Raw genomic sequence first — 144,179 nt, 5'->3', positions numbered from 1 at the left:
CTTTATTATTGCGTTGCGTTATCCTCAGCAAATTTTCCACTGCTGCGGTTACCACGATTTTCCTCCTGCCTCCAAATCGTCATTACCATCTCTGCTACGATGCATTGGCCTGGTGCCCCTGTGGAGTTCTGAGCATCCTAGTTAGCTCCAGGCTGTCCCACGCAGACCAGAGTGGGCCTCTCAGAGGGAAAATAAGCATTTCAACAGCAGCTGGACAAATGGACTATTGAGACAGGTGGACAGCATACGGATCATGAACACACACACTAATAGCATGGCAGGATTACCCAAATACACATTTATTAATTAGGTACACATGAGTTATTCCACATGTGGCTGAAAAAGGCTTGCTCTTTCTAATACGATGTCTTAATTGTAATTTATATACAGTAAGTGCCTTGCTTTTTAAGCCCTGTCCAAATCAAATGTCTATTTAAATATAGTTCTGTAAAACTAAACACATATTTGTAAATTTAAAAAAATAGATATTTTTTTAATTACAAATCCCACAGTCGGCCAACTGTAAAGGACACACAGAGCCTACTATACAGTGTATATCAGCCAAAGCAATTAGCCAAACAGGGGCTCACAGAGGTGAGCTTTGATCACAGAACTGTGAAATATTTATGAAGAGATGTGATACATGAAATGAGCTTCGAGAATGAGTATCTGTGGGGGTCCGAAAGAGTTCCCCTCAGAGGGACCTTCAGGGGAGGACAACTGCTTGGACACACAATGCACTTAGTGGGTCTAGCTCCCCATTCAAAATGAAGGGCAAGAGAGTCCAGACAGGCCTAAAATGGCGGCCTAGTTTTTTGAGGCACAGAGTGGAACAGACAGAGTTAATCCACGGTTTGGAACAGGAGCGGAGGCAGCCACGATTCTGGCAAGTGCCGTACCGGGGGGACGTGGAGCTGTGTTCTCCGCTGACATGCTCAGTTCCACTTGGTTCCACTCAGACAGAACACAAGAGTTTTAACACACTCAAGCATGCACTAATTAAAAATCTACACTCTACATCAGTGCTGCGGCATTCAATATGCTTAATTAACTCATCTATACATCAATTCAGTGTACGGCGGACCCTAATTTTTAGACACAGCCAGAACACAGCATTCTACTTGTAACTGTTGCATTCAATGTCAGTGCCAATTACACAAAATATTCATTTTTTTTCCAAGTCAGACTCAGCATCTAAGTCATTGTCAGTTCCTCCCAAATTATCGCTGGGATCAAAATTATTACAGCTCATTTCATTTTTCTTCCTTTCATCTTGCAGAGGGTTTTGTGTAAATTATACATTTCGCCCGCGATTAATGTTAACCAGGTTTCTAGAGAGCAGCCCATCACATCACACTTACACCTTTACTTAATTAATTCACCCTGAGAGACTTGGACAAGGAAATAGTTTTACCATCCAGCCCTGGTTCTAATCAAACTGCCCCTGGAATATTTTCACACTTCAGCATGGTGAGGAACTTGGGATTCTTAATGTAACCCTGCTTCTTTGGAGCATGTTAGATCAGATGGGAAAGAAATATTAATCATTCCTGTGATTGTTCCTTCTGACATAAGTAGAAAAAAGGACCAGCTCATACAGTTTTTGTTAAAAATCCAAAATACTGAAAATACTGCATACAGACATGGATCCATGCAATCATGCAGATTTACATGACCTGGTACATGAAAAGAAAAAAAAAAGACTATGCAAAATATTGTTTATGTTTTTTTCCAGGTGTAAGAAGAAATATTCGAAGTATTTGCGTTTTTCCTTATGTTTTCCTTCTTTTTCACTATGCACATGCAGATTTTTTTTCTAATGGAATGAAAATGATTGCTATCCACTGATGAGCCATTGGTTTAGCTTGGTAAAAATAATGGGGGGAAAATGGCATTAACACACATTAATAGATTAATTTAAGCATGATGTAGCTTATCTTGTCTCTTGGTAATAAAGATCAAGTTAACAGAGATTTCAAGTACATATCTCTGTACATTTTATACATATCTCCATACAGTTTTTATACATATTTCTGTACATTGTTACCTGTATATATGAACTTCAGTTGATTATGTATATAGGACCACTTTGTGTCCTCCTTCTATATCTTATATCCCCCTTGCTATAAGAGCTGTTTAACACCCAAATTTCTCATTCGTGGGATAATAAAGGTTTATTCTTTTCTTCTCTATTCTATTCTAGTCTATTCTATTCTAAGTAAAAAAAATAAATAGATAAACAACTTTTCAGGGCAAAAGAGTGGAGATTCAAGCTGAAACCATCAACTTTTTTTTACTCATTTCAGGCAAAAACACCTTTAAAAAAAGGGGGCACACAAAATGTTTGTGGATGCTCAAAAACTGTTTTAAATGTATCTGTTTTAGTGTGGACTTGCCCTCAGATGTCTCTCTCTCACTCTCGCTGTCTCTCTCTCTTATCTTTGGCTCAGCTTGGTGCAGAGGGCCCCAGCCCAGGCTTTCTGTGCCTCTGGCCAGGCCAGGTCCCCTTGAAGCAAGCCCACAGCATTTCTCTTCTGTTTGTTGAGAGAAAGTAGAAAGTAGAACCTTGTACATGACCTTCAAATAGGCTTTTATTCTCCGTTCATGGAGCACAGTTCATGTGAACTCCCTCGCTTTATGTCACACTCTTTATTTAACCCTAACTATTTGCTGAGTTTCTGCTAAAAATCCAATTAGGTTAATTCGAAACAGTCCTGGTGTGAGAACTTTATCCTTTTGGTGCAGAGATAAGTAACCTAATTAGGACTAGACCTCTATCTCTGTCCTCTTTGAGCCTGCAAATTAAGGAAAGAAAAAGAAAACTTGTCAGAGATAAGGGTTGAGATTAGATTGCTAAAGCAAACACTGGAGGGAGAGGCTGCATCTTTAAATGCCCTTAAATTGTTTAGTACTCTTTCAACTCCAGGTTTTCACACCCTCAATTCCACTAGAGGGGTATACGGGGAATGGTAAATGTAATATAATTATTCTAAATGATAAAAAAAACACCACATATTTAGCATTTAGAGCAGTGGGGTCACAAAGAGAGTAACACACTCAGACCACCTGTGAAAGTAGCCTGTGATTGATTGTGTTTTTATAGAAAGCCTTTAAAGTTGCTGGAACATGTGAGGCAACATAAGGGTGGTTTTATTCAGCTGAGTGAAACACACACACACACACACACACACACACACACACACACACACACACACACACACACACACACACACACACACAGAGTAAACACAAACAACAGGCCTGCTGAGTTTAGTTTACTCCTATCAGCTGGCTCTGACCAGCCACACAGACCACCCTGACTCCTCAACTCCTCACTCTCATTGGGACAGGAAGGGGGATGGGGGTGGGGGGTGGGGGTGCTGTGGGTGGGGATTTGGATTAAGGGGGGATGGGTGGAGCTCGGTGCATTGGTTGAAGAGGGCCCTCCACCAAATTAAAACCCAATCAATGTGAATCTCACTCGGCCTGGTCAAAGCCCCTTTCAAACTAAAGCTTTTCGTGGTGAGGGGGACCCCCTACTCACCACCTTTTCCAGTCACCCTCAGTGTAGCCCCCCCCCCTTCCTGCCCAACCATCAGAGCATACCCCCCCTCCCCCCTCCCATGCCCCCCCACACCCTGCTCCGAACCCACACTCAACCAGGCTATCATGGAACACTGACTTGATGTACTGACCTTTATTTGTCTACTCCACACCAGGAAAAGCAACCACAGCAGACTTAACTTACAATTACAACAGGGATTAAATCCTGCACTAAACCAACCTGATTACATTAATTAAAAGGGTGTTATAGTATTTGCTTTGAGAGATGTAAGGAAGCAGTGCAGGCAGAAAAAAGGGAATTTTTTCTGTCAAGACAATTCACCAATTTAGAAAGTGGTGTGTTTTTTCATATACTTACCAATTTTTTATTAATGCTATTATTTTGTAAATTGTAGCTTAAAGCGATTTCGTCTTTAAGAGTACACCTTGAATGAATAGGCACACTTCCCTTTTGTAGCTCCGGGATACCGCATATGAATAAGGGTAAATTCCTCACACTGTGAATTCAAAGTAGGTATAAGCAGCTTTGATTTATTTATAACTCGTTGCATTGTTTCATTTTGGTCCGAAGTGCCAGAGCGAGAGCAAAACTGTCCTAATGCAAGTGCAACATATAACTTGCATCGTGGAATTAAGCTTCCACAACATGCTTTCACTCACACACTCACATGCAGACACACATGCACATACACATACACACACCACCTGCTGAAGCAGAGATGGCGAGAGTCCTTACTGGCTGAAGCCTAACAGTGGGGAACAATTAAACCAAATCCCAGCCTTTGATCACTTGGTCATGTGAACATGACAGGTGACCATATGGCTGATAAAATGCAAATGATAATTGGTGCTTAAACTCTCTAGATGTATACTGCAACAAGAAAAGGAAACGAAAATAAAGCATAGATGCCTTTTAATGACTTTTACTTAAAAAAAAAAAAAATCTTTCTAGGGTCGATGAATTCCCCAAGTGTTTATGAGGTTATTTCTTTATATTGTTTTTGCTTTATAATCTGTTTTAATTCATATCTGGCTTGTCAATGTGTTCTTTATGTGGACAGATTCCAGAAATCTATCTCCGGAATAGAGAGAAAGCACACAAAGACTCCATACAGTGACGCAAAGACAAAAAGCAGCACAAGATCATTTGACTTTTATAGCTGTATGGGCAGACAAGAAGGAAGAGGAACATTCAGCATTACAAACAATTGCTAGCAGATGCTGGAGCTGTTGTTACTGAACAGCACAGGGGTGAGAGAATAGGAGCTGAGGTCACGCATATATTTGTGGAAGGATGCAGCAGAACACATCTACTGTGCAAATGTAACGGCACCGAGCGCTGGGCAACGCACTCGCTCTGACTGCCACATGCAAAAACAACAGCAAATAAATACAAACTCACCCCTTGCAGTAACGCACACGCAAACACACACACAGAGAGTGAGAGTGAGAGAGAGCAGAGAGTGATAAAGGCCCAGAGGCAGTTTCCATCTAGTAGCAGCAGGGGGAGCAGCTCCACTATTGTTCTGACTGGATCCAGGCCCGCGGCACTGGGTTGGGAAATGTTTGTTCAAAAACTGCATTTGTATACACAAACTTACAAATATATTCAAGGGAAAGGGATGATGGGTGCAGGAATACAAAAAAGAAAAAAAAGAAAAAAACAGCAGACTACAAAGTGACTTGGTCACACAGTGGTATTATTTCCCTCCCCGTCTTTCTATTCCTTGTCTCTTTTGTCCCTTTGTGTGGCATCTAAAACTTAGTAAAAGGAGCACAAAGAAAAGTACAAATTGAAGTAAAGTGAATTTTGTTTGTTTGGGGGTTTTTTCCTTGCAGAAGACGGGCTTGGTAAATCAACAGACAAAAATATAAATGGAAGCCTCCAGAGGAAAAGAAAACTAACAATAAAGTTATCCGGTAATTTGGTGTAGAGCTTTTGTGCCACAGAACCCCACTGTCATTCAAAAATGATTAAAACACTACATTTCTATATTATAACTAGATAAGCTGCGTAAGGGGTACTGTCTTATTTGTTCGTGTTTTCAGATCTTTACAGCACAGCGTGATAGCATTTTAGTGAGACTGTTTCTTCAGTACTAGTTGAAAAAAACAAAAAAACAAACTTTGACATGAAGGTTAAGATTGTTTAAAGTGAAAGGAAGATTTTTTTTTCAAAGTGAGGCCCAGACTTTTAAGAGTCCCCTTAGTTCTTTTTTGTAAAAGTGAGAAATATGTTGTTTTCTAATTGCAGGTAAAACCACATGTTATTAGATTATGAACTGCTCTCTGAAGAACACAGAAACAATGGACATCCTGGCATCGCTTCAATACATGTTGGGCCATTTTATCTCTGTGCATTGTTAACAGATTATAACTACCATGTTTGATTACCCTAATTCCTGTTTGAACCTCTCGCTCAACAATCATTGGTTTGGGTCCTTGTAGTGGCTTTGTCCCTCCTTCACAGTTGTGTGAGGACACTTGTGGTTAATGGCTGTTAACAGCACAAGTGTTAAAGCACCCAAATGTAGACAATTACAGAGGCGTTGTGCCAGAAAAGACGGATGACTGGTGTCGGTACAGAGAAGGGTGAGCCTTTATTCAGCGGCTCACACGTTTCTTTTCTTAAGCAATGTCTTGAGCTGAAAATAGAGTTTAACAGGCCACTTCACCTCAAGGGCCATTGTGCAGCAAATGCTCATGTGGACAAAACCCCCCCAAATCCTCTTAAAACTAAAGACATTCTTACCACAGTCTGAAAGGGCCTAAGAAGTGTACATCATGTTTTTACAATAGGCTCGATTTAGTATTCTTTTTTTACTGTATACCTACTTGCTGAAGGTGATACGCACCAGTGAGAGAAAGTTGGAGCAAACAGTCTGAGTGAAGAATAGATGGCAGTTCAGCAGATGACATCACATAGAGCCTGATTGAAACATGCACATCCCCATCAATCTCCTCCTTCTTTTTTGCCATCACTCTCTCCTCCCTGCTGCACAACAGACCTGAGTCATTTGACACTGGCCTTCTGTGTGTGTTTGTGTGTCCCCTTGCCTCCAACTGGACCTATCACCTTGACCACTACAGCAAACCAAAGCTAGGCTGACCTTGGTTTTTCCATTACCCATTAATTCAGTGTCTTTCTGTCTATCTCCTACTCAAAACCTTCATCTCTCAACCTTGTCTCCCATGGTTTAGGTTGTGGACACACACACACATGCGTGTGTGTGTGTTTGTGTGTGGTCTCCCATGGTTAGGGAAGCGTGCACGTGTCAGGTCCAGTGAAGGTGACACCTTATGCCTCGTGCCGAGATAATGAAGGCTTTAACTTTACAACTCAAGCATATCAGATTGCTGCACCCCAGTCCCTCAGACATGCACCCACTACATGAGTGATCTGAATGGGTCGCCACCCTCCATTTCATGTGCACTGAGCAGTGTGCACTGTAAAATCTGCCAAAAGGCCTCATCATCATAACCATCACTTATTTCGGAGTGGGCTTCAGGATCGGGTTTAGTGAGACATATCACAGCACACATGCCTGCAACGATACACACACCCTTCAAGGAGGGCAGCTGAGGAGTTGCATACTGTTTACCAACTGTTACGGCAGCCTGAGGCAGGGAAGAAAAAAAAAAAAGCAATCCTGTGTGCATAACCTCAGAACATGTGAGAGTCAAGATGTCAAAAATCGTTCACATACTTCACTACTGGGCTAATGTGGTGAAGAGAGAGAGAAAAAACACCCCATCCCTAAAATTCCCTTACTACTTCTCTCTTCTCTCCTCAACTCACCTTTTCCTCCCCCGTCATTCAGAAAGGGTTCTTTCCATAATAAAAGGAACCTGTGGAACTAATCCTTGCAAATCTCCTGTGCTTTCTGTCCTATACCTCCAGGCAACACAGCACACTGAAATCCTCCATTTGCATGCCTAAACTGCACTAACTGTGAATAAACCCTTTTAGCTGCTAATGTAATAACATCTCCATTTCAGGAAAGGAGCAGGGGGTTAGCGGGCTCTCAGAGATTCAAGCAAACTCGCCCCTCTCCCTCCTCTCGCCTTCCCTCTCTCTTTTCCGCTCTCATCCCTTAGCCCCTGCAGTACAATAGGCCTGGCATACAGATGCAGCTAGCGGCCCGCCTTATCAGCCACATCTAGTTAGGGTCAGCCTTAAGGAAGGGGAGCCCTGATGACAAGCAGATAAGCAAGAGCACACAAGCCTCACTTCACCTTGGAATTGTAAATAAAAGTGTTGTTGAACACAATTTTAGCAGGTTACAGGTGCGTGTTGTTTAAAAGCAGCAGACAGATTTCTAAACTGAATGATATTTACCGCTTATTATGGCTTAACGGGCAAAAGTGAACTTTCACTAAATGCAGTGGGTTACCCGGAGGTGTTTATCTGATCATGTTCAGGAGTTAATACACAAATAAATACCCAAACAATAGCAGTGTTGTATCTTTGTGTCACTGATAAAAGAAAAATAGATTAAAAAGTACGTCCTACAGCACAGCGATTAATACAGAATAGAGAAATCCACTCAAACAGCGTTTCATGACATTTTACAGGATCTAATTGGCCACTTCCACTCCCCATTTCTCAGCAACAATAACCCACGGAGCCCCATCACTGCCTTTCATCTTTAACTGAATTATATTAACACTGTTAAGTAGCACAGAGGCCACTAAACACACTTGCTTCACCACACACAGACATGTAGAGATACATAGCATTATTTTCCACAGTCATATCAAGATGAGGGTGAGAACACATTACAACCTCCCGTTTTCTTTTCTTTTTTTTCCCCCTCAGAGCAGACAGCAGAGAGATGTCAAGATATGATTTTAATTGTCCAATTACATAGAATATAGCTGTTCCAGCCCACCCTGAACTAGGTACTCCTCCCAAAATTCTGTATTTTTTTTCCTTTTTTTCGAAAGATCAGTTTGGATGTAGCAATGATTTTTTTTTTCTTCTATGAATTAGGGCTTACACAGTAGAGATAACTGAGACATCGCACACATTTCCTCCTCTGAGAGCTGGTGTTCACTACCTCACAGAGTTCACATGAATAATTTTAACATCAAAGAGAATTTCTTGGAAACCATCTGATCAAGCTGTATCATACATCGCAGTGACATGTCTATAACACATCTTGCTCTCTCTCTTTCACTCTCTCCCTTCATCCTCTCATCTCAATCTCCCATGCACGCGCACACATTCGCACACACACACATGCAGTGACTTGCCTAACATACATTGGTATTCTACTAGTGTAAGGGGGAGATCCAGTTACTTCAAAGAACCCATTTCCACTACTACTACTACTACTACTAATACTCCTTACAGACATGGTAAGGCATCAGCCCTGAACATGAGTGCTGCTGCCGGTGCTTCACTCAAAGTCAAAGGCATGCAGTACAGGAGAAACTGAGCACTATAACCCATTCATTGATACATCTGTTACACAAATTGTGTGCAGCCAATGCATTCTGCTGACCCATTTTCTTTTCATGCATCCAGCTGAGTGTTTTTTTAAGTCATAAGCAGCCTTGCACTGCATCTACTCGTGATCCACCTGCCTCCTCATACTCCTCAGTATTCAACACTTTACTTATATGCATCCATGTTCACACGGGACAATAGACAAGGACAGAAACACACCTTCGTGATACAGGATGGAGAATGGTGATGCAAAACTGGTTCTTCTTGATGTTTGATGACTAAATAAATAAACACGCATGCATGCACGAGTGGAGGGGGGGGGGGGGGGGGAACCACTGAGGAGGAACAGCTTGTAGCTCTGCTACTCATTCAAACAACCAACCAACCAACCAACCAACCAAATGCCAAGCATGCACCAAAAAAAAGAAAAGAAAAAAAAAACAAACATGAAAAAGATGAACTTATTGAGGTCTCTATTTCCATGGCAACACAGAATAGTTTTGATGATGTTCCTTCCCAGTCGGCAGGCAGGGCTTGGCCGAATCACGGCACAGATTGGTGCTCCGTGGCTTGTTACTAAGGGTGGGTTTAAAACGTACACACAGAGAGAGAGAGAGAGAGAGAGAGAGAGAGAGAGAGAGAGAGAGAGGCGCAGATGGTTGGAAGAATTGCCACTTTGAAGAAAACCCCAACCCACACTCACAACTGAGTTCTGCAATATTGATTTGAATGGATGGAAGGGAAGAAAACCTAGTGGCCTATGAATAAGTAAGTAATGGATAATATGGGCTAAATCAAAAGCCATTCAAACTGAATTGGATATGCGTTCTCAATGATGCAGAAGTCCAGTGTGTCTTTCTCTCTACATGAGGGCACAGCAAACTACAGTACTCAACTGTACTGTCAAGCCTCCTCATGTCATGTCGCTAATATTCTCCAACTAAAAAGCACAGAATAGAGACAGAACAGAAAAAGGGAAAATCAAAAAAGATGAAAACTCTTAGCTGAATGAGTCTCAGTCTCATTTAGATGAACTAAACCTCTTTGCTCAAATTGTGTAAAATATTAATCAATATTTTACATCAGAAATGCTAGTGAAATGTATTAAAAATGAGATTTTGATCGACAGAACCACTCACCAATGTGAATATCACAGTAGTCGCACCACTACTACAACTTATTAGATTCCTGCAATGACTGTTGGCTATTTTGTTTGGCTTTTAAAATCTTAATCACAAATTTCTTCACAGCACTTGAGAGGCTTCAGTTCTTTTTGAATAAACATCACACAATCATCGGGGGTTTTAATTTACCCAGCAGGAGAACTTGTGCTAAATACCGTGTATTTGAAAAATGAAACTCCCCCAAACTTCTTAATCCCCCTCACTCTCTTTCTAGAATTTTGCCCCTCTTCTCCTTTCCCTCTGCAGCAGAGGAGTACCACAAACTGCAGGAAACAGCGTATGAGCGCAGGGCCCTGCCAGGCCCCGGCTAGCTGTGATTCGTGTTCGACATGATGACACTGCTGTTCAGACAGACACAGCTGAAGACGTCGGGTTGATAGCGTGGCACCATTTACACTAGCGCAAGCTCCCGCACGCCATCCCTCTGTCATCTCCCCTTCCCCTCACCTTTTCAGCTAGCCCCCTCTTTCACTTTGACCCCACAACCCTAAATCCCCCTAGCACACGGCAACATGGCAGACAGGCAGCCACGCAGACAGGTGACCGTAAACAATTAATCAACATTGTGACACCTCTACATCTGCCAGGCCCAACACGGGGAGGGGAGCTGTCAGCTAGCAAAACAAAGCAGCCCCCAACACACACACACACACACACACACACACACACACACACACACACACACACACACACACACACACACACACACACACACATACACAAACACAATCATGTTGGTGAGTGACTCACTAGCACATAAAGAATGTCACTCACAAAACGCGGAAGCTTGTAGACATGAAATATTTACCACACACTGAAGAGGGAGTGACATGACATGCAGCGTTTAACAACTGATTTTTTTTGCCTGCTACATGTCAGTGGATGCCACTTGCAGCAAAATGTGTCAGAGTTAAATTTTTAACAAACAATTATATAGATAATATTTTATGTATATACTACTACTGTCTCGTGGCTCGTGTGTAGGTAAAAAAAACAGTGTTGAGGATTTTTAGCTTCCAAATAATAATACTAAAGTCACTTTGAAATAAAAACAAAATGTTAAGAGTCAACCAGCAGATGTGCTTTTCATCCAAACACACCCAAGAAATAAAAATGCTTTCCGCGTATTTTATAGAAAACAGGTTAAGTGAATAAAGCTCACAACTGATAGCAGTTTTTTCTTATTTTGGTCGTTTTTGTTACCCGTAACCTTCTCTGATTGTTTCCTTTTGTTTTTATTTTTTTTCTAATTATAAAATATAAAGGTCCTCAATTACATATTTATGCCTTTGCTCTCTACAAGGCACATTTTTGTCCTTAAATGGTTCTTAAAGTAAAAATCGAAATAAAAAAAGTAGCTTGCTAATCAGCGTTAGCTTGAATTTTGAATGAAAAGCAAGCATGAAATGCAAAATTTCCACAAAAGGCTCTCCCTATTCAAATTGATATACTCAAGTTTTTGTTTTCACCTTTTAACATGAACCCCAATATGAATACAATCTGTTATCTTGCACAAATAATTGTTTATCTTGCCAGTGTTTTTTCCTGATATGTCTCTATTGTCTTAATTAAACTCCCCCATGCCCTAAAGTTGTCCTGCAGGCTAAGAAATAGAAGTGGGTAGCATATTCATATGGATGAGTGTGGCTAACAGGTGATGAATGTCACAGCCACTGGTGGCCTATTGTCACCGAGGACAAGGACAATATGAGAGGAGATGGAGAGGTCAAAGCTGGGAAAGCTGCGAAAGTTGCTAAAGTTTTAAGCCACTGCTGACTTATGTCATCCATCAATACAAGGTAGCAGCTCTGATGCAATTCTGCATGGGAATATGTGCAAAACTGCTGTTCAGGATGGTAATGAATAATTTCAGGAATGGCATTTTAAAATGAAAATGTTCGGATATTTTTCCTATTTACATAGCTTTTGGTGTCATTTCACTGCATGTCTATACTGTGTATATGTTGGGTCTTGCTAACACCAAAATGCAGATGGGTATGCCCCTGCACAAACACTCCCGGGGAATCTAATAACAATACTGTGGTCCTGGGGAGCCACAGAGCTGCTAGAGCTGTCAGGCCTTTTGTTTCAAGGGGCCACTCATTACATTACAATCCCAAAGATAAGAATCCTTTGGGGGGTACATAAGGCCGTGGAGGAAGAGGTATTGTTCTTCACAACATGCACACCTCTGTGCTTTTGCAAACCTACAGGAAATGCACTCTTATAAAAGGATAAATGGTAACAATACGGAGATGTAGGCAAGGGCACTGTGCACCTGGTGTTAGGAGTAAGGGAGGACAAAAAAAAGAGGAGGGGACTGAGGAGGAGAAGAGAGTGGAAAAAAAAAGCTAACTTGGATTTAGATTAACCTGCCATTTTCATAAAGGCAGTCATTATGCTGCCAGTAGGAAACTTGTGGGATGAGAGTTGAAAGCAGAGGAGGAAAACACAAATCTCTAATTTGATTTTTTTCTTCTTTTTTGTACAGAGTGGTTATCCATTTTTGCGAGGTAGGTGATGAACAGGTGTACAGTTGCGGAGGAGATGTTTACACTGGTTTTGGGTTTGGGGGGACTTGTTTGGCGTTCGGGTTTTGACTGCATCTCACACATCAAATTGAAGCAAAGTGTAACATGTGAATGTTGTGACAAATAAGACACACATGACAGAAAGCAGAAGTAGGTGAGAATTGGGAAGCAAAGGGAAGGTTTCCCTGGGGAATGCGTGTGAGTGTGTGCTTATATATAAATAAAACTGTGTGTTCAGATCCTGCATGTATGTGGAAGTTGCTGGGTTTTTTTTATAGCTGCTGAAAATGATAAAAGCAGCATTACATTTTGGGTCATCATTATGGAAGCATTTTTAGCATTTAAAAAACCACAAAGGCGTGCTCCTGTAATCGTTTTAATGTGATGAAATCCTAAGTGTCCATAACTCTTTCACTATAGTCTGTCTCACATTCTCCATGGAGACAAGGGTGAAGTAAGGCAAAAAGCTTTTCAGGAGCTTTTAGAAGTGAAACACTAATCGCCTAACGATTTAATTACATAAGGAAAACTACCCTTATTCACTGGTGACTCTGCTGATAGCAACCTGGCTCTTACAAATTGCATTTAATCTATACAGTACTAAAGGAGTTTGGCAGAACTCAAAGCACACATTTAGGAAGATATAGTGGATTCAGAGAAAAGCTAATAATATTATGATCACTGCCTCAAGTCACTTCACTTTGATATATTTAAAGTGATGTAAGTCTAAAAACAGGACAGCCAAAGCATTAAAAAAAGTGTAAAAAGAGGAGATTTAACAAAAAAAAAAACTAAATACCTGCTTGAATGAAGGAATTCAGTCAGAGCTTCAATATTTGAACTTGCACTTGTAGGCTCTATTTTTCCTTGACTAACTGCTACAGGTACCAAGAAATAAAAATACAATCTATTCATTCATATGCCTTAAATTTGCTTTTATTAATAAGTGGTGATGTGCTGCTACATTTCCTTATCTGGCCAACTTGCTGGAAGTCGGTTCCTCTGAAAAACAGTTCAACCTGAAAAGGTTTCCTAATCTAGCACAAGTTTGCTTGACACGGTGTGCAAAAACCAAAGATGCGCGTTTTCTCTCATTTGGTAGGTGCGTCAAAAATCTTACTCAGTCAGCAGTCACGTGAATACACACCAAACCGTATTAAACGGGTATTACACACAATGGATCTGCTTCGGTAGGTGCAACACTTGGGTAATATAACATGGTGTTTAATGCACTACAGCTTTGCTAAGTTCATATTTTTGATTTGTTTTGTTGGAGCTGAATGCAGCCCTACTGTATTTTTCATTGTGTTTGCCAATCACATTTGCTGTGGTCCCCAAGCGGTACCTCACAGCCTCAAATGTAGTAGCGTTACATTTACCTGCAGGCGTATATTTGCTGCAATGTAGCCAAATGGATGTAACTCTTAACGTTGAGGTGAAACCACATTACTTTATCTTGAAAATTGAATCATTACTACATCGCAACGGTATCTCTGCCCTGTGAAATGTTTTTATTTGTTTGAACTAAGCTGAGGTGGCAGCTTAAAAATGTGGCAACCAGCATCCGACAAGATGTCAGTGTTTAAAATACTGTGGTCATTAAGGTCTAGAAGACCGGTCTGTAATGAAAGGGTGTGAAGGAAATAACACAGTGATCCCCCTTGCTCAAAAAAACCTGACGACACTTTCATCACCTCGCTGTCTCTTTCTTCCTGCAGTCCTTTAATGTTCCACAAATGCCACCAAGACCTTCTTTTGAGCAAAGATTAAAAGATGACCATGGTTTTTTTTAGAAATATTTGATAGCTGGATCCATTTGTTTTGCATGTGTTTATAGAGCTCAGTGTGATTGCTCTCTTAGCTGGAATAAAGCAGCTATATAAATATGCAGAATTTAAACTACATTGGCGTGTTCATTACTTTTTTTTTATACAGGTCCTGTGCAGACCCATTCTTGTTCTTATTCAGTATTACTAATATACTGATACACTTTTGCTCTAGATGGGGCCTTTCTTAGTGTAGACACATTTAACTTAAGTTTGCATCTTTTCTTCAGAGGGCCCTGGAAAAGTGAAAGTTGATCCAATCTCAGAGCCTCTAGGCAGCTTCTGCTCTAACTAGGAGAAGCCTGAAGTCTCTTGTTCGAAGGATTCTACCTATACAGAGCACTGTCACTGCCACTGTTAGCTCTTTTTGGAGATTGCATGCTACTATAAAACTCACACAAAGGTGCCTACTTGAGGTGAGGGCTACCTTCCAGACTTTAATGTAGAAAATGTGGTGATTCATTGATAAACGTGTCAGCCTGCCACTTTCCTCTCCTGCCTGCCGTGTTCTGCTCAGACCATTTAAGTTGTCTAATTATCCATACAGAAATAATTGGTCCTCCTCTAGGTACACTGACCCTTGTGTTTCGTGCATATGCGTGGGCAGGCACACGTGAATGCACGTACGTGTGCAAATCAAGTTTTCACCCTGACAATCACAGCTTTAATTAAATTATAGCAAAGGTGTTAAAGCCGCTGATTGTCACTGTGAACGGGCGAGGAGCACATAATACAATGCATATCAATGCAGCCATGAGTGACTGCAGTCCCCCAGGTGTCAGCCAAATGAGTGTGAATATTCAGCTTTTTCCCCTCCACTTAACTCTCATTTCACTCTGATGACATTTTATTAGCCCTGCCTTGGCAGCGCTGGTGGGTAAGCGTTCCGAAGAAAACTGCTTTTTTGTTATGTTCAATCCAGCCAAATACAAAAAGATGCAAATAGAAACAAGCAAAACAAATATTTTGTCTGCCTAGCAGCAGAAGCCCGCTTACATGGGTTTTTATTTCATTCAAATACAATCAATTAAATTTTGTTGACTTTCATTTATTCTAGTTTAACTTTTTAACCAATGTTCTTATTAAACAGCATTTTCATAAATGACAGCTATTATTAGTATTATTATTTTTATTTTATTGTTTTAAATCCATTATTTGAAAGCATGCATAATTTGAGGAGATACACTTCTCCCCGCTCCGCCTCCTCCAGGTGTGCATCGTCTGCCCGTGTTCTTCATGTCAAAGCAGATCTGCGCTCGCTCCTGATGGCCACTCCCATTCAAAGTCCACCTCCTCTTTCTTCTGCGCTGCATATCGATTCAAATGAAAACAAGTTGCCAATCCAAATAAACACCATGTCAAGGAGCCATCCAAGCAGACAGAAATATCTGCCCAGCATGATACCATAGGGCAGAAAACCACAGGGGCACTGGTGCTTCTGACCTCACAGGGGGTCCACAGAAGAAAGTGAGGTGTATGTGTGTGTAGACACATGCATACACTCATATGTGCATGGGTTAACATATGAGTGCCTAATCATGTGTGTGGTTGCGACTCTATACAAGACATTTATCTGGTCAATAAGTGCTATCACTGGTATTGCAGGAGCTGCACTGTATTATAAGCAGTTCTGAAAGCGCTCTAATATAGATTTGCTCATATAGAAAGATCTGCTAATCGGCTTCTGGTAGTAGCATAATATGGCAAGAGTCTATAATGACTTCTCAATGGTCATTTTATTTATTTTTCTATTTAAATTTTTTGCAAGAAGCTACTTTTCCTGATAAGCACAATGCAATACTATTCAGTAAAATGTAATTCAATCAATTCAAGACCACTACAGTCTTTGAGAGATTTTATTTTAGCTCTGGTCATTTAGATTTGGCAAGCTGGATCTGTTATGAACCTTTATGTCTTTGCAAGTGCGCGAGTGGAAAGCTGGAGGCTGGGAATGAAACTACAAGACCTCCATCACAAAACTGAGCAGGCATCAGTAACAACAGATCTGACACTTATAAAGCAATGGCATATAAGCAGGATCTTGGGAGAAGGTGCTCTGCAAAATGGCTTGCAGATGTATAGCAACTGTGCAAAGCCTAATGGTAAAATTATGGTTCAGGGATGGTAGCGATTGAGCAGTCTGTTGGCAATTCACGAACAGCTCCAGACTGTCCGTCTATCTGTAAAGAGTGTCTTCTGTCAGAGGAGGGCAGTGTCAAAAATATGTAATACAACCAGTCTCTGTGGGCTATGCTTGTTTGTGTCGTTGTTGGCCCATCAGCCAGCTGCAGAGAAGGGCATCTATACAAAGATTTTCTGACTTTGACTTTTTTTCGTGTCTCTACCATTACTGGTTATATCTGCTGTTTCTCACTTCCCAACCAGTCAGCAACTGACCAACACATTGTTATCCACATTATGCACTGTGCAGTTGGGATTTTGGAGTTGGTTAACAGTGGTTAACCCCTCTCCGCAGGCTCTCTGTAGTCACATGCATCTGTAGATACAACAGCAGTAATAAGCCTAATGCAGATTCAGTACTGTAATCTATATTCTATTTATCAAATGGAATTTTTAGAAGACTGTCACCCGACAGTTTGCCAGAACTGCTTGGAGCCCAGTCAAAAGTGTTGTTCGATGGTCTCTTTTCCAGCCTGTTGATACATGTCACTTGCCAAGTCCTATAGGACTCCTCTTCTGCCTGACAGTACCCTTCACAACTGGTCTCATTTTTATACACAGTCCCCCCATTTTCAGATGGTCAAAAACAAATGGACAGATTAACCAAATTTAAATGTAAGGATTGGTTTTTGTCAATCTTACGTGCTGCACAATAATGTTTAATATTTAGTATTTACTGTCATATTCCCTTATATCATTGTGATGTTGTTTATTCTATTACTCTCGTTTTCTTCTGCTTATTTTCTTTTTTCTTTCTCAACAGGTGATCCAGGTGATCGATATATGTATTTTTTGTCTACTTATTCTGTTGGTTTTTGTTTTTTGCCCTTTTTCCCCGTCCCTCTTCTCAGCTGTTTTTCTTTCCCTCTTTCTTTCCCCCAGTCAAGTCTGTCCCGTATTCAGCAAGTGAAAATAAAATAAACAATAAAAGGTGAATCAAATAGACCATTACGGCAAGGCTGGGATGGTCCATTTGGTAAAGTAAATCCGTTGGGCATCTTTCCTCGCCTTTAGACAATAATTCTGATGGCAAAAGAGCCAAACGGGACAGGCAAAAAAAAAAAAAAAGGATTGGTTTTTGTTTTGAATTCATGGATGGAAACCTATGCAGTCTAGAACTGCAACCTAAATGAAGTCTTTAACCCATGGACATCTCCATATGCTGAGTTTCTTCCCTGGAGACATTTTGCTAGGCCTTTAGTGCAGTCACTTTCAGTTGTTAATTATTTGTAGGTCTCTCTTTTGTGTTGAGTAAATATGTAAACGTTCGATTGGGTTGAGATCAGGTGACTGATCTGTCATTGAAGATTTTTCTGTTTCTTTGCCTTGAGAAACTCATGGGTTGTTTTTGCTTTTGGTCATTATCCATTTGAACTGTGAAGTGCTGTCTGATAGTTTTGGAGCATCTGGTTGAATCTGAGCAGGGAGTTCAGCCCTGTACACACAAGATCATAATTCCCCCAACTACTTCTATGAGCAGTCACACAATAACATTGCCTTCACCATGTTTGACAGATGATGTGTTATGCTTCAGACTGTAACCCGTTCCTTTCCTTACTGATGCTTTAGTTTTCCCATCCTCCTGGTACAAGTTCATTTTGGTTTCGTTTGTCCAAAGATATTTTTCCAGAACTCTGCAAGGTCTTTCAGATGTTTTCTTGTAAAGTCTCACAGGTTTATTTTGTTTTTTCAACGTAATGGTGGCCTCTCTCACTGGCATCAACGTCACTTTGGACCTCATATTGAGAATTCCTTTTAATAGCTACCAAATGCAAGTTCAGCACTTGGGACCTACTCCAGATCTTTTATCTTAATTTATCAAAAGTGAACAGGCCTCATCTGTTTAGGATCCCCGATCCTTGTTTTAAATCCAGAGCAATTCGTCTTTGGAAATTATAGTGCCTAACCTTTGTAACACCTTTATTCAGCCTATTAGGTTGAATAAATCTGTTGTTTGTTTTAAACAACGGCAAATTTTCACAGGTTAGCGTTTCCTTAATCTTTCTCACCTTATTTTTTTGCCATAGTTCACATCTGCATAAATAGACGTGTTTATGATGGAATGAATTTAAGACTGTAGGTTTGATTGTGTGTTTGTATGCTGAAACATGTGAGACATGTCAGTCAGTTGTACAGTTGCTTTAGAGTCTCTGGAAATGGGCACTACAGTGCCTATAATTCCTTAACACTTCAACCAATATATTTTTTAAAGCTTTTGAATTAAAGCTAAAAGCCTTCACTTCAATGACATCTTGATTTGGGATTTAAGATCCCAAATATGGGTATACAGAGGGAAAATTTAATAAATAAATAAATAAATGAATAAATAAATAAATGTAATTGGCCAAATATTTGGACTTGATTGCATCTGTTATAAGCAGGGGTGGAGGGGCTTTGCAGAAATGGTATGATATGACTGACAAACATATTCTAAAAGTCTTTTTCTTGCACCTGAACAGTGGAAGTATCAATTTTTACACTTTTTTTTTGAAAAGTAAGCAATCTCAGTGACAACAACAACTCAAATTGTTAAAGACTCTGTGGCATCACTTTGTTCTGTGATACCCAAAACTCAAACTTTGTCTTGTAGAAAATGCAATAAGCAATTCATTAAAATGTCTGGAAGTCATAGAAACAGATTTTTTATTTTTGTGGTTTTCTGTCCTGATTTGCCCGTAACAGGGAAGTTACCAGTTTGTGTGTTTTTGATGTGTATAGAAGCATTTACAAAAAAATTGGAAAAACCTGTGGTGGGCTCATTATATCGAGGTTGTGTTTTAAATTTAGCCAGAATAATTTAGAACATGCTTCTGCATATGGTTAGGTTTTAGCAACAAAAGGACATTTTTGTTAAAACTAAGTGAGGACTCTGGTTTAATTTTAATGTGTTCTATCATAGTATTATGGGTACTTGTCATGGCCTCTGACTGCCAAAAAATACCAATAAAGTTTAGTTGTTCTTTAATTCTTGAAGTCAGGACTGTGCTTCAAAAGCATATATTCAATTGGAAACAGTGATACAAACGACATTGTTAATGAACATTTACTGGAATACTCATTTAGTTGATCAAAAATGTATTCCAAAGAGCACCTTGTTCATAAAACCTATCGGCCATTGTAAATTAGCAGCACCGAGTTGTGACCTTTACAAACTATTTTAGGCTCCTATTAAATATCCTTTTGGTGTTTTTAGCTTGGCTTACTCTATTACACAAGTGCTGCTTCTTTCCTGAAGGCACAGTATACTATGAGCATGAACAGTCATTACAACCAAGTAATTTAAACAACATTTAAAGAAGCTGTGGAACCTTAATTGGCTATGTGGAAACTCAGAATGCCTTAGCATGACTCAAAGTAGAGACATCCTTAAGGGCAACAATTTAAATCCAACAACAGTCTATGCTGCTCATTTGAGTAATGATGATTTGGGGATAGGTTGACAAAGAAGTTATCCTCAAGAAACCTGGGGGACCTGTGACCCCTACTTGTTTCCTAATGTGGTCCCTCAGGGCCCCATGAACTAGAGGGGCCACAGTAATCGACTGGATCATACTGTGTGTGAGCACAGCTGCACCACTGTCGGGTCAAAAAGAAGGACAGGCAGAACTAGTGGTCTACAGGGCAAAGGAGAATGTGCCGGTGAGTGTCAAGGCTCTCGTGGTGTTTTTAGGTCATGCTAATTGCCGTGGATTTACAGCATGAGCTCAGTTAGCTATACTTCTGCTGAGGAAGATGGGGGGTTGAGGAGGTGGTGGTACAGGTGTGGACCTTTAATTAAATACCACTGCAAAGGTTAATGCACAGAACCAAGAACTGCAGCCACTGTTAAGTGGAGGACATTTAAACAGGGCCAAGAATATGCCACACACACTGTGTGTATGTGTGTGTGTGTGTGTGTGTGTGTGTGCGTGTGTGTGTGTGTGTGTGTGTGTGTGTGTGTGTGTGTGTGTCCATGAAGAGGAGGAGGTGATTTTTTTTATAAAAAGAGTGAAATTTAATCAATTCTCTTTTGGAGGTGCAGGAATCCGAGTAGATATTGCAGTGTAATGAAAAATGACAGTCATTGCACAGAAATAAGACTAAATCTATTAAAGGGCTAGTAGTTGATGAAAAATGCAGTGCAGTAAAAATAATCTCTACACTCTGTATGTCATCAACTAATTTCATCCTCTGTTAAGTGCAGCATCTGTACGATTTCACAAAATATATTGCAAAGAAAAAGAAGATGCTAATTTAAGAGGTATTGTGACCCCATGAATAACCTTAAATAATATGCATGTGTGTGTTTGTGTGTGTGTGACCCTTGATAATTAGCACCATCTGCCATATTAGAACACCTCTGGAGAGACAGGTGAGCTTCACAAATGCAAAGACAGACAATTTGACATGAATTTCCCTGCGACTGAGACAACAAAGACTGTGCTGGTTAAACACACACGAATTGACAAATTGGCTCAATGAGACAGGAAACTGTCTAAATGAGAGACTAACAGAAGCGCTTACGAAACATAGGCTCGGAAACCATTTGCTCTGTTTCTTACTATTTCTTCTTCTCCACACCTAAAAGACCTTGTGATGCAGCTATGCAGTTGAAATACACAGTCCAGCTGTAGGTGGAATCCTCCAGTGTTCAACAAATAAATATATAATGAATAAATTAAACACGTCTGTCCCTATTACAGTTTTGGCTTGAGATCAGCAGCAGAATTAACACTTACACACATAAATGGCTACATACATGCATAACTTGCTCCTCAGACTCACCATCAGGGAACTGCGGACTGGAAAAAACGAGCTTAGGGATCATTTCAGCATAACAAAGATATTCACAAAGCTACAGAATACACACCAATTCAAATATGTCCTCCTGAGAAAGAGAGAAAACACTCTTTCATCTCCAGACTCAAATTAGTCAAAACACATAAGAGTGAGCTTGTGTAAAAAGTAGAAAAAAAAAACCCAATGCAAACTGCTTGTCATGGCGTTAAAGCTCCGCATCTGAAGAGTCACTATGTATTATGAACCGGTGAACCCATGGAGAATAGCCAGGCAGTGGTTTGGGTTACTCTAAACCTACCCAAGCATGCTATTAGGTCCTCACTCAAAGCACTAATTGGGTATTCATGTGGCGTTTTGTTTGTTTATCACCGTATTACCACTGCAAGTCTTCGTTCAGCTCATCTCATTTTCATCCACGACATGAAAGCTGGAGACAGTGGAATTTTTGCACTGTATTTCTGCCACAGAGCATAATCTCGGTTAACACAAGACGGTCCCAGTCGTCTTTTGGTCTGAATTACCTCCCGCAGTGGTTTTGTTGTCCCCCTCACACCCCCATCCCTGCATGTTTTGTTAAATAATTCAGTCTGCCTTTTAAAATTCTCCCATTATATATACCTTTTTGCATGCAGAGGGGTGAGGTGGAAGATGGCGAATATGCTTATGGGTCTTATTTAATAAGTAGGTGGCGGTGGTGGGCATGACGCATGGTTGCATGGTGCATGGTGAAGAAAATGAATATAATGACCTGAATTATAATCTACATTGTTCCCCTTGTGTTACCACAATTCAAATGCTCAAGTAATACCACACTGGTTGCGCTAAACCAATACATCCATATGCATTATTCTTTTTTTCACATTTTAAGCACGTATCCTTTCCTTGCCGTACAAACTCCAGAAAACTTGCCCATTTTTTGACCATGAACCCCTGTGACCCCAAAACCTATCCTAACATATGACATCCCACTTCCCCCTCCCATTTGTCTTATTTCATTCAGTTTATTGGTCCTTCTCTTTCCACTGCTCCCTTTTTTTTTTTTTTAAACCAAAGCCATGTATCTCAACTGTTTCCAGGGTTTTGAGTTTCGGGTATGTCTAAGCTGCTGTCCGGCTGAGAGCTGAATCTTGCCTCATTCAAACTCACAGCTTGTGCTTGCCTCTGTACTCCTCCTCCACCTCCTCCTTTGCCTCCAACTTCTCCTCCTCAGCTTCCATGTCGTGGCTGCTGCAATAGCCTTTTGGGAGAGGACCAATCCCAGCAACCACTGCCGCCATTTTCCCAGCTACCAGCATGTCCATCTTACATTGTGCGCATGTAAAATAAATCTAAAAATGGACACTTCTTATATTCAGTCTTGACCAGCCGAGCTGCAGCTGTTGCAAATACCAGAAGCCTTCAGATATTTCATGTAACAAAAAGATTTACTCTTCAAGTAAGAAGGCGGTTGCCTACAGTCATGGGCTCTTCTTACACAATCAGGATCATATTTGATTTAGGTTGTTTTTCTTCCACTGACAAGAGGCCACCTGATGTACAAAAAGTAATGAAATTGCTAAACACCCTTTTTCATATCAACACTATACAGCTGTTATTGCTACTCTGTGTATTTTTGAAAAGAGAAACTGTTGTAATTTAACTTGTTTAGTTTTCAGTGCAGACAGTCTTAACTCTCATGGAGTAACCTATTTTTTTTATACTTGAGAATAAATGGTTGCCAAAAACAGGGTTGTCACAATATCATTTTTTCACTCCACACTAATCCTGTACAAAACAATTCATGATACCATTATCTATTGAAAAAAGTGGTTATCAGTCACTGGGTGTTAGAAACTCCTAATGCCTTGAATATAGTTTATAGCATAGCTGTGTATGTGAGTATGCTAGGGTCCATTCAGGTCCAAGATACGCCTGCCTGATTTTTGTTACCCCAGCTGACTCGTTAACAGAGAATTTACATTAAAATGCACCAACTACACATGCGCCCCAAGCAGCAGGCTGTTAACAAGAATAGCTGTTTGGTCATCGGATCTCAAAGTGAATGTGTCCATGTCCACAACCGAGTATGATCAAAGATTAACACAGGATGTGATTTTTGGGTTTCAAAAACTGTTCCACCAAATCTTGTCAATCAAGAGATGAAAAATAAAGTAACTAACAGACATAAAAAAAATATTTGTTTTTCTCAAAAACATAGTGCTAGGTCTGGGGTTTTATGATGACGATGAGCGTTGAGGCAAAATAGAGCAGTCGGTCACGTCAACCACTCATCTGAGAGTCAAAGCAGAATGCACAGTGGCACTTTGAAATGGTGCAGCTAGCATCCTCGAATGCTGCTTTACTATTTGCCTTGGATGCCAGATGTTGGAGCTGGGAGTGACATCACTTCTGAGTGGAGCTCTTTCTTTTAGTAAAGTCAGAAAGGCAAAAACAGGAAAAACAGGAATTGCTTTACTCCTTAGAACGGTAGAGGCAGTCCTGCAACACTACCAATAAAACTCCATGCTTGTTTATTGCCCCTTTGAAACACATGCAGCATGGATAGAGGCTAATGGATGCTCGTTGTATGGCTTATTTAGCCAGTAACAAATAAATAACAGATTACAAATTTCACAGTTTTACTAATGTTTGCATACACTTCCACCATTTTGGATTGCGAAGATGGGGTTGATGGGGCTGCTCCAACTTTCTGAGTTGGATGTTCAGATTCTAACTCGAGGCTGTATTTTAGTTGAAAATTCCAGGTAAGAACTCAGGAATTCCAACTTCTGGCTTAAATGGAACGCACTATGAAGCCAGGAGAAAGCTAGCACCCACTCCTCAAACACATGGCTCAACACAGGAGAGCCACCTCAACAGGACAAGACTCAGCTGTACACCTACATTTAAAGGAGAAGGAACACTCTTGCAAGGATGCCAGTGTTCCCATTTTGGACCGAAAAGACAGATGGTTTGACAGACAAGTAAAGGAGGACATCTTTATCCACTGTGAATGACCATCATTAAACAGATGTGGTGGCTTACGACACCAGCTATCAACCACTGACAGTCTTGAGAGCCCTTCCCAGGCACTTGAACCCCCACTCACACTTTGCCTCAGGTGACCTCAATAGGTCAAATGATGGGTTGTGGCAAGGTCTCGCAGTGGTTTATCCCCTAACCCCCCCGGTAATGGTAATGACCCGCTCCTTTTTTTCACACTTTGGCTCATGTAATGACTAACATGCTCAATAGTGGGTCAACAACCTTCAGGACCACCTCCAAACTGGATGGCCCCGACTATTTAAATACCTAGGACTCTCCACCTTTTATTTTTAGAACTGAAGAAGCTTCTTGGATGAGGAGGTGAAACGGCTTCACAAACCCAAAGAAGGCCCCTTGCCTTTCGCTTTCAAGCTCTCAAGACTGCCATGATCTGGATGACTGAGAACCTACACAGACTTGAGGTCAGAACAATGTAGATTTTGTCATCAGACAGTGAGCACAACTGTCTGTGTGAACATTTGAATGCATCTCTGTTTTTTGTAACTGTGCAGACTTGTCAGCAGAGAGTTTACATTACACTGGACAAACTGCAGCTGGAATGACTACTTGATCACCAGGTCTGCAGCTCTCTGTGTCCTCGTGTACAAAGCAGAGCACAGTCAAGGCTTTAGGGCACTTTGAAATCGGAGAAAAGAAAAAGAGCAGCAGTAAGTAAGCAAACTAGTCACTTAATAATTAAATTCTTAGCAGCTCACCTGCCTCCAGTACATCCAGTTTTCAGCCTATCTGCACTTGCTTGAGACTAAATCTAACTTGGCAAATTTGTTGTGGGTGGTAAATCTGTTGCAGTGTGTGAGAGAGAACTGCAGCCATGGAAGACTAAATGCAGTTTCCAGTAGTCAGCTTATACTTTAATCAGCCGTGAAGTGTGTACATACGCTGAAGCTCCAGTATAGTAGTCATTAAAATGAATGAACCTGCGATAAACTGGGAAGTGAGTCTGTAGCCTAAGTGACTAAGGTACATTTGCATATTTTTAACATGACTTTATTTTAAATCGCCATGGTTATTGTCCATGGTTGCCTCTTTTTTTTTGCTGGACCTTGAACCAGAGTAGAGAACTTGAACGTCCCCTTGGGCCTTATGTAAATAATTTAGCATTTTGACATGCTGATATGCTGTCTTAAAGCACCTTGGTCACTTTTATGTCAAAATCTTAACATCAGTCTCACTAGGCTGGACCTTGTAACATTTCCATGTCACTTTCAAGTAGAGTTGTACAAGTCTGAGTTTAGTGCTGTCAGAAAAACGCCATGCCTTGCACGCTGTCAGACAATATAATAGTATAGGCAGCTCAATTTGTTCTCTAATAACTTTGTATTATGATATTGATGCAGATATATGAAAGGATTAAATGAGAGAGGAGGGGGTGAATATCCCCGGGTCTCGAGACAATCGTTAATTAAGGCTTCGACAGCCAGTTCTAAAACCCATCAGTGATGCAGACCGCGAGAACAGAAAGCAGTCTTCTTCTTTGCAGTCATGATAGTTTTTTTCTTTAACTCTCCTTCACTCTCCTCCTGTGTCTCTAGTCCCAGCTTTTTCTTGTACTCTAAGTGCCAGAAATTACAAATGCATCCAGATTCTGTAAAAGCACTCTTACGTCAAAATGAAGCCATAAAGAACATAAATGTCACCTTTTTTTAAAAAAATGACAAAGTTATGTTGTTTCACTGCATTTCAAGATTTGTGCCTGCAAGCAGAAAACGAACAACTTTTGATGACAAGCACGAACTCATTCCTTTTCACTCACTTAGCCACCTTGCTTCACATCAAACATTTGGGTTCCTACTACCTGCTTGCACAAATTAGTGTCATGGCTGATTTCCTATTTTGAGTTTTTCCCCCCTAGAATTTATTTCAGTGTAGTTAAGCACACTTAAGCAACACAGTCTAGCAAGAGAAAAAAAGACTCTGTGATCTCACATATGCCACAAAACACTAAAAAAAAAAACCTTGTCATTGATAAGTGTGAAAGCAATGTGTTTTACTACATCTAAAAAGAACGAGGGGAGCCTTTTAATGGTCACACGCTCATCTCCTCTCCACGCTAATCTCAACTGCTGTTTCCTCCCAATTAACAGAGTTTGTGGTTCCTCTCATCATTTCCTCCCCTGATGGATCAGCTCATTCCTAAAAGAAACACAACTGCTTTTTCCACAGATGTCCATGCAAGTATATTTAATGTACCCGAAAGTGTCTGTTGGTCATCGTAGCTCCACCCGGCTGCCAACATTGTTTATACATGCAGATTGAAGAAGCAACATTCAGATGCTGCTCTGCACTGGCACCCTGGGCAGATTGGTATAATTAAATGATTCGACTAAAAGGGATGCAGTGAATATCCCAACACAGGGTCAGGTCAGCGTTGCTCGCAAATTAAAGCCAGGGGCCAAAAAAGGGTAAACACTAATTTATCTGAAGTGGCAAAGCAGAAGAATATGTTATCGGCTTAGCTTATGTTTAATTGTCTGTATTTCAGAAATTCATTTTGGGATTCTGTGGATGAACTTGATTTGATCTATTTCTGAAACTGTATTTTTTTCAGCAATATTCAGTAGTATAGATCTGTTTTGGGGGTGGCTCCATATTGCAATAGTTAAAACATTTGTCTAACAAGTGCAAGATCCCTGGTTCAAGACCGAGACAACGCATAGATCCCAGATCAATTCATGTTGACTAGCATAAGGCAGAGAGAACACACCTTCAAGTCATATAAGGAAATAGACAGACCATGAAAGTTGGAGTTGAGGATGGAGGTGGGTTGCAAAGCAGCTTGCAAGCCAGCAATTAAAAGATGCACTTTTTAGGTCTGGATAAACTAGGTCAGCATGATAAAATGTTGGAAATAAAATGCAATGAACCAGCTCTCTCCCACAGAGCTCCCTCCTACAGGTCTGGGGAAAGCCCAAGGTAGCGACACCAGAAGATTATGATATGAAAAAGCATGCCTATGTCTACCGTTTACTCTCTTTATACTATCTTCTATTTCATGCACACATTAGGCTCTGCAAACATAAAAATAAACAAGGCAATTACAATTGACAAAACAAATGACACGTGCCTACTCTCCTCACAGCTGTATATGCATGCTAACACAAACAAATTTACCTGCAGCATGCGGTGCTAATTAAGAGACAGTGAACAGCAGGGAGTATAATTCCAAGAAACCTATCTCCGACAGCAGCGGCATAAAGTATAGAATCTGTATGTGCCATGGGCACTATTGTGCTCCTTTGGTTCTCCTCATGTCTTCCTCATCCCTGTGTCTCCTGTGCTTCTGTTCTCTCTCCTCATTTCTCATGTACGCCCTCGATTGCTTTTCATGGTTGTGGATTGGCAGAGTCTTTGGACAGCCTTGGAGACTGTTGTCTGTAGCTGTTTCCTGTCTAAGTAGTATAAGTATAAGTAACAAAAAAAAGCCAGAGTTAAAATGAGCGTTGAAACACTATTGTTTCACTCTCTTCCGTGTTGTAGCCAACCTTTTAACCAGTCAGCAATACACATCTTCAAGCTAAGTTCTGTTGGTGTTTTTGGAGGAGTGCACACAAGAACATCTTCTTAGGTTGCATACTCAATCAAATATAATACTATAAAATCTGCATTATGCTTAATTTACATTTCATCAGTGCATCTATGTAGAGCCTACGATGTCGTCACTCAAATGATCATTGCTGTTGCTAGCATGCAGGGTGCGTCACCAGGCACATGTACTTCCTTTTTTAGGGAGGTGCGCAACAGAGGTGGCCGTTATGATTTACCTGCAGCATAGATTTAACACAGAAGTATAAATCCCCCATTAGTCCCTCCCACATGAAATACAAGCAGAGGAAGCAAAAAAGACACCCAGGGAGAGAGAGAGGAGGCAAGTGGCATTTAACAAAATGAGGCATTGTTGCTTCAGAGCTGTCGTCACAGCTTTATCATCTGTCCATTCTTTCATTAAAGCCTACTGCTGCATTTGCTCATAGCTTCTTTGGTAAGCCTTTGTATTCAAGATGAATTTTAGGGTTTAAAACACCTTTCAAGATGGCCAACTGACATACAAGTCAGGAAGCTTTAGGAGCCTCATCTTTATACCATCCTTTACATATTTGCTAGTAAGTTCGGGTTCCTGTAAATTTCCTCGTCAGGGGATGCACGTGAGGCTGTGTGCAGTCTTCTGCATATCCTGCAATTTGTTGCGACTGCACAGGGTTTTTTTAAATGATATAATATTCATGTCTGAATATGGTATTTTGAATGGTAACTGTACTTAGATCAGTTCAAGGATTAGCATAATTATCACACCACGGTAAACGAACTCTGTATTGACCCTAGAAATGTCATCCACTGAGCCAGGCTGTAGTTGAAAAGGACAAAGACAGAAACAAGAAGTGAAGCATAATGTGACATGTCACTAAATGCTTGCTTGACTCTTTTGCTATCTGAAGAGTACCTAAATTCAATTCAGTCTAATTAATTCACTTCATTAAATCAAATATGGTCAAGTCAATACGAAGGGGTTTGCATGAAAAATGTGATTAGCTTGCAAATGACACCCTGATTCTTGACACCATGCCAACTGCACACTTCAGCCTTGTAGTGGCTGTAGCTGGGTAAAATGACCCAACACTACATGTTCTGGAGCCTGATTGATAATGACCCCTTCTGTGGGGGAAAACTGGTGCTCCATCTGTAGCTGCAGTTTCTGGAAAGTGGGATTGGGAGCTGGGAACAATAGTAGAGCAGCTAAACGTGGTCTAAAATACTTCCTGCTCCACAAGAAAAGTTTGTTCATGACGTGGATGCAAATCTGAAAGGTAAAGTGTGTATTTGCAAGGTTTGTTTTTTATAATTCAGAAACCATCCACATTCCAAATGCTGTGGAGGGCTCAGATCAAGAAGAGGTCAAAGCATTTCTTGATTACAACCTATACTGATCTTCGTCCTGTGCTTGTGTTTAAAAAAAAAAAATGGAGCAGAAATGCAAATCTTCAATTTGCAAACAACCATACTGTAGTGTCCCACTATTAGTTTCTCTGGGGATGTGCAAAAGTGTTTCTGGTGTATGACATACACGTTTACCTTGAAGGTAGCAAGGCAATCAGAACAGTGAGGCATTTATATATGAACTTAGAGAGTGGAAGAAAATACTTTGATTTATATAAAAAAATATATATATATAAAAAAGAAAATATAAAAATATAACAAACAAACACATCATCTTTGTCCAAATCAAACTGAATGAGACATGATTTAAGAAAAAAAATAATAATGAAACAATTTTTTAGCATGCACAGTTCCTATCAGAAGATTGTTGTTTATAATGTTAAACTGAAGAGGCTGGTAACAACTCTATTGTGCATCAGGCGTGCCTCTTATCGGTGCACAGAGCCTCTGCATGTCAAGCAGAGGTGGGGCACTGTCCCTAGAGTCCACTATCACAGCAGGTTAACCTGGCACTGCTTTTCTAAGGACTGATTGCCAGGCCCCCTGCAGCTCGAGGTAAACCGACAATTTTCCATCAGCAGGGAACGTGGCTTTATTAGCAAAAGTAGGGGGGATGGTGGGAGGTAAGGGAGAAAAGTGAAATCAAGTTCACATAGTAGCTGCGGTTGTTATGGAGGAGGGCAGCAAAATGTGTTGGCAAATCCAAATCTTACATTTGATCATGATATTAGTGTCTAATGTTCTAAGGCTGTTCCACAAACAAACAGCATTTAAACAACCTCCGAATGACAAAACAAAACACGCCCCGGCGATATGGCAACCGCTCCTGAGCTTAAACACAGATTTTATGGAGATTTTTTTGGTGGAGTTTTTGCAAATTAGCTCTAGGGTATCTTTCAAAGTAGTCAGATAACTGTAAAAGACTGTATCTAAAGACTTAATGTCAAACAGTATTTCATCTTGCAAAGACTTTTTGACAGGTGGGAAAACATTCACCTGAATAAAAAAAACAAAAAACTGAAGCCCTTGTATCTCAGATGAGACAAACTCTGCACAGCAAATCAATAGAATCCCTGGGCTGCATGTGAATTTGGAAGGGCCATCTCTGCAGAAGACTTTATATTTCTAAACCAAAACAGAGGTAAATCTACAAACAAACACAGACCATGAAGCTATCTGGGCAAAAAATAAAAATAATAAAAAAAAAAGGTACAACTTAGAGGGCAAACAAGCAGTGCCTTATGGTTTTCAAGGTCTCTATTTGTTTTTCCATGTTCTACTGTCAGGTGCAGAGAGGGGCGAGAGCAGTGGAGAGAATGGCGAGCCATAGAGGGTTAAAAGGCCATGGCTGGGATTATAGCACAAGTAGGGACCCCATACTGTGGCTTGACATGCCTAGCAGCTTACAGTGCATTTTTCTCTGACAATGCAGGGTCATACACTGTCAGAAAGCATGAAATGTCTTCACACACATGTTGGAAGACAAGTGAGAAGCTCAACGTTGAAGAGTCTCCCCCTCAAAAGGTTATTTGCTTCGCATTATGCTTTTTAATGATAATGTCCCGTTCCAAAGTCAACATCCAATAGTTGAAAGGGCATTTTTAATTGTGACCCTGCAAGGGCAGCTCGACATGCTCCTGCGCACTTAGCGGCTGTGAGCCTCATTTCGTCTTTGCTAGTGCTCTCTCTGGACTACGAGTGAAACAAGGACTTAGTTTCTCTTAAAAGGATCTTCTGTAACGATCGTCAAAATGTCAAAACGCCATTGCATATTGCAAATAGATGCCATAAAGGCTATGGTGTAATCATATATACAATAATAAAGTGTTGTAGCTGAATAATTATATATCAGAACTCAATTCTGCAAAGTCATGAAACCAGAGAGTTATTAGCTCATGAAAAAGCATCTAAAAAATATATATTTTTAAAAAAGCTTGCCATATGCCAAACAGCAATAATACACCATCTACTAATGACTCACTGAGTACCTTTGAAATAATTGCGCACATATTTGTTGCTAGGTTCTTCTGATCTGTTGCTGTTATCAAGAGGCCAGTGTGAAAAAGGACATAGTGAGGCCTGCTCGGTAGTTAGCTGCTAATCAGCATGGGAGCTAGCTAATCCTGCCACCAATGAACTCATCTGTCTGGCCACTCCACCCTCAGACATGTGCTAACATGCCATAATAGTCATAATTCTACTCCTGCCCTGGGCTCTGCCACCTCAGCTACCTGATTAAGGCCCAAGTCCCAAAGGTATTGGTGTTAAAGCTTTACTAATTCCACCCTTAGCTTCACACCAGCCTGTCTATAGCCTTTCCATTAAATATGGAATATCTGAGTCAGTGAGGAAGACATGTAGACATGTGTATAGGGGAGGGGAGATGGGCTGTTATTTTCTGAGAAGCTTTCTGTGCATCTGACAAAAACAAGAATGCTTCTCAGTGTGTCATCTACATTGCTCCGTGATGCAGCATAGGATTGCCTTTTATCAACAACTAGCGATGACACTTTCCAAATATTTAATTCATGGGGGAATTTCTCACTCAATCCGAGTGTGTTTAAACTGAAAACTGTACTTCCTTCGCAAAAAAAAAAAAGAAAAAATCCCCCCCTCCAAATCATTTTTTTTCCTCTAGCCACGAAAATATCATGTCATGAATACCACTCTTTTCATGTAATTCCCCATCCTCCTGCTTCACTGTAAGCACCTGTCAACAGTGTGTCTGATTTATTTCTTAAGTGTTGGCGGTACAGGGACTCCCACATGGCACTCCTGTACCACGCTTCAGGGGGTGGGTGTGAGGGGTGGGGGCCCAGAAGGGCAGGCAGAGCCTCATTTCCTGTGGCTCAGGAGACTCGTGGTGGGAAGTAAACTTAGCCAACGCTCCTGAAACAGGGCGCCACGCACCCATCAACGCCTCCTTAGCGGGTGAACGAGAAAAGCGGGAGGAAACGTCAGTCTGTCTCTGAAAAGACTCTTGTGTGAGGTGGTTTTCGGAGTCATGTTTATATTCATGTTTTGCAAGACTAATATGGATCTCTCAAGAATATATGCATGCACCTGACACTGATAGGAGCGAAAACATACTGACAAACGTGCTGCCCTGACACTTTTGATCATCTGTCGACAACACATGTAGACAACACAAACTACTATCCATCTGTGTCAAGCCAAACAGTGATGACCCAGCAGATAAAACTTCGGGAAAACAAATCCCAGCTCCTAATACAATTGTAAAATAATCATAATAATAATTTAGAAGGACTGACAAAATTTAGCCAAATTCAATCATGGCGAGTTGAATTTATAAATGAAAGTCTTGTATTTCTGTGCCCATGGGTTTAGTCAGAAAATGGCCATGGATGGCCACAGTCATTGCTAACTAAAGGGCCCATTTTGACCCCTGTTCTCACCTTTGCAAGCGCCAAAAGCAGTGTTACATCCGCTGGTGCAAGCCATGCTTTGTGTTATTTTAGCTGGTGATGCACCTCTCAAATTTATTAACCGTGTGAGGTTGTCATGGCCACCGCTGCCAAGTTACCCAGACAGCACCTTCCATCACTGTGATGTTGGCATTACAGAGGAACATAGCTGGTAAAACAAGCTCCTTTAATACAGCGCAGTGATGTATCCTATCTCTGAGTGACTCTACCCAGGAAGCATTGGGTTGTTTGGAGATTATTTAGGGGCGCGTGAGTCGTGTGGCTGGAAGGTGTACTGGGAAGCAGGCAAGGTGTATTGGCAAGCATCCAGCAAGGGTTGCTACAAGGGGTTGCAAGGGTTAATGTAATATTCCTTTATTTGTTGACTTAGTATTTAAGGAGTATTACCATGGATGCAAACAGTCGGATACATGAATGCTTGTTGTATTTTAAAGCATATATTAGATCATGATTTGTGTGGGAAGATCAGTGTGTGGCTTATAAACATTGTATAGACAGCACTAAGAAGTCATTGAAGCAGCAGTACACTGCGTCAGTCCTTTCAATGAGAAAACAGTGTCAGTGCTACCTAATGCCTCGTTAGTTGGATTGTGCAGACAGAGAAAAAGCAGAGGTAAGCGACACTGCCCGATGTTTTGCTGATGAGAAAGCTACATTAACGCTGCTCTGTGTTTGTTGTGCATAGAGAGTTGGAACCTTGGCAAAGCAGCTCTAAACAATGGAGAAACAACCTCTTCCCACTGCATAGCACCTACCACCACCCACATAACAGATATACGTCGACGGTAAGTCACTGTCATTATGGCTTTTACCACCATTTCGGTGTTAATATGGTGCAGAACTTCAGCTATTCCCAGATTATATATAGGGAAGTACTTAAACAGCTTGAAAAGATGAGACCTTCTGGAGGAAGGCTTTCTGCCACGTTCCAGGTACTTCGGATGTTGGAACTCAGGAGTCATGTAGCTCCTGAATTAGTGCAATCCAGTAATAATGTTGGAAAAGTAAGAAAAAACAGGATTGGTTTGATTTTTAATAACTGCTGTTTTGTTTGTTTGTTTTTTTAACTTAAAAACGCTGTGCAGTTTTAATACTACTCATGCTTCCTGCTGCCATCTTGGATTGTTAAGTAAGGGTTGGTGGGGCCGGAAGGTATGCATATACTCATTTATACACCTACATCAAATAATTATTATCATTGTAGCAAACTTTTTTTGTTCAAACAATGCAAAGTAAATTTTTAAAAATGTTGAAACATCAGTGACTGTGCCATCCCAGTGTCCCGATGTAAATAATGACCTCGGCCTGGTGACCTTACCCAAACTAAGTTTATTCCTGGGTACAGATACTTTGCACTGGGGTTAAATCTGCCATAATCTCCCAGACTGCTGTCAGATAAATCAGTTCTGCCAATGAGAAATATACACAAACACCCAGAATCTTAACAAGACCAAGACTGGACTGGACATTGACATGTCAAGTGCTAACTGACTGCCTGTCAATACACTCACTGACCAGAAAAGTCTTACTGTCAGGGGACTGTGGTGTACAAGGGAGAGAAAAGAAAAGGAGGTGAAAGTCAATGAAATTAGCTCCTTCCAGCTCACTAAACTCAAGAAGTAGAGGTAAGCAAGTGCACCCTCGTCTCAGAGAACAGACAATGTCTGAGTGGTACCCTGCTGAGAAAGCCCAGCACTGGAGAAAACTTGTCATACTTCCAAATTTCCAATAAAAGAAGAATATGCAAGAAATATAATCAATACCATATATCATTCCTGTGACCAAATGGTGAATTTAATGGAAAAACAAAAGTTGAGGATTGCTGATTTGCATGTGACAAAGCCTACACACGTGTGTTATTTGTTTGTCTCCTCTGGTGAGTGGAACCCTCTGGAGAGAAGCAGACTGTGAAAATGCTGTTAAGATCAGAGTGATAATGACTTTGTGAATAAGAGTCTGCGTCGCGACGACCGCAACTGGTTTGATCTCTGTCCACTTTCATTTCTTTCTTATTAGTTAAACCAGTGGAAGTCAGACAGCCTTTTACCACTGATGTGCTTTAAGATATTAAACATTCAACACAGTCACGTCGCAACACATCAGAAATGAAATCATCTCAAAGTGAGGCGAAGATTTACTCCAAACTCTCCTCGCTGCTTTCCTTTAGATTAAGCTCATGTCAGGGGTTGTCTTGTAAGATTTGAGAAGAAGATCAATAAACAAAATCTGAAAAGATGAGAAGACACACAAGTTGACAGAAGGTTTGTAGGCTTGCGTGTGTGTGTGTCTGTGTGTGTGTGTGTGTGTGTGTGTGTGTGTGTGTGTGTGTGTGTGTGTGTTGGGGGAATTAGTAGGGGGCATATTCAACTCATTCCTGTGTCATGTCATATAAAAATATTTGAATATGAGCAGTGACTTTTGTTTTCTGATCGTTCTTGATCTGAATGTGAGTGACAGCGGAGGGGGGCATGAGCACTGCGCTCGCACCTAGCTTCGCTGGCATGAATCGCTTTCCTGAAAGAAAAAAAAAGTAAAATAAAATAATAAAAAAAGGTCCCTCAGAAACTTTTCTAATCTGTCACAGTGAATGTTCAAATGGGAAGATCAACCGAGTGAACGTGATTTGCAGTGACTTACAGATTGCATTTTCATATTGCGATAACGTTTTAGCTGTGACCTTTTGAGTTTGCTGTCACTGTCGAGAGGAAACAAATCAAATGCTGCTCGCTACAGCTTAAGTAGCAAAAATCCTCAATTTGCCCATTTCAAGTGCTATCAGTGCAGTCTTTTTAAATAAAAATACAGACTAACACCTCATAAATGATCAGCTTAGACTGTTCACCATGATCGTATTTGCACAAGAGGTGAAATGACTCCCTTTGAAACCCTTCTACTCACTTTCTGACTTGCTTAAAAATGCTTTGTTCTTTCTTGCACAGGTACTATTATTTTAAAGTGTTGCATTAAAAACATTTGGACCTAAAGTGGCAGTATATAACTTCAGCATTCAGGCTGCAGTCCTTGTTCTTGAACTTGACTCTGAGGTGATCGAGCTTCAGCTTCATCTGAGATGCTCCTCATTAGGAACCCACTACAGCATGGGCTTAAAATATGAAATGCAAAATGGCCGTGAGGTATGCTCCATTACCGGCCAGCATTCCTATAAACCAGAAAACACACACCACCTAGTCACCCTTTCTGCACGGGGTCCCCCAGGGCACAGCTCTGGTCTGTTTGAAGATCAAAAGAGCTGAGGTAAAACAGCATGTTTACAGGTGTGAGGAAATTGAAAATTTCCTTGGCCTAGTCTCTGTCTGTGTGTGTGTGTGTGTGTGTGTGTGTGTGTGTGTGTGTGTGTGTGTGTGTGTGTGTGTGTGTGTGTGTGTGTGTGTGTGTGTGTACGGGTTCGTACTATCCTGGTGGGGACCAAAATCTGACTTTTACTATCCTGGTGGGGACTTTCTGCACCGTGGGGACCAAAATCCAGGTCCCCTCGGGGTTGAAAGCAATTTTCACACTCAAAATGTGGTTTTACTGTCAGGGTTACAATTAGGTTATGGTTAGGTTTAGGGTAAGGGTTAGGGTTAGGCATTCATTTTTAATGGTTAGGGTTAGGGGCTAGGGAAAGCATTATGTCAATGGGATGTCCCCACGAGGATAGCAAACCAGACATGTGTGTGTGTGTGTGTGTGTGTGTGTGTGTGTGTGTGTGTGTGTGTGTGTGTGTGTGTCAGAGAGAAAGAGAGAGACAGGGAGTAGTGTACTTCTTGCAAATTTCTCAAAACATTCTGCAATGAACTTGTCACATGTTCCACATTCTGTGTGTATAAAAATGTGCAAACTGTGGATACATGAGAGAAAAAAAATCAATAACATAATCTGGTTTCTGGTTAGCTTTGTTTTCAGCATGCAGATAATTGGTCTTTGATGCTACACCTGCTCCTGTCTTGAAGAGTCTTGGCTTTGGCCAGAGAGAAAGAAAAAAAAAAAGAGGAGTTACCTGAAAACGTCTCATATTAGCAGCACATTATCTATTGGTTAATAAACAGAACTGGCAAAGTGATGTGTAGGAGCCACTTCGAGAACTTCACTGCAAAAAAAAAAAAAAAAACAGCAGAGGAGGATGCAGAGTTTTTTGAGGGATTAGTGGGTTTCTAACTCTTTTCTGGGGGGGGGGGGACGACAACAATAAGCACACCTCAGTCCAGCTCGAGTATGTCATTTACTCTGCACCTCTCCACTTTGTGTTTCTCTGTGTGCAGAAGAGGACCAGTCATGCCAAGCTTTCTGCATGAAAGGGAGAGTGTTTAGCTTTTAAGGCTATTTGTGCTTCTGACTCTGTAGTGTTTGTGTCCGATGGGAGGTGCCTGCGCCAAGCTTCCTTAAAGGAGTAGGGGGTTTTGTTTGTTTCTCCATCGTGCCAGGAGAAGTGACAGCCATTCCGGCTCTTTCACAGAAACACATTCATCTGTGTGAGAAAGGCGGCCGCTGAACTCAGATGAAAGGCCATGAGAGCTGCGTTGTACAGGAAGGCAGACTGTGCATCGACTTCAGTACAAAAACAACAGAAGCCGTGTCACAGACAGACAGACAGACGGGCAGACAGACAGACAGACAGACAGACAGAAAGAAAGAAAGAAAGAAAGAAAGAAAGAAAGAAAGAAAGAAATTTTCTCCCCAGCGCTTCAGAGAAAAGCAAATAAAAGATGAATTAATAATTAAATAACTTCATTTTTACTTTTCATATGTTTTTATCACTGTTGTATATATAAATTTTGCACTTTCTCATAATACAAGGCCCTCTATCTATCTATCTGACATAGTGAATATGTTTATATTCTACTTAAGCTATTTATTGCTCTGGATATTAAGTGGACTGCACTTGTCTGCATACTGAAGTGACACCCCTATTAACTTTTACGAGGGGAGACCAGGAAGGCCTTGTCACACCTCCTCCTCCAAGTCTACATGCAAATCATAATATCAACATTAAACTAATCTTGTCATTCCAACTTTAATTCATAAATAAAAAGATAATAGAACATTTTTTCATTACATCATATGAGTAAAACTAACGTGAGCTGTGACTGTAAGGTTTTTTTTTTCGTTTTCTATACTGTTTCTCTTTCATTGTTGATCTTTCTTTAAGGAAATCCTACGTGACATTTACTACACGTATTAAAATTCTCTTTAAGGTGGGAACGCCCACTGTTTGAAGTGACAGAGCGGCTATAAATAACATGCGCAGGCGAACAGACGCGTTCATTAGAGCGGTTCAAATTCAATTAAAGGATGTGACGTTTTTGCTTTAAAACTTTTCTGCCCAAACATGCTCGCCGACCAACCGAAGAGCGCTCATGTTATTTCTACTGAGAACGGCCCGTTTGGGAAGTAGCCTGCCTGCATCGTGATATGACATTTCTTTCAACGCCAACTAAAACAGCAGAATTCACAGATTTGGTAACGAAGCAGGGCCGCGGAGAAGAAAAACTGAGTGTATACATATGTATATGTATATATATATATATATATATATATATATATATATATATATATATATATATATATATATACATATCTTGTATTCATTCAGTGAATTCATGTCTGACTTTGTAATCGTAAATTTGGCCTTCACAAACTTCACAAACCGGTTGGCTTTTAAAAAAAAAAAAATCAAAGTCCATAAAAAATAGAAACACATGGCATTGCTGAGGTGAAGATCTAAAGTAGTTCATTTATTCATTCATTCCATCCTTATCGATGACTGTTAAACCTGTACAGGCTGAAACCTTTATTTTATAAGATTCTCTTACTACCTTTCGTCGGTCAGTGTGGAAAAAAAAAATAACTCACTAAGCCACCCACTGTCCCTCAGTGCTCCGCATCATTACCGCGTTCATAATGTGCATCGTGACGTTTGATATCTCAAAGTTAACCGGATCCGTTTTATTTACCCTCACGCTGGCTGCCTGTCTGATCAGGGGAAGGTAAAACAGGTGTAGCTCTGTCCGCAGCCTTCGCTACAAATACATGGACAAAATGCTCGACATTAAACAAAAACAAACAAAAAAACAAACAAGCAAAGGGTGCCATGAATATGAATTATGAATGACAAAGAGCAATAATTTATGCTGTGGTAATAACCGATGGGCCTGCTGTTACTTTAATTTTTTATTTATTTCTTTTTTTTCCCCACAAGACCTCTAACCAGAAATATACACACAGACACACACACAGCCACACGTGTTACAATAAAGCACCTTCACATACATATTTGTACTGGCTGAAAGTAAACCGTGGACACTTAGCGTGTATTAGAGAGAGAGAGAGAGAGAGAGAGAGAGAGAGAGAGCACCTGAAATCACCAATGAGCGACGCGTCTCATGTGTTGCTGTGGTTGCAAACCCAACAAACTACAGCAGCTCAGTACACGCGCGTTACGACTTGGTTTAATTCCCAGGAGGCCCACGGTCCCATCCAGAACTGCCTCCCTCTGTTACTCAAACTTCAAACCAGCTCCAGTCAGCAGATTCCCTTTTAGCTCACATCTTGAACTGCAACTCCAGTGCAGCTGAATTTAGATATTCTCGAGTCAAACATCGAAACGCTGGACCTAATAGTTGTTTGCCGTAAGCACGTCCCTAATTATGACCGAGGACATCACTCACAATTCCCTAACTGAGTGTAATACTATCCCCATTCTCCCTGAGAAATGACAAATAAAGTTGGGTGCAATAGTATCCTAAGTAGCATAATAAAGGCGAAAAATACACTTGTCATTTTTTTCTATTTCGCTATCTACTGTATTCTATAAATGCGCAATACGCTGTCTGTTAAAGAAGCCATTATTTAAAGCAGCCTATAATGTGAGTGAAACCTGTTGTTTCCACGCTGATTTTATTTTACTGACATGTTGGTCGCAAAGGCGAAGATGGTCTAGCAATCAGGGTGCTGATTGCGTCTCAGTAGCAGTTTAATATCCAATTTATATTCTCCATCTCGGAAATTAAACATCACCCCCAAATAGTCGTCCAATTTTTATTTATTTATTTTAATTTTTTGCAAATTTTATTTAAAAAAAATGCCTATTAACAGGTTTCACCTCTGCTATCCGCATATAGCCTGACCGCAAAAGTGACACTTTGTCAAAGTCAAAGTAAACCTTATTGTCATCTCTGCTATATACAGTACAGTAAGTATATAGAGAGACGAGACGACGCATAAAAAGTTGTGGAGTGAAACATCACAAGACTTTAACAGACCTATATGTAAGGGCCCTAGTGAGGCAAGTCGAGTGTGCCTTTACAGTATACACTACAGTATTATCCTAACAGTACACAATGTAGCCTACAAAGAGATGTGAGAAGGGAAAAAAAACCCCGCTTCCTTCTCTGCGGATCAATATCAGCACAGCAGGAGCCGAACAGGAACCGACATCGACACACTGTGTGGAGCTGACCTTTCCCACTCCCCACAGGTCATACCTTCCTCATGCGAGGAGGTCACCGGGCCAGCCACTAAAAAGGCCATTAGGAGGTGATTTCAAGTGCTAAATACTGTGAAAAAAAATCCACAACGAATAATTCTTTCGTTCATCTCTGCCACAATGATAAAACAGCACCAAATTCAAGTTTGCGCTCTTGATTGGCACATAATCCAAGTATGTGAGGCGGAAAGGAGTCTAACAAAACTCAGATGTATTAAAGAATTGTAAAGGGGAGAGAGAGAGAAAGAGAGAGGGGGAGAAATAAAAACATATTTTTATAAGGTTCTAACAGCTTTTAGTTAATATTGTCTGGTCGTAATCAGCCTGACTTCCCGGAGGATCCACAATCTTTTCATTAACCACATCACTCTGAGAGCCAAGAAATGTGAGCACTAACTCAGTGTTTGCTAACAGCTCAAGAAGACAGAGTGCCACTTGCTGCTACAGCGGTCTGGAAAAGATAACGAGTCCCACTTCGCGTTTTTCTTTGCTCAACATCCATGAAGCACGACTCATGTAAAAATAATGACAGCAGCTCGTTCTGGTAAGCATGCGCAATACAGCAGAGGCCGGCGTCTCTCAAAGCGTCACGCAACTAGACAAGCACTTGTCGTGGCCTCAGACGGTGACATTTAGCCCTTGGGTGTAAACAGGCTGCAAGGTAACACTGATATTAATCTGAGTCGTTAAGTTTAACAGCAGCAACACAAACCTTCACATCCGAGCACTAAAAACCATCTATATTAATAGCAGGACTACGGGAAACACATGGTCATCCCCCAAGAACAGGCTGAAACCAGAGCACCAAGATGAGCTCCCAGAAAACAGAACTAAAGCTGTGTCAAGTTCAAGTTCACGACTGCTTCACGGCTGCACTAAACTCCTGTCCAGTGAAGTGTCCAGCGTGGGGGGAGGGAGGGTGGGTTATATTTACAGTTTCTATTTTCAAATAAAAATCCCCGCACCTGTTTTGGGAAATTTTTTTAAAAGGGATAAGACAATGATGTACGGAGAAGAAAAGCTTTGCTCCCCCCACACGCCTGCGCGAACCGAGCAGCTTTCGCACGCATTTTGTTGCGTTCACGTGCTGATTGCGTAGAAGTTAAATTCCGTAGTTTGCTTTGTTTTCTTCTTTAATTAAAATAAAACTAATATATGAATTGAATCATTCTTTTAAAAAAGTTAGAAATTAAATTCATTATTTCAAATAGTTTGGCTTTCAGAAAATTCAGACTGTGCGCACACAGGCCACACTTTTAATTCCGGGACTTCTTATTTATTTCCACAGCCCCATTGTCTTAAGGGCCTGACAGCATGATTTCCACGATGCCTTTTCCTCATCGAAAAGAAACGAGTTGATAGCATGAACATTTAGAGTGGAGATAATGACTAGTTTAGAAAAAGAAAAAAAAATTGTGAAGTCATAAAACTTCTCTGACCGATTCCAAACCAGACTAAATCCCAAACTGCGTGTAACTCACTACAAACTGCACCAAGCACCCAGCAGCGTAAAAAGGAGGAAAAGGCAAAAGGGTATTTAGCACTTGCAACACCTTTTATTATATTTGTATGCAGTAAAATTCTTATCACAATAAGGAAGAAAACACCTCTTAAAACTTTGAACAAAAGCACATAACGAAACAACTGCCCATGTTTAGCTCGTAATTGTACATATTTATAGTAAAGAAACATTCTTTATAAATACTGTTTCATCTGTAGCAAGTAAATACCATAATTTAATTACAAATGGATAAATATGGCAGCTGATATTTACAAAAGGAAGGGTGTAGTTACAGGAAAGAAAAAAAAAATCGAACGGCACAACGTTTATTGTCCTCACAATCTTCCAGATAGTGTTTCACAATTCCAATTTGCAAAGCACAAAACATCACAAGTTAAGCCCAGCAAACTAAAATATACATTCACAAGCATAATATTGTGGTCTGTTTGAGTTAAATGTTAACTTTGGCACTCTTTCCAGTTTATAGATGTTTAGTATAGTACAATCAATTTGCCTTAGGATCACAATATTCAACATTATAGTACAATTTTATTGTAATGTGTGCACTAAAAGGTCCAGTTAAGAGAAATAGCTACCATTGAAGGAACATCAACACACCAAAGACAGACGAACTATCACAACCAAATGGAATTTGGGCTTTTAGTGATTATTTACATTATATGAAATACACCTCAAATATTATACATATTTTTCCTCTGTTGGTAATCATCATCTTCCCTGGTAAATCCAAAATAATAAGATTAAAAAATAAAGAAGTGTTCGTGTGCCTCCTGTGTGCACATGTCCCAAAACTCAGTGAAACGAGTGTGTGTTGCTTCATTTCAGCGTAGTCCTAAACATACCATTCACTGAAATTGGAGGACAGGCCACTGTGGTTGGTGGTGTTGTGCACAGCTGAGGCTGGGGAAAGGGTGGTGTTGCTTTGAGTCTCCGTGGTGGGTGACACCAGCCCTGGAGGTGTGGATGATTCGTAACCAGAGCTGGCTGCTGGTGATGAGTCTGACGCTGGTGGAGAGGATTCGTGGACCTAAAAAAAAGAAATAAGAAAAAAGAAAAGAAAAAAATACATATTTATTTTCTGATTTACACGTTAAACAAAAAAAGCACCAAAGAACTGGATAAATTCTAAAAGCCACCTGGTATTAGACTGTACAAAAATATAAATAAAAATAGAAGAACACACACACTTCCCTCAACGCCTTACTTACCTTCATGTGTTTTCGTAGAGAGCTGGGATGTGTGTAAGACTTGTCGCACATTTTGCAGAGATATGGCTTGTCCGACGTGTGAACGTGCATGTGTTTCTTTCGGTCGCTGCTGTTTGCAAATCTTCTGTCACATCCCTCAAACTCACACTGGAACGGTTTCTCTCCTGCAAGAAAGAAATAAAGAAAAGAAAAGATGTTTTTAAGACTGCCTCAGGCTGAAGTGTGTAACAACAAGAGCTTGTGCAGAACCAGACTGTTGTAAAAGTTGAGTGCAGAGTATTGCTGATGCCATCCATTTAAAAAAAATGTAAATAAAATGCAGGGGTAAAAGCAACACGTTTAGCCGTAACAATTGTGACAAAGTTTCAAGCGTCTTTTAAAACGAAGTGGGGGTGCTGCGACGTCTTATTTAGCCTAAATAATGCGCATAGTGATTGGAAGGGGGTGGGAGAAAGGCGACGAGGCCGTCCTCAGTAGGCCTGCAGAAGGCATATCATTTGCCGGGAGACAATAAAAATCTAATTAGCACGTGGCCAATTTCATGGCACGGCACCGTAATGTATTTCCTAGAAAATAAGTCAAAATGTGAGACGCTGGTAATGGCCCTGTCTAGCACCTCAACACATATGAGAGAGGCGCATGGGAAAACAAAAGGCATTCCTGGCAGCATTGCTGCTACTGTGCTCGGCTAAATCTACAAACAACCCCCGAGCAAACATGAAGTGCAAATCGTTTCAGAGCTAAATACAAATATTTAATAAGGACACAAGGAGAAAAACCTATATGGAAAAGGGGGTGGGTGGGGGTTAGGAGACGCGAAATACACACATACATACACGCAGAGAGTATCATGAATGAGCTGATGTGATTTTACTACGAGGCTGGCTGCTCTAGGACGCACGCAACGCGCTCTCTCTATCCCCTTTGACCCATTTCTAAAGTTTAGCCTGAACAATAAAGCTCCTAGAGAGCCAACTAAACTGCTCTCTGTGCGTTTTTAAAGCACCAGAAGAAGAGTTCGAACGGGCCCAGAGTAGCCGTGTAACGAAGAAATGAAGTATCCCCACCATTTTAAACGCATTTGTTCTCTCTTCTCTCTCTCCCCCCCTCTCTCTCTCTGTGTCCTGGATGTGATCCTGGAATACTACTTTAGCAGCCTAAAATACCCGCTGGTAATTAGATCTTAATGTGTGTTTGTCTTGGCAAGACACGCATTTACAACAGCGAAATAAATCCTCGGGCACGCTCGGTGACAGCAACCACACCGGTCTTACTATTTAAATAAAATCATTTTATATCAAATAAAGCTTGCGCGATCGTTATTATTTGTATTATTATTTTAATTACCTGTATGCGTCCTCTTGTGTATCTTCAAGTTTTCCGACCGTGCGAAGACCTTCCCACAGCCAGGGAAGGGGCAGGGGAAAGGCTTTTCTCCAGTGTGCACCCGAATGTGGTTCACCAGTTTGTATTTTGCCTTGAACGGTTTGCTCTCCCGGGAGCAATCCTCCCAGAAGCAGACGTGGTTGGTCTGCTCCGGACCACCGACGTGCTCCACAGAGACGTGAGTGACCAACTCGTGCATGGTGCTAAAAGTTTTATTGCAACACTTTTTGGGGTTGCTGAGCTGCTCGGGGTCGATCCACTTGCAGATGAGCTCCTGCTTGATGCACTGCTGCCTCATGTAGCGGAAAAAGGCACCGGGGTGGTGGTGGGCTGCCATGTTCATCCCCATGTTCATATTCATGGAGCCGTACTGGTTGTGGAGCTGCGCGGCCGAATACGGGTCGGTCCTCGGACTGGAAACCTGGTGGTATTGGTCGGAGCGTCCGAAAACTTCGCCGGGTAGTCCAAGCCTCATTTGCCCATTCAGGACGTTCGGGGATCCGTGGGACCCATGCTGGTCATGGATCCCGGGGAACAGAATGTGGCCTTGAGTGTCTGTGTGGGAGTGATGAAGGGATCCCGCCGTGGGGCCAAAAATAGTGTGTTGGCTACTCGCCGGAGAGGATTCTCCGAAGCCGCGACTACGAAAGAGAAAGTCCCTGGTGGAGTTGAAAGGAGAGCTTGCATACGAGGTGACATGGGCGGCGTGAGCCCCCAGAGCCGCCGCGGGGTAGCCCGGCGCCTGGGTGGTGAAGGCAGAGCTCTGTCCTGGGGAGAGATCATGGTTCAGCTTAAACGCACCCATGTGTGCAGAGTCAACAAAGCTATTTTGTGCCAAACTCAAGTCTCTCTCCTGCATCTCGCTGGCTGAGTGATGCCTGGCAAACGAGCCCACTCCGAGTCCTGGGAACTGGTGACCAGCATCCAGTAGCATTATGTCTTCAAAGCGATTTCTTTTTAAAAAAAATAAAACACCAGCGCAGAGCTCGAAGCTACAGCAAATTAGTAAAAGAAGAAGACGGAAAAATCAAATCTCGGTGCTGGCACGCGACGATTGAACTTCCAGCCTTGGAAACAACATATCAGGCGTGTTTCAAAGCGCTGCTCCGCTCAAGAGTTGAAAAAAAGAAAAGAAAAAAGAAAAATGTAAAAAATAACAAAATAAAAAAATAAAAGAGGGAATCTCGGCTTATCGAACACTGAATTTACTTCTAGTTTACTTGTGACTTAAAAATCCAAGAGTTTCCTCGTGTCCTCTTCTCTTGACTACGGCAGTTTTTTTTGTTTTGTTTTTTGCGTTAAAATCGACTCGAAGAATTAAATAATTATCGTACTAGGTGCCTTCTGCATACAGCAGAGCGACAGTAGCTGGGGCATCTCAAAAAACGCCGTTCCCAAACGCGCACGTATTTATTTCTCTGGCTTTGCCCGTGTTTATCGCGGAGGGTCCCTGTTTCTCCGTGGACTGGCTCTACCTCCTCTTCCGCCCCCTTTAACTGGAGAGCGTTCATTCATTCCTCGCAGTCTCATTGGCCGCCGCGCCTCATCAATCCCAGGTGCCCCTCCAATAGCAGGTAGCGCTTTGGCGACTTAATAGCGCAACGCCATTTTCCACTAATAATTACCGCCTACTTTTAGGAGAAGATTTGGGAGGTGTGCGGGCGAAGGGATCACGACAAGAGAGAGGAGAGAGCTGTTTTTGTTGTTTATATTCTGAGGGAAGTTGTAGTATGAAGGATACAAACACAGCATTTGATGAGAAATAGTGAAGATTGTAAAAAGTAAGAGTTGACACAATGGATTAAGGTATTGATTAGGTAGTTTTGTAGATGTGACGTAAGTGGTCTGTGTATTTTACTGTATCCGTGTTTTTAAAAAGCGCTGATGTTGTATTTAATTTACAGAAACTGACATCAAAAATAAATTGTCAATTAACCACAACGCTATACAGTCATATCATCTCAGTAAAGGCAAAAAAAAACTATCTATCTATCCATCCTTACCAGAAAAAAATAAATAAAGTTTGAGTCACTTAATTCATGACAGCTGAAAAAGCATGTGTGGCTCCATATGGAGTCCAGTGGTTTTCCACTGGTTGTACAACCACAACTGGGCCTTTAGTAGTGCTCCAGCTCTCACCCGGGCAGCCGTCAGTGGTGGCTGACGGTTTCTTTAGTGGTTGTATATGTCGCTAGTTCTGCTTCATTGGTGGTTCTCACTTTACCACACCAATTAAGTTACATGTTACAGCGGTGAACTGGGCTAAGGTGAAAGTTAACCCTTAGTGACCTATAAGGTAGAGGTTGTGTTGAACTGTCAGTGACGCATTTTCGGCCATAAAGTAGGATGTGTTGATAGTGACATATGGTGTGTTTTTGTAAGAAAAAAAGTCGATTTTTGCCCCCTCCACGTTAGCACAGTAATGTCTACATTGGATTTCTTGTTCTTCTTTCATTTTTCCCCTTTTTGGTGTCCCACGCAGCCAGACAGATAGAAGTCAAATACTCCAAAATACTCATCTGAATTATTTACTGACACCTTCCCACAACAAACACACATTGAATCTGTAGCCACATAAATACACAGGCCGTGCACCAAAGCTGCTTATTCACATGCAAGTCAAAGGAAGTTTACTTACATTTTCACCCCCCAAAAAATCCCACAAGCTCTGCGGTTCCGTCACACAACACAGCTTTCTGCCTGTCTCAGCTTCTCCGGTGCACTCTAGACGACAAATAATGGTGAAGACCAGGGAAACGTTTTAAAAACTTTTTTTTTAATTGTGTCTCCTAGCTCTGAGTGGGACAGGCTGAGCGTTGTATGCCATTCTTCCAAGTCTATTTCAACTCGCACCACAGGAAACGCAGGAGCTGATCCAAGTTCAAAGTCACGTCTGCCGACCCCTATAAGAAGTTCTTTATTTCTCTGAAGAAAAAAAAACACAAAAACCTTCCCCAGATAGGGGAAAGGAGAAAGAAAATTTTGAGAAAAAAAAATCAATCATCAAGAGGCTGTGGGTTTTCCCTTCTGCCTGGAAAAGAAAAAGCCTCCAACCTATTCAAAATCCCCCACTGACTAGTATTTCAACAGGTTTTAGAAGTACCAATACTCACTGAGATATGCTCACACGCGTAACAAATAAATCACGTGAAATATTACACACAATCTACAGTTACAGCTGACAAAAATACAAGAAAAAGAAAAAGCCATCTGACAGGTTTATAACATTAAACCCAACAATCCCGATCGCGCAAGGGGCGCTCTGCCTGTGTGTTATAATGGATGCCAAAGGCATATTTCTCCTTTCCGTTGTCTGACAGTATCAATATGTTGACACATTGCAAGGTTACTTGTGTGGCTTGCTTGACCTTGTGTTTCATGCATGTTTGACCTCTGACCTGTTAAGACCACATATGTTGCCCTCTTGACTCCTTTTGGTAAAATAACCCTGTTTATGACAAAGCGTCTTTGTTTTAGAGGGAGCGAGAGAGAAAGAGCGAGCGAGAGAGAGAGAATAAGAGAGAGAGAGAGCTGTAAGACGCCCCCCTCTTCTGTCTGAGGCATCGACTGCTTTGGGTTATTTGGAAACTATAAGTAAATAAAAATTAACCCATTCCTACACCGATTCAACAAATCCCAAACTCCATTTATTTATTGCTTTTTTAAATGTATTTCCTTTTTGATCATTTTATAATAGGATTCATGTTAGAAATGGGGAATCTACGTGCCAGTGACCAGGATATGTAATGTGCATAATATCCTTAAATTGCCACGATCAAAGCAAAATATTTATAGCCAACTAGCAACCAGTGCTTTACCACCAAAGTGAGACATTTGTTTTATGAATTTCTAAGTGTGTAAATTATATTAAACCCATTGTGCTGCTTAATGTGGTGAGCGTAAATCAGGGGCCCTTGGAGAAATCATAAACAATGCACTCACTGCTCTCCTGTGTTTTATGGGTTTCCAGAAGCTCTCTTTGGAGAAGGGAATAATTTATTTATTTAATAAAGAGCACAATCGGTACACACACGTGGTCGTGGGTGGATGTTTTTGTGTGTGTGAATTTAAAATTCCCATAAAAATACATTTGACACAACAAGCGACAATAATATGGGTGCCTATAACTGCTAATCTTGAAAAGTCTCTTTCTCTCTCTCACACACACACACACACATATAACACACACACACACACACACACACACACACACACACACACACACACACACACACACACACACATATATATATACTTAATGTCACTGCAGCGCCCCATTTGTACGTATGAAAGGTCTTAAAGCAAAACCTTCAGTTGCTGATTATCAAGCTCATAAATCAGTTCAGCAGGGGGGCACGTGCAACAGGACCATAACGTGTAGAGGTTTTCCTCCAACATAATGAAAATCAATTACAAAACTTCAGTGTCCGTGGGGAAGAAAATGCACTGCTTAATAAATATTTTAGATTCTCCCTATTTTCAAAGTCGGCTTCTTTTTTGTTTTAGGTGTAAAATAAAACTCCTCACACAACTAGCTGACATGCTGATTTGCGGTTTGAGGCGAGACATCACAATTCGATTGGAAAGGTGAATTAAGACATATCAGTGATGGATACACGTACTGCTATCAGCAGGGGTTACACCGTCACGCCATAATCTGTCATATGAAGTAAACTTAAATACAGCTGAAGTGTCTGCCAACCTAAGTCATAACCAAGATTATTTTTTAAAAAGCTGGTAAAAAAATAAAGAGCTGGTGAAATGAGCTGAGGAGAAGGGTGTAAAAATAAATAAATTAAAAATAAGTGTTGCCTTTGCAGTTCGGTAAAATAAAACGAAAGGTTAGGCTCTGCTACTTGTCCTAGTGTGCTGCTGGACCTTAACACCTCAAGCAAAAAAGAAAAAAAAAGCTAGCTTACATTTTCTATTTATAAAATTTTCATTTTTAATAATTGTAATAGTTTTTGTAGTTTTTTCCCCATCTTTTGTGTGTGGTTGGTGGGGTAAAATGTGTGAACATAAATATATATATATTTAATCTTCAACATTAAAATTAAATGACTGCCTGGACGATCCAAAACGTAATTTCAAGCTTGTTTAAATGTAAACACATAAGTTATTTCATATTAAGCAATATATGGCGGAAATTGGTCATATGTATATAGCACTGAGTACTTAAACAGTTTATGTATTTATTTTTAATTGTATTTGTGTTTTACTTTAAATTAAGATTTGCATAACTTCCACTTATCAGGAACGTGGGGTGTGCACTCTTGTATTTTGTGACAAATTATACTACGTCTTTGTAACAGTAAATTATTATTTTTTTAAAAACAGAACTCACTTCACATTTGAATATTTGTGCATATCAATACTTGAAATATTTCACAGCATCCACAAGCCCCCCGCCCAAAAAAAAGAAAAAAGAAAAAAAAGAAAATTAACACAACCAAACCCGGAGTAGACTAAGGTTGCACATGTCACACAAACTGTTATTTTGGTCATCCACATGCACCAGCAGCAGTAAACACAAAGCCGCCCAAACGGATCTGCTGGTAACTTTGAGTACAACTTTTTGGAGTCAACAGCAATAAAGAGAGCGAGGGGGCGGAACCCTGCTGAGCCCCTGCGCTGAACAACAGCCAATCGCTTCGTTCTCCTAACTGCCAGTCACCGAAATCCGTCCAATACCCGCAGTGCCATTTCTAAACTGTATTCCCCACTGTGTCCTCCAACTGTTGTATGTTCTGCCAATCGCTTGAGGACAGAGTGGGAAAAGGAGCAAGCAGAGTTAGAAGCCGGACAAAAGAACTTATAGACCCCTTATATACATATTTTCGTAATGTTTTAGAGAGCGTAGTGTGGTGGGAAAAAAAACAGTTGCGGTGAGTGCGGATGGACTTGTCAGTGTAGTTATGGAACCCCCTTTAAGCAAGAGGAATCCGGCGATAAGATTAGCGGATTTGGCAGCGACTCAACCCCTTCCTCATCAGAATATGACAGGCTTCCCGGGGCTAGGGGGGCATCACCCTCTCTCCCACCATGCCCACCTCCACCCTGGGGAGCTGGGCAACGACCCCGGAGTGGCACTCACTCCATTTGGACCAGAGCACATGGCACAGACAAATGCTCTCAAACTTAGCCCATCTCAGCACATTCAGAGCCATCCCGAAGCCCAGACCGCGGCATCTTTCACTTCTGCTCAGACCACAGTTGGTTTCCCCGTGGCTCACCCCCACTCAGGCTACTCAAGCAGCAGGGACTTCATCCTCAGGAGAGAACTCTCAGCCTCTGCTATGCATGCACTTGGCGACCAGCATAGTTCCGCCTCCTCCCCTCATCACCATGGCATGTTCATCTCCCCAACAGGTGCTTATGGGCACACGGAAAGTGGGGCCCATTCACTTTTCACTGGACTTCACGACCAGGCGTCCCCAGGTGCCCACCACCATGCCCTCAACGGGCAGATGCGCCTCGGTATACCGGGGGACATCTATGGCAGGCCAGAGCACTTCGGGCACAGGCCAGAGCACTATGGACCGTCTTCTCTCCACAGCTACAACTCCATGAACCTCAATGTGAACATCGCTTCTGCTCCTCACGGAGCCGCGGGGGCGTTTTTAAGATACATGCGGCAGCCCATAAAGCAAGAGCTAATCTGCAAATGGATCGACCAGGAGCAAAGTCAAAAAAAGCCCTGCTCTAAAACTTACAGCACCATGCACGAACTGGTTAACCACGTCACGGTGGAGCATGTCGGGGGACCGGAGCAGAGCACCCACGTCTGTTTCTGGGAGGAATGTCCACGAGAAGGAAAAGCTTTCAAAGCGAAGTACAAACTGATAAACCACATCCGAGTTCACACGGGAGAAAAGCCTTTCCCGTGTCCTTTCCCGGGATGTGGGAAAGTGTTCGCGCGATCGGAGAATCTAAAAATTCACAAGAGAACTCACACAGGTCAGTACTTCAAATTGAATAAAGCATACGCACCACAGTCTGAAAAAAACATGGCTTGGTTGCAGAGAATGAGACTATGTCTGAGGCGACCTTGTTTTACTGTTCACACTCGAAACGGACGTATGAAACGATCGTGCGTAATTGCGCGCAGAAGCGAGAAAAAAAGACTTTTATTGATTAAAGAATTCGCGTGGTGAGTTACCGTGTTCCATTTACTTTCTTAAATATAAACTTTTCCCCCCCTTACTCACCAAGACACCCGCAGTAGGCGTGAAAGGATTAGAGCATATGATTTGTAAAACGTGCTTACGTACCTACAGCACAGCGACAGAACACGCGTAAATGTAATTGTCTTTGGGCGTAGGATCCTTACGCAAAAGCACGGTTAATATATTGATGATGAGTGTATGCACATGGCAGATGGCATTTAAACAAAAAACACATGCTTTAGGCTTAGACAGATTTATTGGTAACCTATCGGGGGGTGCAAAATATTTACAACTACCTCTCTGAGAGTGCCTTTAGAGAAAGACAGTTTGCTCTAATATTCTGTCTACTAAAGTCTGGCAGAGCTGCTGAGAGATAAAGAAAGTGCATTTTAGCCGAACAACTTCCTTAAATTGTAATGTGTGCTCTTTCTGAGAGCTGTTTATGTTTTTTAAATAGACTGAAAGTCAAATTTTGACCAGTAAATAGCCCAGTTTTGGCTTTTTGCCACCAGTATAAATAGGCCTCTTCGCCTAACTGAATTATGTAAAATCCACAGGGGAAATAAATAATTCACTGAAGAAAAAACGTGGAAAACCCTTTGGAAATACTCTAACCAATTATTGCTATGAATATACAGGATGCATTAGACTTCACATTCCATTCCGGGTTTTTGTTGTTGTTTGTTTGTTGTGCGTGACAGGGTTGTATGTATCTTTGTGTGTGCGTGTGTGGGAGAAAGAGACCAGTACGGCACATATAGGTCTCCTGGTGTTTTCCGAACTGCCCCCTTTTCAACTACATACACACATCCCCTGTAAACTAGAGGGGCCTAAAGGCATGTTACACGTGTTCACACGGGAATATAAAGTGGGTGTGTAGTAGTGGCTGTAACGGACGTTTAGTCTGCGGAGGCATACAGGCTTCTACACTGAACACTTGTATTTATTTAAGGTGGAATGCTGCCAAGTTGTGGTATAATAGGTACAGAGCATTCATGTCCAGTTGTTATTCTGACTTATTAAAAAACTACAATAAAAGCAAAAGCCATAAAGCTTTAACTTAGTGATGTTATCCCTCGTAACAGTATCTGTGTGTTTCATTTCTTCAAGGAGAGAAACCTTTCAAGTGCGAGTTTGACGGCTGTGACCGAAAATTCGCCAACAGCAGCGACCGGAAGAAGCACTCTCACGTCCACACCAGCGACAAGCCTTACTACTGCAAAGTGCGCGGCTGTGACAAATCCTACACACACCCGAGCTCGTTGCGGAAACACATGAAAGTGCACTGCAAGTCCCCTCCGCCCCCTGCCACCAATGTCACCTATATTTCCTCCACAAACCCTCTCGGAGACCCTCTTTCGCCCACTTCTGAACCGCACAGGAACCGCTCTGCGAACCTCTCCCCTCAGGTCACCAACCTCAACGAGTGGTACGTGTGCCAGGGGAGCGGAGGGCCCAACCACCTTCACACCCCCTCCAGCGATGTGCCAACTACAGATTCAGACGACGAGGACTCTTTCAGAAATTCAGACCCGAGGACAATGCTCTGATACCTGGTATACATCCATGGGGACTTTCAAACTTGTCATCTAGTTGACCCGTTAAAGTGTGCATCTGTGTTGTTCCCCCACCCGGTTCACTTGAGATATTGATCAGTAGTGATACTAACTGACTGTCCTAAAAACCAGCAAAATTACATTCAGTGTGGATGCAATGTAGCTTCATCAAACAAGAAAGATTTTTTTTTTGTCCCCCTTAACCCAGATGACCCCTGACCTTAACCTAACATGTAAATCACAACTGTCCAACAATGAGTTTAAAACGGAGATTTGACGTTGAAAGAAAGAACAAAATTTGCTTCCAATTTGAAAGAACCAAAAAATATATATATTTTTTTTTCTTTGAATCAGGTCGGACTAGAACTAGATTAATGTGTGTGTATTTTTTTTTCCACGAGATGAATGCAGGATTTAATTAACTGCATAACTCAAGACTCCACTGGTGTGCTGAAATGACATCTTTCACATCCTCTTGCAGTTAATAACTTCACTGCAATCAATCAGTGTCACATTAAAGAGAAGGTACTGCTTGTAGCTCCACAAGTAGAAATAATGAATTTAAAAAAAATCTAGAGGCTAGAGAGGAGGCCTTTTTTTCTATTTCAGCTAATCTCTTTAAAATGTGATACAAACTTTGAAAAAACTAATAAGGAAAAAAAAACAGGAGAGGAGGCAAACATCTGAGTGTCTTAAGGGTTCGCATTTACCTTATCAGATTTATACATGTGTTTGGATTGAATTTTGTAATATTTAAGAACTATTTAAGACTATATTTTATGCAAAATACACAAGTTTAACACTTGTTAAAGAGTCCAGTAAGTCCCTTGAGACCCTAAATGTCTACACTGACAGGCTTTGATCCTGTAGGATTTGTACATATGTAATTGTGCTGATGCTTGTGAATGTTGTGTAGTTTTTAATTACAAGGAAAAAAATGTTGTTTTGTACATTGTAATTTATTTGCTGGTTTCAATGTTGTACTGGAATTACAGAAACACCAAAGAATAATAATATCAGTTTTGGTGATGCATAGTACCCTGCTGATGGTTTTTGTTTTTTTGTTGTTGTTGTTTTGTTTTGTTTTTCAGATTCACCTTTTAACTTTTTGAGTTTATATTTTTTATTTGTGCTCTGTAAAAGAAGAAACATTTACTTGAATAGGCTGTGTAATGTGAAAAGTCCCTCTCCCCCCGCATGCCTTTTGTAGTGATCTGTCTTTCATATTGAGGTGCATGGTGCCATTGGATAATAATGGATGGAGAAAAAGAGAGAGAGAGAGAGATGAATCAGCTATGATTGTGCAGACCTTTGATGTTCAAGAATTAATTTACAATATAAAAAAAATCATGCTAAAATTTAATAATAAAAACAGGACATATACAGTAAATAAGTGTCACATTATATCATTAACATGATTTACGGGTGAGTTTGATTAAAAGGGGTCATTTGTTTTGTCCTTAGAAGTTTTTATAGGAGGACTGTGCCTGTACTTCTTCTTGTTATTATTATTATTATTATTATTATTATTTTACGCTATGTGATTTAGCAGACGTCTTTCTAATGTGGACAACACACAGTGACTGCAAAACACCTCGAGTGAAAAAGCTGAAGCAGCTCTCTTCACCTGCCATACTGACGTTTCTATAAAATATCCAACTCTTCTCAGAAACAGGCCTAACGGGCCAAGGAGGCTGGTATAAACTAATCACTGAGCTAATGGGAAAACTTATAGCCCCCTGATGGCGCTACCTCTGAAAGGCGCGACGGCACAAAGCAGCCGAGGCATGAATCATTCATGGGAAAAATAAAAGATAAAAAGATATCCGACAATAAGCAGAGCCTTGTATAGAGTGTATAAAACAAGCTCCCCCTCTTATTTCCTCCATTAAAACGCGCAATCTCACTTTCAAAGAGTTGCCTGTCCAGTCTATAGAATTAAAATTGACCAACGCCAGTTCTGCACCACTTCAAAGGCTGCAGCCTCTGAGAGGAAGGCTGGCTGCTTTGACAGTCTTCATGGTGCGTTAGGATTTCTATGGCAATTGGGTAGTGAGACGCTCGCATTTGAATATGTCCGGTTAAAAGGGGAGAAAAAAATGCTAACTGCCACTAAATGAATTATAATCAAAGCATAGGATGTACCCTCTCCAGAAATGTGTGTGCTGTCACAAATATACCTTTGGCAGGTTGGCACCTAAATTCCAACCAGTCTGTGAGCGCATGTGTGCAACTAGATTCCTGTGATCACAACAAACAAAGTTGTTATCAAATAACACTTGCATATAAAAAAAGGACAATGAGAAATGATTATGAGATTTAACTGATAATACACCTGACTTGGATCAGCCAGGGAGGATTTGGGGACTGAGGCAATAAAAGGCGCACAAGGGAATCGTCACCGGCGCGTAAAACAACATTAAATGAACCTAATTTTACAGCCAAAGAGGAAAAAAAAAATAATAATCACAGCAGCACCGCAAAGCTTTAATAAAAGGGCAAGTTTGTATTACACAAGCTTGATCAATTTTACAGCTGCCTTCTCAAGAAAAAAAAAAGAAAGAAAAATGGGGGGAGAAAAGAGAACACTTTATCTGCCGCTTCATTCAAACTATACGCACTTGTGGGCCTCTTCTTGTTTTGTGCCTCGACTTTTTTCTTTTTTTATATATAGAAGGGGTAGGGGCCAAGAGAGTAGCGTGCTCTTGTATGTCCTGTTTGGAAACAAATGCTCAATGAATGTTACAAAATAAACACGATGAAAAATAACCAGAGACATTAAAAGGAGGCAGAGTTCATTTAAAAAAAGGAGTGAAGCGGTCACCCTTCAGTGAGAAACGCTTTGAAGTAGAACTTATTATCTGAGAAATACTTTTTTGGTTGTCCTAACGACGCTGTTGAATTGGAAAGGCACTCCTTTGTCAACGATTTGTTCTCCTTAAGAGGGATGTCCGTGGAAATCACTTACATGGGCCACCTTAACATACTGCCTGCAAATCAGTAACCGGCAGAGTCAGACATGCAGACGCCACTTGGGAGAGGACAAAGCAAGAAGTCGCAGTGAGAGCGCCGCTGCTTCTCAATCGCGCCCCTTTAAAAGGGGGTTGAACGATAATTTCTCAGACGAGCGTGGAGGCAAAACAAACGCCGTCTTGTCAGAGTTTACAAGCATTATCCATCTCCAGAATACTGCCGGCACAATGCTCGCCAAAATTGCATGTGAAGTGATCTTTTTTTTTTTTTTTTTTTTTTGGGCCAGAAAAGTTAAGAGTCTCGACTCAAGACTGCAAGTGATTTGATCCGAGTACCTGCGCCAGAAACTGCAGTGCGCATGGATCACCTTTACGGCAACAGAAAAGTGCTCTTGGGTTTGGAGGGGAATAAAGTACAAGAAGAAGGAGAGACAGAAGAGGGAGGATAAAGAAGTTGAGTTTTAAAAAAATTATTTTAATTAACTTTACTTTTAGTTTTGGGGAAGCAGAAATCAGGTGCGGAGACGCAAACGGCACCTCTTCACACTAACCCCCTCTCACCCTCCCACCTCCCAGAATTCACATACAGCAGAACAGCAACACCTTGTGATACCTCTGGCCCGTTTTACCATCTCAGCTAAAAATAAATAAATCACACTTCTCCCATTTCCTCAATATGAGAATGAAGACGAGGGTGATAATCGTAAGCCACCACTCCTGTAAATAAGACACGGAATGTGGCTAAATAAATCTGACATGTCGAGATTCTGCAGGTATTTCACGTCAAATGGATACCAGTTTATTAAAGTAAGTGCACAGTTCACCTACTCAGCTCAAACAAACGTCCTGATGGGTGGAAATGGTTTTATTATTTTTATTTTATTAAATATTTCCTATCAGTAAGAGAATCAACCATATAAACTAGCAGCCAGTAAAAAGACAGTGTTAATAGCGTTACATTATCTGCCAGTTCTTGCTGTGGAGCCAAATGTTAATGGAGACTGATGTTTCTGAATGATGGTGGTAACTTACGAGCACGTTCAGTGTCTCTGCACTTATAGCTTTAAAGAGCGTCTTTGCCACAGGATTCCACCTGTTTGTGTGCATAACTTTCTGTGAGTGGGAACTTTGTTTTTACTGGCTTCATATTTGCAGTGCAGGCATTTTGCCATTTTTCAAAGCTCCCTACCTGGTTACTAGCTAGCTTAAGTTTCAAGTTTCATGAGCATGTCAGAAAACAAGGCAGCTCAGTTTAAGTTGCACGGCTCCCGCTTAACTTCCACATTCGCAACTCCAAGGCTGCCTTTAGAGCCGATACCCCCCACCCCCTCCTTTTTTTTTCTCTTCTTTTTCCTCCAACAGAATCAAAGTGCCCCTTTTTCAGTTTGCTCTGCAGCCATTAAGTTTTATACTTTGCACTCCAACCTGCAGGAAAAAATGAGAATTCCAAGTTAAAGGATGCGATTTAAAACATCTGCGTTTTTTCTTTTTCTTCTTTTTTTGTTGAGGAGGGGAGAGGAATCTTTTTCCAGAAGCATGGATTGGGAACGCTGGGAGAAGTGAAAATTCTTCGTCTGCTTTTACACTCGGTGCTCTCGGACTTCTGCAGGGGGAATGTCGCTCCTCTTCAGCCCGACATCAACAGCTGTGGTTTCACCTATTAGCCCTGATGTCTTTCCCAAAGGAGTCCGGGACTTTAAACATCTGACAGTGGGCACGCAGGGGGGGTTACTCTACTGACCTGTAGCCTACTTGGTTTTAGTTTCATAGGAACTTCATTAAATCAATTACTGTGAGCACATCATCATGTTTATAGCGTTAATAGCAAAAATATGTTGTTGTTTTTTTTTCTCCCCATTATAATATTTTGCCTGTAGGAGCTTTGCAGGTTTGGGCGCTTTTATCATTTTATATAAGCAGAACCTGAGTGATGAGGAAAATTATTCTTGTTCTGACATTTAGACTAACTTTTTGTTAAGTGGTACCACTAATACAGGCAGAGTGTACACAAGAGCTTGCTCTTCTGTTTGAAAGTCATTTTTAAAAAGCTTTCCATGACTTAATTTTAAATACCTTTTTGGGTCAAAACATATCCAAAAAATGTCCCCCATAAAGACTATATTTTATATATATTACACTAATCAAATTAAGACTAATTATTGTGATTTCAGCATAAAAAATATTTTGGAGGGGCACGAGAAAAAAACTCAAGCAAAAAAAGCACAAATGAAGTGTAAAAACCCTACTGACAGAACACATTTCTAACAAGTGCCAGGCGTCTTTGAAACACAATACACATGTGGATATTTGTAATGTCAGCACTGTGAAATTAAATTTGAAGAGCTGATATAATTCTATGTGAATGAATTGAAACAAATACATGTGGCATATTTTCAAGCCAAATAATTTTTTTTTTTTTATTGTAACGCTTTAACAAGAAACATTTGTGTATTGTTTTGTTTTAAATGTAAGCTCTACGTTAGTCATCCCTGATCATAAACACTTTGTTCTTTACCTTGTCCTTTAGGAAGTAGATAATCTCTGGGATGAACCATCAGTGCGTCACTGGTAGAGGCATAATTATAACATTTTAACTAAGTCTTTTAGGGACTGGGTTACTTAACTGATTTGCTATGTTGTCACATGTATCATGGGTACTTTGCAGATGCACTCCGACTCAGAAGAGTGTGATACATCACTCAGAAACTGACATAATATCTGGTGGCTCAGTAACATCTGTGGGGGTAGAGACTTGGTGCTGGTCCAAAGCCCCCATCCCAGGACTGGGAGCCACTCCAAGGCAGTAGGTGAGGAGAGCAAGGTCGTCCACGGACAACCGCATGAGCCAGGCCCTGCTACCTGGCCCTTATATTGCCCACCGGCCAGAAAGTAGAAACTAAAGTGCAGATAAGCGTGAGCATGCTGCCCTAGTAGTCTCTTATTGAATGACAGGGCTTTCCTAAAAGCCTCTAAATGCAGGATGTGGGCTTCATCATACTTGGAAACTAGGGATGAGAGGGGTGGAGGGAAACAGTGAACTATATGCTCAATCAAAGCGAAGCAGATGGACTTTTTAAGTCAAGGATATTTTGATTTGTGCCCAGGGATGGAACTGCTTACAGGGTACTAGGTGTATCTAAAAGAAACAGATTCATATCTGGCACATAAACGAGGGCTGCTTTCAGATATAAAAGCACAATCAAATTAAAAATGTTTTGATTTGAGCTCCAAAAAAAGAAAAAAGGGAAAAGGCATGACACAAGCTCCATAATATAGCCAGTTTATATTCATGCACTGACCTGGGTCAAGTACACTGGAGGCCTCTCCATAAAATAGGGATTACGTTCACCACCTGAATCCCTGCTTATCAAATTCAAGTCCATATATAACCCTTCCTTTTCTCACTTTACATATCTTAAAACCCATCTTTGATTGCTAAGAATGATTTCAGAAGCATAGTGCCAGTCCATCAGTTTATTTCATTGCCTTTTATAAAAAAAAAAAAAAAAAAAGCTTTTTTCTTTCCATCAGCCTCTCTTTTGCTTGTAGTGATTGATATCAGAACCAGATTTGTGGAGAACTATCATGCTTGCAACATCAGAAAGACGGCCCCTGAATGCATCTGGTTTATTGCAGAAAAGGTCAGCATTTAGAGAGTGAAAATCACTCTGTGGGGAGAGGGAGGATGGGGCATATTTGGAAAGGAAAAAAAACAAAAGAGGTTTATGTCCAGATAAGGAGGAGCAAAGAGAGCTCAAGACACAGTCCCGTCAATAAAGAAAAGACAAGGAGCTATTTGTGCCAACACCAGATAAGAGTGTGACTGGCGCTCTGCCTGCGAACATCTCGCTGTCTTTACATCGCTGAAGCACTATATGTTCATCATGGGCAAACTGGTGAAGTTGGCTACCAATCATCCTTAGCTTTGAGGTCACTGTAGGAGCTCTAATCCAATGTGATAAGGCAGTGTGCTAGTAGTAAAGCTTCGAGTATGGAGGCGCCACTGCTTCCTCAACCATGCAGTGCCAATACCTCCCTCTGACTTCATGGAGATGTCTGCGTGGATCCCAAACATCATAAGCAGCCTGAAAACCCATTCCCTTCTTTTAAACATACTTGGGTTTGGCAGTGACCGATATGGCTCTGAATGAGCAGAAGAAAATGTGGAGTCTTGATGTTTCCAACTGGCCAGGGATAAGCCAGAAAGGAAATATGGCTGGATGGGCAATAAGATTGAGATATGGGGGTCTCAATGTGACCCGGGGCTTCAAAGAGATGTGGTTTGGGTCTGCTGAGGCCCCAGATGAGGCTTAAGACATGAACGATTGAATGCCAAGATGACCTATGGCAGTAATGGTGTCCTGACAGATTTCCATCCGCCATACATTTTCCTTACACTTTGTACTTAAGGGCAAGTTTGGTTTTAACGCTGGCTAGAAATCACAACGCTCCACCTCCATCTAAGGACATAAACAGCACTCTTTTACTTGCTGTGAAGACACTGATGACAGCCATAATGTGTCTGCTTGTCCCACAGGACACTTAGCGCGGGACTGTCCCAATCACAAGACTAATTGTATAATTAGGCCAGCTCCACTGGGGACGGGGACCTTTCTGGCCCTTCACAGACATTCGCCATTGTAAATGACAGTATAGCTCACAAACCATCAACGCTTATCCATCTTAGTGACACAGGCCTTGAGAGATGGTGATATTTTATTAACATGACTGATAGTTCACCAAAAGAAAAAAAAGAAGTAAAACATAACCTGTAACTCTCACCTGGGGATTATTTATCACATAACGTGAGGTAATTATGCAGGTGCACTGTTCACTTCTAACAGCTCCAGCACTCGCACATTTCATAGGCATTTGAACGGAAGCGGATTGTGAGAAGACCAGCCTGCAAATTATGTATTCATCACTTCAGTGGGGAGGCTGAAGAGTGGTGCTTTTCTATCAGGAGTGTGTTGGTCCTGAGGAGAAATGCAAAGCCAGAATCACCCCCTCCCCTACACACACTACTACTACAGTTCTTATTTCCCTACTACAGCCCCTCCTTAGATTTTCAGCATCACCATGCGCGTCATTATCGTTGTCAAAAGTTGTACACAGAGTATGAACTCTCGGGGATGCGGGGCTGTGGCAAACCCTGCCGGGGGGGAGCTAGAGGGGAGGAGCAGGAGGAGAAGAAGGAGGCGGAGGAGGAGGGTGACGCGCAGGTGTCGGTGCTTCAATTCTGACCGGCCGTGACGAGGTTAGGACACTTTTCTCCATCCAGGAGGGCCCCCATAGGCGCCCTCATTAAGCAGGCCCCTGTAGCACCGAGCGGCGTGAAGAGGCGAGGTCCGACTCCTCACTCTGAAAACCTACCTCTCTCACCTGGCCTCTGTCTGGCTCGTCACACTTCCAATGGGGAGAGCTCCCAATATGAATGATAATAAGCATAATGACGACCATGCAGGTTGCTGGACGGTTGGAGTTGGTTAGGCAAGCGCCAATTTCGCGACACCGTCTGAGATGTCATTTAAAGCGGCGCAATGCGCTGAGTAATCACTTAAAGAGTAAGCTGCACCGAGTCGCTGGTGGCTTTTTTCTTCTTCTGCAACAGAATGCCCTCAAATGGCACTCCGAAATGTTTCTCATTTGTTAATTTGCAGCGCAGTCCCACACCAGGCCTCTCCTGCGTCATTTTATTTATGACGCACGTCGGAAAAGTTAAACGAATGAAGTTTCTTCAAACTTCCCCGCCGCACACTGTGACCGAGATCCAAAGGGCAAGTGGTGCTTCATTAACCGTATCCCCATTTACTTTAGATCCCCCCTGAGTCTCAGAGCGAGCGGATTAATGTCAATTACCTGTCATTTTTGCCACATCCACAATATGTTATGCCGGCCTGCTTAGACGAAGCTCTGAATAAAATCCTCAGCAATGCATTCCCGCGACTTTTAAAAGAACGCATTTAATTTGTGGCGAGTTCATTTTGAAACTTTGATTTCGTTCATCTGAATTTTCAATTTTTATGATTATTTATTGTATTTTTATTAAGAATCGGTGGAAGTTTCTACTCCAGATGTGGCTTAATGAATACTGGGGAAAAAGTAATTAATTCCAGAAGGTGCCATAAAACCAGTCGTTTATTTGTGTTTGAGGTTTAAGGGGTTGGAGGCGGTGACGAAAAGCGAGGGCTGAATGTTATCTAGTTATTTTTTCATAACAGACACAGGCCTAATCTGCTTAAACAAAAAAGGGCAAATTAGGCACACTTTAGACGTCGATTAATGTTTCCTAAATCCCAATTAGCGGGCTGTTTGGATTACAAGTTTTTCCCATTTAGCGAGATAATAAAGAGACTCTAGATGTTTGGAGATTTATTCATTTTGTTTCAATAAACTATTCTTCGCTGACGCAGACGAATAACTGCCACCGGCTCAATAAACGTGATTTCCCTTTAAAGACCTAAATTAAAGGGCTGCTATGCATGATGACCGTACCGAACAAAAAGCCACAGGACCGGACAAAGAACACACCATCCAGCTCGAGGACCAATAAGGGGTTTCTTTCACTTTTCAATCACTTCTAGTCGTGCCCGGGATTAAGAGAGGGCTCTTGACTCTCTCTTTCACACAAAACCAAGAGTGCTTGTCAGCAACTCGAAGGGAAAAAAAGAGGAGAATAATAGTGAGTCCAGGGTTATCGTGTTTAATTGGATTAGATGGTGTCATGTTGAAGTCCGGAGCATGACAAACAAGAGATAGACGGCAACACGACCGGGATAAATACAGCATTATTCCCACTTAACAGTTTTTGTTGTTGTTGTTTTTAATTTTAAAAAGGAGGAGGAGGATAATTTGGTGAAGGCATTTTATTTGCTTTATTTGGATAGAAAATTGCTTATATGTATCCAGTTCCTGGAAAGAGAGCATGTTTTGGCGTCTCTCTATAAAATGAAGTGAAACATGCTGAGGCTAAGAACTGTGGCACTGGAGAGGTTTATATTGTCGGGACTGTGTTGTCGGGTTTGCGCTGTGCTCATCTGTGCGTCAAGCAGCGGCAGCAATAACAAGGTGCGCGCAGCTGTGTGCGCAGGTGCAGGTGCGAGGCCTCCACCTGCTCAAAGAGGAGAGAGGAGTGGGAGGAAGGTCCACATCAGTGCGTGCTTTCCCCCCTCCTCCTCATTTTCTGTTTTTGTCGAGATTGTAAAAATAAATAAATAAATAAAAATAGTGCAAATAATGCCGAATTCACGTCGTTGCGTTTTGCGTTTATGACGCTTTTAAAACAGTTCAGTGATTTTTTTTAACAAGGCAAAACCCTTGTATTGTTCTCCCATGCAAATTGTGAGCGCAGCAGAGAAACACAACCCTTTTAACACGCCTTTAAACTTTTATCTCGGAAGGATAAAGTTGTTACAGCCTCTTATTCGTCAGTTATGCTCCATTTTAACAGTTCCGACTGTCATTTTTGTTGTTGTTGTGCGTTTGTGTTTGTCTGTTCTGCTCCAAACCGTCATGTGTGACTCGACAAATGAAGCCAGTGTGAAGGCGTTTTTATAGAGGATGAGCAGATATTGATATTGCTCAGGTAAACAGAACAAAGGGACGGCGTGTAGAGAGCAGGATCACAGGATGCGCATCAGTGCCCAACCACAGCAGATATTTTGCCAGGAAAAAGAAAGAAAGAAAAGGTTTAAAAAAAAAAGTTGCAAGGTTGTGAGGAAGCCGTAAATCTTTCTATAAATAAGTTTGTTTTCAACTTTTTTAATCGCTATCAAGTCATAAATATATACCCCATCACACAATTGGAGATGATACCGACTCTTAGAGGCAGGTGTGATATTTGATGTCTGGCCCTCCTCTTTAAAGACCATACACACACACACACACACACAGCCCCAATCGCGTAAACTTTCCACTGGTCTATCTTGCTGATGCATTCAGGGACATTGCAATAAAACAAACAAAATCCGAGTGGCTTTTTTTTTCTCAAAACTAAGCAGAATCGGTTTCATAGTTTATTCAGGTAAAATAGTCAAATATGGAGGTGATGTCTCATTAAGCCCACAGATGCGATATGAAAAAATACATATATACATTCTGACAGCACACGACAGCCTCCTGTTTGTACGCCTGCTCTAAAACTGCTTTTTGTAATTCATCGGAAATGAAGTCGACTACAAAATAAGGAGCTATTGAAACTCATTATTCAGTAAAGTCAATAGACGAAATAAAAATAGAGATACTAAAATGTGACGACAGATGGACATTTGAGAGGGGGGGGGGGGGGGGAATAACTTTTTGAGACTTTTTGAGCTTCTATAAGGAGTCTCATTACCATGCCACCCCTCTTCCCTCTCCTCCTCCCGGACACCCTTCCTCACTCCTGGCAACAGCAGACAAAGCGGGCCGATTTTACTGGTCTCCGTCGGGGCGGGCAGCCCCTTTGATCTGAGCCCGTTAAAAAGAAGTGAATCGAGGGGGAAGTTCGAGCAAGACAAAGCCTGGAGGAAGGTAAAGTCACCTAGATTTTTTTTTAAACTTACCTTTAAAAATAATAAAATCTGACCATAATTTAACTTTTGAGGGGATCATTCCCAATTTGCTCTGAAGGCAAAGGCAAGCTCTAACCCGCCCAAAGGTTAGATCTCACCAGCCTGACATCTGTTAATAAACTGCACAATCTTCTTTCACTAAATGCAGATGACATTAAGCGGACACACCCCGGACATCCAAAAGAACCAAGAGGGCCTTCAGAGGCCTGCGCGGCTTTGGGGGCTTCAGCCCAATAGATACAGTTAAATCCCGCCCATCATCGTCAGGATGGGTCTTTAGCAGGTGGATAGAAACTAGAACAATATTTATACCCGTGAGGAGAATGAAGTGTCGTCATTATTCGGCTTGCATTGGGAAGAAAAAAAAGGTCATGAAAATTATATAATTTATGGAATCGTTTTAGACACACTGCATTTTTTTAAAGGAAAGATTTATGGCACAATTTAAAAGTGAGAGGAAACTTGGGGTTTGATATCTCTCCTGATTTCCTCCCACGCCGTCCCATCCTCTCGGACTTCACTCGGTGACGGGGACACTCAGACAAAAGGTCTCCTCAAATGAAGTTAGTAATGGTCCACATGTGCCAGATGAATCACGCAGCACAGACAGGGCCGCGATGAATTTCATATCACCCAAACGCACTGTTGGGGTAAAAAAGAAAAAGAAAAGAAGAAGACGAAGAAGAGTGGACATGCCCCTGCCATCAGTGGGGGAAATTTAAAAGGTTCCGCCAAGAACGAGTTAGTGAAGATTGTGTGGACGCTGCCAAGCAGGCAGACCATTCAGAATACAGCAGCTGATATTAAAAGAAAAAAGAGCCCTAAATCAAAGTAAAGGTAGAGCATTTCTGTGTGACTTGACACAACCTGCAGTTCAAATACACGTGCCACATTTTTACTCTTAAAAAAAGAAAAGAAAAGAAAAAACACCTGAAAATTGTATTTCTGCAAGGCCATGATGATACCTAAAGCCCTTTTTTTTTTTTAAAAAATTGTAATTTATTTTTTTGTATGAGCAGTCCGTGGTAAGGGATAACATTTTTGCGGGGTTGTGCGCCTGAGGGCAGTGATATAATGAAAATTAAGAAGCGACTGTAACAGTGCCGTCACAGTTTCGTAGAAACACGGCCCATCGCAGTCACTTCGAAAATGTCCTCATTTATTTAAAACAATATTACTAAATATTGAAACAGAGTTAATTATCGTAAACGAAATGTTTCTATATTGAGCAGCTGTGCACACCTTATTTTTAAGCCGTTTTTGCTAATAGCTTTACACTTCTCAAACTGTGCGCCAAGCGCAATAACGAGGTATTTTATTGCTTTAGAATAATCTTCTGCTGCAATTAGTTTGTCATATATTGTCATTACAAGTCTATTAAAACATCAAGTCATTATTTGGGCATCCCCGGGCGGGGGAATTAGAATAAAACTATCTTTGCCACACGGGTCCCATTTAGATTAATGGAAAAATATGTAAAACATTTCGTTTTAATTTTCTTCTGACAGTGTTTTGCATACATGCATTTTCTCCGCCTGCGCTGTCCCTCATTATTTATGAAAGCAATCTCGACCAACACATTACCGGGCTATGAAATACTGCTTGCAGCCTAATTGATTCCCGTCACAATTTTGTGAGGTTATAATCGTGTTAATTGTAATTTAATCTCTCTGGGAATACCGGAGAGATGTATTTAAATACAACAGTCGAGCGAGCTGGGAAGATTTTATCAGTTCCACACATAATAGAAATGTCATGTAGAATTACACAGGCAGACAGGGATGCATTCCTCTAATCTACAGAGATGTCACTGACATCGTTCACTTTGCCTGCCCCCCCATTTCCAAATGTTACCGAATTGGAAAGTCGTCTAAGTAAGTGCAAAGATACCATTTGTTTCACCTTTCAGTAGACGAGGATGGGAGGGCGGGTGGGGGGATTAAAAAATACCCAATAATAACAAGATCATTGGGTGGAAGGTAAACATGATATTATATGTGGCTCATTAACCTTCAGAGTGTGTTGTGCTCTTTTTTTTTTTTTTCAAAACATAAAGTGACCAAATCATTTCCTGATCAGCCACAGAAGAGCTGCCCTTTTTGCTTTGTCTCTGCATGATGCCATGTGCTGCTTCCTCTGCTCTGAGATCTGCCTTCCTGTCTGTGGGGACACCTGTTGGCACAGAGCAACTTGGAAAAGCCAGCTTGTCTCATCAGACTGGTCTCTCTGTCATTGCTGGACTCTCATTCTACTGCGCTCTAAACAGTTATTTTATTAATGGCGGCAATTCTACAAAAAAAATTGACTAATCCAAATAATCAATGTATGTATTTAAAGTATACTAAATATTTCATCCATCAGCATACTTTCACATTAAAAGCAAGGTGTGTTTGCTGAATACATAATATAAAGTATACAGATGGAGGGAATATTTAAGACTCAGCATTATATAAAGTGGGGACTGACGCTGTCTAGACAGTCAATCATTTTATTCATTTGCTTTATCTTTATTTCTGCAACTTTTAAAAAAAATTCTCACTCCGATCAAAAATGCATCAATAACAAAACACCTAAAAGTTTAAAAAGTTAAAGTAAAGTACTTCAAAGTTTGATCAAAGTCTCCACTGAGTGATTTTGAAACAGAGTTACACCATAATCAAAGCTCATAATGCAACCCAGAGGTAAAAGAACTCATCTCTTTTAATTACTACAGTTTATGTCACAAGGATGAGCATAAAGATGCCCGAGATCTGTTCTGAATGACCTACAAAGCCTCGCAAAATAACTCTACAAGTAATATTTTGGGGAGGAGGTTTATTTAGTGGAAGTCAAACAGCAGCAGTGTTTTCCACCAATCTCAGGGTATAATTTGGTTGACAACAAACAAACAAACAAACAAATACACACACACACACACACACACACACACACACACACACACACACACACACACACACAAGCTGAAGGGGTGGGGGAAAAAAATTATGTGGCCAAATGCCAAAGAGACAGCTTACTGTTAGGGTCTTTGGCTGGACCCAGGAGTGGCTTCGATCTTTTTGTCTGGGCCTGGCCTGGCACAGACACCAACCCTGCCCCAGACACAATAGATCATACAGTAAGAGATAGAGATAGAGAAAGAGAGATGGAGAGAGAGAGGGAGAGACAGAAAGTGGATGAGGTGGGGTAGAGGAGGTATGGCGCCTTTCATTACCATGGTCACCAATGGCACTATTAACCATTCAACACCCCCCCAATTATCCTCCTATCCACAGTCAGAGAGAGACAAAGCCCCAGTCCTGGTCTGCTGGAGCAACATGGCCACTAATCTGTCTCATTCTAACATCACACCCACTTCACTGTCTGTGCAAGTCAGACACGGACAAGCACTTCACAAAGCCCCTTTATGCTTCTGTTTGTGATGAGACAAACTTCTCTGCCTCGCTCGCTAACGAGTTCATCTTTATGTTTCGCTGTTTATAAGATTAAAGTTCCTTAGATGCTAATTTAATATCGGGTCACCTTAATCTCAAGATAAATGATTCATATAAAGAATACTGCTACCAGCTTGTGTATTTTTTTTTTTGGCGGCTTTTTTCGTCGAAGTTAATGGTGAGCCTAACGCCACACGCCTTCTCCATCAACACACAATCAACCACAGGCTCACAGCTGTCACAGAGAGAGCTGCATGCCATTACTAAGGAGAATGATACCAAAAAAAAAGCTAAATTGTGAGTTTATTCGCTTCCATCTGGGTTTTTCTTTTCTTTTTTTTTAAAAAAAAGCAAGCAGGACTTTGATGTTTGTGAGTCAGGCCCTGCGCAGGGGGCTGAGGCCTGACTTGAAGTCTGGGGCCCAATGAATAGATCCACAACAGTGGCTTGTTGTGTTTGTTTACCCTTTTGCCCAGCTGCCTGGACCGTGGAGATGGGAGAGCATTTATCATGACCTAGGAGAAAGAGGAGGCATGGTCACACACACAGAAACACACACACACACACACACACACACACACTGCAGAGCATGCCAAGAAAGCTGCAAGGGCAATAGTCCTTGTAAGTGAGTTTTAAGAGGCAAATACTGTCGACACATGGTAGTTGCAGAGTTGGTATTGCTGAAAACAATGTGAATTGGACCTCAGCAGCAAAATTAACAACAGTTTTTTTAAAGGAAAAAAAAAGCTACATAAATCAACCTTAATAAAAACAAAAATCACAAATGAAATCCACAGTTTCCACACTGCATTTTTGTGAAGCAATGAGACGATGGCTGAAAAGTTTTTGAAATGTCACTTTAGCCACGAGACCAGCAGCCTTTCCAGTTTCCTTTGACCTCCACGTCCCAGATTAGTCGTGTGGTTCCTGCCATTTCTTCTCACCAGTTGTGTTATTTCTGTGGCACCGCGGCGGAGAGTGTTATTATGTTCTGAGCCTGCTTCAGCGAGGGCATGTCTATCATGCTGCCGCGGAAGGTGAACGCACCCTGAACAGGTTTGCAACACAAGGGAGAACACAGAGAGAAACATGAGATCAGACATGCCCAATAAAACGCATTTGATCCTGATTTGCATGACGAATACTCGGAGTGTCTGCCATACAATATAACCCTCGAGTGTTATATAAACTGACATTTAGCAGCAGACATATTAGTCAAAACAAAAAATCTGCAGAAAAAAAAACCTTTAGTCAAAATTGTTGTCAGTGGCTGGAGGTAAAGATTATGAAAGGCAAGCACCTGTCACATTGTAAGACAAAGGGACAAACCCTGCTCACCATTCAAACCATTACGTACACACTCCCCTCTCACACACAGAAAGACACGTACACATGCATACACAGCAGAGGGATGGGTAAGATATGAATCCCTCGGGCGATGCTTAGTAGGAGCAGCCCTGGCAGTGAGAGAGGTGTAGGCAGATTGTGTATTACCTCAGCAGATAGACCACAGAGCTCAGCACACAGGATCCAACCATGCACTAAATTAGGAACAATAATATTGTACACTTAATTGGCCCAGCTCCCCCCACCCCTCCACCCTCCTATGTTGTCTCTGAGAGTCACCCAGGGGTGTACAGTACGTATTCTCTGGAACTACAGAGGTGTGTATCACAAAAATTGTGTATCACAAAAGATCGGTCTGAGTGATAGAGCAGAGAAAGACCTCGGACCTGTCAACAGACAGTCGACACAGATATTTTACTGTCCTGGACACGACCATTTAAGGGGGAGGGATCACTTGAAATACTCTTACATCATTTATAAAAAAGGTTTTCAGTCAGTGCATCTTCTGAATGATTCACAAAAAAATATTATTCTATAAAAGAATAAAAATGGAATTCAATTGTCGCTGCAGCTTGAATACAATTGCTAAAAAAATTGATTAAGAGCCAATACTAACAAACTAATAACCAAGAAGAATATACAGAGTCACCTTTTGTGTTGAAAAAATTGACATTTAAGGCAAATGACACACCCATCTATGGAGCTGATGAATTATAACAAATTAATAAAATCACCTTCACACTTACATTTTATCAGCTACGAGAAAAATTGTTAAGACATTTTAGACCAAAACACTGCCATCACAGAGAAACTCCACTGACTTTTCAAAGTCTGAAAAAAAATATGCAGTTTTACTTTTCGCAAAGGATGTTAACATTACCTTTCCCTCCTTCTGATGTTGGTCAAAAGCAGCAATGAGCTCTTTGGCCCACTGGACCCTCTCCTTGCTGGGGGAGAACTCTTCTTGCACAGCTTGGACCTGCCCTGGGTGGATAACCTGCTTACCTATGGAGAAACACACACACAAAAAGAAAATTAACTGTGCTAATTATAACAGCGGGGTTTCAGTGCCTTCAAATGAAACCAAAAGAAGAAGAAGAAGAATGTGTTCCAAAAACAGTGCTTTTACTTGTTGATATAGAAGTAATACAATTCGTGCACGACTAAAACCAGATAAAATGCTTATTTCCATGTGAACTGCTGCACAAAGATGATAGAAAAAGAAAAGCAGGCTGAGAATTAGGAAGGACTGAAGAGAGAGGAGAAGCAAGAGAGGATTGTATAAGTTTCAAAATGACGATAGTCAGGATGCTGAACGGGGCCAGACGATGCTGTGCTTTATGACAGATAAAACGTGTCTCCGCTCTGCTTGCAGCCCTGCTGTTAAGCAGAAATGTCACTAAATGCTTAGTTAGACTTCATTATGTGACAGAAGTCATCTAGAAAAACACACTTACTGATGAAAGAACAGTTTGTGAAAGCCTCCGTGGGCATGCACGGGTAAGTGAATCACTGGAAATTGACAAGGAAAAACAAGGCTAAATAAGACAGTGCAATGTATATGAAGTGTTAATTTTATAACCACAGTGAAACAGTTAATAATCCAATGTCTGAATTGACACGTATCATTTTTCTATATTTAATTTTAGGATGCCATATGATCAGCAACCCTGGCTTCACAATGACACTGATCTTAAACAGAATCCCAACATGGATTTTCTGGCTCCATCTGCCACAATCCCCCCACCTTCCCGCTCCCACTTCCTCTCAGTTAAATGTGGGTGAACGCCACAGACATAATCCCATGTACATTTGCAGATCAAACTTGTAGTGATAAGTTAAGGTTATGAAACGTCTGGGTGAGAACGGCGGCTCTGAGGCAGCCAGCAGGAACTCGACACTTTAGGGCTTAGCACTGTCGCCAACAACAAATCCTTCAAGGTGGCTGAGCGGGCGGGCGTGCTGCACGGGCTACAAAAAAAAAAAAAAAGGGGGGGGGGGGGAGGGGGGAATTCGGCCCAGGAGAGAGGAGGAAAGGCAAGGAGGGGAGACGAGGCGAGAGAGAGAAACCCTCTCTTCATCCTGCTCCACTCACCCTGGTTAACCCTAGACAAACCCGCAGCGCTCGCACAATCAACATGCCATCGTTAAAGGCTTGAACAATTACTTATGAGCCCACATAATTCATAAACTGCCATTTGTAATAAATAGACACCTTTCAGGAAAGTGTGCACATGACAAAATATGTTCAAAAACCCATTCTGTGTGTTTGTGTGTATTTGTATTTGCGAACTGCCGGTGACTGCTGATGGGGGTTCAGTGTGTGAAGCAGAGACTGTGACAGCACATTTTCTGTTGAACAAACAGCCCGAGGACTCCCCAGGCCACTCTGGAGTTGTGTATGAATGTGTACTTGTATGTCTGCAGGCTTGTGCATGTGTGCATGTGTTTGTGCATATGCCACTGCAACAGTTAGTCTGATTCATTTCAACATAAAAAAAAGGTAGAAAGCAAATATTATGTGATAATTTTTCAGTGGAACATTGTGCCTGTATGTTTACCTTCTATCAGAAGTGAGGGAGGACAAGTGTGTGTGTGTGTGTGTGTGTGTGTGTGTGTGTGTGTGTGTGTGTGTGTGTGTATACCCTTCTCTGCCACCTGTTTTACTTCTGGGCAGAAGACGGGGGCATGTTTCCACACAGAAAACCACCAGGTTTATAATACGGAAAGAGGGTGTCTATTTGTGTCAGTGTGAGGGTGTGTGTGGTTGTTTAGGACAAGGGGAGAATGACAGAGCGAAGAAGCAGACAAGGGTGACTCAGGTGCCCTCAGTTACAACCCATTGGTTCTCCTAAAATACATCAATCATGCCCTCCAGCCAATCCCGGCCTGCCATGTGGTGCTGGCATCTCATTGGAGGATTGCTATTTAGCAAAGTGCTCTCAAGCGAATGATGGGCAGGGTCCCAGAGATGGAAGTGAAATGTGGTCCCTAAGAGCAGAGAATTTGTGGAACAGTGCTGTTTCTGAGCAGCAAACATTTTCACAGGGATCACTGAGCCTTAACAGGAACCTGATTTATAGCGCATTAAAAAAAAGTGCTAAAAAAGTAAAGAGTGAACTAATAAAGAACTCAACGGATGATATTCCTCCCCAACATATATTTGCATAGGAGTTTGGCTTCATTTATGCTAACCAGTAAGCAGCAGCGAGTGTTTACGTTTGACCAGTGTGTTCCGTGCTCAGCACTAATGGGTGCTGTATGCGGCTTAGTTAGTGCCAAGGTCAATTACTGCACAGGTAGAAGCTTTTGGCTGCACCGCATTATTGCTTAAGCACACTCGGGCCAGTAATAGCTACTAACTAAGATTATACAGAGTGCCCATGGCTTGAAAGCCACTAATCCACTGCTTTAAACAGTTCTGCTCCATATCAAATCAAAAGCATTTATTTCTTCAAATGACTGTTTCTGTTAATTAGTTTTTAAAACGTTTGCTTCATGTAAACCACACTTCAGATTTCTTTTGATTCTCTGTTTTCTTGGAATCACGCCGAGTCCAACAACTAAACAAAAACAGGATATTACACGTCTAATAATGGCATTAACGTGAGGAACCCCTGTACTAAACATAATATACATTCTGAGTAAAATTGCAGCATAATTAAAACAAACAAACAAGAAAAATGTAAAATAAAAATAAAAGGCACTTGGCTATAGTGCAATATAGAGTAATTCTGAGATAAATACACTCAAAAGCATGCACACAAACATGCTGCACCAGAGAATAGAGGTGGCAAATGAGGTCACCTGGAAGGGTTTCTGTATGAGACAACCAAAACCAAAAAATCAAAAGCAACAAAAGAAGCTCAAGTCCAGACTGATTTGTTGATTTTAAGTGCAAGGTAACGTGTGTGTCGAGTAGATGTTCAGAAGAGTGTACAAAGGGATTTACGCTTTTTGTGCCAGTGCTTATTTTTTCTCCATCTTTTCCCAGTGTGATTGGCGACTAATGTCCGATGCTGTTCTGCTAAAATGATCTGAAACTGGGGCAAAAAAATAAAAAATAAAAAATCCTAGCCATTACAAAACCATGAAATTCAGTCATGTGTTGCCTTAGTTTATGTGGATCTACACCACAGGGGGGGAAAAGCTACATATATTTTGGATTTTAACATCTAAAAAATGGTACAAAAATATCAAAGAATTATTTGCAGGATTGCAAGAACAGTGCCTGCAAAAACCCACTGTGGGAACAGGTTGTCCTGCCTTCTGTGGTCTGTTGCAGGCAGTCTGCAGGGCTACACACACATACACACACAGACACACGCACACACAAAAAGCATGACCTGGCTATAGACACACTAATAACTCCTTTTAATTATACATACTCAAGTGCACACACACCCATTCATACAGGCACAAAAGAAATGTGAGATCTTCATTGCAGTGTGCAATACAAGTATATAAATAACAAATGAAAAGCCAAAGGATGCTCTGTCACCTCCCACAGTGTTTCATGTAACATTTTAAAGCATTTATCAGCTGGTTCATTCCCCATTCTCATTTGGAAGGAGACACGGGAGAAAAAAACCAAAACAAAATAAAAACCCACATGTAACAGAGGGCACAGGGAGTGAAAGCTGAACTACTTGTATGCTGCTTGCAACAGGAAGTAAGGGATGCCTGTTGCCATGCTATATTCAGGAAGAGAAATTAAGAGCAACAGATGAGAACAATGTGAAGCAAATGCAGAAATCAGAGGTAAATCACAGTGACAGACGTGATGTCTCAAGTCAGGATTTGAAGGAACAAGGGCAGATTTCAGATAAAGAAACAAGAAACTTTACCTGTGAAGCCCATGAGAGCGCCTTCTCTGGCCTGCTGCCTCAGCCCCTCCACATCTTTGTAGTCGATGTAGACCAGGTCAATAGCCTGTAGCCCAAAGGCTTTGGCAGTCACAACCACCCTCTGCCTTGCATAAAGGAGCTCTCTGGCATCCTTGGTCCGTGTGGCACCTTATGAAAAAAGTCCAAGGACACATGCACAGTTTGCCAGACAAGATCTCAAAGAGACGCTGTTGAGCTGTAAGTAGGTGTAGGTTAGATGAAACTGTGATGGGTGATGAGCAGCAGGTATTACATAAAGTACACTGACACATCCTTTTATGTAATAAAAAAAAAAATCAAGGTTTATTCTGTCATTTCTGATTCTTGCTGCCAAACAGTCGATTGGGATTATTAACCACTGGTCTCTGTGCTTCATTACCCATTAACTCTGTCCTTTAAAACAAACCTACTCATTGGGTTTAATGACAAGAAACAAAAACCAAAGAATAATCATTTAGACACAATGTCCTTTTTTACTCATGAGACCTAATTCATTGAATTGGATCTTTGAGTTCCAGCACATTTACATTTATACATTTATCACTTAGGTATCCCACGTCTGTGAATCATCCCTTAATTCGACTAGAAAAAAATGTTTTCCCTTTTCCTGCAGTTCTGCAATTGTGTGTTCAAAATTGAGAAAATGTGACATGCATTATATTTAAAGACTAGCAACTAAGCTTGTGCATTTTACACAAATTGATCTTCTCTGCCATGAATCCAGGAGGAGAATAAGAGAATTTGGGGTCAACAGTGGCAGAATGTGAAATAGCTACCTATGCTTGCACAGAAGTCATCAGAGCCAAACACCACGCCATCATGGTGCAGACCAACCTTAGGACCAAGCGAGCGAATTTCCTCACACACCGCCTGGAAAGAACAAACACCAGCCCGATTGAGATGGGTTAAAGTAAAACAGACGAAAACAGGCTAAACTGTAACAAATGCTCCTAATTTTACACTCGTCATGACAAAACTATCCTAATTACTCGTTCTGAAATCTTTAACATAAAGGTAATATAATAACACACATCATTTGTCTCTCCCAATTACACTTCAAGCTTTCTTTCCTCAAGGACTCATATTAGTATACCAGCCCACTAAAGGTGCCACCTGCAGGTATGTAAACAGACACCTGGCTCGAGGCTCTTAAGGAAAAGCTGCATATCAAGCCTCCCTGCTATTTTATACAAGGTTTAATTTGTTAAGACTGAAGCAGTAAAGTTTTTAAAACCCGTGAAGTAACCTAAAATGTTTCCTGTTTTTTTATTTAAATGATTAAATGTTTACATTTTTGCATCTAACAGAACAGTAGTTTGTGTTAAGAAAACATGAATCACTAACACATCGTGGAGCTGCTTTATTTTACTAAAGGAAAACAAAAAGTTCCCACAGAATTTTTTTCCCACCATTTTTCAAAGATTTTTCAAATTATACTTCATTGCTCTTCAAAAAAGATTTGAGAAACAAAAAATCAAACAACAACAACAAAAGCAAAGACTAATGGCTCCAATTATTACGGGGGAAAGTAAAACTTTAAAAAAGAAAGAAACCCTCTTGAATGCGATCGTCTGTGGCGAAGGCTGTGAAACAATAAGAACATGTTTCGTGCTTTTGTTGGCCTCCAAATTAATTTCACCACTAGCTGTGCCGCAGCGAGTTTTTTTCATGCTTGTAACCCTGGGTTCAGTCTGGGCAAAAAAAAAAAAAAAAAAAAAAAAATTACAGGGTGTTCTCAAGACAGCACACAGAGCCACCCCCTGCCATCAAAACACACATACTTCCAACCACAGTGCCAGAATTAGGCTGAAGAACTAAAAGACAAATCAGAAGAAGCAATGACAGCTGGTTTCTCCCCAAATGCCCCAAACCGTGCCCTCTTTTCTCGTGTAGCTGAAGGTCGTGCTGTACTATTACAAAACAAAAAAAAAAAATCACTTTGATGCTATCTAAAATATCATTAAGAACTTTTGCACTGTGACGATATTAAAATGGTTCTAATTAAAAAATGTCAGCGTGTCTGAAGAGGACAGACAGAGAGAGGGACACGCGACGGAGAGGTAGAAAAAAAAAGCCTCAAAAGGCTCGTTTTGAGGGGGACAGTCTGAAAGCTTTGAATCCCTTTTATTTTAGACATGTGGAGTTCTCTGCTCACTGATGCAGTCTTTAATCTAAAGTGAACAATGGACAAACAGAAAAATGTCTTACGCATGCAGTTTTTTTTCTTTTTCTTTTTTTGTGTGTGGAGGGGGGAGATGTTGTTTGTAATTTACCTTAAAATTGAGCAGGCCCACAGCGGTTTCCACAAAGGTGATGAGGCGAATGGGTTCTGTCAGTGCCCATCCTTTCAAGTGGTGCTGAAACCTGTCAACAAACTAAGCACACAGGGACCATTTCATGCTCGTGCACTCATTAACAAAACCCACTGTTTCTGTGAAGCGAATGCAATAAACTCATTTGCTCTCGCTATCCTGTACAAGATAATACACAGGATATTTGTGCTTATTTGGAGCATTCGATACATGTCTTAACACTTACCATAGGAATACTGAATTTCCATATGTATAATCATCTTAAACCCAGTTACAATTCCTTGGATAATTTGTGAAGATTTTTTTTTTCTTGGGGGGGGGGACGTGTTCTACTAGATAACACTTCTGTTCCTCATCTACTCTGCTGCCACCCTCAGTGGACTTTTCAGCGCACTATTAGTTAAGCGAATGAGAAAACTCAACAGAAAGAGAAATCTGAGGCACAGAGCGATTGTGTGGTTGTAAAAACTGGAAGGAAAAAAAATATTCAGCAGTAACAATCGTAAATGATTTGACACATCTTTCAAAAGTCACTGTGGGATAAGACAGAGAAGGTGGAGAGAAAAAAAATCTTAATGTGCAGAAACTCACTTTTGATACAAATCTTGACACCTTTATTACTTGCACTGTTCCCATTTCGGTCCTTATTCAGAGGCACATCTATGAGGGTTCAAATAGCGCAGAGAGCAAGCACAGGAGAGCGGCAACAAAAGCAAGTGAAATGAAATATTTTACATTATCACCAGGGTTCCCCCCTTCGTCTGAAGTCTTCTGCTCTACCTTCTTTCAGAGGCTCTGCACAACTACAGAATGTGTTCCCCCGAGACTGTGTGCGCACATGTAAATGTGCACACGCACACCCCAGCACGTGCACACACACACACACACACACACAGCAAAACCAAAGAAGAAACAAAATACGGAAAAGGGGAGAAGAAACAAGATTTAGGATGTCTTTGAGTGTGTTTTACTGTGACATTATTCTGTTTTGCGTCCCTCCTCCGTGGCAGGGAACAGGGAGACTGGAGCAACAATCAGAGTGTGATGTGACATTTTGGTGAGGCCTTTATCCTGCACGACTCCTGCTAATATGCAAGCTCACCTAAGTAGGGCTTTAAAACCAAGTTTAATTCTTTGAAGACCAAAGCATTCCAATTTTTTCCAACAGACCAGTTCACAGCTAGCCCTGGACTGCCAGTGGGGTAGCCCAAATTCCTAAATCTATCATCTGGAAACACACAAAAGCCCCCTCCGTCAGATATTTCCTTTCAAAGCCAGACAAAAAAAAAAAAAAAAAAAAAAGACAAAAAAGAAGAGAGTGCAAAAGCTCAGAGTAGAAATGTCTACCTCCATGTCCCCCCCACCCTCCCCCCCATGCCGTTTTCTTCCTCTTTGACACACCGGGGGAAAAAAAAAGAAAAGACGGTTATAAATAACCTCAGGTACGGCGCTACTATTTTTCTAAACGAAGAGCAAAATAACCCCCACGCTCACACTCACCACTCTTGTTCTCAAAACTGAAAGAGTGGGCCTCCATTGAAGGATTTCAAAAAATAGGGGCAATTTTAATCATCTCTCCATTCAATCTCAGTTGGATAAATCATATCTGAGAGATTTGCATAAATACAAACCATCAAAGTCTTTTCATCTTCAAAGAGGTTTTCAAGACCCAATAGGCTTTGTACTGTAATCATCTGAGGTCACAACCCTGTGGGAGCAAGGTTGCTATGGCAACATAAAAACTAACGCTGGGGGCTTAGCATAATATCCCCCCCCCCTCCTTCACAAACACAGGAAGGGGTGCGGGGGTCCGAGAGGGAGTGTGAAAAGAGGGTGTAGATAAACCTATTTCTGTGACAGAGGAAACTAGATAGATATGGCCTGTTGTGGGGAAACCTATCTGATATTACACACGGAGATTACCACCAAAACGCTGCGCCATGCAAACCCTAACAAGGCTGAGTGGACTGTTTGGTTTCCACCAAAGGGAAACAAATGACAGCTCCATGCAGTACCGCTGGCTGAAAAGCCTCCGAGGCTTTCTGATTACATGTTTCTGTCCTTCTGCTGTATTCTCCTCTTCAGCTATTATACACTTTAAGGGTCTGATTTACACTGCATACAAGAGGTACTACAGTCCTTGTTCATTGGTACTCGGATGGGTGCAGCAGTCATTAGCTATCAATGGCTCTTAAAACTGGGACCTGTTTAAAATGTTATTCCCCCCCCAAAAAAGGGAAAAAAGAAGTAACGTTAAAAGAAGAAATAACACCTCTTCTCTTCATTCAAAGCCACGCTGCAAACAAGGCCTCTGATAATTTCGCCACCCAATCATGAAAAGAGAAGGAGGGGGAGATAGAGCTAGAGAAAGGAGGCTATAGTGGGACAAGTTTCAATTAATTTTCTTCAAAAGGGGGCCAGATTAAATGTTTCCGGCCAGCTGAAGTGTTCATTTCACAGAGGGGAAGCGGAGAAAGGGATGAGGGGAGGGGACAGGAGGAGGAGCAGAGGAGGAGGAGCGGGACAGGGTGCGATTCTTTTGGTCCCATTGCACACCAAATAGTGTGGTGGGCAAAGAATGCACACGGCTCCGAAATCTTTGTGAGAATTGTATTCAAACAAAGGAGGGAGTTACGCCTGTTACAGCCCAATAAGGCCTGTCAGTCACACAAGGGCTGGAGGAGAGGAGAAAGACAGAGGAAAAGATTTCCACACAAAGAGAAACAAGCAAGTCCATCTTTTAGCGACAAATCAGTTTGGAGGTTCCTGAGCTAATATCAATAAAAAGGGAGGAAAATAAACAAGTGAGGGGATTTACTGCGCTGCCTTACAAGAGTGGAGAAAATCAGACACTTGTTTACAACACGAGGAACACGAATGCGCACACAGACGCACAAGAAAAGTACAAAGCGGCGAGAGAGTGAAAAAGTTGGGAGGGATGGGATGAAGATAAGACTCAGGTCCTCATCGAGTGCCACCAAGTTCACTTTGTCTAAGGGTACATATGCACCAACTGATGCAAAAATCATACTGGCAAATAAATCAAATGCTTAAAACAAGCAAGCTACCTACAGGCTTTTTCTCTCAAGGGGTACAGTACCAATATAAAGGGCTGACTTACTTCAAGTTTTTTGCATTAATATTAAAAAAAACCCACCACATAACATAAACAGGCAGTTATCCACAACTTAAAGCTTTCTAAGTTGGCTGAGTCACAGCATAACAACACAAGTGGATTTTTTATTAAGTAAAAAAAAAAAAAAAAAAAAAAAAAAAGACTTTCTTAAGTGAAGAAAAGCAGCCAAGGGAGAAAGGAGCTAGGGGAGAGAATTAGTGAACACCTGTCAGCAATTATACTTGCAAGAAAGAAAGGGCAGCAGGAAATAGACATGTTATAATTAAAGCCACTAGTTAAAAACTTCCTGCTCCTTCCCTCAGACCAAGTATGAGCATAAATGTGTGCGTGCGTGCATGTATGTAATAACACGAGGCAAAAAGAAAAAAAAAAAAGAAGCAGACTAGACATACACCTTTACTACAGATTACCTCTCCTCTAAACATATCACAACGTGTCGCGCTTGTTTAATCAACTGTAACTGTTCTGAATACGTGTGGTTTGATATAGTAGAGACAAAAAAAATCTTACTTTAAAAGCTATATCCCCCACTTTGCATTGCTTGCTTGGGGTACTCAATGCAAAGTGACAGCAAGAAAAGCATTTAGACGTAGTTCGAGCACCGTGTCTTTTTTATGAAAATGAAGTTCAGTAAATGATGTCGATGCAAACAGTAAGTAGACTGGGAGTAAATCTTGTTTACCCTGGCATGTGACTGGAGCTGATCATACAGGTCTGCATTAATGATGTCAATGTCTGCTGACTTTTTAGGGCTCGACTTGTCTACATCTGTTTTCCTGGTCTTGGCCATCTTGGTTTATTTTCCTGTATTGGCCCTACCTCTGCTTTATAGAAAGCAGAGGTAGGGCCAATACCAGGAAAACATCTAACACTATTGCTTCATATTAGATTTATCAATTCAGTTTAGCGACCTTTTTCAGAGAATCATCGTTTTCAATATCTGGCTTCAGTTTTTGATAGCCTAACCACGACTGCACTGCCTTTTTTTTGCAAGTTTGCACATGTGTAAACATTTGCAACATGCTATATTTAAAGGTGTATAAGAATAAGAGAAAGTAATGAATCTGAGGCATTCTGGTTTGGCTATGGGGTATTACATTTGATTAAATCAGTTCTTAGGCACAACAGGACACTGTTCACAGCAGTCCTCCGTGAGTTCACCAGAGGCAGAAGGCACCATTGCGCTGTTACAGAAAGTTATCAGGCTTCTGAAGTTAAACCGAAGAAATGTCATCTGTTTCTTGAGCAGCAGCCAAGAAAAACACTCCGTCTGTCCCTGACAGGGATCGATTCCCTCTTTTACTTGGAAACGGGAAAGCTTGTTATGACTGCTTTGAAGATTCCCGAGGTTTCTTCTTACTTCATGAGTTTGTGCAAGAGCACCAGTGCTTTTTAAAAGACTGTCAGAGTTCAAAGAAAGAAATGCAATGGGAACTTTAAGTGCAGCTATTTTTTTGCTGTTGTTTTTTTATTTATTTACTTTTTCATACATTTTTTTATAGGCTCAGAAAAAAACTCAACTTATGACTTTGAGCCTATTTTGATTTTGAAAAACAACAGTTATTTAAACATGACGATGATGATTTTTCACTCACCCATTGCACCTCCTGTGTGTCCTCCACTTTGGGCAACATGATGGCACGAGGGAGAACCTTGGCCTTCAAAATGACCTCCAGGTCCGCCTCAGCCAAGCCACTAGACACCGAGTTCACTCTCACACACTTTTCTGTACGGCCCAGGTCCAGTTCCGCTAACATCCTAGGAATAGTTTCTCTGGCTTCTGTCTGTGAAAGAAACCATGATTTTAATATGCAGCATATAGTTGTTTTAAAATATAAAAAGAAAGTGTGTGACGTTGTTAGATTAAAAACTCTGCATGTTGAAAGCACGTACAGTTAGATTTCACCATTGCTATAGTAGTTATCTACTAAAACAAAATGCTTAAAAAAGGACAAAAAAACTCTCTGGTGCTGAAAACTACCTACTTTGATTCAACATGTACCAAAATGCAAGTTCTTAAAATTTGCAAAATCAATGGAAAAGTTCAGTTTTCATCAAGGAAACGTCACTACAAAAGTGAATTTGGACACTGAGATGAGCATGAAAATAAACCTCGCATTATGAACACAAACTGTGTGATCAAAATGAGCGGCCGACAAAGCACACAAATCCAAAATGAATGACCTCAAAATGAAACATTAAACGTGCTTTAAAACACAAAACCAAAATAACATAACATACATCTGCACTCTTTTTTTCCTCTGTAGTGCATCTATATCCAGTTTGTCAGAACAGAAGCTGCACACTCAGCTTTGTTCTCTCAACGTAGGCATTGTAGGATCTGAGCAGGAAGAGAGCTGATGGAAAATCAAAGAGAAGCCTACACTCCCTACTTCTATCGGTAACACAGTAGCACATACTGCAATATTCAAACCAGATGCTGGCTACAGGAACGGAGAGAAAGATGGATGGAATGGGGAGAGAAGCCAGACTAGGGAGAGGAGAGAAGCTCAGTGGGAGAAATGTGGTCTGAGTTAAGCAGCATGAGGAAACGGTGGCTTAGGAGTTGTCAGCTCAGATCAGAGGCTGGAGCCTTTGAGTGCTTGTGTATAAATGTGTGTGTGTGTTTGGGAATTCTCATATTGGGATTTTTCTCCTGATTCAAAGACTACCACTAACAAAATGTTAAGAAATGTACACTCAACCTGATGCCAATTGCTGGGTGAACCACAAAAATGTTCCGATAACTCGTGAAATAAATTTCAAGTAATTCAAATATTGCACCGAAAAATGGTGGCACATGTGGCACGATGCCATGTGATGGAACTCCCTGGATCACGCAGAGCATATAGTAGTGCATCTAAACAGGGTGATAATCAGCAGACTGACAACTAAAATAAGTGTGTGCATAAAAGAGAACATATAGACAGACATAACATATTGAGCCCATATATCACAAACACTTGTAAAAACTCAAGTGGACAAGAGTCAACCTTGGTTCAGTTGTATGAGTTTAGGGGGTACTCTCAAGGGTCACAAGGACTAAACCAGTCCTAGCTCTGATCTCCTGGAATGCAGAACTGTATGTGATATTGTAAACACCCTCCCAGTATCAATAAAATGCAGTATCAGAGTACATATCAAAGATTTCCTTGGATTTAATAGGGTTCATGAACAGGCTGAGCTGCTGTGTGTCATCTTTGTCTCCTTTTTGCCTCACTGAAAGAGACAAGAGGGATTGTCACACCATATGATGAGGGCACTGTGATCTTTGACTCTTACTCAAATTTTGCTCTCTCCTCCTTTCTCAATGCCGCTCTCATAAGCCAACACAGACCCGCAACTCGATTGCAGTAACTTGAAACGGATGGAGGCGATTTACGCAGCCATAACTCACTATTCATAAACCTGCTACTTGGTGGATAAAATTCTGTCTGTCCCTGCGTAGTTCATGGTGACTAGAGAAAATTGATCTGTGAGAACTGCTGGCTGTTTTATGTGCCAGGAGTCACATTGATCCCTGACCAAATTAAATAAATAGATATCCAGAAACGATCAAAAAGCGTGCTTATAACGTTCTCAGATCAGAGACGGGAAAGCTCCCAACGTCTTTCTCAAGGCTCAACCTGATATACTGGCGACCCGTGTGTATAAAATTCTTCTTATGTAAGCAGAAATCACTCATGAAAAGGACAGACGCCTCATCTTTTCTTCTCTTTTCCAAAGCCACGGCAGCAGAAGTGGTCAAGGAGACGGGCTGGGGTCTCATTTAAAAAACTCTTACAATCAGTTTTCATCTTAAGAATCCTTAAAGATGGAAAACATAGAACGCTATAACAGTGAGTTATTTTGTACCAAGAAAATTTAAATTTTGAAAAAGTGATTATTCTGCTGTTTACGTAGAGACACTTAGGCCTGTGGTTCTTCTGCAAGTCATTGTCAGAGTCATGGGAGGGCTGGAGGTGGCCAGCCTGATGCAGGCTAACACAAAGAAATAGACAACCGCACTGACATTCACAACTATCGCCAATTTACCCACCAAGTGCATTTCTTTGGACCGTGGAAGGAAGCCAGAGTACACGGAAGGAGAGAACCACTCGAACACTGGGAGAACATGCAAACTCCACACTGAAGACCACTGTGCTGCCTTTTACGAACAAAACAATAAGATATGTTAGTGAAAGATGACAGGAATTGTTTGTCACACCGAAGGCTTTCTTGTCCTTGAGTTATGGAAGGACAGTGAAAAGTTAGTTTGCTTTATTTGCACATAATTGCCTTGCCTTTCAAAATATCAGCATCTCTCTGTTTTTGTTACCCACTAAACTTTATCTGTTTTTCATTATAAAATGGGAAGCTGCAAGGCAGGTGCGGTCAGTTTAAGTTGTTTTGTGATCTGAAACAGAAAATGACATTCTCAGAGCCTGTATAAGCACTTTATTTAGTGCTCAGCATCTTTCATGAATCGATTGTAAGCACACGATCTAGACATCTGAACACGTGATCTTAAGACTAAGTTCAAGCACAGAACATTTTTATAAATGAGGCCCCAGGTCACTATTCACTATCCTTACTTTTATCTTCTTTTCCGCCTAAAGTGAGAGAGAGATTATTCTGCCAGACACCTTGACCCCTATGGGCTCCGCTACTCCGAGCTTGAATAAAGCCCTTTGAAAAGAAGATATTTTACATTAATGGACAGCCATCCAACAAGTTGCTTCAAAGCTCCCTCCCCAATCACCTGGTGTCCTACAGAGAGCTCGCCCCAACGTCAGCGCCATCTCCTCTTTGATTCCCTCCATCATCCTCATCATTAGAGGCTGACACACAGGCAGGCAAGCTTGCAAGCAGTCACCCAGGCAGGCAGGGCCGTCGAACGCATAGATGCACATGAGAAGCTTTTCAAGTGCAGAGAGGCTGACCTTCCAGGAGAGCGAGGGCAGCTTCTTAACACACAGCCTGAGCTCTGACACTCAGAATCCTACAGAGTGCTGTATATATGTGACACAGCATGGCTACCGCCTTGTAGACACCACATCAGACTACAGCATCCAAACTGGTATATGTGCAGTCCACAGCAGGACCAACTTCCTCTTCAGCATCAGATCATGGACTTCCAGCCCTTCTGCCATGTTGCTTGAAACAGGGAACGTCAAACACCCCCTCTGGATAGTCTATACATGTATACGTGTACACACAGTCTATCCCTTCATTCAGCTTGAATTGTTTTTTCAGTAGAGGCATGATTATGGTGGATATACAGAGGACATGTGACTTTTTTTTTTTTTTTAAAGGGCATAATTTGGGCTAGACTTTGTTTTTTCTCATACAATATTGTTATAGTATTGTTATAGTTATAGTAAATAGCAAAAACATTAAGATGTAAATAATGCTAATTTATGACAACATTAAAAAGTCAATGTCATTCTAAAAAGAAAAAAAAAATACTCACAGCTGTGCGCCTGCATTCACAAGAACAGCTTATATGTTCATCCCACTTTTATCATTTCCATTGTGCCTTCAAACAGTAGAGTGCTGTATCTTTAGCCTGAAAGTGGATATAGGGTTTCATGTCTAAGGAGTGCAAGATCATGAGTCACAATGCGTGTAGTTGTTTTTCCTTTTTTTTAATACCTTTTAAGATCGGGTGTTTTGTACCCTGCTGTGTAACTCGTGATGCCATTTGCAATGAGCTGTAGACTCTCGCAGGTGAAGGCTGCCAGCCTCAAGTGTAACTGTCCGCACTTGTTCATCTGTCTTTGTTAGTGTGTGCCAGATTGTGTGCATGTGTGTGTGTTTTTGTAGGCTTCAAGTTATCGTGGATGCGTTTTGACAAGTGACATGCTGCACTGTATAAAGTGGGAGTGAGATGACTGACTAATTCAGGCTACGCAGATAACTGAGACGTAGCAGAAGGAGATTCAGGCCTTCACTCTGTCAGTCGGAGGCGCTCTGTGTTATCTGTTACACTGTCAGTGCAGACAACAAGACATAACTAGCAGGAAAGAGGAGGAGAAATTTGTAAATCATGAAACTTGCCTGTCATTGATGGTCAAAGCTGACAGCATGAGGCAAAAAACAGCTAGTTATTACACACTTTAATTAGCCATGAAAGGAGCTCATTAAAATCTTTGGTTACAGTTCATTACAAGCTGAAATCCATGATACCATATCAATCCATGAAAAAAAAAAAAAAAATACAGTATGTACGGCTTCTGTAAAATAAGAAAAATTCAGATTCCACCAATCTTCTCCAAACTAGTGCCAAACTAGTGATCTTTTGGATACTGCAGGTTTTTTATCATTTCATATTTGTAGTTTTAAAAATCTTTATTTGAAATCAACGTCAAATCTTTATTTGTAACTCCAGGATAGCTTTTGGGCCTCTAAAACCAAAGCAGGGTTCTCTGGTCTAATCGTTTACAATTTGATTTGATACCTCAAAACACATTTTTCTGAGTTTATGGCCAATACAAATCAGCATCCATGAGATGTGCCAAAACAACCCTAATATATGACTCCGTATTAGGGTTGTATTAGGGCCCTATTACATGACTCTGTAACAGGGACCTATTGAGGACCACTCAATAGGTCAGAGTTGTTTTCGGGGTTGAGGGTGGCTATACAATATATTTATTTTTGTCTTGGATTGATGCAACATTGTGACTATTCTCTGATCAATACCATAGGCCAAGCCAATGAGTTTGTAAGTTTACACAAGACAAGCAGTAGGACAGAAACTTCTGAAAAGTGTGGGCAGCTCCTCAATAAGTCACAAATGTAGTTCCATTTCATACATCCAAGACGCATTTCGTCTGTATTTCCTGGAATGCTGTCATGTTGAGTTGGGAGACTGCCAAATTCATGGTGATCACAACAACTTCAGTGCTTGTTGCAACTACAGAAGAACCCAGCTCATTCAAAGACCTTCCTCCTAAACCAGCATCTTTTTCTGACAAAAACTCTCAGCAATGCTGGCAGTTCTTTGTGAGCTTTGGATCAATGTCTATGGAATTAACTCCACTATGTTGTCAGATACAAAGAAAATGGAACAGTGCCATTTGACGAATATCTGAATAACAACATGTATAAACAAATAAAACCCACTATAGTTTGATTACTGCTCTATAATATCAGAATTGTGTGTATGTGTGTGTTTAGTTCTATTGATATGTGTCCTTTCTATCTAAAAAACATTGACTGGAGGTTAGTCCTGTGCAGAGTGTGGACCAAAGAATCATCTGCGGTACAGGAACAGAAATCTCAGAGGTGACTCAAGGAAACACAATGACATACCTAAAAGCATTTCTTTCTCCATGCTACAATACATCCTTCACCATACATATATTTATATAACATTCGCTGCATTTACAAGCTTTTTGAGTGATGCTTTTTGTCTTCTCACTATCCACCCACCAATGAAGTCTGACCATTTTACTGCTTATCAGCTGATTTAAAGACTACAGACTTAAACCTCTCATCCATGCATTCATTACATCTAGACTCAATTTTGACATTATCATACTCATGGTGTATCATCCAAAATCCTCAGTAAGCCCCAGTCTTCCCAAACCTTTAATGAGTCCCTGTCACAATGCATTTGATTCAAATTTATTATAATCACTCAAACTCCACCCTAAAGCACCTCCTACCTCACCAGTCTTCACAACCACACCCTTTACTACAGACTGCACCCCTTAAAACCACCCACTTATACAGAACCAAGCAATATACCTGGGATTTCTCCAATTGTGCCCTCACCTGCTGAAGCTCTCTCCCAGTGCATTTAAAAGCAAAGCAAGAAGGTTTCGGGTTTGAATCCCCTTGCCAGTAGGGCCTTTCTATGTGCAGTTTGCATGTTCTCCCAGTGCTTGTGTGGCTTCTTTCTTTCCAGCTACTCTGGTTTCCTCCCACAGTCCAACGACATACAGGTTAGGTTCATTAGTGTCTCCCTTGGTCTAAATTGACCATAGATGTGAATGTGAGCGTGAATGACTGTATTTCTTCCCACATTTCTCCCTCTCGCAACTCTGAATTGACTAAGCAGTTTAAAAAATATGGAATGGACGCATAGACAGTTAAAATTAGAGATATCAGAAAAAAACGAGGTAAGAAAATGTGGAAGGTATATTAAATGCATGAAGGTGAAATTTGTGTGCTGTACAGATGCTCTGAACATTACCACAGAACTATAATTAATTTCCTGCTGAGATTCAACCATGAATCAGACTTAAACACAATCATTTTAGGGTTCTGTTTTAAAGTAGGCACTCTTGAAGGCTGCACTATATAGTTACTGACCAAGTGAGCACAATCCCAATTAAAACGTGTTAATTTACCTTCATGCTACTGATGTACAGGTTCACTAAAGCTCATTTGCAGTTTAACTACAGCTCAGTTCAATAAAACAGTGAAAACCCCAACAATCTATGAGAAAGCGATTTGGAGGCAGTGGGAAGGAAAAACTCCCTTTAACAGGAAGAAACCTCCGGCAGAAACTGGATAGGGAGGGATGGCCTTCTGGCATGACCGATTGGGAATGAGGGGAGGAAGACAGGACAAAGACATGCTGTGGAAGAGAACCAGAGATTAATTATAACTAATGATTAAATGCAGAGTGTTGTATAAACACAGTGAGTGAAAAAGGTGAATGAAGAAGAAGCACATCGTGGGAAGCTCCCAACAACCTATTGCAGCTTAACTTAAGGGAGAATTCAGGGTCACCTGATCAAGCTTTAGCTATATGCTTTGTCAAAAAGCAAAGTTTTAAGCCTAATCCTACAAGTAGAGAGGGTGTCTGTCTCCCAAATCCAAACTGGGAGCTGCTTCCACATACGAGGGGCCTGAAAGCTGAAGGCTCTGCCTCCCATTCTACTTTTAAATATCCTAGGAACCACGAGTAAGCCTACAGTCTGAGCGCGAAGTGCTCTATTGTGTTGATATGGTACTATAAGGTCTTTAGAAAAAGAATGGGCCTAAATATTCAAGACCTCGAATATGATGACAAAGATTTTAAATTCAATTCTGGATTTAACAGGGAGCCAATGAAGAGAAGCCAGTAAAGGAGAAATATGCTCTCTTTTTCTAGTGGATTTTCATTTACCTCTACTACAATTTAGTATCTGCCCCAAAATAGATGAAACAATTAAAAAACAAATAAGCAAAAAGAAAAAAAAAAAGAAAACAAGAACTGGTGAACTATATATTATTTAAAAATAAGACATACATTTAAGATGTGCAAAAAAATGTTAATTATAAGTTAAACATACCAAACCAGTTCATCAAATAGAAACTTAATAACATTTTTTTAAGTGGGGGTTAAAAAAAGATCAGACATATTGAACTTATATTGCCATTTTTTCACTGTTATATATACAAATGTTATGTTCAAGTGATTATGATTTAGAGCAAGAAACTTTTTCACAGGTTTTAGTGTATGTTATTTATAGCACTAACTAGTAATTCAAGTTCTTGTTCCCTTAATGCCCACCAATACTTAAACACAATATTAAATTTTACATTTAAATCTCTTGTGAAATAAGAGCTAAAGTATATTCCCATCTCATCCTCCCATCTGCTCCATCCCCTCTCTTTCTCCCATTCTTTAATGTTTTCATCGCCTTGTACTCCTCTCCATCGACACTACTCATACTGGGTTACTTTCTAAGCACTGGGTGGGTTGCGCAAGCCACGTAGCACAGAGTGGTGCTGGCCAGTGAAAACACAAGAGTGTAACAGGATAACGAGAGGCAGAGAGGACCTCTCTGTTCTCTATCTCGGCATTTTCCACTGCCTTGCTCAGGTTCATTCCTCGCGCTCAGTCCACTGAAGCTATAGCACAAATGAGTTTCAAAACACAACCAGAGGGGAGAAAAAAAGCTGTAAATGGCAAGTGTACAACTTCTTTTAAACTGAAAAAAACAAACAAACAAAAAAAACCAGACACACAAAAATATTGCTGCTAAAAAAATTTCGTTGCAAAGGATGCTAATCACAGGACTGTCATCCCTCCCCTGTACACCCTGACCACTTGGTTACTCTACCCATGGTACTCTCAACAAACAGACCAATTGATTCCTGACAAATGACACTTAAAACACGCACGCACTCTAAACAGTAAGGTTTGGACTGGATGGTATTTCTCGTATGGCCAGGACAGGGTCTACTTTCTGGCGGAGTGCATTACATCTCAGTTGTGAGTTTTGGCAGACAGACTGGGAGTTTCTCTGGAGTCTCTGAGGTCTTCTGAGGTGTAGAGCACATGCACAAGCACACGTACAAGGATGTAAATACGTGTGTAGTCCCATCCTGTATAATACACACTAAATAGAAATGTTTAGCATTCATAATTCTACCGGCTACCATTATTCCCCAGGAGCACTTTCTGTCAAGAGTTTATTCATTTGAATCCACTTAAACAGGGTGCGGGCCTTTGAGTGTCCTCTGAAACAACACAGTGAGCAGTGAACTGAGGTCACGTATCAGTTGACAGTTGGCTGCATAATTTATGTTAAGTTGCAATTCTCTGGTGTCAGACACAGTTCATGCATAGACCATAGCTCATGCATTGACTGACAATGAGATAAAGTTAATATACAACTATAATGATGACATCCACTCCACAATGTGTCATTCAACTGCTACCATTGAAAGTACCAAGACCAGTGGATATTAGTGTTACTGTAAAAACAGAATTACAGAGTAAAGACAAAGAGAGAGAAAAGGTCTGGTTTAACACTATACATTGCGAATTAGATGCTGTCATGTACACTTAACCATCACTTCCTAAGTCACTAAGTAGAGCACAAAGTAAAGTCAATGTAAAGTGCTGTAAATATAATTTAATTACTCATTTTGAGAATGTGAAATATGGTCAATTTGGTCGAAAAATAAAATTTTCTTAGACTACAGGGGGCGCATGACAACTGTGTATTATTATCCACCTATATACAACTGCCCTCCAACAAACAAGACTTTTGTTTATTTGTTTATTTTTGTCGTAAATATGTCACAATCAATATTCTGTTCATGTGTTAATGCTTTAGTTTGCCTTGCATTTTATTCTATGGAGGCCTGAAGACTTTTTGCATTTTCTGTAAGAGTGAGCGTATTATATATAAATGAGATTTAATAATGCAAAACCAAAGGTAAAGTGTATGGCTGTAATCACAACCTTCTATTCATTTAATCTTACGGTCTACTACTGACTGATTTCTGTCCATATTAGCACTTTAAACACTACTTTGGGCTCTGATTACTGTGTTTATTCACCGACTTTCTATTTAGTTGTATATACTACCTATACTTTAAAGTGAATTACCTCCTTTCAAGCCCTAACAACTGTTCCTGGTTCAGTAACATACTGAAATGAATGCAGGACACTGATGTACAGTGGGATACCAACTGTAACAATCTGTGTATGTGTTTATCTGTGTGTACTTGTGTGCGAAAGTCCGTATGTGACTACACGTACACACTCATGCATGTGTGCATGTTTGTATTCTGCTGGTCTTGTGTGCATTTACAGGCGCGTGCGGGTGTGTGAGAGGTGCTCCCCGTTGTGCCGGCCGCGCCACTATGCCATCTGGAGAGGAAATCGAGTGTGAAGTACAGTATAGTTTGGGACCAAGCTCCGTGGCAGCGGCTCAGCAGTTAGTTCATTAGTTCCAAACTTCCAGGGATTAGGAGAGAATCTCTGCGGCAGGGAGGCAGGGGGGAGTCATGGAGGATGGAGGGACCCATGTGGGGAAAAGAGAGGCAGAAAGAGAAACACCAGGAGGAATACTGGACCAAAGGGCACCAAGAGACGGAGACAGAACATGGGGGGAGAGAGACATAAACAATCTTAACCCTGCGGACCCTAGAGAGGGGAGACAAGCGAGAGAGGGGGACGGTAAAGAACAAGACGGCGAGGGAGTGAGGAGGAGAGAGGACAGGTGTAGCCGTCAGTTCCGCTCTGGGGTTTCAACCTGCCCTCCCTTTTCCTCCACCCCACTGATCATACAGATATGATGATATGTGTAAGAGTGTTAGAGCAGTCAGCCTTGTCTTCCCTCCCCTCTCACCTCCTCCTTCTTTCCCCTCTGGGTCCGTGGCGACAGTTAGCAAGCTCTGGGTGGCTCCTACCCTTTACTCCCTTTCTTTTCTCCCTACCTCTTAAGCTGCCAGCATTACTGCCAAGATGGAGTGCAGACATTTTTAGAGTCAAAGTGGCAGGCAATTAAAGCCAGCATTCCTGGATTTCAATTTAAAAGGGGAGGGGGCCAGAGTGACCTTCATCACGTACCTTTTTGTCATGAACATCCTTTCCTGTTTTAGGGTGAAGGTGAAAGATAATGAAAAGAATACATTAATGAACACATAATAGGAGTGTGGTGGTGGGCAGTAGCCCCATTTAAGGCCTACTCATGCATACTCAGTAACTGCACTCAACATTTCGCCATCTCGCCATTGTTATATTCACCAAAACAGTGGTTCAGAATGGCATTTAGCAAGCTGGGTCATTGCTTTGCTCCCATTAGATATGCATTATGAGACTTTAGGACATTGTTGAAGCCTGGCATGCCTTGGCAAACCCACAGTGCAGACTGTGCAGTTGTCATGGTGAAGATAATCGTTTCTAGGCTATACGGTGTTGAAATTGTCAGCAGACACACACCCACATTGTAATAGCTAACTCTCATCCATTTATAGATCAGTTGGTCCCAACACACAGCTCAAATTGAGTTAATAAAAGACAGGGTAAGGGTAATATTTTTGACAAGCAATTACGGGGTATGCTTCCAACACTTCCTGCAAATTACCATTCACTAGGTACACACAACTGTGTCAGTGCATTATTCAATCGAGCTTGGTATTTACTTGGGCAGTAAGATGCATGCGTGTCCAGCAGCATCTGCATCTGATTTGCATAAAGTTACATTTACTCTGCAGATGCTTTTGGCACAGCGACTTCCAACAAACACATCCAAACCTAAAACTAAGCAGGAGCCAAAACGCATCAAAAATTGGCTAAAATTTTAATGTAGGTACTTGAATAAACTTACTGTGAGCCACGAGCCGCAAGAAAAAGCACATAAAAACAGGAAGACGTGGAAGAAAAAAGTAACAGGCAACGTTTTTTTGGCACTAAATGAAAAGTTCCTTTGAAGACATTTAATAATTCTTTTAGTGTTGTGTTGGGTTTTCATTTCAATGAACTGTAAATAGTCTCTCAACCAACCTGTGTGCGCACATTACACAGTGTCCGCACAACATCCGTCAAAAGAGCAGCATCAGTTCTCTTTCACTGACTCCAGGTGTGTTTATGGACAGAGCTGTCAGGTAATTCGTCTGTGTTTTAGCAGCACCGAGAGCCTAATAAACAATTATTGGATTTATGCGTGCATAACTGAATAAAATCATCATAAAAGCATAAAAGTATGCTTTGGGTGTAGATATAACCATAAAGCATCAAATATGAGCCATTACACAGCCTCTGTAGGCAGCAGGCATCAATTAGAAGTGCATCATTAAAAGTGCATCACCTCTGAAGCATGTAACACCTTTTGACAAGATTTTGCACCTCCTTTAACTAGTTGTTTAATTTCTCAAAAACAATAAATGTAAAAATTTGTATCAGCACCTGTTTCCTCACGTGTTTTGCTTCTCTCCACAAGAACTGCTGAAAATAATGCCAGACTTAAGACACAATATTTTGTCAGTCTGGCTTTGATGGTTTAAAGGGGTCAAAAAAAATCTCGATAAATATCCCCCCAGGCTATGTAATAAAAATAATTTGAAAAAGATTTTTTTAAAGACACAGTGAAAACTAAAACAATTATTTCAGTCAACTCATTTCCACATAGAAATTTATAAATCCAAAACAAATGTTTGTGGTATTCCCAGAAACCCACAAACACACTCACACACATTCACACAAAGTACTGTTCATCGAAAAGGAAAAAAATATCATCTTATGGGAAGGTATAACTACACAACATCCCCCATGGATTTCCAATTGCCACAGTGGAGAAAGACGCCAAGAGTGTGGAAAGTGAAGAAAGGGTGCCAGTAGGGAAGGTGAATTTTGTTATTGAGTATATTACTAATTTTTATATTACACAGCACGACCTAGCAAACACATAATAGGCTACAAGACTTTTTGCACACTGTGCCGAAAGCCAACATGTCAAAAAGTGTCAAAAGCTCAAATCTGTTCTGACGCTATGTTCTGCTTTGCAGTGTAGTGCAGACATAGCTAGATCAGAGAAGGAGAAAGTAATGGGATTATAAGGTAGGAAACTACTGGTGGACAATACTATTTTCCAGAATTTAATGTATTGGTATTTTTATGTGAATTACTCAGAGAAGTAGTAGTGGAAGCTAGAGTGGTATGCCTGCTGAGGGACATTACTCTGCAGTTTGAATAAATGGGTATATCCTGTAGCTATGTACATTTTCACTTTATTCGTAAAAGCACATACTGGGGCTATAGGCACAACCCAGCAGTAGCTAACACAGAGGAGACCTTTTGAAAATGAGAAAAACAAAATTCTGAATTTGCAATTGTTGCCTACAAATTCAGCCCCCCAAAATGGTCATATTTCAGGTGAAATGAATATGTTGGTGTAAAGAATATGCTGGAGCAAAACACTTCTGCTTAAACACAAGGAAGATGGGGACATGGACCTGCTGACAGTGCAACAGTCCAGCATCTGAAGCCTGAATGGCTCCTTCAGTGCTGCATTCCTTCCACATTCCCCTTTATCACACAATAAAGACAGAAGCTCTTACATCCCACCAACACCATCGCAGGGTCACAGTTTTAGCTGTCAGTCACACAGGCCATCATCTTATTGTCTTTGTCTACTACAGGAACAGCCTCCAGCCATATCAATCATCTTTATTATCATGACTTAAAAACCTTTGTTAGTTAACTTTTTGCCCGGGCCCCTTCTTTATCCCACTCTCCAATCACAATTTCATGGGCAGTCCAGCAGGGCCAATGAGGAGGTAGCGTGGGCAGGAGGAGAATGCTTTTAACCTGCTGCATCTGGCGCTTTCCCACTGCTAACCCAGTGGGACATGGTCACCTTGTTTTAAATGACTCTAATGCGGTTGAGGGGGGGAGCGCTGCCTTTATACTATCATAATGGGGTGAAATGTGCTTGTTATAAACATCTCACTTAGGTAGTTTTCCTTTGAGTGATTAAGACCAAGCACCTGTCTGATAGAGAGATATGGGAATTAAAATATATCCAGGATCACACAGCTATGGGAGTGTTTGTGGCTTCCCCGCTATCCTATTAATACCAAGCTGAATTTCATTTACAAGCATGCATCTTAGTACTTATGTACCTTTTTGCTGAGGGCTACTCCATCTTCACAGTCCAGCACAGCACAGTCGACATCCAGCGAGGCTAGTTTCTTCAATTTTCGCTCATCATTGCCAGGGCAGTAGAGAACTGCCCTGCGGGGTATGTAGTGCAGAGAGGAGCCTGCAGAGTGATAGTGATGACGCCATGCTTCAGCATACAACTGCCAGACTGCGGCCCGGAGCCACCCGCCCTTTCTGTCAACAACAACATACACATACATAAGGACATGGTGGCGTAAGGACATAAACATACATGCTTTGGTGCACAGAGTACATACACAGAAATGGCAGGCAGGTGTACTATGAATGCACTAATTCATGTCTGTGGTGCATATATTACTCATGAGCACACACAGTATCAATAAGTAGCTAAGGGCCATGAATAATTAAAGGCTGTTGCTGCATTCATAATATATGTACAGTGTTTATAACACTCATGGAGATCTAGTGAGGAGGACTCACTCAGACTTGAGTGAAAGTCTGGATGCATTTCATTTTGGGAGTTCTGTTTGCCCTTCAGCTTTTCATTGAAGTGAATGAGAGACGCTGACCTGTGCTTTGGCAGTCTTTGTGAGAACAAACTCACCCAAACACTGAGCCACTCATATGCTAATTATTGCCACGCTGCTGAATATCTAGGCACGGCAGAAAGTGAATGAGTATCAGAGTCACTGTTGTTTAGTGCTGAGTCACAGAAAAACTTTAACTTGTCTTAAAAGTTTGGATCTTTATTCTTATCATGAGCTCTGAAGGTAAAAATCAATTTTACATAACAATGTGTTCTTTTAGTCACATAATTCCCAAATGACTAAGTATACATAAAGATAATGCAATTTAAAATGAAACTGCAAGTATGCCATGTTACGAAGTCACAAATTGTATTGTAATATATGGAATATGAGCACTATCATTCATCATGGCCTTCAGGTAAATTATATATTATATATTATATATTATACATTATACACAGCATTCACCTACACACAAAGTAAACCAAAGCATTCAAAGGAAAAATACAGCACTGTAAATACAGTTATGACAATGCATATGTTAAAATTAAATATATTATATTCACACTAATAGAAACCTGAAGTGATGTAATAGTTAATAGCCAGCATTTGGTAATTCACATTGATCTCACTTTGTTGTAGTCAATGAATATTCTAAATACAATTTTGTCTGTGAAAATGATGAGGGGAAAAAAGCAGCACTACCAGAAAAGTTGTTACAGCTGTTGATGTTAATGGAGTGTGTGGTTCTTCTTTACTTTTTCTAAAGCTTTTTTCAGGTCTAGAATCCTTTTCAGCCTGTGTTATCTGGCTAAATAATGGTCAGTGGTAGTAGTAAGTCAATTAGAGATATTATAGTCAGCTAACATTTGGTATCAAGCCTAAAAAAATATATTTAAAAAAAAGAAAAGGAAATTCCCCGATACCTACTGACCCTTTGCTCAAAGAAGGTGGGGTCACTTCAGGTCTGGAACATTTTAACAACAATCGTGTTGTAATGACAGCAGAGAGTTCAAAACCCAGCTGAGCTCCAGAAAGACTGCCGGTATATGGTCAAAACTGTGGAACCTGATCTGTGCTGACTGAATAGACATTTATTAAACCTTATGAGAAGCTTGGGGGGAAATTTCATGAAGCACAGATCCATGAGGATTTGAGCACTTCCTGAGTATTGCCCATTTTGCATTGATGAAAAAATTGTTGTTTCATGTTTTCTTACAGCAGAGTTCTCTCAGGGCACCGGATGTCCATTCTGTATATATAAATATTTATGGCTCTCATTAATATGGTTTGCCCTCTTGTGGAGATAATGTGATATTCAAATAAATCGATTCTGCGTGAATGAAAACCCAAAAGTAATTGTGTGCACACAGGCTCAAAGCCTGGGAGTCACTGTCAGTTCATTTCTCTGTTGAGAAAGAAGTTGTTTACACTGTTTTTAATTGTAGTTGCCAATGGTGTATTTATATCTTTACCCGTCATGAAAGCCTATATCACTAAAAATTCCTCTTATAGCATGCCTGAGACACTGACAGCAGGATCTACAAAAAAAGACTTTAAAACAGAGTTCTAAAAACTACAATAGGACCTAGAATCTGCTGCGCAGACACAGAAATAATAGGGTACTACGTTCATCAGCTCCTGCAACTATGGAAAAGTTCCTGAAAACACCTTTTAACATTGCTGTACTCTTTCTGGGTATCAGAAGTCTGAGGATCCTATTGGTAGATAGTGTCTTTCTTTGCCTGAGGAGGGCAAAAGAAAGAAAGAAAGCAAGTGAGGGGATATCCCTTCTGTAAAGAGGGGGCTGAGTTATTCTCTTTTCATGTTTCTCGCTCTCTAAAGGAGCTAAAGTGACTTCAATAGCCACTTAATCCTGTCAACTACGCTTCCACATGCCCTCCAGTCCCAATAAGGCCTAATCTACACTGAGATGTTGCAGTTGTAGCAGGCAGTTAAAACCAATTTAAAATGCTTCCAGCACTTTAGTGCTTCCAGGTATAGAGCGTGTTTACAAAAGGCTTGGGGACAAAGTTTGAAGGGAGAACTACGGCCAACCCCATGCAAATTGTAGACCCGTTAAAATGGGTACAGCTCAAAATACATTTAGGAACTTAAATCTAAAGGACCAAAAACTGGTGAGAAAGAGATGAAAAATAGCAGCACTGAAACTAGAAAGAAAGACAGCGGGTCCAAGAATCCAGGCGAGTCTCAAAATGAAATTAGTCTATTCTGTGCACACTGCTCCAGGGGAACTGTTACAGCGCCATACTAAGTACCAATCGATAAATCACTTTTTCATCGTCATCATGATGTGAACATGAGCAATATACACACTGAAAAAGACTGTGAAATGCCATGAATATGAAAAGTTCTTATATTTATATGTGGCATGTACTGACACTCAGCATGCAGAAATAGCACCTTGCACAATAAAATTGAATTTGAGGTCATTTTGCATTGCAACACTTGAGTGGCTGGCTTTGTAATGCCAAAATGTGGCTCTGGAGAAACATACCAAAGTGGGAACTGCCACAAAGCCGATTCTCACAGGATACACAGCGCATAACTAATTTATTAGACCACCACCCAGAGTAAAGTTTATGACACAGCCGCCCTAAATTAACAATATTGGTAACTAACAAATGTTTGTGTTTGTTTATGTTTTTGTAATGTGTGTAACCCTTTAATCAAAATATTTTAAATGCTAAGGTATAATTACAGTAGATATCCAATCAATTTACTGTTTTACAAAAAAAAAAGACAACAAAATGATAAAGCATATTATTATTTTTTGATTAAGTTGCCAAATTACAGCTCATTTCCTGATTAGAAAAAATACTTTGGCTAGATGTCATGCTTGATTAATTTCTGACTTCTCACTGTAACAGCTCAAATTTGGATACAAAACTGTGAATTTAGTTTATTTGACTAATAAATAACTGTATTTTTTTAAGCTGTAAACAGGTTTTTGACACATTTCTAAATTATTTGTGTTTTCTTGTTTTTCATGACAAATTTGTTAAGCACTGTATTTTACCAACATGTTAATGACACAGTCATGATAATTACAGTCTAGAAACTTTAAATTCATTTAGTTTTAATCAAACTGAAAGTCAAGATCAAAGTTAGGTGCAGTCTGACATAGAGAAAAATACTCTTTCTGAATTCGCTACTGTACTTTTTCGTTACAGTGGATACCTTAGGCCACATATCTACCCGGTCTGCAATTCCTCCAGCGCTGAAGTGGGCAGCATACACCTACAGGTGTTGTAGTTTATATGATTAAGAATAAGAAGGATGCCCAGATGCAAAGGAAAATCTACATGTGGAAGATAGTGACTAGTGCAGCTACATCCATAGCTCTGCCCTGACTCATTGATTAGACAGGGTATTTATGCTTCTGTTAAATTTTAATGTGCTCATAACTCTCCGTATGATTTGATATGATATATGATACATAAGGAGTTTAAAAATAATATTTTCATAATGGGTGTCGTCTGAATGTTCACAAACGTTGCACTTATAGTGATCCCATTATAAGATGTTCTCGATAAAATTTACCAAAATGCCCCCCAGAGTGGTAGATACTAGCACAGGGGTGGGCAAGTCCAGGCCTCAAGGGCCGGTGTCCTGCAGGTTTTAGATATCACCCTGGGTCAACACACCTGAATCAAATGATTAGTTTATTACCAGGCCTCTGGAGAACTACAAGACATGTTAAGGAGGTAATTTAGCCATTTGAATCAGCTGTTTTGGATCAAGGACACATCTAAAACCTGCAGGACACCGGCCCCCGAGGCCTGGAGTTGCCCACCCCTGTACTAGCAGGACTTTTATCTCCTTCCAGCCAGGTGAAAAACATTCTCTATCTTTACCCTAAATTCAAAATGTACCAGAATGATGGGAAGAAGAAAACTCATCATTGAAGAATACAACATCATCTGTAAAACATGGTGGAGCCAGTGCAATGGCATGAGCGTCAATAGCTTCCAGTGGCATCAGGTCACCAGTGTTTATAGATGATGTGGCAGAAGACAGAAGCAGCAGGTAGACTCTGTAACATATAAAGATAAACTTTCTGCTCAGTTACAACCAAAAAGTTCATTTTTCACATTGTAACTGGTCATTGATGGAAAATTGTGAACTTAATTTAATTTGCTGTTTTGGCATTGGGATTAAAGATGGTGAGTGTGGTTGTTTGCATCAAACATGCATTTAACTTGCATTAAAGTTTTCATGAAAACCTAAAGGAACTGCTTATATAGTCAAGCAACCATATCAGCGAATGAAGGAGAGCTCCGACAAATGGGAATCTGAGCATCCAAATGAAATACACACATAACTACTAGATTTCTGTTTACATCATCCAACATCTGGTTGATATTTCCGCATTATTAGATCAATGCATGATACATTTGCGTTCTACATATTTAAAGAGTCCCTGGAGTGCTGTTTTCCCCTGTACTCCTTTTTTACTTTCTGTTTTTTACATGAGGGGTTATGACAACTCAGGGCTATGTGACCATATAGCAGCTGTAAAGTGGTTGAGGCTTGCCTCATTGACTGTGTTTACTGGTCTTAGATCAGAGGTAGCGATATGTTAGTGGGTTATATGGTGCTGGGTGCGAATGTTTCTTATTAGAGAGGCAGCAACAGACACAGGCCTGGTGGCACTAAAAGAGGTGGGGGTGGAGGGTAGAATGCAGTAAAAAGGGTGGTAAGCTCAGTGTCAGACTGTACATGGGTACAAACCCCGACTATGGTATACTATGTTTGGACCAGCCATCTAACAGTAACTTGTCAATTAGTATTTTACATGCAGATTTGTGTCTTTCGTCAACACCAGACAGTGTCTTGGACAAAGCTGTTCACAAGTACAGAACAACCAACTGATCTTCAATCCAAACAGACTAGCGTCTGATGATGTGACACTCACTGTCAGAATCTTTGTAGACTCCAACTACAATAAATCCACCTTGAACCACAAATCCTTGAACTACACATCTTATCTACCCCACTCTGACTACTGTACACGTTCGCCATATTCATCTCCTTATCTCTGAAATCCCCTGTTATTTAATCCAGGCAGGTGCATCAATGTGTCTCTCAATCTCTCAAGGTAACAGGCATGTCACTAAGAAATGTCAAACTTTGTAAGGATTTCACACTTCCGCCGACTTGTTTAGACCGTTGAGTTGTTTGTGTTCTGTTTCAGATTATGCTTCTGGCATTTGGGGGTCCTGTGAACACATGAAAGTTCACCACAGCTTTGGGTGGTATTGCATGTTTAAGTGACAAAACCTGCTGCTGTGGGAATGATCACAGTTACTCAGAGGAGAGAGAAGCAGTCAGGATATGGATACAAACATCTGCTGAGGTTGGGGAGAAGTGTAGACCCTACTGTCAAAGATGGCAATCTCAAGCTATACTACTAGTAGTTACTAATAGTTTCACTGAGCAGGAAAGGTCTTGTTTGTTATAGTTGAGCTTATTTATAGATAATTTATATATTAAATAAATAAAAAAAATCTCTTTCAATTCTATAAAACATTTTCTCCCAAAAGTTGGAAAAAGTTGTGTAAAATATGAATACAATAAACCACAAACATTGTAAGAACAACAAATGAAGTGTTTATGGGAGAAATATTGTTTCTTGGATAATATAGGCTTATTTTGAATTTGATCTCAGTGGCTCATTCCAGGCAAAACTTAGAAAGACACAGAAAACTTAAAAAAAAAACTTTCTACTTATCATAATTAATTGGCAACAGGTCAATAACCTGTTTCGCTAAGTAACTTAGATAGATGCAGATTTTTTTTCCAGAAATAAATTAAGGAAAAAGTTTTTCACCCTTTAAAAACATCCGGGGCAAAAAGTTAAAAACATACAAATCTGGAAATCACTGCATGTGTCAAAAACACTTCTTGTGACATGATGACAAATTGTCAATGCATACATAAATATTGGTTAAAACTCTGCAACGTGAGGGGGGTGGGAGGAGGGGACAAACAAATGACAAATGACCCCAAACTTTTCTCAAAGGGACTGAGGTGAAGAATAAAACTGTGCTTTCAACCAATCAAAATGTGGAATTGCTTTTTGAAAGGTGGGCTAAAGACGAGATGGATTTTATCAGTGTATCTGTATGTATGAAAAAATATACACAAATACACAGGTTTTGGAGTCATTGAGATCAAAAGTCTCAACGCAGTATTTTAATTTCATTTAATCTAATTTTGCTTTAACCTTTTTGTATCTGTGTGTGTGTGCTTGTGGGTGTTGGTCAAACTTGGGACACAACAGTGTTCTTTAGCTTTATCATTACAATTTTTTACTTTATGTTCTTGCTGGTTTAACTGCATACTACAGTAGACCATGATAAATAATCAATTTGTCATAAGATATGTGTGTGACATAACAGTTTCAAAGCACTGTTTATTGTACTCTGGCATTCAATATTGTATTCCGGATACTCTGTAGTAATTGCTTCATTATCATGACATGATGATCACCGTTTCTTGTAACTCTACTGCCCTCCACATGGCAGCATAATAGCCTAATTCAGGTGGTCATATTCATCCAACTGCATGAATTACAGGAGATAACAAGAGGCCCACTCCAAAACAGACGCCAGTGACAGCCTCCCTCTCAATATGTAGATTTCTACAATTATCTCCAGCATGGTGGTGCAGGCAGAAGCTGTGTCTAAAATGCACAAAATTAAAGATCTGTGTTTCTACCCCACAATAATCAGCTACTTTTTAATATGCAAACTACATTCCGAGGTCTGTGGCGTTTAAGATTCAAGATTAAATTTGGTGAAACTAAAGATGAATAAAGAGTAGGGAGGAAATCAATGTTACTGAAGCATCAACAAGCCCTCTGTCTGCAGAAAGCTGTCTGCGGGTGGGAAATAAAATGGTCAAAAAGTCATCAATATTTACCTACCTTCATGTCCACCTGCCTGTCTGACACTTTTTGTTTTTTCAGAATGAAAGAGCTGAAGCATTCCCCACACATGGTCCTCCTCTCAGCATGATGCTGTATGTGCATGGTTTTTTGTTTTCTGTTTTTCACACTGCCTCAGGACTGAGGACACAACTGGATGGCAGAGAAATGTTGAAAAATTAACCAGAGACACCCAAGACAGGGAGAGGAAAGAATCAAACACTTTTCTACTACTTTTGTGCCCCCTGCTTTCTTTGCTTGCCCTCTAGCAAGTTGGAGCTCAGGATGAGCAATCCGTTCCCCCTCCAGATTAGATCAGCTGGGGGCTTCAGAATTTACTGGGGGCTAGTCTCTCTTTTACCAAGACAAGCAGGAGAGACAATGGCTTACTGGCCACGCTAGCATTTTTGTTGCTGATGTCTGTATTGACTGTACTTTGCAAGGGATAGGATTTTTTTTATTCATTTTGCTCTGAATAATCCACATCCCCTCAATAGAATCATGTGCTGTTCCACTGCCATCATAAAGATTCAATTATTTAATTTTACATCTAAAAAACCCTTCTTTAACCAAAGTCTTCACTCATTCAACTAAAGAAACCTTCATGTGTTTGCAGCAGAGATTGGAAATGTCAGATTATAACATTGCTCATGCTACATCTTTCTTGCTTTTCTTTAAAAAGCTATTTCCAGTAACAATGTCCCTCACCTTACACATCCTCCCGTTCACATCTTCTCCCCTTTCCAATCTCATTAGTTTGGGTTTTATGCCTTAATCTACACAATGAGGACAAAGTCATGGCAGTTATCTTCAGCAGCCAATGTCTGCCTACCTGTAATCCTTCTCAAAGTCCCCGGCTTTCTTCCAGCTCACAAATTGGCACACAATGCTTTTATGCAAGGCCTCGATCGTAATGCTCACAGACGACAGCAGCCTTTTTTCTTCTTCTTTTTCATCCCTCATCCCTCCACATAAAACTGGTTGAATAGATACATCTTAATCTATGTCTCAGGACAGCAAAAAGCCACGATGCAAAGGACACAGGTCTTATATTTTGCAGTCGCTTTCAATGTTACTTGGTTGGCAGATATCACTCCAGCTTCCCCGCATTCTCTTTGTCTGTCACTGAAAAAACTCAAATCATCTCAAGACAGTATTCAACACTGTCATGCTGTATGCACACTATAAGTTTGATTAATTAGTTATACAGAATGTAAAAGAAAACGCAACATTAAGCACATGCAGAATAATCCACTTGAAATGAGCGTTAAGACAAAAAACTAAATCAATGAATTTATTATTAAAAGTTAATTGAGAGGGGGACTTAAAGGTCAAACAAGTCGGTCTATTGGAGGAGGGCATAAGGGGGTTAGCTTTTAACTTAGCATTTTTATTGACTCTGGCAAAACAAAATGAGCGGGCTCTGTAGGATTGTGCACTCTGCATTGGCCATTCAGGCCTTCAGAGCCCCATTGTAGTACTTTGAAGAGAATGAAAGGAAACCCCACTGGTGGAAATGCAGTGGAACAGCCCCACAACAGGCCACAACTGTTCCCTTATGCATGAAAGGCAGGGACATAAAAGACAAGATGGACTTCTGAGGTAGGGCCAAAAACAAAAGCAACAAAAGTGCTGATCACGAGGGGATGACACGACTCGTCTCAGCAGAAGGAGCAGGGAGAAAAGGGGCAGGGGACAATAGCACTCCCAGCCAAATGACATGTTGAAGAATTGAAAAATCCACACAAGAAGTGTCTTCTCAATTCACTAAACCCACAAGAGCTGGGTGACTGTCGGCTGGACCTTGGTCAGACTGAGTGTGTATGTGTGTGTGGGGGGGGAGCTGAAACAGCCCACGGCTTTTCTCTAACTTTCTTTCCCAAATCTTTTCCTGTTTTGGCAAACAACTTGGCAAGGGCAGAGACAGACTGGGGTGACGGCTTTAGTCTGTACACACCAAACCGAAACCAAACCTAATCAAAGCGTGGTGGATTCCTCTCCCACAGCTTCCGTTTTGATCTGTTGGCTGTCTGTGTGTCTGATCTGTTTCTGTTTGTGTCCTAAACACAATTATGCTACTGCCCAACCTCCATGGAAACAGTCAGACGAACACAAATGTTTGCTTGCGCTCAAAAGGATCCTTGTTTTTAGAGCAACAGTGTAATGGCTGATATTTGGGCCAGCATTTCATAAGTCATACTAAATAATGCTTCGTTAATAACAAAGCTAGCTGACGCTTTTCAGCCTGAATACATCTAAGCTGAAAAAAGCTGTGTTTTTCCCAGTACATGAAATACATTTATTTTTCATCAATATGATGAAACACAAAAAAGCCATGTGTGCATGTATTTGTGTGTGACAAAAGATGGGTCGGCTCAATTTAAAATAAAAACCATGATTAGTGCAAAATGAATGCAATTTTCATAATCCGCTCAAGTTTGCATAAATTATTAAATAGCTTTCAAATGTATAAACATTGACATTTCATCATTTGAATAAGAAATCTTGTGTATTAAGTCACATCCTTTTATCCTTTTAAATCAACGGTTGGCACTACTTGTTAAGCCAAACTCTAAACACTGTACTCCACAAATGAAGGCCCTCCTCCACGATAGCCTGAGGCCTATCCCACAATTCTTCACACATACCCATGGGCCCTTTCACTGGCCATCACCCTGTCTGATTAATGGATCGATGTGGTAATTGATTAGTGAAGAGGAGGTGGGAATAGTAACATAGGTCAAACGTCAATAATGTCCCCCTGACAAAAGATGGAAGACGTAAAATTTACCAGTGATAGCCTGCAGCCAGACCTCTACCCATCAAAAGCCCTGGCAGGGCTAACATAAAGGTCCCCAGCACATTCTCCAGTGAGCCCTGCCCTCCCTCCTCACAGCTCCTTTTCTCTTGGTAATGCTGTCTGTTAAAGTGGCAGGAACCATTCTGAGAGCTGCTTGTCAGCTCACCTTCATAAAACAAGCCGTAAAGCAGCAAATAACAGGCTTATATGGCTTCATTATACTGGCTATGCAGGATCACAGCCCTGGGCTGAGGGGTGAGGGGTTTGTGCGGGTAGCAGAGAGGCGGGGACAATGTTGGCAGGACAGCATAGTTCTCGTGGAGATTTGTTGTCGCATCGGCTGTCACCATGTCCGTGTTTGCTTGGGATAGGGGGAACACTTGACCCCTTTCAACCCTGTATTACCCAAAATCCCAAGCTAGACAAACAAAGAGGTATGACTCAATTTGGAAATGCTGTGACAGCTCCGTCTAACGGGACTTCTTTAATGTATCTTTTTTCACTAATACTAAAGTAGGAATATTCCATTTTAAGCATCTAACAAATGTTATGCAAAATAATCACCAACCATGGTTGTGTACCTGAACAGTTAAAGAATGAAGATAAGGAGAGGGCCAGATGGAGCATGCATCTGCGACAGTAAACCTTTGGCCACACAGGGCTGGACATGAGAGACATTCTCATTTATTTAATGCAAATATCTAGAGGCTGTTTCACAACTTGACAGCGAGGGCTAAAATGCAATCGGTATCTCGTGTCGTGTCCCCAAAATATTTCTTCTTTTCTTCAGAATCAGCCATCAGAGGTCCATCTCAGTAGAAGCAACAGTGGATAGGTGTGCTTACCAGTATAACAGTTTGCTTCAAAAGGAAATTTAGTTCCTTCCAAGAAAATCATTCCGTGTAGATATATGATGTATATGTGTATGTATTAAGGTTCAAAGCAAAGCCAGAACTATAGATGCTCTGCTGATATTAGTAATTCAAATATGCATATGCAAAGGCTTGAAGTACATCTGGTGGGCAAGCTTACACGACACTCACCAAAGTGACTGCCTCGTTATGTCATCTTCCCAGTCACAGTCATATCGAGATCAATTACTTAACGTTTTAGCGATCAGCACTAAGAGCGAGCGGCATTACTTGTGATCACTCCATAGTTAATTGTCACCTCGATCAACATTAACACTTTCTAACATGCGGACCAGAAGGGGGAAAAGGGGGAGCTGACAGCACACTCTATTCTGAGGTTGACACTTGTTCTCTGAGGGGCGGTTTTTTAGTGTCAGTATTACAGTGCTCGGGAGAAAAGAGGCGGAGGAGAGGTGGGGAGCCTTCTCCGCAACTCATGTCACTAGGTTTGTGTCACAGTAGCACAGGAAGAAAAGAGAGATATGGGGCAAGGTAGCACTGATTGGCATTTACTTTTTCGCTGCCTCTCAACCAATGGGAAATCAAGGAGGCTAGCATGCACGACATCATCTTCCCATGACAGCATCTCATGGGCCAAACTAATCCACCTCCCACCTCGTTTGGCTGCATGATAGATGCTGTGGCTATATGATCTCACAAGACCTAAATAGGCCTATCTGGAAGCAAACGCCACAAGGCAAGGTGAGGTAAAAGGTTCAGTGTAAAGACATTGACACATATACACACAAACACATGCACACACTGCACAGCATCATCTACACACATTTGGCACCAGGCCAAAAGGATTCAAATGTGTCACCGCCAAACCATATGGACACACATATCTGAGCTAATCTAACAAACACTGCAGCACACAGACACATATTCTAACCAGCACACAGACACACATATCCTGACTGCTAAACAGCATTGCCATCTTGAGCCCTGTGGATCACTGGAGCCACGTGACACCGTGGGGCCTGAATGCATTAAGATGGGCAAGGTGGCTATACTTTCCATCTTAGCTAACAGTGTTACATAACCGTCCATTATACGAATGCATTAAGGGTATCAGTTCTGCAGGTGAGAACACTTGTCCCTGCTCAGCAACACTAGCACCTCAAATTAACTTCAAAATAAAGCCGCACAATTTGAAGATGAAGTTGACATACCTGGTCGACTTTACAGGTGGAAAAGCATTGGTTAAGTTTGCTGCAGAACAGAGTGAATAACGCAGGAAAGCACTTTTGTGGGTTAGCTTTAAAAAGAAAACATGGTAGCAATAAACCTACTATGCAAGCACTTAGGCTGGGGTGTGTTTGGGTGGATATGAACCTGGATATGGATATGACTGGGACAGTAGATCAGAAGGTAGATCAGAGCATTAGGATATTTGGCCTGTGATGTGATATGTGCGTCTGGTTCCTTGCCCCCACCCATTTACCCGCTCGAGCCCAGACACAACTACACCCCCATACCCCTCCTCAGACCTCAAAAAAAAAAAAAAAAAGTCTGACAGATGGGTGTACTGGAAAGATCCACTCAGGAGACCAAAACATACTAAGGCGTTGTCTGTCTGACGTTTGGATTTGGAGGAAACTATAACCACAGAAAAACAGGAAAGAGAAAAAAGGGAAAAAAGGGGACATCTGTGGTATTTGCCTTATTTTCTCTCTTGTGGGATATGATGTGTTATGAGAGAGCATCGAGTCTTTTGGATCATATTCCATTTAATTAATGAACCCCCCCATGTACAACATTCACACCCCATCTTCAAGCTCCATCCCTGTAAGTTGCCTGTGCCCCCAAGTGGTCTAATATAATAACTGCATCTTTTTTTATTATTATAAATAAATCTGCTTCAGCAAACAAGACATCTTTTACTATAAATTGGACTTTTAGATTCAAGATCCTAACATATGTATACTTCAAAAAGCACTGATTAAAAGGACTACACATGAAGGGCTTTTAGATGGTGCACTATAAAGTACTTCTCACTGTGACAGAAACAGTAAGCAGTAACCAGAGCTGAATGAAGATTTCTCATAACAGAGTGAACATTGGTATTCTCTCATAGTCAAATGTCCAAAACCAAAATCACACGATATGCATGACAGGACATCCTCTTGTATACATGAAATTGGCTCAACCTGTCAATTTCAACAAGTCACAAGATGGCAGAATGATATCTGACTGTGCTATTTATGAGGCACTACTATATTATAATTTGTGCACGTCAAAGCCTGAATGGTCAGTCTCTTTAAAGAGGAATTTTAAGTAATAAAGCTGATACTCCCCATAGTGTTGTAATGACAGACGATTCATTCTTTTAACCAACAGGGATGCCTTTTGCCCTCGACTTCTGCCCAGCCCCAAGCCTTTAATTAAGACTGGCTTAGGCCTGATTGATCCTGACACACCAGGAAGTTTCTTGAAAATCTGACTGCCAAAACCATGGAAGTATTATATAGGCCACAACCCCCCAAAGCATCCCAGAGTCCCTCCCTACACGCCACATAAAAAGGACTGTAAGCTGAAAGCCCTTCTAGTTGGTCCAGTGGGACCCTGCATTAATAAGGTATGCCTGTACATTTTGCATCAGCCCTCAACGACAACATCTGGATTCTTGCTTGTCTAAGTAAGTAATTAGAGTTTTTGGCAAGTATAAAAACAAGAAACAAAGTAAACAGGGGCCAGCAATACACTTCTTTCAATCATTTTTCTTAAGTATTGTTTTCACTGGATATCAAACTTGAGATTGCAAAACAGCTACAAAACTATTATGAAATTATTTGCTAATGTAAAGCAAGTTGTATCCGAATTTAATACACACATTCATTTATAACCTTGTGAATTCCAGCAGTTTCTCCTGAACAACAGACCTAAAAACACCACCACATCATTAAATCAACAACACATTTCCTGTAGCAAAAGCTGTGATGCAAATAGGAAGCTGGGTAGTAAGATTGTCAGAGCTCTGTGTTCGGCGGGTGTTGCGCACCACATGGAGAGAATTCTTGTACCGGCTTTCACCGCAACACAGCCACTGATGAGTCAGTAAACCCCATGAAAGTGCAAGAGCTCTACAAACGCTGCCTTCATTTCATGGTGTTCCCATATTCCCCCACACCAGAACTGTTTGATAATGTAAATTTTACAAATAAAGTAGATTATATGCAGATTAAAAAACAAAAATAAATAAAGCACAATACTAAAATGTCTAGTTGACAAAAGGATGAAAAATAATGAGTAAATAAGGTTATAAAAAAAAAACCAATTACATCTTATATCCAATTTTTGTCTTTGCTGAATGTAGTCCAGATAAACTCCTTTAACCTTTTACTGTCTGACAGAGCCTCATGAAAATTCCTACAACATAGATGTGAGGGTGGGACTGATGAATCAAGGACACACTCCACCTGAGGACCTTCCGCATGTCTATTTAAGTCTGTGTTTGGCTTTCATAAAACCCAGTAGGTGGCGATTAACACACATTTCCCTGTGTACCATAATTGGGTGTGTTCGCTATTTACATATTGTGGCGATCTGACGCCAAACTGCATTTTTGTTTTTCTTCTCCTTTTTTAATCTTTAAATGAGTGTTCAGCTCACACCTACATTAAATCTTCCTATTTGCCATGGGGATTCCCTACTCTTTTTTTAAATGTGGCACTGCCAAAAGCCAAAATGGCAGCTTCCTTATAAAGAAGTGGCAGAGTAGGTCTCCCTGTGCTCTCAGTGCACCCGTTAGCTTAGCACCTATCGCTGGCTCTGCAGGTAGTCTCGGTCTTGTGGAAAATATGGGGAGTCATTTATTCCTCGCTGTGCAGACCTTAAACCACCTGGGAACTATGGCAAACACTAGGAGTCATATACACACTTCTTTTCCACATACCCAGAACCAATGCAGCTTATACTTCATTATTATTTTATCATATTTTTTGGATTTTCCCGACAAGTCTTTGGTTAGCCTGATTTTTGCATTGTGTTTGTAATGCACCGTTTATACTGTGGCATTCACTGTGTGTGCTCCTGCTTTGCTTGGTTCCCTAAATTATAGTGTTGGTTTGGTGTTTTAGAGTTTCATGGTGGAGTGAAACTCTAAAATCTTCAACCCATATGGGGAAATAACCTAGTGAAAGATCTAACTTTGTTAGCAATCACACCAACTGGTTCCACAAAATAAAAAAAAAATATTAAAAATTTAAAAAAAAACCTAAGAAAACTGATACACTATAGTTGGCAATATATATTGTCTATCAGCACCTAATAACAAAGACATTACTTTTTACATACTCACTTCGCTCGCTACATGTCAAACAGCAGTTTGTAAGATAAAGAAACCATAGGAGTTCTGAAACTTACCAAATCTGTTATTATACATTACCACCATGTTGAGTGCTGGTTAGCCTGTTAGCTTGAGGCCTGTTTGTATATATTACTCCTGATTCTACCTGCTGAACCTTTAATGTCTGTAACTGTTTTGCATATTGATGTAAATATTTTAAATTTATTTTGCTAATGGTTACTGCCAAGATGCATACTTTTTGATATGTGTATAAGTTACAATTAAGATTTGTATTAGATGGTGTAATCTTATTTAAGAAATCACACTATAGACACAGCATGAATAGAATTGTCATAGTAATTTAAGTATAGCATACTGTGAATGTTCTTTAAGAGAATAAAGACATATGTCTAAATGTGGACTAAGACTATTGTTATATTTGTAATAACTGATGCAGTAGTAGTGTGTTAGTAGATGCAATGCTTTGAAAAAGAAAAAAAAACATTAACATAAGCCCAGTTTCAATGTTAAAGGTTACAGGGAAACATCAAGACCCAGCCTTGGACTATTTCTCCATTAAGGGTGTGGTGTGAGGGAGGGTGGGAAATAACCAGTGCCCCTTCCTTCCCTTACTGGGAGGATCATGGAAACTAAACTCTGAGTTACATTTTCACTTTGTTTATCATCAACTTGTGTCAGGACCACATTAAATATTATACAGGTTATAAACTCACTTAAAATATTAAATCAGGTCTTTTAGGCATTTTAATATAAAAGTGATCATTTTTTTACTCAGGAAAAAAACTATATTAGAACAGTATATAACAGAGCTGGTAGCATGTGGGTATCCCCTTTAAACTGAGTTGAGGACTTCAGGTTTAACCTATATTGTTACTAATTGTACATGCATTTATTGTTCTTGGTGTTAAGTTAGTTGATCAGATTTATCATGCTAGAAAGGCTAGCTTCTAAAAACATCGCTGTGTGTTAATTCACACTGTACAGTAAGTTTTAGTTTTAAACTAGCCTTTATTTGCAGCAAGGACCATGACCAGTGACACTTTTGAAGCTGGACAAGTTGGACGAGTCACCAGTCACTGTTGCCCAGTTTCATATAAGCCAATGTGTCAAAAGCAGTGACAAAAACATCTACGTTTGTAATTGATGCTGAGGTGATTGTGTGCTAATCTGCCATGTGTGGATTTCAGAAAGAAAAAAAAGAAAAAAACTTCCATGCAAATGTCCTATCATAATTTAACAAGTACAAATATCTTGTGATCACATCACATGAGTTCAAAATCATGTTACATCTCCTGCTAATGATAATCCCAACAAAATAGAGGTTTCTGCCAAACGTCATGTCATTGAAAAAAATGTTTTTTCATTTTCTGCTAAAGATCATAATTTTTTCCCTCATATTTCGAAAAACTGGCAAAGTTCATCTCTGAGTGTGGCTCACAAAGGCCATCAGATGGATTTTTGACTTTGAGAAGTATTAATCACTCACAAACAACTGAAATGAGAGAAATCCAACAAGGAAATGAGATCCTATTTCAACAACACAAAAATGTACAATTTGACTAATACTGCTACTGCAAAAATCAAAATTGCATTTGGCCAAAAAGCTGTATACCTTAACCACAGGATGCTAATGTCTATTAGCTCAGTAACAGGTCCCAGGACCAATCAACATCTCATTCCAACTTATTTGATGTGACCATAACAACATAATTAATTGAAAGGTTTCAAAAAAAGCTCACGTCTTCTAGTTGTTTTTAGGAAATTCAATAGACCTTACCCAGGGCAACCTAATGAAAAAACTAATATTCTTTAGCTGCTTCATTTTATAAATTCTACACTTACAATTACTGTTGGGTTTTTAGAGTTTGTTTTACAAATCAAAATGTATTTTAGTCACTGAATTATTGAGAAAACAAACTGCCGAAATACATGCAATGTTTAGGACAGAAGTAGTGGTGGTAGTAACTGTGATGAATGCTCAACACCCAAAAGTCACTTCTCCTTTTACCCAGCTGTAGCATATGAATGTGCCTAAAAGGGATATATATTAGGGATTTAACTTGCTTTTGCAATTAGAAGAAGTAATGCCAAACATATTAATATAAGACGCCGAAAGAAAAAAAAAATCACATAATTAGGACTTTTCTCATAACTAGTACATAATAGCTGCAATGCATCATGATATTATCTTAGGATATCAATGACTATCCTGGTTAAATCCAGTCTAAGAATGACGTTCTGACTATGAAAGCAAATCTGGGACCCAGTGCTTCAGTGACAGTATTATCATTGCTGATTTCTGAACACAAAAGAAACGTAATGCCAAGCTTGAAAGTTGTGAGCATAGTAAAACTGATCCAATGCTGAAATCGAGCAATAGCAGGCGTCAGGTACAGGAAGCCATTAAGAAGATTCCATTTGGAGTTAGCAAAAGTTTCCTGATCAGTGCAGAATGGGTGTTGGCATGTTGTTACTGGAAATGTCTGTTGATTGACACAGGGCATGAGGACTGACGTGCTGTTTTGACTGGACTGCTGCCTAAAGATCAAAGTGTTCCACAAATGTTATGATATGGAAATCTTTATAAATCCACAGATATATGGTCATTTCACAAGGCCAAGTTAACTCTTATTATTTATCCAATTCCTGGAGAAGTTAAGATTCAGAAATGTGTTTCAAAGATACAAAAATATTTTAATGGAAATTCTGACTTGTGAAAAATTCTACTTTAAGCTCAGAAATCTGAAAAAAAAAAAAAAAAGCTGGCCGAGTATTCACTTCGGTATTGGTTTCTGGCTTTTTCCTTCCTTTAGGTCCCAGTAAAACAGGATTTCAAAAGAGCCTTATCACCGTCATTCTCTTAGAAAAGAACACAGTAATGGAGACCGGATGTACAAGCTTACACTAGGTTAGGCTAACACAACGAGAAGTGAAGAAATGCTTTGAATGATGCTTTGAAAAAGGAAGAGCTCCTGTATCGGCCCCCCTGACCTTCCCACTCCACTTCCTTCCTGAGAAGTAAAAGAATGCTGTGTCAGGTTTTATGAATTAGTAAAGACGTGTATTTTAACTTCCCCATAGTAGATTCCACAATTAATTCCCACATGCTCCTGTGAATTGATTACAAATAACAAAAATCTAATGGAAAAATGGCACATTAAAGTCAAAGTGGATAAAAACTTCTGTCATGAATAAATAACAAAATACATCAACAAAAAGACATCATGGTATTTAGAAAATGAAAGCACAAAACAAAGTGGTTAGTGGTATGTGGTGTCTTTTATCAAGTGCAGTGGGGTTTTGTTTGGTGGCAGAGGTGGTAAACACATGGTTTTGTTTCTTTGGTATGGTTAAATTTACTAGGTTTAGTAAAATCTCATGGTTTGGGTTTCACAACTTTTAGCACTTGAGAAAGGTTTTCTGCCAGAAAGACAAATTTCTCCCATTTCTCCTCCATTTTCATGGTTTTCATGGTGTGGCCCATTTAAATCACAAACAGGTGGGTCCTATGTGCATTAACAGTTTTACTTTTACTACTACATAGCCATGCTACAGTATTGTTTAGTCTGTCATTTTAGTGCATTAGATGGTTGCTAGGCAACATGATGATCATAAAGCATCACTCATGTCATGATATGTGGATAAAAATTTGATGCCATTGTTGCCAAATTAAAATAATACAATACTTTTAGAAGTTGTTGTAGTTGCAAAAACACTATGTTGGTCATTGGTTGCTAGGTAACATTATGCCATCTTACAGTGATACAGACAACCTTCAGGGGGACTGAAGCTACACATATACTTGGAGGTGATTTGCAGCAACTGGTGAAAAGACACAACAGAAGGTCCATGAATTCAAGTGACTATGTGCACAATAACTGCTGGCGATAGACGTGGTTAAGAAACGCTTTTCTCAACTTCGAGGAAAAAGACTGAAGTAACTACCAATGAGTCAGAAATACCGTTGACTGACATATAACCAGGTAGCCATATTTCATCCAACCAGAGCTTCTGGCAGAAATGATGACTCATTTCAGCACGATGACACACAGCTTGACTCATTCATTATTCTTGTCTAAAATTTTAGATATTCCAGGCAGCTTCCTGGAATGTATTAAATTGATCAGCCATCAGCTTCAAAAGAAAGTGCAATAACTACACCTCTCCAGTGTGTTTGCAGCTTATGATGTACCTGTGTGACAAATTTTGTTACTGACATCCTGATGATCTCAGAGATTTAATGTATTACAGCAAGATAAACCTCCGTGAATTTAAAATGTTTCGGGTAATTGATTTTTTTTCCTTTTAAGTAACACTGCAAAATGACACGTCACCACCGCTTGTGGTACTGCCGCTTCCACCTGAGAAACTTGGTGGCCTGGGTTTCAATAGTTTCTGTCTTCCCCAGGAACTAGAACAATATCATTCAGCAGGTTTGTGATCAATCTTTCTAAATCCTGTTGGTGGAATTCCATATTAAAATCATATTCTATGCCAAATCTTCACTATGGCAGTTTCAGTAAGAAAATGTGCAAATGACAAATGCCTATCGTCCTTATCCAAAAACATAAAGCCAAGTCAGAGGTTATATTCTTCCTTTTCAAAATGTAGCATTTTAGTCATTAGCATAGTAACAAATATCAGTGACATCTTTAGTTCAAACCTCCTAGTTGTGGAACAGAGAATTCACTTCAAATACTGTGTGTTAAATACTACAGCAAATATAGTATTTAACAAGGCCTCCTAAAGAAGGAACAGCAAGTATTCCTCCACTTTAAAGTGCATTCTGGCTTCACAATCCAAAGAATAAAACCAAATTAATGTATTTCTTCCCATTTATATTTCCTTGTACATCTCTTTTGTTCCTTTCTCCTCCATCTTTGCAGTGGCTAACCCAGTCCAACACAAGGTCCCTACTTTGACTGTGGCTTCATCCTGTATTTTCCAATTATCACCTTTTAAAGGCCAGCTGGGTGCATTCCAAACCATCAGGGGGCAATTCCATTTGCATTGCTCTGAGACAAAGTCATGCACAAGTACTTTCATGCTTAAGTTCATAACAGACAGCCTGAATGGAAGTTATAGGTGCAGCTTAAAGTCATCCCGATAGAATACCTTCAGCCAAATAAAATGCATTAATGTGAGAGAGCGGTGTGACTTTTAAACAAATGTTATAAGTTAAAACATTTGCTTGGTATTAAAAATCCCCAAAAGTTTGCAATATAAACATAGCACGCAGCTTCTCCAAACTTTCTCATTTTACACTGATCAATGGAGCTCTCCTGTGAGTGAGACTCTGTTTACAATTTCAGCTCATTATGCTGATTTTATTCTTCTTCTTCATTAACTTGATTTTTAAGCAGCTGGAGAAGTATTTTACATTTGTTTTATTTAGGTCAGTGTTTCACACAAGTTGAAATTCCCCCAAATCAAACGGCTCTTCCCTCTTCCGAAACGACCATCGCACGTGCGTGTATCCGTGTTTGCATGCGTGTGTTGTTTTGTGTGGTGACGGGTGGGGGAGTTAGGTTTCGTTTGCTTTGCACATTAATGAACACTGCATTCTCTGCCTGCCTTTAGGCTCCTTAATGCTGGCTCCTTAATGCTGGGGCTGTTCACTTGTGTAAACCTGTGTTTGATTTCTCCTTTTCCCCTCCCTCTCGGACTGCATATAGTAGCATTTAGCTGTGAATTAATTTTCATGTTTGGATATATCCTGCTGAGGTGTGATGCCAGTGGTGCATAATCAAAATCTGCAACACTACACATTGGTAGATAGGCCTTGTGGGTGTTTTCTCTGCGCAGATCTGTAGCTTGGTGGGAGAAAGTAAAGGACAGAGTGCAGTCAATGGCCAACACACAGACACAACAGAAGTCAGCAACAGGACAATGGACATTTAACACAACTGAATAAATCTATTATTTTATGGTGGGATCTGGAGCAAAGGATAACTTTTGCAGTGTGGTGTGCAGCTGTGAGTGTGCCTGTGTGATAATGCACATGTCTCTGGCCGTGGGACAAGACAAGCACCCAAAGCCACAGCTCAAACACCAGCAGCCCTTAACATGGTGTGTCTAATGCTCCTATTTAGCGTTTGGGGTGCAGTGGCGCGTGGACTGAGGTTTTTGGGAGGGGAGCGTGGATAGCACCTAGCCTGACAGCTGTGCCCCAAACTGAAGACAAAAGCCTGAGGAAGTACCGCATCAGCGAAGATGGGACTAAAAGGCATGGCAATTTGCTCGTGGTCTGGCCTATACTGCCATTTAATTCGGTGCATCATCCACCATTCATGCAAAATATGGCCCAACAGCAAACACTTCTTTTGTACACCAGAGCTTAAGCTGGTAGGACATCTTTAACAAACTCTGTTATTTAAAGAACAGGCATCATGTGGTACATTTAGATCAAAAGTAGATACACAAACTACAAATTCATAACAGACTTTCTTTCAGACAAACACAAACAGACAGAACATAGGCCACCTTTTGTGCATCACGTTTTTTGTTTTTTTTTCCACTGGAGTTTGTAATCCTTTGATAGGAGGGAGTCTCTTTGTCAATCCATGCACTTCAAAGCTAAGCTAATATACCATGCTGCTTGTGTTTGTGTGTCTATGTGTGCAAGTCTGCATTCAAGTCTTTAACATTTCACATCAAGGAGCATTTTTTGTTTTGTTTTGCTTTGTCTTTTGTTTTTTGTTTTTTAAAAAAAATCGACTGACTGATCGACTGATTGAATAACTGATCGACTGAGCAGAAACGAGGCTGTCTGTCAACTAAAATTGTGAGTTTGAGGGCAGAGTTATGCTAAAATCTGTTTAAAGCATTTAGCACCCAGGATTAAATTTCATACACATTAACCCTTTATTGCCATACACAGAGGTACCTCCTTTTCTGGGTTAGACTAACAGAAGAAGAAGAGATAATTACTTGTTTGTTGTCACATCAGCTATTAGGTGATAATTAGGCTGGGCGAGAATTTTAACTCGCCTAAATGGTTTGTTTGATCTGAACACGTGTTCTCAGATGGATGTCTGAGTATCCTGCATTAATTATTGTAAATTGAAGTATAATCCAGCCTGTGCAAAGATGGATGATGCTGATGCCTCAGTATGCAGTTCTCCTCACTACGGGGTGAAAAACAAATATTTCTTTTGAACCCACGTCTTACTGTAAGATAGTTTTGTAAGTAAGCATAGGTGGGTGTGCAGACTTTCTCTTATGTTTTTAATCACTGTGGTAGGTTTAGCTTTGGTGTGAATTGATACTAGCTGTGAACTTTACTTGGAGCTGAGCGAGGCAGATGAAACGTTCGTAAACGTGAAGTGTGGATGGAGAGGTGCTCGCAAAGGGGTGGTGCTGCTATTTCTGGCCGCTACATCAATAACTAGCCCTGCAATAAAATGGAAAACTAAATATTTAGAAATATGTCTTAACATCAAAACAGGAAACCTATCCATGCCTCACATAAAGGAACTATCTTTATTATGCCCTTGTGTCAATCCACACAATTGCAGAGATGTCAGAGGATTGAAGCTGACTCAAAAATAACTACTGGTTTAAATTAGACCATCAAACAGCCAGCTGCTGATTTGTTTCCTGTGTGTGCGCGTGCACATGTTGGAGTGTGGATGTGTGTATGTTGTGGTTGGATGGTGCACTGAGGGTGCACTGAGAGAGAGGACCGAGCAGGTTTCTGACCTGTCCGGGTGCAGAAAAGTGATTGCAACGGAGTCAGTTGACTAAAACAACAATGTGTGCAATAGGCCAAAAAGAAGCACAAGCAAACTTTAATACATACTGTAAGACCTTTTAGTCTTATGCGACAATATTAAGAAGGGTCTAAAACTGGAATTTTTATGTCTAAACAGTAAACTATTACAAGTCATTTTTAAGGGCAATTCCACAAGGCAGGGTCCTCCCACTCATCTTTTATAATCAAGAACATCAAGAAGAAATGCTTATTTTCTCTTAAATGAGAGAGGCATTGTTGATACTCCACATTTAATCTGTGACAAGTGTGTTTTACCACAAGATACTTGTTTATTAGGTGAACTTAGGTGAAATGACCTACATTTTTTTCCTGTCATCCATCAGATTAGTTGTGCCTCGTCTCAGGTTGTGGCCGATTTCTGTTTTAGCAAGAAGTAACATAGATTTTCTATTTGCATTTTCCAAATAGACAAAAATTCTTTTAAAAAGGGTGGACTTCAACCAAACCCTACCCTTATGCCCAGCCTGAGGGCAGGTCACCTGGTACATGTTTAGTCATGATGACTTTTTATAGCAATAGTCAGAGATGCCATTATCCTGGGTTGTTTTATATAAAGTGTATTCAAATGATGTCACTGTAAACTTAGTCTCACCTGTTATGTAATCAAATGTCAGCATATGGAAAACTAAAATGGTAAAAAGCTGCGTGCAAGTAGGTCGGAGATTTCGAGAGAAAGCATTTTTATAGACAGCCGAAGGCTAAACAGATGAGAACATGCAATAAGGCTTTCTAAGGAGCTGTTGAACTTTAAATAACAAAGCACATGGTTTTCAGAATTAACCAGAAAATAAAAAAAATAAAATAAAAGCCAGTTCATGATTCTGGTAAAATTTTCATAAAAATCCCTCCATAACATGAACTTTTTAAACAATCCTGCTAACAAAAGAAAACAAAAAAGAAACTAATAAATAAATAATTAAAGTAACTTAAAATATGATATTTTGTTTTGAAATCAGCACTCTTTACATCTTGGTGCATTATTTTCTGATGCAAAAAGCCATCACTTTATTTATTTGATCCAACAGTTTGTTTTCTTCTTAGTAGCTTCCATTTACAGCAGCCCAGATAGTTTGATCATATGTTTGAATAGCTGCCCCGCACCCTTTAAGTGGATAAGCGGAAGAAAAGGGATGGATGGATATTATTCACTCAATTAGGACATCTTGAATGGAAAACACTGCCACTGCCAGTGTGATAAGACAGTTCCAACCTTGTCAAATCAAAAGGTAAAAGGGTCTCTTCTGACTTTTTAAACATTGTTTATTTGTATAATTGTTTTGCCCGCAATGTTTGTTTTTGCTCCACAACATGAGCATGTGCTAATTGTAAGGGTTCTGGTGTGCTGTAAAGCAAACCCTATGTGAGAGTGTCTGTGTCTTTAGAGGGCATTAGCAGAGGCATTATCTTGTTGAGCCAGACAGTTCAGTAGTAAACCCTCTGGCAAAGGGCCTCGTAGTAAATTCTGATGGTACGGCACAGTAGAGCCAGAGTGTTGTAGCCTTCCTGGCACAGAGATATGGGTCATGCTAGACTGTCCTCTCCCTCACCCCAGCACCACAGCCCAAACCCTGATGAGATTAGCTGACCAGCCAGGCGCTCAGTGGTGGTAAAACACAAACACCACTGATTATGTGAACATTAAAGTCGGATCCCCTCACACTTCAGCTCAGATCCCCTTGTGCAGGGTCACAAGTGGGTCAGTAAAATGACTGTGCTGCCATTTGCAACCTACAGTATATGTCAACGCTACTTCTACCTTGGCAGTCACCGTGGACTTTGCTGATCGTAAACAAACGGAGGACTTATCCTGCGATTAGCGATTACATCATCAGAGACACGTGCTACCACTTTTAGTGGGTGAAGAATGGAACAGCAAAACAGCTGGCTTCCCAGAATCTGCCAAATAATGGTGTTTATTTCAGGAAATATGACTGCTTGCCCGACTTTCTTGACAATAGCCCAAAACAATAACAGGCCAAAGATTTTTATATTTCCTCGCAGAGACAAGCTTTTGTGGGGTAGGTGAGTAAACACAATGCTTTGTCCATTTATACTCTGTTAAATCACTACTAGAAATGGGATTAGGCAGGTTGGTATGCCAAGGTAATCACCCATTCAGCAGCAGCCAGAAGAAAAGGCCTCCTTAAGGAGAAGGGGTGGGTTTTATATAGCCGAGAGCTTTGATTACTGCCCCGTCTTAAAACCGCATCCGATGAGTAAAGACATGCACTGGTCCTCCCCCACATTTACTGGGCAAGTTGCCCTCCTGGGTTCCTGTAAATAAGTGATGTCACAGCGCTTAATGATGCCCAGACTAGACTCAGCGAGGTCCTGGAAAAAGGAAAAAAGAAAAAGAAAAAAAAAAACACTACCAGCTTCATCACTATTATAAGCATGCTGCCCTACTCTCATTTTGTGCACTGTATCTTAACAACATCAAGTGTATTCTTTCTAATTTTATGACACTAGAAAATTTAGCCCTCTCAGAAAAAAACCAAAACATTGTCCTCATCTGACGTTCCATTGTTCTCCAGGTAATGAAGATGTTCCCATGATAAGCAAGAAAGTTTCTCCAGGCTTTCTCCCCATCTCCAACAACGCAGACTGGTAGTGACAGTTGTTTCCAGTTGCTACATATAAAAGGGCCCATCATAAAGCCTGGCTAGAGGAAACAGGATAAGCGCTTGAGCCAAGGCAGTAAAAAGCTCTCTGGGAACTTGAAAGCCACACAAATGAAGTCTGCGTCTGCCATCTGGAAACAATAAACAAACAAAACCCAGCAGCCAAACAAACACCACGAACGGCAGAGAGGGAGAGCGCGTGAGAGAGAAAGACACCAAGAGAGAAAAAGCGAGCCAAAAAGAGAGAAAAAGAGAACTGAAATCTGGCTTTAAGAGTTTGAGAGTGTAAAAAGGGAAGGTATCAATGTTTAAATGTGTGCAGCATGCATCATTAGCAGACAGTGATAGGAAGACAGACACAGAGACAAGCCTTTGTATAAAATATCCTTTGATGCTGGGGAGATGGTCCTGCTGTTTGAACGTGTGTGGTACCACTGAAACCTGGTTCTAATGAAGTGTAGTGCTAACAGGAGGCTGCCTGTCTGCAACCAGTGCTGGTGCCAGGGATTTGATGAGAAGTTATAAAACCAAAATTTCCAAGTTTGAAATTCTGCAAAATACCAAAAACTCTTTGCTTCCCACCCAAATAAATCATATTTTTTCTTTCCTTATTTTTTTAAATTCAGAAAGAAGAATAAGTTATCTACTCCTTTCACCCGAAGGCTTAGCTTTAAGTGTTGTTAAATTTTTAATTTTCTATAAATCATATAGAGTAGCACACCTTCTTGAGAATACACTCAGGAATACCAGAGTAAACTTCATTACATATGGTAGAAAAAAAAGGTTCAAACTCGACAAACTTATGATCAGATGAAGAACATGTGGTCAAAGCTCACTGTGATGCTACTAAACATATTTATACCAAAACTCAATAATTAGTTTGTGACGTAGAGCAAAATATCACACATCTAAAGGTATTTGATGCCACAATGCTACATTCACACTTGATTGGGACACTGTTTTGTTGCAGACATGGATGTAAACTGCAACTTGACTGGTTGTTATGGGCATACAAAGCAGCTCTAGTTTGAACTCTAGTTACATAATTTAACTTTTTAAAATTCTGTCAACATGTCTGCTCAAGAAGTCAAAAATAAGAACAATCACACTCTGTTCTGTATTTTTACATTCACTCTACCCACAAGGGTAATATGGTGACAGTCTTTTTTGATAGTTTAATTTTAGCTTCACTGTTTCACCACTAATATCACTTCTGGTTTTGATATTATTATTAGTACATAGTATTTATAATATTTGTTTTCTTGGTAATCAGGTACTTTTTCATATGAGGAAAAGGGCCCCTGCCAGAATTTTATCTCGAGACATAGTTGTTAATGTTCCAAATCAGGTTTGCTGGGCAGTCACTTAGTGACAGTGTGCGACTATTTAATGAGGGAAATTCATGAGATAAAGCTTCACCTTCTAATAGAGCAAAACTCAGAAGCTTCTCTAAAAGACTTTCTCATAAGAAGACCCACTGTCAACACTGACACCGAGGGGTTAATCAAAGAACTGCAGCCATGTGGCCACAACACTGACCCTTACAGATACTTTCACATATAGGCATACATACACATAAGCTTCCTAGGGCAAAATGATACAGGGAACAGCACAAACACATACACCACACGCACTCAATCCCCCCCTGCTGTGCCCAGTTAGCAACACTTTGCTATAAAAGCAGGCCTCTTACTCATTAGTTTGCTGTGTATCAGACAGGAAATGCTGGGTAAATTACACCTCATCGCGCTGGAACTAGCCGACCATCACCATGGCAATGAGCCAACCTTGGTGCCGTGAGAAGACCTAAACATGATCGTGGCAGAGGAAGACGTGATGAGACAAGATATATCATTCCCTGCTAATAACCGCTCAGTCCCAGTGACACAAATCTACTCCTACAGGTTTCTGAGTTGTTAACTGAATCCAAATCTCTATGAATTTAACAGGCCTCCAAAAAACTCTGGCCTTTTGACAGAGGAGCTAACTCCAAACCTGGAAGTAATATCCTGCCCACACACAACTTTGACTGCTACCCAATTAATGGTACATAGGCTAAACAGCAAGAACCAAACAGAGTCTGTGTGAGAAACTGTCAGTCATCTGTACAATATATGCTTCAGTAGAGTTAAATCAGTTGTAAGTAGGTTAAAATGAGTCATGGCAATCAAAAGAGATTGAAATTACCTATAATTTGGCTTTTAATCAATCAAAAACATTCTGATCATGATTTACTGATACATTTAGTTTTTAACAGCTTCAACTATGCCACTGAAACCTATATAATGTATGCATTATATCCATTTTCAGCGGTTAGAACTAAAATACCTGTACGTTATACTTTTCATCACAGCACTTGGATTGGCTCACATCTCTAAAAAGCAAAAACACAAGTTTCCCCACTTTTGTTATCATTAATAACAAAATATTTCCCCAGCTTCTCATTCAATTCGACCACCACGCTCAAATTCTTAACCACATAAACCACCCGCTAGCCAAGTCCACCGCATGTCTCTAGAACAAAATTCTTTTGTTGCATTGTTCACACATTCCTCCCTGGCCGTGTTTATACAGATGCAATTCCATGTGCGCACCGAGGTCGTAAGAAGTCCTACTCTGGAGTCGAAGATGTGCTATTGATCAAAGGCTTAAGCGCTAGAGCAGAGATACTTGTTTTGATTGGATTTTTTTTCCCTCCCCCTCTGTAGATACAGGTTAACATATCCATCTGTTGGCCGTATGGATCCACCTTGGTCAGTTAAGGGACAAATGTAGGCCTCTCTACTCTGCCAGCTCTTCTCCCTCATCCCTGTTTACTCAGCTGGTCCCCACGCCAGTCGTCAGAGCTTTGTTTTCACACAGCAACATGTGTTAATGCTCTGTAACAGATTTCAAAGGCGAGCTTAGCTGGGTCAACAACAGGTAATAGAGCAATTTATTGATTCTGAGGCTAAAGTGAAAAGCCCCTACTTGATAGTCACTTTTAAATATAGACAGTAATGCTGTATCAGTATAGTTTGAATACATAAATCATATCCTGTATTTTGGGGGTGTTGCATAATTCAGCTTAATAAAACACCAGCCCAGCTGACATATAACATGAAAAATTAAAAAAAAAAAAAAAAAAAAAGTTAGATTTTAAAAAAAACTGATAAAGAAAGGAAGGGTTTGATGTTACTTGACCAACCTGCTCACTCAAGGTCCCCACGGTTGTTTTCTTGCTTGATTGGATTACGGCCACACACCTTAAGCTCGGCTTCCACCACCAATCAATGAGGAAATGAAGTGTCAACACTCTGGTGTTTATTTAACACTCATTTATTTTCCTACCGGAAGCCAAAGAAAGCTCAGCCACAGAGGACACCAGATGAGCAGAGGGATTTTCGTTAGCCATTTAGAATTGCATATAAGTGTATACTTCTAAGAGCATTACAAACACGGCTTTCTGTGGCGTGCAACTGCTAATTGCTTTTTCAGTTAATAAAATGTTGGTTTTTATTTTATTTTCCTTAATTGCCTTGCATGAAAATTCCTGTGGCATTATATAGTTTTGAAATTAAATTAGCCAATTTAGTGTGAAATTACTAATGTATTCAGACTGAATAGCACTTTGCGCTACAATTAAGACATTATAATATTAGACATGTATATTAAAATTCTGCATGTTTCTAATCTCTTTTATAACTTGGAATACGAAGCTTTTAAACTCCTGGCTGTGCATCCATATGACCAAGCTAAAAGAACTGGTAATGGGAAGACAACAGGAAGTCTGTAATGCTTCCAGTCAGCATGAAGTGCCATCAAAATAAAATTCTGCACAGTAGCTGCTGCTTAAAACAACTGGGGCAATTGAAAATTCCCCTCACAATTTATGCCAAATGCCACTTTATAAACATTCTAGCACGACTGCCAAGTGTCTGCGCTGCTTTATGCCCTTTCTCTTAATTGAAAACGTTATAGGGGTGCATTACACTTAGGGATTTTATAAGCTGTGCTATAAAGCCCTAGCAGGCCCTGAGAGGGGAAACTGCCCATTAACTTATAAGGTCCAGGCCTTGGCTCTCTTAATTGACAACCTCTAGGCTACTTTCATCACTTGTCGACTTCATAGCAGCAATCAATGTTTCCTCCAGGATGCTGTTGCATCTTTGACACGAGGGTGTTTGTGACAAAGAGCAGTCTGCCGCCAATGCCAGGGCGAGGGCTCTAGGCTGTCCATAAAACAAGCACACATTCCTCTCCTAGCTCCAGCCATCTGAGAGGGCTCCATTTAACCATTCAGGTACTGCTTCCCAGAGACACCAGCGCAAATTCATTATGAAACCTATTAAGAATGTGGACTTTTTAATATGCCTCTGCAGTTCATATCAGCACAGATGAGAAAAACAATTTCTAAATGATCTACTAAAACAGTTTCTCTTATCAAAGTGGTATTAAAAACATGACATGCTAAGCAAATATTAGGTAAGATTAGGAAAGAAACTATTTTCTTTCAAACTTTTTCACGCTATCCCCACAAGCGAAAGAAGACAGACACACACACCAGACTGGCGTGACAGTCACTTCACACTCTAATGTGGCAGGATCATCAGCTTTGTGCCTCTGGAAATTCATATGCCTTGAATTAGAGCCACATGTCACGATGTTGTTGACCTGAACAGACACATTAATAGAATATTAAACTCACTAAAAGTTCTTTGTGACAAACATGCAAACTGTTTGAAGTGTCTCATTATACCTCTTAAGAGACATGCATGACAATTTACAAATGTAGGAAAGCAATAAGCAGCTCTGACTGTTAACCACCTGTCAATGGATCTCATGAACCATCTAACAAAAACACACTCAAGTGTAGCAGCAGTATCCCAGCAATATAATATTTGAATTCTATGAACTTATAAGAGTCATAAGCAAGAAAAAGGGTTAAAATCAAAAGAGCAGATTGGAAGACAGCATCGGTCTTTTTTTGTTTGTTTGTTTTATGACAGTTTACATTTAAATTTGTTCATTCTTATGTTTTCCTACAGAAATGAACAAAAACTATTGCTCCCCTTTTTCTTTAGTGGGGATAAATGACAGCAAATTTGAATTAGCTACATTTTTAACACATCATAAACAAACATTTAAATCCATTACTATGACAGATCCACAGTTCACTTGTTAGCTGAAAAATCTGACTGAGCATTAACAGCTACACACGGGTATCATGATACGTGGAGATGGAAATATTGCTTACATTTGTGTCTTGATTTTGGAATCATTATACCCCTCTTAACTATCCCATGACTATCTAATAACATTGCCCTTGTGTGCCATGTTTTACAGCAATATTGGCTGTGCTAGCTCGCAGGAGAGAGATTTTCAGTCAACTATTCTTCACCAAACTGCTCTCAAATGACTACACATACCTAGCAGTTTACACATCGACTTCATTTTCATTTATTTTGGAAGGAATTCCACACAGGAGTTCTCCTGTTTATATAGTCACATGTAATCTCAGTGTCACACACACTTTACATGTAATAAGATGCAAAATATTTAACACAAAATAGTCGCATATACTGTTTGTTTATTTTGTTTTAAATAATTTAATAATTCTTTGAAAATTACGACTATTCCTAGTCCATTTGCATTGGCCAAATATCAGTATCAGCTGATACTGGCCGATACTGGCATACAACTAATGCGATTTACCTATGTCAGTGGCCAGTGTTTATTAGTTGTTCCAATTTTCCACTGGTTTAATGTTAAAAAGAGAACGAAATGGGAAATAACAAAAACAAAAAGCAAAAAGAGCAAAAAGAAAATGAAAAGATTTACAAAAAAAAAAAAAAGATCTATACGGGCCATCACCATCAGCCAAAAATATTACGTGGCGCATCCAAGTACACAAAGACATTTAGTGTTACAGAGGATGAAGCCTAGTGACTTGAGACATCATCTTCTCTGTAGTAACACAAGCCTGACAAGTGCCACACAGGAAGAAGAGACTCCATTATTATTATTATTATTTGGTAACGAACAACTGAGCTGAAAAAGCTATAAGAGTGACTCTTGTATTATTTCTTAATTTAATGAATACCAATTACAAACCCATAAAGGCATACCCATTAGCCTTAACTGGTTTTCGCCTCCTGTTAATTTGGCAATAATATCATGGTAGTAGACAATATTAAGAAGCGAAAAAGAAAACCATACCTGCCTAACAAGAGTACTGTCCCTGTAAGAATGTAAGTACACTAATGTGTTGTCAAACTTCTAGACAAATTCCAATCTTGATTTAGGATTTTATATGCTTTTATATGATGAAGCACTTTAATATGACTGATATTTAAGTTGCTAAATTACCGACTGAAAATTCTTAAACACAAAGTCATTATTAAAGTAATTTTCTACAGATCGCTGGTCACCAAAAAGAAATGACCTTCTTTTATTGTACTATCTGTAGTCTGGACATTTCCTCTTCAATCTCAAACATTTGGGTAAAGTTGGCTGTTGTCATTTCCTACTCTGTGCTGTGCTTGTTGTTCAGGTACACACACCTGCCACTTCATTAGGTACAGCTGTTCAACTACTTGTTAGTCAATCACATGGCAGCAACCAAAAACATTTTAGGCACTTAGACATGGTCAAGACAACGTGCTGAAGAGCAAATCAAGTACCAGAATGAAGACGAAAGGTGATTTATGGTTGTTGGTGCCACATTGGCTTGCTTAGATATTTTTTTTAATAAAAGCTGATGTACTGGAATTTTCCCACCAATCCCTCGGGTTTCCAGAGAACGATCCAAAAAGAGAAACTATCCAGCTAGTGCCAGTTCTCTGGGTGACAATTCCTTGTTGATACCAAAGTAGAGATGCACTGATTTCAATATTTTGACTAATTCCAATTTCTGATTTTTCTGTAAGTGTGATCTGGCAATACCAATTTTTGTGGTTTAAAATTTTCTTACTAAGAATTAAAACTGATAGCATATACATCAACTTAAAGAGATTAAACTTCACGATCTCCCCAAATGTGTATCAAGTAAACAACTGAAAATAAAGTGCTCTTCTACTAATAAAATGAGCTGCTGTACACCCATGTTTACGTTACAGGTTTTACTTACCAATCAACAGCAGGTTCACCAGAATTATATAACAAAACAAATTTCAGGTACTTACATCATTTTTTAGTATGTTTTATAGCTTCAGCAGATAAACGGACATCAAACTTTTCTCTTTTTCACTCATCTCCATAATTTTCCTCATAACCCCTTTGATCCTTTGCTCTTATTGAGCCTGCCACCTTCTAACATGCTCTGCCCTCTGGTTAGCGTTATCTTTAGCCACTTTTCCTGTGTTAGTTCCTTTAAAATGACCATATGTAAGAGTCTCATTAGGTTTGTTGTAAGGAACATTTTCAGTTTCCCCCTGCAGTTTACTTCAGTGAACTTTTACACTAAAAACGTAGCAATGATTGGAAAAAATATTCGTTGATCTGGCGAGTCTCAATTTCTGCTGTGACATTCAGATGGTAGGGGGAGATTTTGGTGTAAACAACATGAAAGCATGGATCCATCTTGAATTGTATCAACGGTTCAGGATACTGACAATGTAATAGTCTGGGGATATTTTCTTGGTACATGTTTGTACCAAATGAGCATCATTAAAACACCACAGCCTACCCCGGTATTGTTGCTGGCTATGTCCATCCTTTTATGGCCACAGTGTACCCATCCTCTGAAGGCTGCTTCCAACAAGATATCACACATTGTGACAAAGCATCTCAAAATCGTTTCTTAACCATGACAATGAGTTCACTGTACTCAGATGGCCCTTACAGTCGCCAGATCACAATTTAGCACCTTTGGGATGTGGTGGAATGGGAGACATGCATCACACATGTGCAGGTGACAAATCTGCAGCAAGCGCGTGATGCTGTGATGTCAATATGGACCAAAATCTCTGAAGACTGTTTCCAGTACCTTGTTGAATATGTGTCACAAAGAATGAAGGTAGTTCTGAAGGCAAAAAAGTGGTCCAAAGATAATAACAAAAGAACTGTAAAGTGTAACAGGCATTTGATTCAATCAGGCACAATTCCATAAATGTAGTTTTATGACTGTAATACCAGTTTATGTGCACTTTATTGGTGTACCAGTATTCCAGATACTAATTTTCCACATTTAGAGGTTAAATTAAAAGAAACACCTCCACTCAGCATCACCACAAAGTACCACACCTAAAAAACTGAGTTAACCCTTGAAGAAAGTCCAGTTTATTGCAGGGCTGGTATATTGTTCCATTGATTTGATTATAGTTCTCAAAAGTCATTTGCAAAATGTTTGCATTTATCACAGCAACATAACTGGAAACTGGCAACTTCCTTGCAACTAGGAAGGGAGGAAAAAAATCAGTGGTTGCACGATGACTGCACTGAATTTTTTGTAACATTTACTCACAAACTGCCAATTAGTTGAACGTGAAACAGCATCAGCACACAAGCTGAGCACAACTCATCTGCAGCACACCTCTTTGCAAGAGGAGACTCAATTCAACTGGTTGCCAACTGCTTGTATTCTGGTTATATTCCTATAATCAAAGTAAGGTTGCTGAGCACTTAGAGTATGTCACTGATGTGAGTTCATCTAGTATTTTGCTTGTCTCAGTGAGCAGGTGAAGATTAGTACACTAGCCTCATTTGAGTATCATTAATAAGAATAGCTCTCTGAGGTTGCACAGAGCTCCTCTAACAGTGAGGATCATTTACTTTTCTCCAATTATGATCTGGTTTTGGTTTGATTTTCATATGAATATGCATCTTTTATTCATCACTCAACCACAGCATATCAAAGAAGTCTGCAGCAGTGTAAAGTAATAGAGTATCCCATGTTATGCGTAAGTGCACAGCATTTGATATCCAGCATTTCAACTGGCTCCAGCATTTCTAAAGTGAGCACTGCAGGACGAATGCTTTTCTAAAGCCGGGCTTTTATCCACTGTCTAAGGAGAAAGGAGGGAACGTTGTCATTATGGGACTGTGTTAAATGTCTATCAAACAGTGCACATTTAGAGCAAAGGTTGACCTGTCACCATCTTCTGCTGCCTATGGAGAAAATTGCGAGTCACCGTTAAGTCACAATTTATGCAGAATATGACCGAAAGTACAGCAAAGAAAATGAAATGCAGCTACAGCAAAGCCCAGGTAACTACTTATAACTGGGTGAAGCCAAAGGAAGGCAACTTTTCCCCAGGTTAATTTCAAGGAGTAGAATGCAACCCTGTGATCTAATCTTGTAAATGTGAGTGACAAACATTAGACACAAACATAAGAAACGTCTGGCTTTGAAAAACAAAAACATGAAAAAGACGTGTGGTGATATATGTGGATGAACTCCCATCAAAATCCAAAGATGATCACTAGAGAGAACAGCAGTAAAATAACTTTTTTTTTTTTACTGCTGTTCTCGGGGACAGAAACGGGGAATAGTGGAGTGGAGGACGACTACTTATATTAATATTCTATCTTATTATATTTTCTTTGCAAAGTCGTCGGGAAAGTTGCATTTAAAAAAAAAAAAGCAAATGTCCCTCGCAAAAGCCAAACCTGCATAGCACACGGTCTGTGTTTAATGTTTTACTTAGTTATCAAATTACACACTACCTCTTGGCCCCAGTAACATTTTTACTTTGTTTCCCACCTCACATTAGATGTGCTGTAAAACTGTGACCCTAGGCAGAATGAGTCACACATTCTTACACTACATTACTAAACTCGTTCAACAAATAACAGCCACGTTGCTACAATAAAAATAAACAAAAACTGTGTATTCCGTTATTTTGGAAAACGCAAGGCTGTAAAAACATGTTGCTACAAACACAGCTGCTTCTCCACCGCCTACAAAACAAGTGACATTTGACCAGCAGCTGCTAGCTGCACGCTATGTGCAGGAAAATCTATTCATAAAAATTGGCGCCTAAATATTTACAGTGTGTTTTGTTTTTTCCTCCTCGGCCGATAGTTCAAATCATCATTTTCAATCGAGATAAACTGAAAATATATTGACTTACTGTGGGACAAGTTGTTTCACAGCTCTAGTAATGTGCGCCGCCATGTTTTCCGATGACGCTAAAAGAGCAAGCGGCGATTGGCTTCACTAGCAGCGCGTGTGTGCAGCTTGAATCATGTGATTGGCCACAGCCTGCAAAGGGGCGTGTCTGGACTGCTGTTAGCACATGGGGAGGTAAACAGAGAGTAACTGGCTGGGACTGCTGTCGAGGATAAAGTGCAGCGGATAAAATATGTTTCCAGTCCAACAGTTGTGATAAAGTAGCAGAAATAAAGAGTAATTCAACAAAATAAGAGCAGCTGCTTAAAAACTAAAGTCAAAGTTTCTGTGGATTACACATGATCTCAGAGTACTGTCTCTCTGAACTGGTCCTCACATGAACTGTCTGCTCTTTGAAGGCAGAGACTGCCCGGAGCTTCAAATGGAAGGAAATGGGGGAAACAAAGTGAAAGTGAGATTTGAGCACAAGGCACGTCACCCCAGGAGTTGTCTCTCGCAGCAGTGGTGAATTACTACAGCTACCATCAGCCAGGTCCAAGTGTGGTGCACAAATGACACATAGTATTTGCCATGATTAAGTCAGCAGGAGATTTGCTCCAAATGTCAGCATTCAGAGGACAGCCTTTGGGCTGTGTTTGAATTTAAATGTGAATGTGCTGCTGGATTTATTGTAGGGCTTACTTCATGAGGGCTATAGAGCCAAATGTATCTGTTAGCTTAACTTGAGAAAAAGTCCAGAAAATGTCTCAAGTCTGAAATGTAAGAAATGAAAGAAAAAAATCTATCCACTACAGATCATACCAAACAAAATATTTTATTTTCTCATCATAATAAGAGAAGATAATTGCCCCAGTTTTACGTAAAGTAGAAAGTCTAAGTTAAAGTACTTTTTACTTAATGTATTTTTTTTATTCTGCATTATTTCTTCAGTTTCTTTATATTTTGAATTTCTTTTTTTTTTAAATTAAATATACAGTACACTACACCCTGTGACACAGGGTTAAAGTATAGACACTGCATCACCTTCAACACTAAAAAGCCAAAAACGCCAGGGACAACTGAAAGAATGGATTGCCATTATTTACTTTATCTTTCTCATAGACTAATAATCCATGGAAAACATGACAAAAAATTAGGTTGGTTCTTCTTTGTCACTTAAAAAATCTGAAATCTTTTTTAGATAGGCTAAAATCCATTTTTAAAAACATGCAACTAAACAAAGAAAGGTCATTTCTACATGTGATAAAAATGCGATGGAGTTGGAAAATTCCATCTATGGGTTACTTGGAAACTACTTCTTTCCCTCCCCCTTCTGTTCATCGAACACAATTGTTGTCTACTAATCCAGTTTTGATAGCATTTGGCACACTTTCTTTGGATCACAGCAAGATGCTCAACTTCCATTCTGGTCTCCCCTAGGAACCTCTGAGCCCAAGAAAGCAGCCGACACCAGGTCGCGCCAGAGCAGGAGGGTTCTCCGTGTCCTCATGAAGCACAGAAAATTATTTTTTGATTCAAGTCACCCTTTTCCACATGCACGCACACACACAAACACACACACACACACACACACACACACACACACACACACACACACACACACACATCCACAAGCTCATCAGTCTGGTATTAATTCCAGATATATGCAGAATATGTGTTTATTCTTGTCAATCTGTTATGTTGTTGAATGTTGCAATCACCTAATGACCCCCCTGTAAGGCAACAGAATATAAAATATTATGTCAAAAGAGAAAGCTTTTTGCCTTTGTCCCCCTCTGTACTCCCCCATCCAAATGGACAATGCATCACTAGGCCTTGATGCCTCAGAAGTCTGGGTTCATTAAAATCTTGAACGAGTGCCAAAGCTGTAGTCATAGATAAAAGGAATATGAAAGGATAACAAAATTTATGGATGGCAAGTCACCACCTCACCCTGGCATTTATAATAAACAAATGGTTTCTGTTTCCAATTTAAATTTCTCATTATACTGTGACTTTTGGAAAATGTGTTTTGATTTACCAACATTTTATCTGAAAAACTGTATAATTGATTAGATTTACATGGCTCTGATTTTAATGCTGATCGCCTGCCTTCCCCCAGTAGCACCCTCCCCTCCCCAAGCCCAACACTCACCAAAAAAAAAAAAAAAAAATGATCTGAACAGCTCCTGAGGCACATTAACATCATATAAAACAAACCTACATATCAAACAGTTTTTTTCTGATAAAATAATTGGTTTAAACCAGCATAGAATCCAATTCATCCCTTTGAAAGAAACCTCTGTGAGTGCACCAGAAAGAGAAAATGGTGAGATAGACTTCACAGCCCAAGTGAGATGGACATCAATGCGGTGTGCCAGCAATGGCTATATTAACCCATGGCTAAATCCCATCACACAAATGTCAGTGTATCCGTTATGAAACCATGACATTTAGATCCAAGGTCTCCATTGTGGTTTTAGAGGGAGCTGATGTTTGTCCATTCTTTGCATCCATCAAACCCGCACACAGCCTCACAGCCAACTGTACCCTAAGCATAGAAAGGTTAAAGATCATAAAGGTTTACATATCTAGTGCTACTGCAAGCTGTTTTTAATACAGCAAGTTTTTGTTTTGTTTTGATGATGTAGGGAAGAAATGATCAAGGTAGTCTGTGCCAAGATTTTCATTATTATTAATGTCATGATTTGGCTAAGAGACGATTTATTGTAATTATATAAAATAAAATCTAAATAAGATATGTATTATTTCTCTTTTGAAATGATTCATTTTGTTTGCAGCATTACCAGTGATCTGTAAAACTTATACTTCAATTATATTTTTTTTTCTGAAAGAAATAAGACGCTGCACAAAATTTTGAAACTGTAATATTTATTGAGTAAAAAAAATCTGAATATCAGTCAATTTGTTGTAATTTTTCTAATATTTAGACATATTTGCTACTAATTTAACCTAGATAAAATCTCCTAAAATCACTTCTAGCATTACAACACACCAGGGCTGGCCTGGTCTGACACATCACGACCACTCATGAGTCATTTGTAATGAGGAGCAAAAACCATATTCAGGATATGGACAATGTGTCATGAAGCTCTCGTGTTACAAGGGAAACACCTATAAGCCACTTGGCTGAGGATCATGAGATGTTTAATTGTTGCCTCCTTACATTAGCTTGAATCTCCCCCCTGAGGCATCAGTTTGGAGGTCAGGTTCTGGAGTGGTGTGTGGAAGAAGCGGGTGATGGTGATGGTACGGGGGAATAAAATCCCTTTATTATCAGATCTCTCTTACACTCTATTTCTCTCTACCAACGGCAGTCCAGATCAGGAATTACAAATGATATCATGACAATTTTCCATGCTCTTCAAACCAGTGATGTTTTACCGACTCATTTGCTATGATACCTTGTTACGGATCCAGCTGTGAATCAGGGACGTGTCATGGGGCTAGAAGCCCACCTCCCGCTGAGCCTGGCCAATGACCTGGAAGGCAATAGGGGATGCCAGTGCCTGCAGCATGTGCTGCACTGACAAAGCAGCAGGGCACCGTCAAAAACCCTCTCATACAAACTTTGCAGATCACTCCGTTTTTAACAGATGAGTAAGCACTGGTGCTGGCTTTTTTTTCTCCGCACTAACACAAGGTTTATGGATTTCCCTTCACAAGTGTGTGGCTCTGGTTGACACAGAGCAAAACCCTTGCCCAGAAGGGAAATAGTGTAGTGGTGGATCTTGCGTAGAAGGGTGCAGATAGCATGTGGCAGGGTCACTGCGCAGGTTAAGCAACAATTCAGTTGAGTGCCCATAAAGGAAGTGGAGTGTGGTTGGAAAAGACCAGCACACCAGTTAAAGAGGCCATGCAATTCAGATTAAACTTTGGCCTTTTAACTGAAATCATAAAAAAAAAAAGAACCTCAACTCATACACACGAGCAAGGGTTTTAAAATCTTTCCTATTTAATCCTCAAACCCAGATCAGTTATTTAACCTTAGAGAGATTTCCTGAAAAGCAATCCCTTGGAATATGGTGTAATCCCAGGAGACAAAGTAGCAACTTAAACCAGTCATTAATTTTTGTATGCATCAACAGGAATTCAATGAGGTTAAGGTTGTTTGGGTTTCCAGATGAGAGCCCTCACGCAATCCTAGGCCCTGATGACTTCTGCATTACAAAAATGATGCTGCCAGGACTGATGGAGCTGAGAGTGTCAGGAGGCATTAGCCTTCACAGCCCAGAGCTGGTGGACAAAACCAGAGTGTGCCCCCTGACCCAATCCACCACCAAGTTACTGACCCAGCAATCATGAGAGGAACAAGGAGAGAGGGAAGGAACAGTAAAGGAAACGATTTAAGCATAAACCAATGTGAGATTAATACACTGAAAAAAACTCAGGAACAAGAAAGGGAAGGACATATACTGACCCCTGGACTTTACCACATGCTAGCCAAATCATAGGAAATGGTCTTAAGGGCTTTTTTCCCCGTTCGGTTCACTCTGATTCTGCCTCTTTCACTTCATTTAACTGAATTAATGAGCAGGTTCAGCCAGACTTCAGAATATTAACTTCTTGGGTATTTTGTTGAGGGATTGAGCAATTATGCGAATAATTTCACAATAAGTAAACATGTTTGGGCCTGCTTCAGTTACTGTAACACTTTCCCACATAAAGACGACATTTGACGACCTCCCCTGTACCCTTAATGACTGGTTTTGACACCTCGGGCCTTAAATATGATAGAAACCACTCAGTTCAGAAAAGAGCTTCAAGGCTCCTAGTATGCTTTCAAGTGGGGAAAATAGTTAAATAGATACAAATTCTTTGGATGGTGAACAAAAAATGAACATCACAGCACTCTTAATTCTTGAAATTTAAGAACTGCTTGTAGGTTTATGAAAGAGTGTTCCAGCGGTACTTGCCTCAGTACACTGACACTGAACAAACACAGTGGGATGGTGGCCTCGAAACACGACACCAGTTGACTGAGAAACACATACATCAGAGAGGACCTAAAGCTGTGTACACATGGTTCACCTCAGGACAGACCACCTTACAAAGCAGAGTCAGTGCTGGACTCACCCTGTGCACTCTGTCAAATGCGCTCTGTCAAATGTACAGTAGACAGTAGGCTCCCATAACATGCTGCCTGCTGTTTTATGTATGATATAGTATTTTGGCCCGCAAAAGCACTTTAAACTGCATTGCTTTTATTTAACAGTAAAACCCAGTGGCAAAAAAATATGCATGCTTATTTCCATATGTTGTACATCCCATCCGATTTATGAAATGATATGAGTCCATTCATTATTCATGTTGGTAGTGGAGTTATTACCATTTTCCCATCAGGCTCGCCACTGACACCATATTATTATGAAATCACAGTTCGCCCAAGGCGTTGCTGCTGCTGTGAAAAGTGGTCACAACTGACTACTTAGCATGGGCATGCAGAACACTGGAGACAAGCACTAAATGCCATACAAGTGACCCGTGAATTTTTAATACAAGCAAAGCGGCGACAATAAGATAAGTGACAAGAAAGAAAAATGACTGTGGAAGTTAGTGAGGCTTAAAACTCTGGCTCGAAACAGCAAAACAGCTACGGCACTTTCAGCAATTACACCAATCTTAATGTAGTCCAGACTGTACTGTAGCCCCGCCGGGAGTGAATGTGGTATCAGCAGGTTCCATTTGTAGATGTCCCATTTTTATAAAGCGAAATTCTTTTAAAATGAATAAGAATTTCACGCAACAGCAGACTTTGTTGTAAGCTAATTTGTCACAGGCTTATCAAGGCCTATTCATCACTGATCTAGTAATTACCAGAATGAGCTACAGGATAGCCCCCCTGCTCCCCATTTGCCCCCCACCCCCCTCGCAGCGATGGTCAGCCTGTAAAACTAGGATGTGTTGGCACCTTTATGATATAAATACTCACACACCCTGGGCATAGGAAAGCTGTCAACAGTACATTTGTTTTCCATTTTTCACCACCCAAAGCACTTCAATCTGAGGAGAAAAAAAAGCAGACAAGGCGTTAAAAATGCACTGCAACACTAACTATTTTGCCCTTTGGTAAATTTCGGTGCTTAAACAGATGGGGCTCAAACTGGTTCCTTTTTACTTAGTGTAGCAGGCTTGTCTGAATTTCCATGCAACAAGTTCTCACCTCTGCACATGCTTGGTTACAGCTGGCATACTGAGATTAGTGCTACACACACACACACACATACACACATGCAGAGCATTCACACTTTAGTGAATATGTGCTGAAATGCACACAACAGCTGCGATTGCCACTCTCTTAGTGATCGTTCATCGTTGGACTTCTTGTTTATTGAAAAACACGAATCAAGTGAACGTAATGACAAGAGATGTCAAAACCGTCACGACTTGACCCACGCATGGACGTAAGCTGTTATAACCCCCCCACCCCCCCACATACACACCCCACACTATGCCCATCCACCCACACCATAAATAGATCAAAGCACATCTGTTTCTGTGTCCAGCAGCCACACATCTATAATTGCAGATTGGCCGTAATGGCTTAGAGCGACCCATCAGATGCTAAGCAGTTTGGACAAAGGGGATACTAAAGCATATGAGGATAGGGTGACCATCAGCAATCGCCGGCCAGAGAATTCTCTGAAGCCACAGTGGCGGCTGTCTGGTCTGCAGTGGACTGAAATAGATAGCACAGCTTCAGCCTTGGGATAGAGGTCCTGAGGGGCCAGCACTGACCACACAGCTGGGATTGAGAAGAAGGGGTTGACCAGTGGTCAGAGTCAGAGATGCCGCTGGGATCACGGTTAGGTCTGGGTAATGAGTTGAGGAGTTAAAGAAATGCCTGAGCAGGAGATTATTGGTAAAAGTTGAACTAGTTTGTCAGTGTTGCAGACCTAGAGTTCTGTTTTAGGCAAAAGAGAAAAGGCCAGAACAGTTAAAGGTTTTAAATTAGGTGTGGGACAGTCCGAGCTGGTCTTGGTTGAATGGAGTAAGCAGTGAGTGACGAGCGAAGCCTCAAGTTGGCCACTTGTCACAGTGTGACGCTGATTCGGCCTAATGAGCATAGTGCTGTCACCACACATCTGCCTTTCATTCACTTGTAGAATCTGGCAGACTCAAAACCTGCTGGAGTCACTGCTAGATGCTGGAACTTGAGACACTGTTACTTCACTGGTTGCCAGATTACAAAAAAAAAAAAACCCTCACAAACTAACCAACTTGTGCTTTTACCACATAATCTGATAGCTGATATAAAAATAACAAACACACACATTTTTAATCATTCTTTGTCATTCAGGAAGAGTGAGAAAGCATAACCAGAACTGTTACTTCTTACAGAGGCGATAAAACGTTTCAATGACTAAACAAAAACAGTTTGTTTTAACTGAAAAATATTTTTTTAAATAATCAAATAATCATTTTAGCTCGCGCTAGCAATTTTCTATTTTATATACACACCTAATCAAACCTAATCTCATGACTTTCTTGCATGTCACAATTGTAAGATGGGTAAATAATGATTTAAATAGTGTTCCAAAGCTATCTTGCAATTATTTAGAATAACAAGTGCCACATTCTATAAATCTCTTTTGCATGATCTAATAATTAAATGTTACAGTAATAGAATTAGTGTGGTGTTTAGTGGGTATTAGTGGTTCTGTTGATCAGAAGAGACACACAGAGATACTATGCCCTTTAAGGTGATAATGATGATTAGGTCGTGGTGTTTCTGATCTGCAGAGGACAGCAGTCATCCCATCTGTCCTGCCTCTGAAGGCGTGTCTGTAGACAGAGCAGCTACTCAAAAAATTCCTCATGGGCATCCTCCTGGAAAATAGCACAAAGGTTTACTAAACATCATTGTGGCGGTGGCACCAATTATTGTTAATATACATCAAATAGCCTCGGCTGAGTCCAAGGAACAGACTGATCACTCCAATGACGGCAACTGTCAGTCTGCTCCCCAATGAAGAGAGCTGTTGAAATAATTAGTCCATGCTCTGTGAATAAAACAATAATACAACAGCCGAGATGACATCCAAAATATGCACATCGCCTCAGATGACCCGAAAACCGGCCGCGGCGTGGACAGTGGAACAAGGCCACATCTTTAAACACAATCAGAGTCACCGGCTGCAGATGAATGCATGCTTTGTTTAAGCTTGGTATACAAATATTGATGGAAGACCAGTGACAAGGAATTCCATAAACACACAGCTTTTGGAATAGCTCGTAATATCATTGATTTTATTGTCTACCTTCATGTTTATGCATTTTCATGTTTGCATACTGTTTTTACTGCTTCATAAAATTGTGTGTGTTTCTTTTCTTTTATCTGCTGCTTGCATTTTATTCTTTATTCTTTTCTTTTTTAAACAGAGTTACACTAACTACCACATCGTCTTTAAAATGTATACACTTCTTCTTTGCAAAAACCAAATCATCAGAAAATACACCAGCAGCAGTCCAGGTAATATGAAAACTCATAGAAGAACATATAAGTCAGAGTTTAGAGTGCTTAAGTATTGTTTCATTGCTGAGCCTGAAGATGGTGCTGCTCAGCTGCGCGCTTCCTGTTTTAATGGTTATGAAAATGAAAACCCCTGCAAACCGCACTTTAACTTCAAACCTTGTGTTAACCAAGCTCAGATCCTTTTTCCGGTAACGGATCTGTTCTGGTTAAACAGAAAATCACTGAATACCTTTGCCCTCTAGTGCTAGTTTCTGCGCAGCTGGGGTGGGGGGTGGTTCGACATGACATGAGGTTCTATAATTCTATAAATATAATGGCGGGGGGTTCACAGAAAACTTTGTCATGTTATGAGTCAGTATTTAACATGTTATTACTGCAAACGTTGATATTCATGGTGGTTTAGTGCACTGCCAACGTAACAAGATTTCACACTGAATATTCCAGCTTAATGTAGCTTTGTGGATAAATGTGTGTATAATATTGTCATTTATTTACAGTGTGATTAGTGTATATTGTTAAGTGGCATTAGAAAGCAAAATAACATGTACAAAAACACGCTTTCTTACTTATTTCTTTTCGTTTTAAAACCACGTGCACATTTTGCAACCTAAAAATTATGCCGTTTTTTAAACTTTGTTCAAACTTTTAAGTTAGTTAGATGGGCCATTTTGTTGGTACTTTGTTGCAACTCTTGTCAGTTTGTATTGATTTTTATATATTCATACACGTAAAGAGTCTGGCATACAATTCATATACAGTAAGTTCACAGCATGTCCACTGCTGTGAAACGATGACACGCAATGGTTTGGTGCGTGTTAAAAACAGGCTGTGACCCCCTACGTTAAGACAGGCTCAGAATGAAATGTGAGAGAAATCGTGGCCTGCTAATCACAGACACCCGTGACAGCATCTAACGGCTGCTTTTCGCACATACGCTCTCATTCAGTCTCGTTACTCTCCCATAGTAACAAGAGTCGTGTAGCATCCTTGCCTCTCCGAAGCAAGCGGAGTTAAATTGTTTCCAGAAAAACAACAAAGGACTCATCAGTGATAAAGGTGACAAATATGAACCAAAGTGTGAAAGGAAAGTCTTCACGCGAGCATGGTGGCAAAGGGGACAAGGCCTGAGTAGGGCAGGCGGCGATTGATGCGACTGATGAGACCAGACACGAGCCACATGAGGCCCACTGACAACGCAGGAGTCCCCTGCGGTATGTCCACCAGACTGCTTATGCACGCACGCACACACTCACACAAATGCACGCATTCACACAAGCACGCAATTTTAACACTACCACAGTGACTCCGTGCAAATGCAAATAATGCAGACATGACAGTTTTAATAAAAAGAAGTTTTAAAATGATAAAAGCTTTCTCTCAAGCGCTTTTTCTTTGCTTATTGCTAACTTATGAGTCAGTTTATCCTTCGGATTTGTAATGTTCGCCCACCCTCTAGTGGTTTTATGTTATATTGCAATTATCCCAAAATTAGCACTGCTCATAAGAACAGATTTTTCTTTTCTTTTCTTTTTTCTTTCTTTCTTTTTTTTTTTTTTGACATTTCTGTGTTAAAGTAAAAAAAAAAAACCAGCTGTTTCTTCCAGTCATTATTTCTTCTATTTGGCTGCCAAACAAATAAACAGCAGCACAGTGAAGTTAATAAAGTACACTTTGTGTGTCTCGTGTGAGTGGGGCAAGTTTCACACGCAATTCATTTTGGCAGCAAAAAACATCCCAAATTTGGTTGGGCATCATTTGTGGAACCACGCTGACTATCCTACACATGTTGTGGACACCAGAAGTCATTCCCAGTTTGGCTCACCAACACACCCCTGGTTCCCCTCCACCGTGAGGGTGCCTTTAAAACGATATGCCTTCTGGGGTGTTCTTTTATGGACTGGAGTTGCACCATTGAGTATTGTGTAATTCTCTTCAAATCAGTTTGTTCCCCTCTCTCCTCAACCCCCTCCTTTTTTTTAGCCCACCCCTGACTTAACAACCAGAAAAAGGTCACATTTTTGAGAAGTGACTTCCATGCATGTTCCATGCTGGGTCGTCACTTTCGATTTCCTAAGACCTTTCATGTCACACACCCATCAACCCAGAGAACTGCAAGCACGCTACTATAAACTACCATGTGCAACTTTTTATGCTGCTGCTGCCACTGGTGTTTTCTTCACTTATTTTATTTCAGGTATTTGTCAGAACACAAAATATCATTCAAATGCACAATGTGCTGTGTGTTATGTTTCTCTTGTACACCCAGGTTTAAAATCTCTCTATGGGTACCGCTGAAGCCCATTTTGGGGCTTTAGTAGAGACCCTGCATGGGTAGGATTGATGATAATCTCCTCCCTTCGTGTCTTCCTGAGCTTCTGCAGAATTTAACACTGCGATACCCTCAGGACACCTAGTGAGGGCTTAATGAACGACTGTCTTTTCCTTTTCCAGCACATCTTTCAGATGGTATGAGATGTTTAACTCAGGGCACAACATCATTAATGGAGCATGAAATTTAGGCCTGAAGTGCAGCAGGCTCCTAACCTGCAGGTGACACTGTCTGCATGAAGCTTTTATTGTGACTTAAGTGAGCTGTATTATAACCACATTTGACTGGTGACAATTAGTGACCTTTTGCCTATCCAGCAGCCATCCATTTCAATTACGCAAAGCTGGAAATCTTTTGTGGGTAACCAAGTAAAATACTATAGCCAGAGAGCTTCCACTGTACTTTTACTGTACTTTACTGCACTATACTTTACGGAACCAAAAATTAGGTGAGAAGGGGTCTATATTTATGGGTGTGGATTAACAATAGTCAGCTGCGTCTGACCTTCTGTGACTATATTAATATTTATTAGACAAAATACCAAACAAGGAGGTAGATAACTTATGGATGAAGCCCGCTATAGGTTATTGTGAGTTCTTTTTTCCAGTTAACTGTCCTCCTCTTCTAGTAAAAGTCTTTCTTGTCAATCAATAATTAACATCACAAAGTTAGATATTGTAATCTATGGTAAATTTACTAGCCCCTGATGATGCAAAAATGTGGCATTTTTCACACCCAGACTTTGACACTCAGTTAGTACATCAGTCAACTGAGGCTCTCTCCCTCACATCACACGATGTGCTTAAGTTATGATATTTTTTGTGGATTGTTGTTAGCATTGTTAAAGTAAAATAAAGCCTTATTTTTGTACCTTTTGGTACCTTTCATAAGTGTCCACAATATGTGCGTTTAGCTTCCCACTTATTTTTTGTGTTTACACCAGATGCCTTGGGACCAGCACAAAGAGTACACTAGCTTGTGACCTCCCTAAAGCTGGGTTTGTGTCTCTTGGTTGCAAACCAGGGATCTTTTTAACCAATAAACCACAAAGAAACTTCCTAAGTGTATCCACAGTGAAAGTCAAATAGCTTACTGTAGAACAATAAGCACTCAAAGACCACAAAGCTCTGCAAAGGCAGGTTGCCCTCTGGGCAGAATTTACTTTAAAGTATTTTATATATATTCATTTTGTTTTCTTTGTTCTTTTTAAAAGTACTTTAAGAATTTTATAGTGCGATAAAAAAGAGACATGTTGGAGTCAACTTGAAAGAAAGACAAATGTGAAATGTAAAAGTGAGGTCAGAAGTCAAATGGGGCATGATATTTGGATGGAAACTATAATGTGATATTTAGAATCCCCATATACTAGTATCATTTACTAAATGTTGCCAGTACAAACAAAGGCAATAGAACTTTAACAATAGTTTTAAAGATAAAAGACATTTTATGCAAGTTTGACCTTGAAGAAGAGTTCAGAGGTCCAAAGTAATGTGATATTCAGAATCCCCGGAAATGTGCCTAGCACAGTTTTAAGGAATACACTATTTTGCCAAAAACATTTACTCACCCATCCAAATCACTGAATTGAGGTGTTCCAGTCATTTGGTACAAGAAGCACCTAAGTACGCAGACTGCTGCTGCAAACATTTGTGAAAGAATGAGTTGCTCTAAGGAGCTCAGTGAGTTCCAGCATGGTACTGTGATATGATGCTACCTGTGCAACAAGTCCATTTTAAAATTTCCTCCCTAATAAATATTCCACATTCAGCTGGTAGTGGTATTATAACTAAGTGGAAGGGATTTGGAATGACAGCAACTCAACCATGACGCAGTAGGCCATGTAAAATAACAGAGTGGGGATTGGTGGGTGCTGAGGCACATAGAGGAAAGATTCTGCATGGGTTTCCATGACTGAGCAGTTACAGCCAAGCCTTTCATCACTAAACATAATGCAAAGTGCCAGATGCACTGGTGTAAAGCACATCGCCACTAGACTCTGTCTGGCAATCTGATGGATGAGTCTGAGTTTGGTTGTTGCCAGGAGAATTGTACTTGTCTGACTCCATAGTACCAAGTGTAAAGTTTGGTGGAGGGGTGATTATGGTGTGAGGTTGTTTTTCAGGCTCGGTTCCTCAGTTCCAGTCAAATAAATTTGGCCAATTTCATGCTCCCAACTTTGTGGGAACAGT

The 144,179-nt window shown here is 40.4% G+C and overlaps 3 protein-coding genes across 3 annotated transcripts; 1 reads left to right on the top strand and 2 right to left on the bottom strand.

The window, feature by feature from the left end:
- Window positions 1-41,980: 41,980 nt before the first annotated feature.
- On the bottom strand, window positions 41,981-46,028 carry zic2a (zic family member 2 (odd-paired homolog, Drosophila), a). Its single transcript, XM_063499723.1, has 3 exons — window positions 44,504-46,028; window positions 43,157-43,320; window positions 41,981-42,975 (listed from the first exon to the last, which is right to left on the bottom strand). The coding sequence occupies exons 1-3, from the start codon at window positions 45,474-45,476 to the stop codon at window positions 42,781-42,783; spliced, it is 1,332 nt and encodes a 443-aa protein (XP_063355793.1). The 5' UTR covers window positions 45,477-46,028; the 3' UTR covers window positions 41,981-42,780.
- A 3,932-nt stretch (window positions 46,029-49,960) lies between these two features.
- On the top strand, window positions 49,961-54,636 carry zic5 (zic family member 5 (odd-paired homolog, Drosophila)). Its single transcript, XM_063497960.1, has 2 exons — window positions 49,961-51,499; window positions 52,819-54,636. The coding sequence occupies exons 1-2, from the start codon at window positions 50,458-50,460 to the stop codon at window positions 53,256-53,258; spliced, it is 1,482 nt and encodes a 493-aa protein (XP_063354030.1). The 5' UTR covers window positions 49,961-50,457; the 3' UTR covers window positions 53,259-54,636.
- Window positions 54,637-67,391: 12,755 nt separating this feature from the next.
- Window positions 67,392-131,237, bottom strand: clybl (citrate lyase beta like). The gene is made up of 8 exons (XM_063498401.1): window positions 131,187-131,237; window positions 95,240-95,453; window positions 81,496-81,684; window positions 76,726-76,827; window positions 75,229-75,322; window positions 74,414-74,581; window positions 70,447-70,571; window positions 67,392-69,267 (listed from the first exon to the last, which is right to left on the bottom strand). The coding sequence occupies exons 1-8, from the start codon at window positions 131,228-131,230 to the stop codon at window positions 69,172-69,174; spliced, it is 1,032 nt and encodes a 343-aa protein (XP_063354471.1). The 5' UTR covers window positions 131,231-131,237; the 3' UTR covers window positions 67,392-69,171.
- Between the last annotated feature and the right edge of the window lie 12,942 nt (window positions 131,238-144,179).

Source organism: Pelmatolapia mariae, linkage group LG16_19 (genome assembly GCF_036321145.2).
Source record: "Pelmatolapia mariae isolate MD_Pm_ZW linkage group LG16_19, Pm_UMD_F_2, whole genome shotgun sequence".
Taxonomy (NCBI): Eukaryota; Metazoa; Chordata; class Actinopteri; order Cichliformes; family Cichlidae; genus Pelmatolapia; species Pelmatolapia mariae.
The sequence above is the reverse complement of the archived record's forward strand: the minus strand, read 5'-3'. Positions and strand labels throughout refer to the sequence as shown.

What these genes read in the sequence shown, in the direction of transcription:
- clybl (XM_063498401.1), bottom strand. Translation starts at nt 131,230, where the DNA reads ATGGCGGCGCACATTACTAGAGCTGTGAAACAACTTGTCCCACA. An exon ending in GTGAAACAACTTGTCCCACA is followed by an intron (nt 95,454 to 131,186) that starts GTAAGTCAATAT and finishes TGTTGTTGACAG; the next exon opens with AAAGGGCGGGTGGCTCCGGG. An exon ending in TGGGCCTGCTCAATTTTAAG is followed by an intron (nt 75,323 to 76,725) that starts GTAAATTACAAA and finishes TGTTCTTTCCAG; the next exon opens with GCGGTGTGTGAGGAAATTCG.
- zic5 (XM_063497960.1), top strand. Translation starts at nt 50,458, where the DNA reads ATGGAACCCCCTTTAAGCAAGAGGAATCCGGCGATAAGATTAGCGGAT. An exon ending in TCACAAGAGAACTCACACAG is followed by an intron (nt 51,500 to 52,818) that starts GTCAGTACTTCA and finishes CATTTCTTCAAG; the next exon opens with GAGAGAAACCTTTCAAGTGC.
- zic2a (XM_063499723.1), bottom strand. Translation starts at nt 45,476, where the DNA reads ATGCTACTGGATGCTGGTCACCAGTTCCCAGGACTCGGAGTGGGCTCG. An exon ending in ACACAAGAGGACGCATACAG is followed by an intron (nt 43,321 to 44,503) that starts GTAATTAAAATA and finishes TCTTTCTTGCAG; the next exon opens with GAGAGAAACCGTTCCAGTGT. An exon ending in CTCTACGAAAACACATGAAG is followed by an intron (nt 42,976 to 43,156) that starts GTAAGTAAGGCG and finishes TCTTTTTTTTAG; the next exon opens with GTCCACGAATCCTCTCCACC.